The sequence below is a fragment of the Polypterus senegalus genome, chromosome 11 (genome assembly GCF_016835505.1).
Source record: "Polypterus senegalus isolate Bchr_013 chromosome 11, ASM1683550v1, whole genome shotgun sequence".
NCBI classification, from domain to species: domain Eukaryota; kingdom Metazoa; phylum Chordata; class Cladistia; order Polypteriformes; family Polypteridae; genus Polypterus; species Polypterus senegalus.
In genome coordinates, this window is record NC_053164.1 from 15,755,307 (window position 1) to 15,899,485 (window position 144,179).

General features: G+C 40.9%; 3 protein-coding genes and 1 pseudogene across 6 annotated transcripts in view; 3 read left to right on the forward strand and 1 right to left on the reverse strand.

Annotated features, from left to right (window-relative positions):
* The first annotated feature begins 16,432 nt into the window (after nt 1-16,432).
* On the forward strand, nt 16,433-85,080 carry si:ch1073-429i10.1 (delta(14)-sterol reductase TM7SF2). The gene is made up of 12 exons (XM_039768078.1): nt 16,433-16,481; nt 24,468-24,519; nt 24,633-24,735; nt 32,834-33,015; nt 37,287-37,341; nt 37,455-37,652; nt 43,990-44,093; nt 46,195-46,314; nt 58,188-58,356; nt 71,519-71,599; nt 73,518-73,640; nt 84,899-85,080. Exons 2-12 carry the CDS (start codon nt 24,493-24,495, stop codon nt 85,057-85,059), a joined length of 1,323 nt encoding a protein of 440 aa, XP_039624012.1. The 5' UTR covers nt 16,433-16,481; nt 24,468-24,492; the 3' UTR covers nt 85,060-85,080.
* LOC120538894 lies at nt 28,426-29,441 on the reverse strand (annotated as a pseudogene).
* A 15,918-nt stretch (nt 85,081-100,998) lies between the features above and the next one.
* On the forward strand, nt 100,999-131,311 carry tbcb (tubulin folding cofactor B). 2 transcript variants are annotated; one of them, XM_039768079.1, is made up of 7 exons: nt 100,999-101,108; nt 101,244-101,391; nt 109,658-109,801; nt 111,602-111,698; nt 116,688-116,867; nt 121,503-121,575; nt 129,544-131,311. In XM_039768079.1, exons 2-7 carry the CDS (start codon nt 101,275-101,277, stop codon nt 129,659-129,661), a joined length of 729 nt encoding a protein of 242 aa, XP_039624013.1. In that variant the 5' UTR covers nt 100,999-101,108; nt 101,244-101,274; the 3' UTR covers nt 129,662-131,311. The 2 variants fall into 2 exon arrangements, with proteins under 2 accessions (XP_039624013.1, XP_039624014.1); XM_039768080.1 differs by having other exon boundaries at nt 101,027-101,108; nt 101,248-101,391.
* A 6,810-nt stretch (nt 131,312-138,121) lies between these two features.
* sdhaf1 (succinate dehydrogenase complex assembly factor 1) overlaps nt 138,122-144,179 on the forward strand; it is a 24,042-nt gene continuing 17,984 nt past the window's right edge. For 2 of the 3 annotated variants that reach the window (XR_005635499.1, XM_039768082.1), the window contains exon 1: nt 138,124-138,262. The gene's annotated coding sequence lies outside the window, so the exon portion shown is untranslated. Of the gene's footprint in view, nt 138,263-144,179 lie in introns of all 3 variants that reach the window. The other variant, XM_039768083.1, reaches the window with a different exon arrangement.

Consider the following 144,179-nt stretch of genomic DNA (forward strand, 5'->3'; position numbering starts at 1 on the left):
CTAGAAAGATTACAATATGCGAGCTTTCGAGGCAACTCAGGCCCCTTCTTCAGTCAAGATCCATAATTAGTATTCTTATTGCTTCATTGGTAAATGCAGGTTTCATTTCAGGTCCTGTCCCTACTGCCCTCAAAACTGCTGCAGTCACCCCAATCCTTACAAAACCTGACCTGGATCCTTCCTTTCTCTCCAGTTACAGGCCTCTCTCTAATCTCCCTTTTTTTGGCTTAGGTGATGGAACGCGTGGTTGCTACACAACTCCATGCTTTTCTTCTTGACAATACACTCTATGAACCTTTGCAGTCTGGCTTTTGTTCACAGCACAGCACTGAGACAGCTCTTCTCAGTGTACTCAATGATCTTCTCCGGTCTGCAGATTGCGGTTCCCTTCATATTCTCCTCCTTCTCGACTTAAGTGCAGCATTTGACACTGTTAACCATGAAATCCTCCTGTCGCGTCTCTCTGCTGTAGGCATCTCTGGCTTAGCCCTTCGATGGCTCACATCATATCTTTCTAATAGGCGACAGTTTGTCACACCCGGCCGATATACAGAAAATCCTCCACCTCACCTGTGTCGCATGGTGTCCCTTAGGGTTCAGTCCTTGAGCCATTACTTTTTCTACTTTGTATCCTTCCTTTGGGTCAGATTATTCGCAGACATGGCCTAATGCTGGCCACTATTATGCAGATGATATACGGTGTGACAAAGGCGCTATATAGCGCCCGACCTGGCACAGACTGACGCAGAGGCACGTGTAAAACACACAGGCTTTTTATTTTAGTCTTCACCCGTGGGCGCACATCTTCCCCGTGACAGTCCCAAAAGCACTAAAACAACACCAACATCTCTTCCACCTTGCACCACCACTCCTCCCAGGCAACCTCGTCCTCTTCCTCCCGATTCCGGCCCTTGAGTGGTAGAGGCTGGCTCGTTTTATAGCCCACCCGGAAGTGTTCCAGGTGTTTGACCTCCTGGTCCCAATTGATGACTCATCCAGCCGGGTTCTTGAGACTCGGCAGCACCCCCTAGCGGCCATCCCAGCTCCCAACCAGGCTGTGGAAGACTCCATCTCCCATGGAGCCAGGTGGGAGGCTGCCACCAAGCGTCCCGGGGGAGGTATTGAGCTGTTCAAAGTTGCTCCCCCGGAACATGCATAGCAGGGGCTTCCCGGCCGGGCATGGAACCCCAGCCGTCCATCACAACGGTTATATTTTAGTACAGACTCCCCTACAGATTCACCTCCCAGCACACTCACGGAATGCATCACTGATCTTAAGCTATGGATGGAAAATCACTTTCTCAAACTTAATGCCAATGAAACTGAAGTCCAAAACCCCAACTTTCTAAGGCATTCAGTTTCTCTCTTTCTGTTGATGGTCCACTTGTCAAAACTGCGCCTGTTGTCGGAAATCTTGGTGTTTTGTTTGATTCATCACGTAACTTTGAGTTACCCAATAGGTCTCTTTCCACACTTTTCATTCTCCGTAACATTGCCCGCCTCTGTCCATTTCTGTCCTTTAATGATGCTCAAACTCTGGGTCATCATTTCCTAATGTCTCATACTGATTACTGTAATTCCTTCTTCATTGGACTCCCTGCAAAATCTATTCAGAAGTTACAGTATATTCAGAACTCCGCAGCCAGAGTCCTCACCCACACAAAACGTTCTGCTCACATCTCCCCTGTTCTCTCCCAGCTTCACTGGTCACCTGGGTATCCTTCAAAAGGGCGACCTCAATCGGGTGCAGCGAATAAAGGCAAATTGTTACAGAAAATGTATTAGATTATTAGATTAGTTATCTACGAACGCCTTTATTCGTCGCGCCCAATTGAGGTCGCCCTTTTGAAGCTCGCCTTTTTGTGCGCGTCCTTATTGAAAGCTTCCGGTTACCTGTTCCATCAAGGATTAAATTCAAGATTCTGCTTCTCACCTTCAAAGCCCTACATAACCTTGCCCCCCTCTACCTCACTCAGGTCCTAACTCCTTACACTCCTTGTCGCTCTCTCAGGACCTCATGCAGTCATCTCCTTACCACGCACCAGACTCTCAGGTCCTTCAGTGCTATAGCACCTCAAATCTGGATCTCTCTTCCTCAGTCTCTCCGAGATTGCTCCTGTCTCTGCACCTTTAAATCTCAACTGAAAACTTTCCTCTTCTAGAAACTTTTGTCATCTGTGAAAGGCGCTCAGTAAATGTAACTCATTATTTTATTATTATTAAAACGTAATACAGAGACTGGAGTTCCCTGTGTTTATAAAGACACCAGGACAGAGACGACTTTGGAAAACCTTTACGTGAGACATCTTAGATGTAAAAAATGAATAGACCTCTCCAGGCTAAGATTCATTTAGCAAGATAGGAGAACAATTTCTGGTCAACTGCGGTGGGCTGGCGCCCTGCCCGGGGTTTGTTTCCTGCCTTGTGCCCTGTGTTGGCTGGGTTTGGCTCCATCAGACCCCCGTGACCCTGTAGTTAGGATATAGCGGGTTGGATAATGGATGGATGGATGTCTAGTCAAGATCTTAACTGTTTTAAGAAAGTCTTTGGAAGTTTTTCCATGCAATGTGGATCTGTGTAATATCTCTGCCTGAAGACGTTGCCTGAGTTGCCTCGAAAGTTCGCATATTGTCATCTTTTTAGTTAGCCAATAAAAGTTGTCATTTTGCTAGACGTCTCGCTTAATCTTCAATTCCACCCGGGGGAGTAAATGCGAACATTAATTTTATTTGAATTCTTTTAATTTTTATTACTATTTAATTTAATATTGTTTCTTTGTATCAGTATATTGCTGCTGGATTGTGTGAATTTCCCCTTGGGATTAATAAAGTATCTATCTATCTATCTATCTATCTATCTATCATATAGTGCCTTTCATCTATCTATCTATCTATCTATCTATCTATCTATCTATCTATCTATCTATCTATCTATCATATAGTGCCTTTCATCTATCTATCTATCTATCTAATCCCATGAGGAAATTGAAAGACTGATGATCAGCAAAGATGTAAAGAAGTACCCCCAAAACTACAAACTCATAACAGATTCAAATTAGGATTCAAAATGTTAGAAAGGAAAAGAAATGCATTACAGCAAACCAGACACAACTTTAAAAATGATCCCTGTTCACAAGTGTCGATGACCTGCTCTTTCCTGCCAGCCTTTTCTCAAATGTTCCCGTGTGGCATGCCATTCCAAGTTGTCACACAAAGTCCTCATTTATTCCCATTGTCACACACATGCGAGGCATGGAGGCAGCTAGAGGGCCTAAATAATAGTAGTACCACGCCAGACCATGGGGTGGCGAGCTGCATTGGCTTTATCTCTCCGTCCTCTGCAGACTTTCTCCAGGAAATCCCACTAGGCGTTGGCGCTATTGACGATGTCACTTCCCGTACCGCCGCTATCGATGACGTCACTCCCAGTCTCGCAGACGTCACTTCCGGCCATGGTGCTATGGCTGAAATCACTTCCAGTTCCTGTCCTGACGACATCACGGCCTTTAAGGCCACCATCTTATCAAACCAAAATCAGTACTGCTTTGGACTTCAACTTGAACACAACTCATCAAAATGAGCCTTTTGCAGCCAGGGCACAACATATGGGTGGCTGCCCCAAACCTTTTGTTGATGTACTCGTGTCTTTTTTGTTACATCATGCTTTGTATTGTTGTCCTGTCTTGGCTGATATTCGCTTGCCTACGTTAGAAGACGAGTGACGAGAGAAGGCCATTCTTCCCAACAAGCCCATCCACCCTATTCACCGAGCTTATCTCAGTCATTTATTCCGTATGTCTGTGATTCTTCGTGCAAAATATGCGCATAAGTTTCCAACTATGTCCCTGTGCCCATGTTGAAGATTCGATTTTAAAGTAATGTCTGGGGGGTATCCTTCAATAAGGGCGCATAAATAAAGGCGAGCTTCAAAAGGGCGACCTCAATTGGGTGCAGCAAATAAACGCAACAAAATTATTACAGAAAATTTATTAGATAAAGGCAACGATCGAACGTATAAAAAGGCGAAACCAAGAATATTAAAACATCCAATTAATTAATGCATGAACTTCTAACGAACTATTTCTAATCCTATATTCAGTGCATTTCCAGATGTGTTTTCCGTTGATAGTTTTCTCCTTTCTGAATGTGTAGCCTTCGACTACGAGTAGATCTGCACCTTTGTTGCTCTTCACATATTCCAGAGCCATTTGAACTAAATTATCTACGAATGCCTTTATTCGCCGGGCTCAATTGAGGTCGCCCTTTTGAAGCACGCCTTTTTGTGCATGCCCTTGTCAAATAGAGACATGTCTGGGGTCCGCTGTACTAATTTCGTTCAGAATTTTAAACACCACGGTGAAGAAAAAAAAAAAAAACTATATGTTGAGAAAGAAGTCAACATTTCCACTTTATTCTCAACATTTCCACTTTAACTTCGACAGTCTTGGGATCCTGGTTGGCAAACATCAAACCCACGGCAGACACACGGTCCAGTCCCACCTTCTGGAAATGACCATCGATCTGCCGCAGTCAGGTGTCACGTGGGCGTCCCCTTGGCCTGCTCCAGCCGCATAACGACGAAGTGAAAGCAGATCTGCACAAAGTGGTCTGAATGATTTACAGATATGAAGCACAATAGCTGTTAACTTGGTTTCTCTAAGCAGAATAAGGGTTTTACTGTGAATGAAGCAGCACTGAGTGCACGGAGCTACTCCAAGGGTTACTGTGAGAAACAAGAAAAGATTGGGAGACAATAACACAAGGCGAGAATTCTAGTTTGGAGCAGGCCGGGTTGAAATTGGGAGATGAAATCTGAGCAAATGTCGCACCGGGGCAAAGCATAGACATCAAAGTCAAGAGGAAAACCTGAAGCGAAACCTAACCTAACCTAACCTAACGAAGAGGAGTTTAGTTAGGGGCCTTGCAAACACCACTTCTTGTACATTCTTCCTGTTTTGTACCAGTAATGGAGGTCACTCACTTTTTCAATGGCTCTATGATCTGGGATTGGGAGGTAAGTACTGATGTCCCAGAACCTGCTTTAATTAAAGAAACACGTTACTTCATTTTATTTTAAAATTTTTGCAGCATTCTTGCATGTAGATGTTAAAACTGAAACTGCATTTTTAACTCTTTGAGACCTGAATATTTTTTCCAAAAACTCGGTGTTCTGAAAAGCACACAAAGCAATGGTTTCACACATAGATCAACATAAAATATCTGTTACTACGTGCAGTGGTTGCTGTTGGCGCATGTTTGGCATCTCTGGTGGCAGTGGCTATGCAGGGGCACCACAAGGGTTAGCAGGAATGCACGGTGGGCTGGATGTCTTCATGCAGCAGGAGGGTGGCAGTGGCAGTGTGACGCAATATGTGGTAGTCCTCCATGGCGAACGCTCCTGTAGGTGTATCAGCTACGTAAAAGTGTTCAGCACCACGATCAGCTGGGGACCAATCAGATGAGGCTGGTACCTCACTTTCGTTTTTAAATATCCATCTCCGGATCACTTGCATCAAACTCAGAGTCCGATAAGTCAGAGTCCTATTCAACGGACTATTATGTAAAACGTCCATGGAGTATCTCGTTTGCAAATTTGCTTTGGTCTCTCGCCAGATGTCGGTGCCATTTTAGAGATTGTTTGCTCTTTGCTTCTCATGCACATGTAAGGAATTGAGGTCAAATCAACAAAGCTATGTAACTTTACTTCTAGCAAAGCGAGTCAAACTAAAATGTAAGGGCGAGTTTTGTTGCAGTTTACAGCTGATTACCGTCCTCTAGCCCTGAATTTTGACAAAAGTCGACATCAACCCTGAAAGAGTTAATTTATCTTATTTTTTGCAGAAGATACCTCCCATACACTTATTACATAAATAAAAAAAAATCAACCCTATCATTTTTAGACCCACTTCATTAATAATTAAGATGCTGGGGCCAGTCTTAGCAGCATCAGCCATAGGGCAGTAGAAGGCATGACTCCAAGTTCATGTTACTACTCACTAGAGCACCAATCACTTCAAATGCAATCCAAATGCTCCTGCTGATTATATATATATATACAGTGTATATATATATATATATATATATATATATATATATATATATATATATATATATATATATATATATACAGTCAACCCTCATTTATCACGGTTAATCTGTTCCAGACTCTGCCACGACAAATGAATAAATCAAATATTTTCGCAGTTAGAGAATAGAAAACCTGTTTACGACCTTCTAAATACGTTTCTTAACATTATTAGAGCCCTCTAGACATGAAAGAACACCCTTTAGTCAAAAGTTTAAACTGTGCTCCACGACAAGACAGAGATGGCAGTTGTTTCTCACAATTAAAAGAATGCAAACATATCTTGCTCTTCAAAGGAGTGTGCGTCAGGAGCAGAGAATGTCAGAGAGGGAGAGACAAGCAAACAATCAAAAATCAATACGGCTGTTGGGCTTTTAAGTATGCGAGGCACTGCCGGACAAAGCAGCTACAAGGAAGGCAGCAATGTGAAGGTAGTCTTTCAGCATTTTTTAGAGAAGCATCCGTATCTTCTAAGCAAACAGCCTCTGTGCAAACAGCCCCTCCGTCAGGAGCAGAGAATGTCAGAGAGAGTGAGAGAGAGAAAAGCAAACAATCAAAAATCAATATGGGCTGTTAGAGCTTTGAAGTGTGTGAAGCACCGTGTGGGAAGCATATCGTATATCGAGGAGTTTTATTTAATACGTAATACGTGCTCTGATTGGGTAGCTTCTCAGCTATCCGCCAATAGCGTCCCTTGTATAAAATCAACTGGGCAAACAAACTGAGGAAGCATGTATCATAAATTAAAAGACCCATTGTCCACAGAAATCCGCGAACCAGCAAAAAATCTGTGATATATATTTAGATATGCTTACATTTAAAATTCGCGATAGAGTGAAGCCGCGAAAGTCAAAGCGCAATATAGCCAGGGATCACTATATATATATATATATATATATATATATATATATAGTGAAGGATGGCCGGCCAATACCCCCAAGCCACCAGATGGAGCCCTCCTTGCAGCATGGAGGTCCCCAGAAGACCAGCAGGGCATTATGGACAATGTGGTTTTTATGCACAACCCTGCTGGATGCCATGGGGGCCACAAGAGGGAGCTGCAGGGAGGACCGAGGACTTCTTTGTGCCCTATGACCGGAAGTTCGTCATAGGAAGAGCGACGGCTTCGGGTTGAAGAGAAGAGCTTTTACCTGACCCGGAAGTGATTGAGGATCACATGGACTGGGGATTGAGAACACTTCTGGGTCAGGGATTATAAAAGGACTGTGGGAGCTCCCAGACGGCGAGCTGAGCTGGGTGGAAGGGTGGCAACACGTCTGGGAGCTGGAGGATTGGTTATTTGTGTATTTGTGATTAGTATTAGTGATTTATATGAGTATTGTGGAGGAGAGTGTGCTTTGTACACTGTGGCGAATTAATAAAGTCAACTTGAGGACTTTTACCTGGTGTTTCGAGTCGTGGACAGGGGTTCAAGGGAGCGAGAGCGCCCCCTATCTATCACTATATATATATATATATATATATATATATTCATGGCATTCGATTCGTAGTCTGAATCACAATCTGATTGTATGGGTGGTTACCTACCAGGTAACGCTTGTGGTTGGTTTGCAAGTCAGCAAGCATCCGCCACGGGCCTTCTTCAGTTGTGAGAAGCAGATCATAGAATGTTGCATAGTACGTGTCGTGTACTCTTTGCATTATTTGACAGTAAAACTATGCAACATTCTATGAATATATATATACAGTATATGCTAGGGGTCTTCGCCCCCTGCTTGCTTCGCTCGCCAACCCCCGTTTTTGTTTTTCCGGATACACACTTTTAAGATTTTTTTTTCTTTGAATTGTTGCTATTTCATTAGTTTCACTTTTATTTCAGAACTTCTGTAAAAACAATATTTGGAATCTTTCGAGTCCCAACGTGCTGAATCTTTTTAATGAGGTCAGTGAGACACGTGTTTAATGACTTTGTACCGTAATTCAGGATCGGTTTCTCTGTTTGGAATTTCAGCACAGACAAAACGATCTTCATCATCAGCAGTTAATCATTTTTTTTGCAAAGTGACCAATAAATGCATGTGAGGTAAACTCCGTTTTTAAAATTCTCTGACTTAAACTTCAAAGCCTTGGGATATTTCCATACTTCTGACATATCATCTGTGTCCATATATTCGATCTTTATTCACCTTTTCATTATTTCTCCGAGTAATAATTTCTCTTTCTTTGTGCTAATGCGACGTTTACTTTCCTTGTTTTTTTGACCCTGTCGTTTTTTTCTGCTTTCATATTCTGTATCTTGCTCTGCATGTGTTTTGCGCCTACGTTTTTTTTTTGAGTCTTTTGAATTCCAGTTTTCATGATCTCTAACCTGCTCTGCATATGTTTGTTTCACTTTGTTTTCTACTCTTTGTCTTTTATTTCTGACCTCACTTTGTCCTGCTTTTTTTTTTTAATAACACCTGGTCCGTAGTGATTATTTTCCCTTTTTCGAGTAATAATTTCTGTTTGTTTGCGCTCCTGCGATCTTTACTTTAATTTTTTATACTTTCTAATTTTCCTACTTTCATATTCTTTAACTTTCTCCACATGTGTATCGTGGCAACATTTTTTTTTTTGAGCCTTTTGAACTCCACTGCTTTCCTAATCTCTAACCTGCTCTGCATGTGTATAGCGCCAACGTTTGTGAACGTCTTTATAAAGTTCTACTTTGTCTTTTACTCTTTGTCTTTTAATTCTGATCTCGATTGGCCATACTTTTTTTTTAATTCCACTTGTTCCAGGCTGATAATTACTTTCCATATTTTCTGAATTTGCACCTCGATTATTCTTTTTCTTTTTTTTTCTCTCTAACGCTTTTGAGTCTCTTTTCTCCGCGCTGCTTTCTTCTTCACTTAGTTGTCTACGTTTCATTTATAATGTATTGTCCTTATACGCTTTATATGCACTGAGAGCCCTGGATTTGTGAGTGTTCAAATCCAAAACACGACTGAGTGTGTGGCTGCCCGTGATCTTATTTGATTGTAAGTAGGGCGTGTCTTGCAAGAATCCCATGTTCTACGTCACCGCGAGGCGGTCCTGAGTCAATCTCTTGGCACAAAGTCTCATGTTTAAGGTCCCCGCGAGACGCTCCGTGGCCAATCTCTTTAGTCTTGCGGGTCTTTCATGTGAAGATCACGTCTTGTCGACCTACTGTTTTTCTCCAGAATTTTTTTTAGAATATATATATATATATATATATATATATAGTATATTTAAACTTCTTCTGGGTTTTCATTTATTACAAAGGCTGCTTCTTCTTGTTAAAGCATCACTTAATAACCTGACTGTCTCATCTACCAATTTGGTACTAATTAAAAATATTTTAGTTCTGTGCAGTTATTCTGTGGTTGGTCCAGGAAAGTGCAGTCAATAAGTAGCGAGGACTCAAAATAAAATTCACGTACCTGCCTTATTTAGTACTATGGGCCTCATATGGGCTTTCCCTGAAATGTAACTTGCAAAATGTGTTCTTTCTGGAGCCCTGGAGACACTCTGTTATTCTTCATCTTTCTTTTCTTTTCGTAGATCATTTGCAGTGCAAAGTTTAACAGAAAGAGTGGCAAGTTTAACAGATTCTGAGGTTTACTCACAAAAAATATATATGTATTTTGCAATTTCTGATAAGAAGAAGAGAAATGTGCAGAGTCTCTCTTCACCAACAGACACCCCACAGCCTCTGGACCCGATGACCTTGCTCAATGCCCACTCCATATAAGCTGGAGAAGACAGACAGACAAACAGACCAACGATGTCCAGGACACAGACGTTTATTATTCTTTGGCACAGCACAAAGCACAAACCCCAATAAAGCTCAGTCCTTTCTTCTTTTCTCCGACCGCCTCTACTCCTCTCCCACAAGCTCGGTCTTCTTCCTCCCGACTCCAGCTCCCTTGCTGAAATGAGGCGGCCTCTTTTATACCGAACCCAGAAGTGCTCCAGGTGCTCCTCGATCAAGTTCCGGCACCACTTCTGGAGACCACGGCTCTGGAAATGTCCAGGCGCCCCCTGGTGGTGGTCATGGGCCCGTGCAGAGCTGAACTTCTAAGCTCCAGTCCCGTGGCCCCGATGTGAACCAGAGGGGGCTGCCCTCTCGTGTCCCGGGGGAGGTACTGCTGGTGATATGTCCACTCCCCCGGTCCTCTCCTCAAAAGGGTGTCTCGGCCGGGGAAAGTCCTCAGCCATCTATCACAAAGCACTGAGCAGAGTAGGAACAAAAACAGACCCCTGACAAACCCCAGAATCAACTGGGATAAAACACAGAGGGTCTGCCTCCACCCTGCACAACACTCACAGTGCCAGTGTACAGTCACAAGCCCAGACCCTCAGACTCCTCGCTCAGCCTCTCGGGTGCCCCAATCAGAGCCTCCATTGACTCCGTGAAGATCATAGCATTGTCAGCAAAGTCAAGATCAGTGAATCTTTCTTCACCAACAGATGCCCACCAGCTGCTGGACCCCATGACTCTGCCCAACACCCAGTCCATGCAAGCGCTAAACAGAGTCGGAGCAAAAGCAGACCCCTGACGAACCCCAGAATCAACTGGGATAAAACACAGAGGGTCTGCCTCCACTCGGCACAGCACTCACAGTACTTGTGGACAGGCCGGCCGAGATTGATCGAGCTGCCCTGTGGCAGATAAAGCTCAACATCTCAAAAAGTAATACTTAATTGGCATTTAACTACTCAGGATGCCAGTTTGCATAGAAAATGTGTAGTAGGTGCCACGCAATGCCTAAATATCAGTTAAACAAAATGTCTTTGGTGTCTCAGTTTAAGTGTCAGTATAATTAAGTAATGTCATCTTACACATATTATATTGGAAGCAGATGTAATGTAGGAATAAATCAGCCATGATTTTTTTTGCAGCCTTTGTTGATTTTCATAAAACATTCAACTTAGTTGATCGAGCTTCCCTGTGGTGAATAAAGGAGAAATTAGCAGGGCTATGTATGAAGTAAATCTCAGGTTGGGGCAGGTCAGGTCAGGTTGGGGGGCATGCACTGGTACAGCATGTTGCCGCACCCACCACACGACGAAACAACTCGAGATCCTGGTTGGCAACCCCCCAGGCAGACACGTGGTCCAGTCCCACCCTCTGGAAATGACCATGTACTGTATCTTCTGCAGCCAGGTGGTATATCAGCATCCCCTTGGCCTGGTCCAACTGCCTGTGTCCTCAATAATGATGACCCTCGGGGGAATCACGCCACATGGCCATAGTGCCGTAACTGACGCTCCCTCACAATGCAGGTAATGTGCTTCATTCGGGACTCCATGAGCAACACAAAGTCAAACCAGCGATACCCAAGGATTCTCCGAAGAGACACAGTACCAAAGGAGTTCAGTCTTCTTTTCAGGTCACTGGATAGTGTCCATGTCTCACAAACAGGAAGCACCAGAACTCTAAAAACTTGGACCTTTGTCCTTTAGCAGAGATATCGGGAGTGCCGCACACCCCTTTCCAGCGACCTCATGACCCCCCATGCTCCCCCAATCCGTCTACTGACTTCATAGGAAGAGTCACCAGAGAAATGAATGTCACTGCCGAGGTAAGTAAACCTCTCAACAAGGTCGACACTCTCTCCGCAGACAGACACACTGCTGATGGCTGTGCCCAAGAGATCATTAAAGGCCCAGATCTTTGGGTTTTATCAGGACCCTCAGACTCCTCACTCTGTCTCTCGAGATCCCCGAGTCTCTTCTCCTCCTTCTTCTTTCGGCTGCTCCCATTAGGGGTAGCCACAGCGGATCATCTTTTTCCGTATCTTCCTGTCCTCTACATCTTGTTCTGTTACACCCATCACCTGCATGTCCTGTCTCACCACATCCATAAACCTTCCTCTTTTCCTCTTCCCTGGCAGCTCTATCCTTAGCATCATTCTCCCAATATACCCAGCATCTCTCCTCTGCACATGTCTAAACCAACACAATCTCGCCTCTCTGACTGTCTACCAATCGTCCAACTTGAGTTGACCCTCTAATGTCCTCATTTTTAATCCTGTCCATCCTCATCACACCCAATGCAATCTTAACATCTTTAACTCTGCCACCTCCAGCTCTGTCTCCTGCCTTCTGGTCAGTGCCACCGTCTCCAGCTCATATAACATAGCTGGTCTCACTACCGTCCTGTATATCTTCCCTTTCACTCTTGCTGATATCCATCTGTCACAAATCACTCCTGTCACTCTTCTCCACCCTGCCTGCACTCTCTTCTTCACTTCTCTTCCACAATCCCCATTACTCTGTACTGTTGATCCCAAGTATTTAAACCCATCCACCTTCACCAACTCTACTCCCTCATCCTCACCATTCCGCTGACCTCCCTCTCATTCAAACACGTATTCTGTTTTGTTCCTACTGACCTTCATTCCTCTCATCTCTAGAGCAGATCTCCACCTCTCCAGGGTCTCCTCAACCTGCTCCCTACTCTCATTACAGATCACAATGTCATCAGCAATCATCACAGTCCACGGGGACTCCTGTCAAATCTCGTCAGCCTGTCCATCACCAAATAAGAAAGGGCTTATAGCCGATCCCTGATGTAATCCCATCTCTGTCACTCCTACCACAGACCTCACCACTGTCACACTTCCCTCGTACATATCCTGCACAACTCTTACGTACTTCTCTGCCACTCCCAACTTCCTCATACAATACCACAGCTCCTCTCCATGCACCCTGCCATGTGCTTTCTCCAGGTCCTCAAAGACACAATGCAACTCCTTCTGGCCTTCTCTAAACTTCTCCATCAACATCCTCAGTGCAAACATTGCATCTGTGGTGCTCTTTCTTGGCATGAAACCATACTGCTGGTCACTAATCATCACTTCAAGTCTTAACCGAGCTTCCACTACTCTTTCCCATAACTTCATGCTGTGGCTCATCAATTTTATCCCCCTGTAGTTATTACTTAGTTATTGCGGATCCCCCTTATTCTTAAAAATGTAAACAAATAAAAAAACTTTATGCAGCTCCTACAGAACTAAATACTTAAATACTTTAAATGTGATTCCCTTAGAACATCTACACTCTTAAAAATCAAAGTTCTAAAATGGCCTTTTATTGGCTTGTGTGGTCTCCTGTAGATCCATTCCTTGATAAAGTTTTCTTCATTCAGGGGTAAAGTTCTTTCATACGAAGTTGGTTCTGTGGACTTTGGAAAGTCCTAACAGGTGGACTTAACAGAAATCTCTCCTATCCTATCCTCTGAAGCCCCCCTCTCCCAACACCATTAATGGGGTCTCATTATTTAGTGACCTCAGCTGTCCCCCTGCTGTGGTGGACTACTGGCTGTACGTTCTTGCTCTGTTTTATCCCACTAGTCAACTCAACATTAAAGATTTCCATTGTGTCCTCATATTAGGAATCTTTCCAAAATTCAAAGAACCAACTTCATACGCAAAGAACTCTTCTGAGAGTGAAATGGTGCCTGGTCTGGCAGGGGTTGTCTAAGAAGCCACGCAACCCAGTAAAGTGCCATTTCAAACCCGCCATTTTTAAGAGAGAACATACAACGCTGACTGAGGGGCATCACTACGGGGCCAGGAAACAAATCTTACATAGCCATGTCAGAAGAGCTGGTGGCACCCCATGATCCTGTCTTGCCCCCGGATGACAATGTGACTGAATTTTGCTCCTGTCGTAAGTGGAATTAATTTAAACGGGTCCAACCAATGTGGCTGTAGGTTCTTATAGTCTCATCCTGATCTCAAATTGAGACTAGAAATAAAACACGCTGTTGGGTAACGGCGAGTCTGACTGATAACTTGCATGGATGAAGCTTATTCGAGTTGAGAAACTTCATGGGACCAGACAATGATAATGATGATGAAGATATATGCATGGCTTTGTAGTGCAGGTCTCAAGGAGGAAACCTAAAGCCACATCATATCTGCTGAAGATCAGGCATTGAACACCCAGCACAACCAGAACTATATCATTGGCACACCAGTTAACAACAACAACAACAACAACAACATTTATTTATATAGCACATTTTCATACAAAATATGTAGCTCAAAGTGCTTTACAAAATGAAGAATAGAAAAATATAAGAAACACAATACAAAATAAGTCAACATTAATTAACATAGAATAAGTAAGGTCCGATGGCCAGGGTGGACAGAAAAAACAAACAAAAAAAAACTCCAGACGGCTGGAGAAAAAAAATAAAATCTGCAGGGATTCCAGACCAAGAGACCGCCCAGTCCCCTCTGGGCAATCTACCAGTTAACAGCAAATACCATCTGTGTGATGAAGCGGAGAAGACCAACAGCCACATAGCGTCCAGATTCCATGTATCCCCGAAGAAGTATCTTAACTGTCACAATAAGGTCATTATATGTACCTGCGTGGGACACTGTGCCAACAGCTGGGTGTTCTGACTATGAGAAAGTGTTACCAGCATAAACCAGGCATGGTGGTTGACAGTGGTGATTGTGCCATCATGTGGGACAAGACCATTCCCACAGTCAATAGGTCTGACATCATGTTCCATGACAAGAAGACCACGTCGCCTGTCTTCATCGATGTGACAATCCCGGATGACAACAATAATCTCAGCAAGGAGGCAGAGAAGATCATCAAGTATAAAGACCAAGAGATTGATGTCAGACGCATGCGGAACACGAGGACAAGAGTGGGAACCATCAAGACTGGGTTTCAAGCGCAGCTGAACAAACCCCAGAAAATGGCTGACCTCAGCACTAAACGCATTCATAGACAAGTCCTCAGCTGAACATCAAGCTGAGTCCAAAGCCGGTGTGGTCAGCCTGACCTCTGAAAAACGCAGCATTGTATGTTAGTGCGCTGAGAGGAGGGTTATGATGATAATAATAGAATTATTATTATTATTATTATTATTATTATTATTATTATTGTTGTTGTTGTTGTTTTCCGTCGTGAATGTTAATCAGTCTTGACCACTCCCCTCCACACCGCTCGCCCAATCATTACTCTTACTGCACACATTCTCTCTCCGTCCCACCACGTGACACTTGCAGCGCTACAGTCGGGTATAATGGCAAAGCAGAAAAGCACATTATCTATTCAAGAACGTCAAATTTTAGATCGCGACAGAAAAACAACAGCAAGTGCTGATAATGAAAGTCGAAAGAAAATGAACAAAAAAGAGCAGCATTAAATAAAAATGAAGAATACAGAGAATCGTTCAATAAACGAGAGAGAAAAACATACCGAACAATATGCGAACAGAAATACAAGAAAGCAACGTTTATAGAATGTAACTTAAAAGATAAAATAATTCATAATATTGTTTTTGACGAGGCGTTAATGTCATTTAACTTTTTACATACTTTTTATTACGTTTTACTCTTTTACGTCTTTTATTTTTTTACTTTTTACAATGTTTTATTAGTCATGTGTATTTAAAATAGACTGTTGTTGTGAAATACTCATGTAACTGATTTTCTATCTTTGATAACTAAGGACCAAACCGTCTTCCTTCCGTGACCCGCATTCTGTTCTACATTCTATCGCTTGAAATACAATGGCTTTCTCAAACTGATGGGTGCCCTGACGCTCTTCGAGCAGCTTAGCCGCGACACCCGAGCGAAGCGAGCAGGGCGCGGAGCCAATAATAATAATAATAATAATAATAATGGTGGCGCAGTTGGTAGCGCTGCTGCCGCACAGTTAGGAGACCCAGGTTCGCCTCCCGGGTCCTCCCTGTGTTGAGTTTGCATGTTCTCCCGATGTGGATTTCCTCCCACAGTCGAAGATTGGCTTACATTTTTTGCGCAGAGACATGCAGGTTATGTGCTTTGGCGTTCCGAATTTGTCCCAGTGTGCGCGTGCGCGCGCTCTGCCCGGGGTTTGTTTCTTGCCTTGCACTGGGATTGGCTCCAGCAGACCCCTTGACCCTGTAGTTAGGAAATAGCGGGTTGGATAATGGATGGATTAATAATATAATAATGCATTACATTTATATAGCGCTTTTCTCACGCCTGCCGTTCTAATGGGATGTTGGTGCGACTGGTATGCTTGTTGATCCGCGTGTTTCTTTGGGTAAGGAAGTCTAAGGTGCGCCATGGTTGCCCTTCCACAAGCCGATATGCAAAAAAAAATGAATGAGAAGAAAAGAAACGAGGAAATAAACGAAACGTTTCCATCGTTCGCTCGCTTGCACTTAAGTAAACTACTCTTAGGGGCCGTTGCGGTTCAGTTTGCCAAACTGCCACACGAAATCCATCCATCATGTGGCAATACACCATCATACACAGAGAGAGAGAGAAAGAAAAAACAAAAAGTCATTTGCGTAACCTTCAGGAAACGGGGCGCTCTTTATAGCTGGCCGTTTTTCTGCACGGGTGGCCGTTTCAGACCGCGAACGAGAAACTGAACATCTGCAGGAAGAAGCCAGCGACGTGCCGGCACAGGTACCTGTTTAACTTGATACTCTACATTGCAGTATGTAATTCACATGTGGTCTATTTCGCGAAAATATTAAGTGTAATACTCAGAGATAAAATAACAAATTCAAGGCAGAACTGAAGGGCAATTAAAAGAGACGATTCTTAACATGGGCGGTATGGTGGCGCAGTAGTCAGCGGGACTTCCTCACACACACAATATTAGTTAAATAAATTTAATTCAGTCATGGACAGTGATTCCACACAATTCATTTGAGTAGTATTAAAATTAAATACTCTTTTTAGTAGATGCAGTGTTCAGAAAACACAACATATAAGATAAATAAACTAAATGTGTACAGTTAAAGTAACCGAATCCATTTCATTAAATTTAAATTACATATGTTTATTAAACACTTTTTTTAGTTGAGGGTTCATATTTTTGATAAGTCACTCCAATTGAACTCTGCTCTACTCTATATGAATGAAAATGTAGACAGCGGTTCAAACTAATAAAAGCATTGACCACAAAAGGTTGAGTGAGCGTGAAGTGGTTCATTTATTACCTCATGGAGTAAGCAAGTTCGATTTTGGATGATTGTATTTTTCAAGTTATCTTAGTATTAATTACGTCTTTGTCTTGCGGAAACAAAGAAAGTGATGCTTTTCTGATGTAGGGTGGACGACGTGAATCGAAAGAAGTCTCATAAATCGGCATCCACAGCCGCACAAAACCGCAAGGCATTTGGAGGAAAAAGTCTTTGACATTCTTTTCGAGAATACAAAGGTGTGGAGATCCATTGGATCAAAAGGGATGGTTCTTTATGCCAAATATCATCCATCCATTATCCAACCCGCTATATCCTACCTACAGGGTCACAGGGGTCTGCTGGAGCCAATCCCATCCAACACGGGGCGCAAGGCAGGAAACAAACCCCGGGCAGAGCGCCAGCCCACCGCAGGGCACACACACACCCAGACACCAAGCACACACTAGGGACAATTTAGAATCGCCAATGCACCTAACCTGCATGTCTTTGGACTCTGGGAGGAAACCCACGCAGACACGGGGAGAACATGCAAACTCCACGCAGGGAGGACTCGGGAAGCGAACCCGGGTTTCCTAACTCCTACCCCGCCCGCAAAATATCATACTTTATGCAAATATGAAACTTGATTATTCTAGGTTAAATCATTTAATTTGACTGTGTGTCCGTAGACCTAAAATATTGTCACCTTAAAAGTACTGTAAAATTATGGAGACCACAGCTGTCAGTAAGGTAAATGAAACTTTTTTTTTTTTTTACAGTGAGGAAAATGGGAATACCATGTTTTGAGGATTAGAAAAGTGTTACTTTTGAGTAAGAATAACATAAAATAAGTGAGTAATGACAACAGTCCCTGAGACGGATTGTACTTCTATTGAAAAAAAATCGGATTGCTTTGATTCAACGTAAATTAATTGTTTTAGTGTGACATCAAACAAATTTAAATCAATGTAACGAGAAAGAGTTAAGAAACATTTAACATGTTGGCCAGTCATTTTCTAACCCGTTTAGTCCTGGACAGGGTGGTAGGGGTCCGCTGGAGCCTATTCCAGCTAGTACGGGGGACAAGGCAGGAACAAACCCTGGACAGGACGCCTTTCCATCGCAGGGCAAACACACACACAGGGGCCGATTTAGTGTCGCCAATTCACCCAACCTGCATGTCTTTGGACTGTGGGAGGAAACCTTCACAGACACGGGGAGAACATGCAAACTCCACGCAGGGAGGACACGGGACGCGAACCCTGGTATAGCGCAACCGAGGTAGCAGCACGACGAATACGCCACCCTGTCTCGCCTTAACATATCAGTAGACAATTATTTTTACATTAAAGTATCTTACATAAACTGAACATTCCCAATAGTTCTTTTTTTAATGCACGGTGTAGCGTCCTATACTTGGAACCCCGCGGATGGTTGCTTTGTTTGTTGTTTGCACGGTTCCCCTAATTGTTTGTGTTTGTGAGATTCTGTTGTGCCGTGTTGGAATTTGCATTTCGAAGTGTAACAATAATACAATGTAACCGTCCATCCATCCAACCCAAAGTCAGGGTCACGGGGGTCTGCTGGAGCCTATCCCAGCCAACAAACCCTGGCCCACCGCAGGACACACACACACTGGGGACAATTTAGAACCATCAATGCACCTAACCTGCATGTCTTTGGACTGTGGGAGGAAACCGGAGTACCTGGAGGACCAGGGAAACGAACCCGGGTCTCCAAACTGCGAGCCAGCATGCAGCGCTACCCACTGCGCCACACAAATGTAACTGTAAACTCTAAAATGATTAACTGGAACTGATGACACGATTTTACCGATGTCACTTTTCCGGACTGTGAAACGATAAAAACCCGTAAAATGTCCTAATTGGGCATGCGCGGTTTTTAAAACGCGCACCGGTAGTTTACAGAAAACTGAAATTAATTTGAAATACCGAAAAAGAGAGAAAAACAAACAAATAAATACATTTTAAAAATGGCGAACTATTAAAGGTTACACAACTACGCAACTACACAACGAAAGACTAGCAGTTCTGGGAAAATAAATCCAGCAAAACATTCGTGTGTTTCATGACGCAGTCGGCTGATCCAACAAAGGTAAGAAAAGATGAAAGATTTCAGGGGGCAAAACTGTCTGACCACACGGCAATCTTAAATCAGCCTTTTCGAAAAGCTCCGTTATCCCCGTCCATACACACTCGGCGACGGGTGTTCTCAGATGTGCACACTTTGGAGAGAGTTTTTGAAAAGATTTCGAAAAATTCCAGAAAGAAAAGATTCGTTTTTAAATTGGTGTATGCTAGTCTGGGCGGCACGGGTTCACTTCCCGGGTCCTCCCTGCGTGGAGTTTGCATGTTCTCCCCTGCGTGGGTTTCCTCCGGGCGCTCCGGTTTCCTCCCACAATCCAAAGACATGCAGGTTAGGTGGATTGGCGATTCTAAATTGGCCCTAGGGTGTGCTGGGTGTGTGTGTCCTGCGGTGGGTTGGCGCCCTGCTCGGGATTGGTTCCTGCCTTGTGCCCTGTGTTGGCTGGGATTGGCTCCAGCAGACCCCCATGACCCTATTCGGATTCAGCGGGTTAGGGAATGGATGGATGTATGCTAGTCTGTATGCGGTCTCAATCTGTGAGGTCGGCTGTTACTCTTACATTCTGTGGATTACTCCACTCATCCCGCTCCACTCCAAACCCGCTTATCCAGAGGAGGGTCGCAGGGTAGGCGGCTGGAGTCTGCGGCGGGCATCGGCTCAAGGCAGGTTCATTTCTAAAGTTGTTTTTGTACCAATTTAGTGAATATCGGAACCAACAATCCACCGCCTGATTAACGCGACCACACGTTCGCAGTTACCTGGCAGCGGCTCAGTGCGCACAAATCCTTGCTGTGGTAACCATTTTATCTGTGGATTAAGAAGGGGAGCGTCGCAATACCCAATGGTCAGGATGTGACCCCATATGTTACCCCAAAAGATTAAAAAATGTATACAAGAACAGATCGAAATAATTACTTGCAGCTTGAAAGACCGCATTTTAATGGCACTTTTGTGTGCTTCCCCGTTGAACCCCTGCTTGGTAAAGAACCATTGTTTCTTGGGAAGTGTCTTTGGACATGAAATTGGCTCTTAGGGCTTTCAAAAGGTTCCTAATATGAGGACAAAACAGAAGTGTATATGGAAGGCAGGATATAAGAGACCAAGAGAACCCGAGCTTATAGCCCGTGTTTTGACAATATAAGTCGCGTTTAAAATCGGGAACCGTCCCAAGTCCGTTGCCATCAATTCAGAGATATTCATGGAGCCTAAACAAATAAAAGCGTCTTTTAGCAACTTTCATGTGGATGGGTCTTTTGGCAACTAAAATGCTTCCTTTATGGGATCGCTGTGAAGAATCACTTTAGCAGGTTTATTTCTAGGAGTGGAGGTACACACCGTTGCTTACAGTTTCAATCAAATTCCATCAATTCTGTCTGCATTCCGATTCCATATTTCGTAATGCCAACCGTTAAAAAGTACTGATATCAAATTACAGATTGTTCACTCAGCGTTTTGTCATTTGAAGTGGCTCCTGCTTGTAGCTCTACACGAAACGGCAATCGCGATGTTGAAACTGTGAGGTAATCCTTTGAAATTGAGAAATGCTGCAGTTGAAACCTCCTGGTAATTGCTAGGATTTAAATAACGGGAACCGCACTAAAAACGAGTAAATAGCACAACCACGACGGCAATGAACCTGTGTTAGGATATAGTGGGTTGGATAATGGATGGATGGATAGATGGATGGATAGTTTAACAATAACGTGTAAACATTGAATGTGCCATGTAAATATAAAAATGTAATGGTAACAATAAGCTGTTATGTCCCCATCGTATTCCTAGTAAAACATTTAATTTTATGATTTTTTTTTTAATTCCACCATTTTTATCATAATTAAATGTAGCTATAGCTTCGCTCGCCAGCCACTACACATCTCTGTTGCTCACGTTGTGAGGAGGGGGGCTGAACGCACCCTAATGAGACGCAGTTGCTCCTCCCAAACCCCCTCTTAAATGGCGATACAATGGGAAACAAATACAGTTTTTTTTTTACCTCCTCTTTGCTCGATCAGCTGCTGGCTTACTGCTGCTGCTGCCATGTGATCTGCATCTCGTACAGCACTTCAAACATTCAAAGTGCCATACAGCAGCTGTCCTATATACTCTTTATCTTTTATTTCCGGCCCCAGGCGTGGTTAAATCTCTTGGCACAAAGTCTCGTCTCACGGGACGTGAGTTTTTGATATTTTTTACTTTATAATTTAAAAACAGAATAAGAATCTGAAATTCTAACAACATCACCTTAAAGTTAAATAAATTCTGAAAAGAATAATACCAAACATATAGATGTAGGTTTTAAAATAAGGCCGATTTAAAATGTGACATAAAAACGTGACATAAAATCATTGCACTTTTAGGCTTAGGACCTTATATTTAAAGAGTAGATAACACTAACAGCTTTTCTGTATTTTTAGATGACTATAACTCTTTTTGCTTTTCATGTAATCTAGACAATGCTTATGTAATCATGAAAAAATTCCACCACCGTTTTTGACCTTCTTAAGTGCGAAAATATAATTTTAATATAAAGTTTGACTATAAATAGAGATAAATGATTGTGTATCGATATTATCAATTAGTTATGATGACAAACAAAGAGATATGATATTTGGGAAATATTGTGCAACTGGAAGTGGCTCTGATGACCTTTTCCTCCATCTCAGTATACGAGAAAGTCGAGGGGAGTGCACTGCAGAATTTTATTCTATTCATATTATATTTATGTTCTATCAGACGGTTGTGGCGAGCGCAATCTTCTATACGGTGGTGTGCTGGGGAGGCAGCATAAAGATACCTGGACAAACTGGTGAGGAAGGGAGGCTCTATTGTAGGCACAGAGCTGGACAGTTTGACATCTGTGGCAGAGCGACAGGCGCTGAGCAGACTGCTGTCAATCACGGAGAATCCACTGCATCCACTGAGCAGGATCATCTCCAGACAGAGGAGCAGCTTCAGAGACAGACAAACTGCTGTCACCGTCCTGCTCCACTGACAGACTGAGGAGACCCCACACTATTTGACTCTTCAGTTCCACCTGGTTGGGAGTCAAACATTAACATTATACAAAGTTATTCTCTGTTATACCTGTCTTGCACTCTCCACCTTGCATTATTTTATTTTTTTTAACTTACACTGCGTTTTTATTGCTCTTTAATTAATATTGTTTTAATCAGTATGTTGCTGCTGGAGAATCTATCTATCTATCTATCTATCTATCTATCTATCTATCTATCTATCTATCTATCTATCTATCTATCTATAATATAGTGCCTTTCACTATCTATCTATCTATCTATCTATCTATCTATCTATCTATCTATTATATAGTGCCTTTCACTATCTATCTATCTATCTATCTATCTATCTATCTATCTATCTATCTATCTATCTATCTATCTATCTATCTATAATATAGTGCCTTTCACTATCTATCTATATATCTATCTATCTATCTATCTATCTATCTATCTATCTATCTATCTATAATATAGTGCCTTTCACTATCTATCTATCTATCTATCTATCTATCTATCTATCTATCTATCTATCTATTATATAGTGCCTTTCACGTCTATCTATCTATCTATCTATCTATCTATCTATCTATCTATCTATAATATAGTGCCTTTCACTGTCTATCTATCTATCTATCTATCTATCTATCTATCTATTATATAGTGCCTTTCACGTCTATCTATCTATCTATCTATCTATCTATCTATCTATCTATCTATCTATCTATTATATAGTGCCTTTCCTATCTATCTATCTATCTATCTATCTATCTATCTATTATATAGTGCCTTTCACGTCTATCTATCTATCTATCTATAATATAGTGCCTTTATCTATCTATCTATTTTATAGTGCTATCTTTATATCTATCTATCTATCTATCTATCTATATAGTCATCTATCTATCTATCTATCTATCTATCTATCTATCTATCTATCTATCTATCTATCTATCTATCTATCTATCTAGTGCCTTTCACGTCTATCTATCTATCTATCTATCTATCTATCTATCTATCTATCTATATAGTGCCTTTCTATTATATATCCTATCTCTATCTATCTATCTATCTATCTATCTATTATATAGTGCCTTTCACGTCTATCTATCTATCTATGCCTTTATCTATCTATCTATATAGTGCCTTTCCTATTTATCTATCTATTATATACTATCTATCTATCTATCTATTATATAGTGCCTTTCACATCTATCTATCTATCTATCTATCTATCTATCTATCTATCTATCTATCTATCTATCTATCTATCTATCTATCTATCTATCTATTATATAGTGCCTTTCACGTCTATCTATCTATCTATCTATCTATCTATCTATCTATCTATCTATCTATCTATCTATCTATCTATCTATCTATCTATCTATCTATCTAAATGCTGAATACACAGGCCTCAAAACTATCGAGTCCACAGGTTTGAGAGCAGGAACTGAAACAAATTGAAATCGACATGAGGGGCGTGTAATGTAGGCGTCAGTACACCGGCGAAACAGGGGAGTGGCTCTTGGAAAGTGGGTGGAGTAAAAGAGACTCCGCTCACAGGGGTGTCACCTTATGAGCCTCAGAATGTCTCAGGTCGCTGAATCTGTCCGAGGCTTTAGATTGTCTCGCCTGCAGCAGGACTCTATTGTATTTTTCTAGTCTGAACTCCATTTTAATGTTGTCACTGAAGCCTTTTATCTTTTAAAGGACTAGTTTGCTCGTGGTCATCCTTGGCAAATGTTTTCTTCTTCTTCTTCTTCTTCTTCTTCTTCTTCTTCTTATTATTATTATTATTATTATTATTATTATTATTATTGCATACCCAGGTACACATGTGCCTTTCTAAATGATGTCCAATCAATTCAATTCCCCACTGGTGGACTCCAGTCAAGTTCTTGTCACGTCTCAATGACAATTAAAGCCACAAGGGAGGCACCTGACCACAATCTGGAGTGCCACAGCAAAGGGTCTGAATGCTTCTAGAAATGTGAGATTTCCATTTTTGAATTTTAATACATGTCCAAACCTTTCTGTAAAATTTTTTCACTTCGTCATTATGGGTTATTGAGTGAAGATCGGTAGGCAAAAATTTCAAATGAAATCTGCAACACAAAAAATTGTATAGAAAGTGAGGGGGTCCGATTACATTCCGAATCCACTTTATGTTGTGTACGTCCAGTGAGTTGGCACTGAGCTGAAGAGGGTTTCCTTATTGCCTACTTTATATAACATGTTGAGGAAACTCCTAAACATCACAAACTGCCCCTCAGCTCCTCAAGACATCTTGCTTTGCCATTCGTGGCACCAACTCCACTCATAAGGTGCCTATTTAACAAATTCTTCTTTATTTTCTGCAGTGGCTCACATTCTGCTTTAAGGATAATGGAAGAAGTGACGTCCCGAAAGAAGGTGCGTTATCTTTACATTATATCAGAGATGCACATCATATAATCGAGGTACCATTTTAAGTCAGAAAGGTGGCATATAAGGGTAACGTTAGCTGTCACTTTGTAACTCTACAGGTGGATGCAAAGGCTGATCATCTGAGAGCTGACAGCAAATCTTCAAAACTGGAGAATGGAAATGTGGAAGGCAAGAAGGTGCATCTGGCCTGGAATAACACATGTAAGAAATGTCCTTATTAATAGACATCCATCCATCCATCCTTTATCCAATCCACCATTGACTAACCACAGGATCAAGGGGGGGTCTGCTGGAGTCAATCCCAGCCAACACAATGTGCAAGGCAGGAAACAAACCCCGGGCAGGGCGCCAACCCACCGCAGTATTTATAGACATTGAAACATTAAGATACTCTTCAAAGTGTGGTGATGAAAATTAATTTACACTCATTGATCGAATTCTTAGGACCACTCTGCTAATGTGGGGTGGTAGGGCCTCATTTTCCTCTCAGACTTCTTCCTGGCGTGGATTCCACAAGATGTTGAGATTCTGACCCAAGTTGACATGACTGCCTCATGCAGTTTCTGCAGATTTGTCAGTTACACATGCATGCTGCCGATCTCCCATTCTGCCACATCCCAAAGGTGGTCTACTGGATTCAGATTTGGTGACTAAGAAAGCCATGGAAGAACAATGAACTCATTGTCATGTTCACAGACCAAGTCTGAGATGACTTTAGTTGTGTGGCATAGTGCATTATCACGCTGAAGGTAGCCATTAGTCAATGAGAAGGGATACACACGCTTAGCAACAATACTCTACTAGGCCGCGGCATTAAAGCGATCATTGATTTGTAGCAGCGGGCCCAAAGTGTACCAAGAAAACATTCATCACGCCACTACAGCTCCACCACCAGCCATGACCATTGATACAAGGCAGGTTGTGAGCCGGGGTGGACTCTTGTTGTTGCTGCCATATTCTGACCCTACCATATGTGGGCCTCCGAAGAAATCGAAATTCATCAGACCAGACTATGATCTTACCAGGCTTCAGATGTTCAGTTTTGTGAGCCTGTGCCCACTGTGATATTTCAGTTCTGATATTCATTTTAGTTTTTATTTTATTTCAGAAAATTAATTTTGATTTTTATTTCATTCTAGTTTTCAGTAGAGTCAACATTTTTTATTTTTATTTAGCTCAGTGTTTCAAATTTGACTTTTTATTTTATTTAGTTCTGGCCTTTTTATATAAGTACAATTTTTTTTTTTTTTTTCTGTTGCAAGACCACAAACGCTGGCCTATACATAATTCAATGCAAGTTATGTTTCAGTCACCAAAATACATTCACAGTTCATAATGCCGTTAAACACAGCTTGACTATCAATGACCAAACAGATTAAGTGGTCAAATGAGGGTAATCAGCAAATGTTTCAGCCCAAGAAGCCAGTCTGTGCAAGCACGTTGTTGTTAAGCTTTAAACAAAGACGCATTTCAAGAGATTTGTTCATGCTGCAACGATATCCATTGCGCAGATAGCCACACAGTGAAAATATTCGCTTGACGAGCGCCTGTAATGCAGATACACTGACAAGGTCCTCGGCACTGTGAGGGGCACCAGCAGGACTGTATGGTGACGATTTCTACTGCCAGTATTGAAGCAGTGATGTGCGGTGTGGTTCGTGAGGCACTGACTCCTTCAGAATCAGATGTACAAACCTCGGGTCACGAATGTCTCGGACCACGTACAAATTGGGTTACGACCAAAAAGTACACCAAACTTTCACATCTGTTCACGACCACACGCTCGGGTGACGAACAAGCCAGTTTCCCTCCTGGTTCGTACGTGCCGATGATTTCCACACGTGTTCAGTCTCTCCCTGTGCAGCGAGCGAGAGAGAGATAAAGCGCAAGAGAGCGAGCGAGAGCAAGAGGGAGAGAGAGAGCGAGAGAGTGAGCGAGCGAGCAAGAGGGAGAGAGAGAGCGAGAGAGTGAGCGAGCGAGAAAGAGAGAGAGAGAGAGAGCAAGAGAGTGCTAGAGTATGGCAGGCCGTTTTAACATTTAATCTGGTTTACAGTAATCCCTTGCTATATTGCGCTTTGACTTTCGCGGCTTCACTCTATTGAGGATTTTAAATGTAAACATATCTAAATATATATCATGGATTTTTCGCTGGTTCGCGGATTTCTGCAGACAATGGGTCTTTTAATTTATGCTACACGCTTCCTCAGTTTGTTTGCCCAGTTGATTTCATACAAGGGACGCTATTGGCGGATGGCTTAGAAGCTACCCAATCAGAGCACGTATTACATATTAACTAAAACTCCTCAATGATATACGATGTGCTTCCCGTGCGGTGCTTGATTGTTTGCTTCTCTCTGTCTCTCTCACTCTCTCTGCCTGACGGAGGGGCTGTTTGCACAGAGGCTGTTTGCCTAGGGGATACGGACGCTCCTCTACAAAATGCCGCTTTACTTAAAATACTTAAAAGCACAAAAGCACGTATTGATTTTTTTAATTGTTTGCTTTTATCTCGCTCTCTCTCTCTGACATTCTCTGCTCCTGACACGCATTCCTTTGAAGAGAAGATCTATTTACATTCTTTTAATTGTGAGAAAGAACTGTCATCTCTGTCTTGTCATGGAGGACAGTTTAAATTTCTGACTAAAGGGTGTTATTTCATGTCTAGAGGGCTCTAATAATGTTAACAGTGTGGGAGAGTTTATAAGGGCTTAAAATATATAAAAATAACTACACAAACATATGGTTTCTACTTCGCGGATTTTCATCTATCATGGGGGATTCTGGAACGCAACTCCCGCGATCGAGGAGGGATTACTGTACATGATATCAGCAGTTACAATGCTGATATCGTTGCTTTTAAATTTGATATCGCGCTTTTGAAATTTGATAACAAGTTGCTGAAATTTGACATCAAGTTTTTTAAATTTGATATCTTGCTTTTAAAATTGAATATCAAGCTTTTAAAATTTGATATCACACTTTTGAAACTTAATTTCAAAATAGAGAGCTAAATGCTTCCATAGCATGGCAGGTCACTTTAACATTTAATCTATTTGTCTTTTTATGAAATTTGATATCGAGCTTTTGAAATTTGATATCAAGCTTCTGAAATTTGATATCGAGCCTCTGAAATTTGATATCAAATTTCAAAAGCTGGATATTAAATTTCAAAAGCGTGATAACAATTTCAAAAGGTCGATATCAAATTTTAAAAGTGTGATATCAAATTTGAAAAGCACCATATTAAATAAAAATGAGAAAATATGGTGTGAGAGTTTAAAATGCATATATTTTTGAATGTCAGCTGTCATATCAAATTTCAAAAGTGCGATATCAAAATTTATACACATGATATTAATTTTCAAAAGCACAATATCAATTTTTAAAATGTTAACATCAAATTTCAAAAGCTTGATATCGAATTTAAAACTAATAATATCAAAGTTTTGAAAGCACATATCAAATTAAATGGGTTAAATTTTAAAACGGCTTGCCATACGAGAGAGCGAGCGAGAGAGAGAGAGAGAGAGAGAGAGAGAGAGAGAGAGAGAGAGAGAGAGAGGGAGCGAGAGAGGAGAGAGAGAGAGAGAGCGAGCGAGAGAGAGAGAGAGAGCGAGAGAGAGAGAGAGAGCAAGACAGAGAGAGAGAGCGAGAGAGAGAGTGCAAGAGAGAGCGAGCGAGAGAGAGAGAGAGAGCGCTCGAGAGAGAGAGAGAGAGCGCAAGAGAGAGAGAGAGCGAGAGAGAGAGACAGAGAGAGAGAGAGAGAGAGAGAGAGAGAGCGAGAAAGAGAGAGTGCAAGAGAGAGAGAGCACTCGAGAGAGAGAGAGAGAGAGAAGGCAGTTAAAGAAGGCACCGGGCTTGTTTTTAAAGAGACTGCAATGTTAGTTTTCTCTGTTCAAGGTTTTCTTGAAATGGTTTCTGCAGCAATGGGCCAAGACTAGGAATAGCACCAATGAGGGACACCATCTGCTCCACTATGTGCTTGCTAAATGTTATTATAACAAACAGCTTTTGGATGTGCATTTTAATGATTGCTTTACCAATCAAAGTAGCACCAAAAAAGGTCCAGAATGGAACAAGAAAGTGTCCACATGTAATTCCAGCCAAATCAAAGAGGGGGTTTGGAATTGAAGCACAAGCCAGAATCCCCAGAAATCCAACTTTTTGTACCCTATTTTGAACAGCAAGCTTGGCGCGGGTGGCAAAATCCTGAGCACTCTCCTGAGCATTTCTTCAAATTCCTCATAGTCCTCGTCATCTGGTTCTGCTCCTGACAACCTGGCTGCACGAGCCATGAAGTATGGGGGAAGCTCACCAATGGCAGTGCCGGCACCTCACATACAGGCCTTCAACCGCACTTTGCAGATGATGTCCCAAAGTGATTTAGTCCTCTGTAGCTCTTCTACTTCAGAGCAAACTATTTTATCTGGATATGGAGGCTCAGGAAAATTGACAGAGTTACATTCATAGGCAGCCAGTGTTACAGACGCTATATGTGGACCCAAATAAAGAAGGAAAGTATGAAGACCTGTCCCAAGACCAACAGAGGACAAAATGCCTAAGCATTCTCAGTATTATTCAATGTTTTTACATTTAATTTACTATTACACTGTGCATTCTATGGTTTAATTAACTATTTTTGTGCTTAAAAATATTTAAAAAATATATATTTACATACAGCTCATACGGTCCGGAACGGATTAATTGTATTTACATACAATCCTATGGGAAATTACTTTGGTTCCACTGTATATGAACCCATATCGTATTTGCTATTCGATTGGCGGCATGCACACTGACTACTGCTTATGTTTAATATCTCATCAGCGTTCTTTACACGCGTTTTTGGCTAAGAAAGAGCCGTTACATTTATAGTGGAGAAAGCACATTTGCTCCTCACCCTCCATGTGTTCTAAATTTGCCGTTGCAATTTCACAATTCATACTCATTTAATACAAATGAAAGTATAGAGAGGTGTACAAAAAACGGATTTCAATTTTGACCATAATTGAAATATTTAGTTGTTTTTAGAAGATTTTAATTGTTATGCTTTTATCAATTTTAATACGGACTGTTCAATACAAGGATAACAAGAAAAGCAAACGAATATTTTATTTAAGATCAAAATTTAGTCTTTAAATAGTGGATCTTTTTTCTTAGTCTGATGCCATTTTTTTTATAAAATTGAACAGTGTTTATGGTCTTATTATTTTTTGTAAATGAAGTCCACGCACCTATCCTTCTCCACGAACATCTCCGTCACTTTCTTGTAAAAGTCCTCCTTGTTTTCCTTTAGTTTTAAAAATCTTAATCTTCCGTTTTTAAGTTGGAAGAAAAAATAAAAATAAATGGACCGCTGCAGTGCACTTGACTTCCAAATCTTGCTAACGTACGGGCGCCTCTGCGCAGAACATGGGTGTCGGACTCCAGTCTTGGTGGGCCGCAGTGGCTGCAGGTTTTCTTTCTAACCACCTTCTTAATTCGTGACCAGTTTTTGATGCTAATTGACTTCTTCAGCCTTAGCTTTAATTAACTTGGCGCAGACCCCTTAGCTGTTTTTTCCTTAATTACCAGCCGCACAGTAATGAGACATAAAAACAAGCAGGACATGACCAGCTCACCTGTATCAATCAAACAAAATCTGAAAATAAAGATGAAGGTCTTAGTAAGGTTGATCCCTCAGGTTACCAAATCATTTTAGGATTTCTTAGAAAAAAAACAGAATATCAACAGTTCTGGAAATGTCTGCTGTGGCAAAAAGTGAGCAGCAACAAGCCATGGAATTGAATAACGGGTTTAATTAACAGCAAGAATCAGCTTCTCATTAAGGAACTGGTTGGAGTTTGAAGCCCCGATTTAGCTGGTCATCTGTTGGCTCGTTTCGTGTCTCATTTCTGTTTGGCTGTCATTTAATGAAGAAAAGAATCGATTCAGAGGACTGAATCCTTAAAAACAGGGCTATTAAAATAGATGGAAAAGAAGTTAATTAACAGTGGACACTGGACACTGATTAAGAAAAGAGGCTGCGGCCCTCCAGGACTGGAGTTTGACACCCGTGGCATAGAAGAACAGCAGCAACAAACACCTGTTTGGCTCACATGTGCCCCCTTCAGGGCGGCACAGTACTGTCTGCCTCACTCATCTTGTGCCTTCTTAATGCAGTTTTATGTCCCATCAGCAAGACTAAATATGCCACACACATTCATTAAAGATATCAGCCAGACTGTGGAAAGTCAGGGTGTATAATAAACGTGTCTGCAGACATTAGACTGGCGACATACAGAGAGACGGCAACAGGCACGCGCCAATTGCATGCGTCAACCCCACGTGTGAGGAGAGTGCAGTCCGGGGTGAGGCTCCTGCTCGTCTCTACCGTATCTCGCGTTTTTCCCCTGTATTTGATCAAACCCCGACACGAATACACACTTACAGTCCCGAGTTCAAAAAAAAGTTGGTTTATTCACCAAAATCCTTTTCAGAGTTGCAAAAGGAAAACATTGGTTCTCTTCCTCCACAATTTAATTCATCACTATAATTTCTCTCACCACCACACTGCCCTCCTACAGTCGAGTGTTGCCTCTCTTCCTCCCAGCTCTGACTCACCTGGTCAAGAGAGTGCGGCCCCTTTTATTAAGTACTTCTAGTGCCAGGGCCACTGCCTGATGGGAGCACTTCCAGGTCATACAGAAGTCTATCACAGCAAAGAGCTTGTCTTGGCACCCGGTGACCTCAGCAGGGCTGCTCTACTGAACTACATCTCCCTGCATGCCCTGGTGCCTTTCTACAGGGCTTCATTTTCTGGGGCTGCTGCCATCTAGCATGCTGGGAGAGTAAAAAGCCACCAGCTATATTTTTTTCTTTTCAATGGGCTGTCCGTCCATCTCTTCTGTTTCTTCCTTTCAGGTCTGCTCCCTTTCTCCTCCCCGGCCGGGATGCTTATCTGTGCATTTGGAGTCTCCCGTCTAGGCAGTGAACCATCCCCTCTCCTAGGCAGGATGCCTGTCCAGCCCATGTGACATCTATAGGGTGGTCCAGATCTAATTATGCAATTTTCATTATGTTATAACTTATTAAGTGTATTACATAGAAAATCACCCGAAAAATCCCGGACCATCGAGAAGTGTGCAAACTGACAACATGAAGAAACGTCTTGCCAAACTGGAATTGTCCCAACATAAATCAAAGTCATCCAGACGATCTGGATCTGCATAATTAGATAGATAGATAGATAGATAGATAGATAGATAGATAGATAGATAGATAGATAGATAGATAGATAGATAGATAGATAGATAGATAGATAGATAGATAGATAGATAATAAAGGAAGTTAATGACCTGCTTTGTAAGATATAATAGATAGATAGATAGATAGATAGATGATGCTGACAATCTTGCCTATTTCCCACTTAAAGTAGCTTCCCAGCACTATATAATAACTTAATAAAATGAGATAGATGCAAAGAATCTTGGTGTCATTTTTGATTCCTCCCTTTCTTACTCCACCACATAAATCACATTAAGAAACTTTCTTACTTTCACCTCCGTAACATATCCGTGTTCGCTCCTTCCTCTCCTTTTCTAATGCTGAGATAGATAGATAGATAGATAGATAGATAGATACCTACAAAGATAGCCAAACTACATAGTGACCTTCTCCATCATAGATAGATAGATAGATAGATAAAGGAACTATATACTGTATACCCTGCCGTTCTTTCTTATATTCTGTAAGTGCCTTGAGCATGGGAAAGGCGCTATATAAATAAAATGTATTATTTTATTATTATTATATAATAGATAGATAGATAGATAGATAGATAGATAGATAGATAGATAGATAGATAGATAATAAAGGATAGATAGATAGATAGATAGATAGATAGATAGATAGATAGATAGATAGATAGATAGATAGATAGATAGATAGATAGATAGATAGATAGATAGATAGATAGATAGTGAGGCTCTATACAGGATTATTACCCCAGTCACGTTTCTTCACACACTTCTGCTGAATGATTCATTGACTAAAAGTCCTCAATGCTGGCCTGTCACAGAGGGGATGTGTAGTGTTGTTCATAATGGGACTCAGTTTTGTCTTCAGTCTCTCCAGGGATTCCAGAGGGTGTCCTATAACTGAACTTGCCTGCTTAATTAACTACTGGTTGTGGGGGGAATCTCTCTTATGCTATAAAATAAAGAAAGTAGCCGTGTCAGACTTGTTCTTTATCGTTTCCTCTGTGCTGTTTAAACATTTTATGGGCTTTTTGGCTCAACCCTTTATTTTATTTTTGCAGATTTACTCCTTCTCTTTCTTCTCCTGCCTGTTATCATAAGACTTTGTCAGGATGGCTGCCTGCCTCCTGACTCACCCTGGAGTATATTGTCCTACGAGGCACTTTGGGACTGGGATGCCCTCTATCTTGTGTTGGCACACACGATTCTCCAAGCAGTTCTTTACTACCTGCCTGCTGGGAAGGTGAGTCACATGCCCGTTCATAATGCTGTATGGGTGCCCATTGATGGACTGCCATCTCATTCTAGTTGGTGTCTTGTGCTGAATGCTGCTGTAATAAGCTCATCCTGTCTGCACGCATGAATTGGAATGAGAGAGAAGAGATGTGCTTGCTTCGATGTTTGATGAATGGTTCGATCTGGTGACGCAAAATGCCAACATACAGATGCATTTGTGGTGCTTTTATATTCAAGAGTCGCATATTCCCGATCGTAGTGACACAATACATTTTAAAAGTCTCACATCTTTTTTGCCGTCTTTTTTTCCTGGGGCTTCCTCCTGACCTGACAGCAGCAATAGATCACCACACAGAACACATTAAATGTTTGATATTCCAACTCTCTGCACATTTAGAATCCTTAGATTTATATTTGATATCACTTTCATGATGAAATGCATTAAAGTATGTATGTTACATTTTACAGATAAATCGTTCATTTTGTTTAAATAATGAATACTGTTAATAATTACACACATGGGGGTGACACGGTGGCAGAGCGGTAGCACTGCTGTCTCGCAGGGAGTCACGTCGCTGGTGTTCTCTGCCTGGAGTTTACATGTTTTCCTGCTGGGTTTCCGCCGTGTGCTTTGGTTTTCTTCCAAAGATATGCAGATTTGGTGACACTAAAATGACGCCAGTGTATGTGAGTGCTTGTATTCACCTTCTGATGAGCTGATGCCCCGTCTAAGGATTGTTTCTGCCTCGTGCCCAATGCTTGCTGGAATGGACACATCCCTGGATTGATGGATTTACTCATTAAACATCCTTTTCAGAGGTGTTGTGGTAAGGTGTCATCAGAATTTAACGGATGTTCCAGGCAATTCACAACACAGCGAAGCCGGACCTGTTCTCACTATAATGATATCTCGCACTGCCACCCGCTGTATTATTCCAGAATTACGTAAAAAACGGTAAAACGCCTGCATAGAGCGTCCGCTGGAGCATGTGTCGCGTCGCGTGAGGTATAAACCTGGCCTAAATGAGCCCGAAATCTGGGAAGAAGTATGGCCTTGACGCTAAGGCGCTGGCCTTTAAAACTTTATTCCAACAGTGCTTTTTAATGGGCAGCATGATGACCCATAGAGTGGGTACCTCTGTCAGGAAGAATCCCCTCCAGGATGCGCTCTCTTGATGCTTTCCTAGCCACAGGCCCATTCCACAAAGACATGCTAAGAAGCTCCTCTGAGGGTCTTTTCTGCCCACTGCTATCAGGCAATTCAATGATTCCACCCATTGTACTTGTTAAACTGATTGATTGATTGATTGATTGATTGATTGATTGATTGATTGATTGATTGATTGATTGATTGATTGATTGATTGATTGTGTATGTATCTGAATTTCCCTATGGGTTTTGCCTCAGTGGACTTTGCATATTCTCCCTGTTCACATCCACAGAGTTGTGCATGTTAGGTTAACTGGTGGTCCTAAACTAGCTCTTTGTGAGTATGTGTGCATGCATGAGTGGCACTGTGATGGACTGGTGTCTTGTCCAGGCCTTGTACTCAGTGCTATCCAGATATCCTCTTAATGCCTTAAGTGGGTTTGAGAATATTATGTATGTTCATTTTATATTGTGCCCTCAACAATATGCTCCATCACAAGGCTTGTAACAGACCAAAAAAGATGACAACGCAGAGTGAAAAATGACAAACTGCCACGAAGAAGATCACATAAAACAAAACAACAGCATCAAAAGACACTTGAAAAATCTGACAGAATATAAAAGAGCTACACAAATTAAACAGGGCTAATACAAATTCAAAAAATAAAAAGTACACAGTGGATTCAGAAGGTGTTCAGACTCCTACACTTTTTACACACTTTATTGTGTTGTAGATTTCATTTTAAGTGGATAAGTCTGTCAATTTTGTCTATCAATCTGCACTCAATAACCTCTAATAACAAAGTGAAGGCAAGTTTTCAGAAATGTTTGTACATTTCTTAAAAGTCAAAAACTGAAATCTTTTATTCATGTACAGTGGTGTGAAAAACTATTTGCCCCCTTCCTGATTTCTTATTCTTTTGCATGTTTGTCACACAAAATGTTTCTGATCATCAAACACATTTAACCATTAGTCAAATATAACACAAGTAAACACAAAATGCAGTTTTTAAATGATGGTTTTATTATTTAGGAGAAAAAATCCAAACCTACATGGCCCTGTGTGAAAAAGTAATTGCCCCCTGAACCTAATAACTGGTTGGGCCACCCTTAGCAGCAATAACTGCAATCAAGCGTTTGCGATAACTTGCAATGAGTCTTTTACTGCGCTCTGGAGGAATTTTGGCCCACTCATCTTTGCAGAATTGTTGTAATTCAGCTTTATTTGAAGGTTTTCTAGCATGAACCGCCTTTTTAAGGTCATGCCATAGCATCTCAATTGGATTCAGGTCAGGACTTTGACTAGGCCACTCCAAAGTCTTCATTTTGTTTTTCTTCAGCCATTCAGAGGTGGATTTGCTGGTGTGTTTTGGGTCATTGTCCTGTTGCAGCACCCAAGATCGCTTCAGCTTGAGTTGACGAACAGATGGCCGGACATTCTCCTTCAGGATTTTTTGGTAGACAGTAGAATTCATGGTTCCATCTATCACAGCAAGCCTTCCAGGTCCTAAAGCAGCAAACAACCCCAGACCATCACACTACCACCACCATATTTTACTGTTGGTATGATGCTCTTTTCTGAAATGCTGTGTTCCTTTAACGCCAGATGTAACGGGACCTTTGCCTTCCAAAAAGTTCAACTTTTGTCTCATCAGTCCACAAGGTATTTTCCTAAAAGTCTTGGCAATCATTGAGATGTTTCTTAGCAAAATTGAGACAAGCCCTAATGTTCTTTTGCTTAACAGTGGTTTGCCTTGGAAATCTGCCATGCAGGCCGTTTTTGCCCAGTCTCTTTCTTATGGTGGAGTCGTGAACACTGACCTTAATTGAGGCAAGTGAGGCCTGCAGTTCTTTAAACGTTGTCCTGGGGTCTTTTGTGACCTCTCGGATGAGTCATCTCTGCGCTCTTGAGGTAATTTTGGTCGGCCGGCCACTCCTGGGAAGGTTCACCACTGTTCCATGTTTTTGCCATTTGTGGATAATGGCTCTCACTGTGGTTCACTGGAGTCCCAAAGCTTTAGAAATGGCTTTATAACCTTTACCAGACTGGCAGATCTCAATTACTTCTGTTCTCATTTGTTCCTGAATTTCTTTGGATCTTGGCATGATGTCTAGCTTTTGAGGTGCTTTTGGTCTACTTCTCTGTGTCAGGCAGCTCCTATTGAAGTGATTTCTGATTGAAACAGGTGTGGCAGTAATCAGGCCTGGGGGTGGCTACGGAAATTGAACTCAGGTGTGATACACCACAGTTAGGTGATTTTTTAACAAGGGGGCAATTACTTTTTCACACAGGGCCATGTAGGTTTGGATTTTTTTCTCCCTAAATAATAAAACCATCATTTAAAAACTGCATTTTGTGTTTACTTGTGTTATATTTGACTAATGGTTAAATGTGTTTTATGATCAGAAACATTTTGTGTGACAAACATGCAAAAGAATAAGAAATCAGGAAGGGGGCAAATAGTTTTTCACACCACTGTAAGTATTTAGACCCTCCCTTAAATAGACGAAAGAAAGAAAGAAAGAAAGAAAGAAAGAAAGAAAGAAGCTGCATATCCATTTTTAGCCCCAGTAAAATAAACACAAGATATACAAAAAAATAAAAGGTTTAGGGACCCACCCTCTGTGTATTATAACGTGCTCTTGAATAATAGTTATGGACAGACAGTCCACGCTGATGGTCAGAGGTGGGCTTGTCACTACTGGAAGAAGGTGACAGTGGGAGGGCAAATCTATTTAAAGAACGTGGCTCAGGGTGTTAGCTTTGCCCACATCCCCTTCGATCACCTGAGCCCCGGATTGTTTGAGTCTAGTAATGACGCCCAGTCCATTCCACACAACCTGCTGCATGTTATTCTGAGTGACGTTGTTTTCTGTTTTAGCTTTGTAAGCTCCCTTTCCTTCACTCAGCGTTATCTTCAGCACATGCTGAATATTCTTCAGAGCCTCTTTGTCACTGGCTTTTAATTTGAATATGAATACAGTTTGATTTTAGACAGGCATCGGCTCCCGGGAGAACTGACAAGATGAAAGTGTTTTTAGAAAATGGTGAATAATTGAGATAATCAAGAAATCATAAGAAAACTATATGTAGATAGCCTGTAATTAAAACAAAATTATTTTCTTTAGGTGGTGGAAGGTAAAATTGGGCACACAGGAAAAAGACTGAGATATAACATAAATGGTGAGCTGCCTCTAAGAGCTTATACCCATTTCTGTTTGCTAGGCTCTCTGCCTGAGCCACCATGGAATCTTTGCATTTAATCACCCAATCGTGGTCTGCTTTTATCTCTTTAGCTGTTCATGCATTCATAACCACCACTGCCATACTGGGATTATTATATCACAATGGTCTGGTCAGAGTGTCGTTCATCTTCCACAAGACTGGACCCATCATCTCAGCCACTATTGTCGTCTCACTCATCCTTAGCTACATCTGGTATCTGAAATCATTCTGGGCTTCAGAAAAAGAACTTGTAGACTACGGAGAAAAGGGTAAGACCTCCTCAAATCAATCATGGGGCAGTCAGTGTGAGACTCTGCTGTCTTCTTGGCTTTTAATCCTCATGTCAGTATGGAAAATGTAAAGAAACAGTTACAGTTAATCAAGGGGAATGAAAGGGGAGATGAATTCATCTATCCATCCACCATTCTGTCCATCTATCTACTGATCTATCTATCGATTATATAGTGCCTTTCAAATCTATCTATCTATCTATCTATCTATCTATCTATCTATCTATCTATCTATTATATAGTGCCTTTCAAATCTATCTATCTATCTATCTATCTATCTATCTATTATATAGTGCCTTTCAAATCTATCTATCTATGTATCTATCTATTATATAGTGCCTTTCAAATCTATCTATCTATCTATCTATCTATCTATCTATCTATTATATAGTGCCTTTCAAATCTATCTATCTATGTATCTATTATATAGTGCCTTTCAAATCTATCTATCTATCTATCTTAACACATTCCATCAAGTCTTCATTTGTAACCCGATCTTTCCAAGATATGTGAGGGAGTGTTCTGAGACACCTTCTATCAGCGTACAGGAGGTAAGGTGGTACAATTATGGAATACAGATGCAGTTGTGAGGGTATTGCCTGCACAAATTGGTTCCTGACTTTCATGTCTTTCTCAGCACCGCCATCATGTAGAATGATGCTACCCAGGTATATGGGCTAATAAAGTTTACTTTGGCTCCCACGGTTATGCCTTTCTGGTACATTAAAACTTTATTTGTATTTACTTCTAGAGTTTTGTATCTTTTTTAAGTTTTGATTTTTGTTTAGTTTCTTTTATGCCGTGGGCTGGCGCCCTGCCCTGGGTTTGTTTCCTGCCTTGCGCCCTGTGTTGGCTGGGATTCGCTCCAGCAGACCCCTGTGACCCTGTGGTTAGGACGTAGCGGGTTGGATAATGGATGGATGGATAGTTTCTTTTATCTAGACCAGTAAAGAAAACACACTCAGAAATAAAATTAAGTGCACAATATTGGGCTCCCAAAAGTAACATTTGAGTTATACATGTATGTATATATAGAACTGGGACCCGGACACAGGCAGACGGACAACATAGTTCCACCACACACCGTTTATTTTACAACTATTTACAACAAGATTAAAGTGCACACAAACCCCAGTGCCTCTTGCACTGATTCCCCAAAGTCCAGGCCACACTCTCAGTCACTGTGCCTCTCTTTCGACCGCGGCCTTAAATGGGAACCCAGATGGGCTCCAGCTGCTTCCCGGCAATCAGTCCTGACCACACCCCAGTGTGGCGGAAGTGCCGGCTGCGCACCCGGAAGCCGTCCCGGTGTCCCCTGTCATCTTCCCCCCAGCACTTCCTGGTGTGGCGGAAGTGCTGGGCTCCAGGGTTCCTCAGGCACCAGGGCGCCGCCTGGCGGTGGCCACGGGCCCCTACAGGGTTGGGCTTCCACGCCATATATAGTGGCGGGCAGCCGGCACCCTTACCCTGACACCCTGAGTGTGGAAGGAATGGGCGAGTGGGTATTTTCAGGGCAGTTTCTCCCTTGGACCGACAGAGGACAGCCCACTTGGTTTCCAGCGGGGCTCGGGAGCTCAACCTTGTTGGGGCCCGTGTCCACTGCCAGGGGGCACATAGACATTTTCAGGGCTCTATTTGGCCACACTTCTGCCACACCCAGAAGTGTGCCCAGAAAAAGCTCATTGGGCGCCTGGAGCTCATCTGGGTGCCCTATTAAAAGGAGCCAGTCCCCACCATTCTTTGGCCAGATTTGGGAGGAAGAGGATAAATCCTGAGGAGGAGTGGAGGTGGATGGACTGGCAGAAACAACAACATTTATTTATATAGCACATTTTCATACAAATTATGCAGCTCAAAGTGCTTTACATGATGAAGAAGGAGAAAAAAGACAAAATAAATAAAAATTTGAATAAGGGAACACTAATTAACATAGAAAAAAAGTAATGTCTGATGGCCAGGGAGGACCGAAAAAATAAAAAAAAAACTCCAGACGGCTGGAAAAAAATAAAATCTGCAGGAGTTCTGAGGCCACGAGACCACCAAGCCCCCTCCAGGCATTCTCCCTAACATCAATGACCCCAATCAGTCCTCATTGTATTCAGGGTTCTCATGGCTAAACTTGATAATGATGGACACGTGGACTTCTGGCCTTTAATCCATCAATGTACGGACATCACGGTGCTTTGATTAGGTGGTGTTGGTGCAGGTCACCACCTCAGAAAACCGGAAAAAGAACAGAAGAGAAAGTAGGGGTTAGTACGGATTTTGGAGCCACCTTGAATAGTAATGATAATTAATTGAATATACAGAGCATCAGGATTAAACTAAGATGAAGCTATGAGAAAGCCATGTTAAAGTAATGTGTTATCAGCAGTTTGTTTAAAGTGCTCCACTGTATCAGCCTGGTGAATTCCTACTGGCAGGCTATTCCAGATTTTAGGTGCATAGCAGCAGAAGGCCGCCTCACCACTTCTTTTAAGTTTTGTTCTTGGAATTTTAAGGAGACGTTCATTTGAAGATCTAAGGTTACAATTTGAAGTGTAAAGTGAGAGGCATTCTGAAATAAAAAGTGGAGCAGATTATTGAAGGCCTTTTAAACCATAAGCAGGATTTTAAAGCCAATCCTGAATGACACAGGTAACCAGTGTAGTGACATCAAAACTGGAGTAATGTGCTCAGATTTTCTTTTTCTAGTTAAGATTCTAGCAGCTCCATTCTGCACGAGTTGCAGTCGATTAATGTCTTGTTTGGGTGGTCCTGAGAGGAGAGCGTAACAGTAATCTAGTCAATTGAAAACAAAAGCGTGAATTAATTTCTCAACATCTTTCAATGATATAAGAGGTCTAACTTTTGCTATATTTCTTAAGTGGAAAAATGCTGTCCTAGTGATCTGATTAATATGCAATTTAAAATTCAGGTCAGAGTCAACAGTTACCCCTAAATTCTTTACCTCCATCTTGACTTTTAATCCTAATGCATCACGTTTATTTCTAATAACCTCATTATATCCATTATTGCCAATCACTAAAATTTCTTTTTTCTCTTTATTTAGTTTGAGAAAATGACTACTCATCCATTCAGAAACACAAGTAAGACATTGTGTCAGTGAATCAAGAGAGTCGGGGTCATCAGGCGCTATTGATAAGTACAGTTGTGTGTATATAGCTATGGTAGCTCACATTATGCCCCGAGATATTCTGACCTAATGGAAGCTTGTAAATCGGAAAGAGCAGCGGACCCAGGATAGAGCCTTATGGAACTGTGACGATGTGGGTTCAGGCTCCACACTCCCTTTGATATTGGAAGCACATGAACCCAACACCGTCGATAATGTAACCGAGTGAGCTAGTCAATGGAGGCAAATTGAGCATCTAAGCAAGGGGAAGGTAAAAAGTGCAAAAGTGCTTTTATTAAAAGAAACAATCGAAACAAAACAGTGTTCCAATAAATAGTGCAGATCTTCAATAAAATAAATAATCCATTAAAAGAACACGTGGGGGTTAAAACTCAATAGAAAAACAATCCTTAAAATCGAGAGGTTAAAATGATCAGGAAGCTGTCTTTAAAAACAACAACAAATAAGCTTGGTGCTTCTTTTCTGTTATGCGTCTCACCTGCTTATCCCGTACGGGCTTAGCAGCAGGCAAGACGCTCTCTGCAGCTGCCCTCCTACATCACACGCTCGAGACTGGAGACCTCCCGATCCCTGGCTTCGGTCTGGCACTCATCCCAGTCCCCGAGACTTGATTACCCTCAACGGCCAGGTCGCCCACGTTGGGGATTCCATCACCAAGTCTCCCGACTTCCGCTGCCTTTTCCATGGCCTCTCTGCGGCCCGTCGCTTTCACCTTGTCACTCCCGCTACCAGATCGCCAGCGAGCGACATCTACAAACACCTGGGTGTCGGCCCAACACCCAGCTTCCTCGCAGCTGCCCACGAGCGCCGATCGCGCTCACCACACGCCCGCGTGTCCGTCTCTCCTGCACCGCTTGCTTCCACGCTCCCTGTAACCTCCGTCCTCTCCTTTCCTTTCTCTCCGATCGATTCTCTCTCCCTCTCCCCAACCGACTTGCGCTTCTTTTAAAAACGTGAGGGGCCATCACAGCTGCAGCATTAGCCACGGGAGCAATCACGAATGTGGGCAGTTCCTCACCTGTGCACACGGTGAGAAACGCCCACATCGACGACTGCCCCGCTGCTGCAACAACGCCCCCTCAGCCGCCTCGGGTGCGGTGATTATTTATTTAAAATCAATGGCCTTTTCTCCACGAGCTGTCGACCCATAACACCACAGGAACACCATATAGAATATCACACGTCTTTGAAGTATAATTACCACAACTTGTTGGACCTTGAGCATTGTGTCTTGGTGTATGTGCTGCAGACGCCAGCCCCAACACAGACAGACAGACGCCGATGGTTTCAACACCACAACACGTTTATTATGCAATTTTACATGCGTGCACACAACCCGGTGCCCCTGCACCACACACCCTCAGTCCGGGCCTCTTCACTCTCTGGCCTTCGTTCACCGCCTCCACTCCTCTCCTCCGACCTTCGTCCTCTTCCACCCAACTCCAGCTGATTAATGTAGGTAGGCGACCCCTTTTAAGTCCACCAGGACGTGCTCCAGGTGCCTCCTGTGGCGAAAGTGCCACACTAGCACCCGGAAGCACTCCGGGTGCCCCTGGTTTTCTGGACGTCCAGGGCTTCTCAGGCATCTGGGCACCACCTGGCGGTGACCACGGACCCCTATAGGGTTGAGCTTCCATGCTCTGTTCCCATGGCCACCATACAAACCAGCTGCTCTCTCGTGGTCCGGAGTAAGCATAGTCCTTCTCCTGGTCCTTCCAGGCATCCCAGCTGGGTACCACCTCCAGCCGCCCGCCACAGTGCACTAAATTGTAAATGAACATGTGCTGGGTGCCTGTCTGTGTTTGGGTTGGCTTCACATTATGTATGTTTACTAGGCTGACCCGCCTTTTAAGGCGACCGACTTTTAAGTTGACCACTTCTTAAGGCAATTCAATATGTAGATCAATTTGATATTTTATACAAACTCATTCATTTGGTTATATTGCATTTGAGCGCTATTTCTTTAATACTCGTAGTTTCTGTTATTTTTGTGATGAAATTTAAACTTTTTTCTATATTGAGGTCGCCCTTTTGAACCCCCCTGATATTTACTACGCGGTGAGGCATTTGTACTCCCTCAACATTAATTATTTCCAGAGACATCATTTTCTCTATTTTTCCAGCGCATCGCGCACAAAAGCCAGAGAACGATGGGAGCACCAGAACTCTGCTCACATCATGTCGCTTCGTACCGCAAGCTGCAAGTAGTAAGTCTGTGATAAGCGGAATACCGCTTACGCTTTCCACTCACGGGACGGAAGGACAATCCCGACCGCTTTTATATAATAAGAAAGAAGAAGAAGATATCGCACAGTCTGGAGTAGAAAATCATCTTTTACCTGGAAAAACGAAACTACAAATCCCATCGTGCATTGCAAAATGGACGGGCGTAGGTGAAACTCAGCGCCTGCGTAGCACTCACGGGACGGAAGGACACTCGACTGCTTTTATATAGTAAGATGTATATATATATATATATATATATATATATATATATATAGTGGTAGATAGGGGGCGCTCTCGCTCCCTTAAACCCCTGTCCACGACTCCAGACACCAGGTAAAAGTCCAAATGCTGACTTTATTTTTATGCCACAGTGCACAAAGCACACTCTCCTCCACAATACTCATATATTAAACACAAATACACAATAAACCAATCCTCCAGCTCCCAGACGCGTTGCCACCCTTCCACCCAGTTCAGCTCCCTGTCTGGGAGCTCCCACAGTCCTTTTATACTCCCTGACCCAGAAGTGTTCCTAGCCAACAGTCCACAAGTCCTTATTCCTTCCGGGTCAGGTTAAATAGTACTTTTTTTTTTCAACCCGGAAGCCTGTCGCTCTTCCTATGCCGAACTTCCGGGTCATAGGGCACAAAGAACTCTTCGGTCTTCCCTGCAGCTCCCTCTCGTGGCCCCCATGGCATCCAGCAGGGCGGTGCATAAAAACTACATGGTCCATAATGCCCTGCTGGTCTTCTGGGGACCTCCATGCTGCAAGGAGGCTGGCCATCCTCCACATATATATATATATATATATATATATATATATATATATATATATATATATTTGTCAGGTGTCTTCTACAAAATCAAACTACAATATGCATTTTAGAATTGCTTCAATTTTAAAATTTTAACACTTTACACCTTTAGTAATAAGTTATGGATTTTTTTTCACAGGTAATTTTCTGCAGGACTTCTTTCTGGGTCGGGAAATCGATCCTCGAATAGGTAAAATAGACATCAAGCAGTTCTGCATGGTGCGAATTGGCTTTATTGGATGGGTGAGTTTACCAAATTTTTGTGATTGTTTTTGTTCTTACCAAACTGAAGAAGAAAGAGTATGGGATAAAGGATTCTATGTACGCCATGAATCCAGCGCTCTCATGCAGAATAAAACGTGCTTACACTCGGAAACGTGTATAAGCCATTTTGTATGTTAGAGTTGGTGATTTTTAAAGCCCAAACATGCCCTTACATTATGGTAAATTTCCACCATTCGTAGATTCACACCCAGTTTTTTGGTGTTTGCATTTTAGCTCCTCCTGGCAGCAAGACAATGAAATGAACAGAAAATCGCATTTTATTGCATATTTTAGTGCCGCGTCAGTCACATTCCAACTAATTATGTCACAGTTAATTGACATGTCCTTCAGCGTTGGTAATAAAACCTAATGAATACGCATCATGATGATTGCTTTAGTATCTATTTTGTTTATAAAAAGTCTTTCCTGTGTGTCGTAAGACATAACTGGCAATTGCGGTGTTACCAAGAAGCCAACCATCACACACAACATGATCCTGAAGTCTCCTTCTCACACTACTATTTGATAAATTGAAGGAACTGTGGGTTCAGCCAGGCCCCCTCACAACACCGTTAGTCAAACACACTTGAGCATCACATATTAGTGCTTTCTGTTTACAAAAGCAAATTCATTCTTCAATGTTGCCTTTATAGCAACATGTGTAAAGTCAACTGTCCCAAGTACATTAGGAAAATCAGCAAACACTGCTAATTGCCTTTTGATCCTTGAACCTTCCTTACGGAAGAGCATAAGGAAATTGGACGTATCTGGTGTAGATGCCACATGAGCTTGACGGGCATCCCTGCCAAAGGAGGGGATGGTTCCTTACCTGGATTGAAGACTCCTAACGGGCAGATAGGCATCAGACCAGAAGTGACGGATGAACAGCCCACTGCTATCCCAGCATGCTAGATGGCAGCCGCCCCAGATATCAGTGCCCAGTAGGAGGCCAGCAGGGCATGCCGGGAGATGTAGTCCAACAGTGCAGCCTCGCTGAGGACACTGGGTGCCACAAAAGGGCGCTGCAGGAAGACAAGCCTCCTGCTATAATGGACTTTCACATGACCAGGGCAGTGGCCCAGACACAAGGAGTACTCCAGGGTCCTTAATAAAAGGGACCGCACTCCCTTACCCAGGCGAGTCAGAACTGGGAGAACATAGAGCAACACTTAGCAGGAGGAGGGCAGTGTGGTGGTGAAAGGAACTGTGGAGAAGCATTGGATTGAGGAGAGAAAAAACCTGTGCTTTTTGTTAACTTTTGGTTAACTTGAGGTATTGTGTATTTTGGATGAATAAACCACCCATTATTTGAACCCAGGATTCTGTGTGTCCTTGTGTTGGGGGTCCGGGTCTTGCTGGTGCCCTGCTTTGTATCACAATGGGTTACATCTTAATTATACCATCCCATACAGATGGCATGATACGGCTCAGAGATGATTGTGAGTTTCCTGACCGGGCAGCCAGTTTGTGCTAAAAAGCACCTGTCACCAAATCCCCTATTGTGTTATGAAGATTGCTTGGAAAGTCACAGTTCCAAAAACACTTCCAAAATTGCCCACTACAGGGGGAAAACACCATCAAAATACAAGACAAAGCTTGGTTTGTTTTCACAAAAATGGCTGTTTAAGCACAAAGCACCAAACAGAGCACAAGAAATGCCTAGTGTTCTAATATTCTAGTTTGTTTGGCACACTTTCATATTGCAGTATTTCAAAACAAGGTTTGCCTGACCACACATTGCTGCCATCACCTAATGATGTCCATCTACCCTGCCTTCAAAGAATATGACATTTTGGGTCATTTAGGGATATTTCTGTCCATATCACACCCTCTGTGGACAGCGTCCTCATGGAGGAACAGTTGCCTAATGTGTCGTTGCGTATGCCACATTATTTAATACCTATTTGTATTCGGCTACATGTCGCTATGTATAGCTGCCTGATGAATTAATCCTGCTCTGCATGCTGATTTTCCTACAAGTTGGACCATAGCATCTGTGCAATAACCTAATGTGATCTGCAGTCTATAATATGATATGGCTGAGTCATTTACAGGCCTCTTTACTGTTTTCTTCACTTAGGGTTTGGTCAATGTCTCTTTCTTGATGACAGACATCGAAAGGAATGGCACACCGTCCCTGTCTCTGCTCCTCGTTGTGACCTTTCAGCTCCTGTATGTTCTTGATACCTGCATTGATGAGGTAAGCTAGACAAGAAGGGGAATGGGAAATTACCTACATCAGGGGTTCCTAAATGTTTAAATCTGAGGACCCAAATAAGAAAATCAGCACCATAATAAAGAGCCATACATGAACCACACATGCATACAAACATACTGGAGCACCACAAGGGACCGTCCCGTCTCCTTTTAAGTTCACCCTGTACTCCTCCTGCTATAAATATAACACCAGGCCATGTCACACACACATTCAGAGGTGACTGTGCAGAGGGTTCAGACCTTTAAATATCTGGCAGTGCAGCTGGATGACAAATTGGACTGGACTGCCAATACTGATGCTCTGTGTAAGAAAGGTCAGAGCAGTCTATACTTTCTGAGAAGGTTGGCATCCTTCAACATCTGCAGTAAGATGCTGCAGATGTCCTACCAGACGGTTGTGGCGAGTGCCCTCTTCTACGCGGTGGTGTGCTGGGGTGGCAGCATAAAGATGAAAGACGCCTCACGCCTGGACAAACTTGTTAAGAAGACAGGCTCCATTGTAGGATTAAAGTTGGACAGTTTAACATCTGTGGCAGAGCGACGGGCATTAAGCAAACTCCTGTCAATCATGAAGAATCCACTGCATCCACTGAACAGTGTCATCTCCAGGCAGAGGAGTAGCTTCAGTGACAGACTTTTGTCACCGTCCTGCTCCACTGACAGACTGAGGAGATCGTTCCTCCCCCACACTATGCGACTCCCGGGGGAGTAAATGCGAACATTAATTTTATTTTAATTCTTTTCATTTTTATTATTATTTAATTTAATATTGTTTCTTTGTATCAGTATACTGCTGCTGGATTATGTGAATTTCCCCTTGGGATTAATAAAGTATCTATCTATCTATCTATCTATCTATCTATCTATCTATCTATCTATCTATCTATCTATCTATATATGCCTTTCTATCTATCTATCTATCTATCTATCTATCTATCTATCTATCTATCTATCTATTATATATCTATCTATCTATCTATCTATCTATCTATCTATCTATCTATCTATCTATCTATCTATCTATCTATCTATCTATCACACACATTCTCTGATGATTCTGCACCTACGGGATGTAATAACAAGAGGGTTGAGACAAAATGAAGGAGTCAACTCAACTCAGCTTAGCTCAGCTCAAAACTTAAGCAGGTTAATTTTAACTTTATTACTTGAACGTTATAACCTTACTATCACACTAGCGACTGGGAGCCTGAGTCTACGTTTGTGAAATCCATACTTTCTCTGCAAAGAATTATTTGTTTTTTTAAGTCCTCGAAATGATTTTGTTATCATGGCACTGATTTGTGCTTAAAATACACCTTTTTGGCCGATGTAATGAAGAGCTTCCTGTTTAAACTGAGCTGCGAGACTTGAACTCAGCTCTTCAGCGCACCTCATTTGATTTTTTTCAAAACAAACCGTATTTTACGACTCTAATCTGAGTCGGAGTAATAATTATGTTGCCGTGGTCATTTTAGATCTGATTTAAACAATGACCCTTGTTAATACCCAGCCGTCATTACTCAGTTTGCCAATAGATGTCAGTAGGACGGATGCCAAAACCCAACTGCACAAAGATAGATTTCAACGTACCAAGCAAATGGCGATACGTTCTAAATTACTTACGGTTCTGGAGCTGTCGAAGGGTTTAAGTCAGTCGACGATGTTAGTCCTGGAAAGTACACCTCACCAAACCAACGTTCCAAAAACCAACCGAACTTATAATTATCTGCTCGAACCAACACCGACTTACTATACTCGGCCGTCCAGAGCATTTGAACATTCTTAGCCAATCATGCAATACTGCGTCTGCGTTTGCCACGTTGTGTTCTAACTACAGAGGCAGAGTCCCATTGCATGGTTCAAACTTGTATTGAGTCGAGGTATTGACACGAACACCATAAATGCAGGGTACTGACGTGAACACTATACATACAGATACACTCACCTAAAGGATTATTAGGAACACCTGTTCAATTTCTCATTACTGCAATTATCTAATCAGCCAATCACATGACAGTTGCTTCAATGCATTTAGGGGTGTGGTCCTGGTCAAGACAATCTCCTGAACTCCAAACTGAATGTCAGAATGGGAAAGAAAGGGGATTTAAGCAATTTTGAGCGTGGCATGGTTGTTGGTGCCAGACGGGCCGGTCTGAGTATTTCACAATCTGCTCAGTTACTGGGATTTTCAGGCACAACCATTTCTAGGGTTTACAAAGAATGGTGCAAAAGGTAAAAACATCCAGTATGCGGCAGTCCTGTGGGGCGAAAATGCCTTGTTGATGCTAGAGGTCAGAGGAGAATGAATGGGCCGACTGATTCAAGCTGATAGAAGAGCAACTTTGACTGAAATAACCACTCGTTACAACCGAGGTATGCAGCAAAGCATTTGTGAAGTCACAACACGCACAACCTTGAGGCAGATGGGCTACAAGAGCAAAAGACCCCACCGGGTACCACTCATCTCCACTACAAATAGGAAAAAGAGGCTACAATTTGCACAAGCTCACCAAAATTGGACAGTTGAAGACTGGAAAAATGTTGCCTGGTCTGATGAGTCTCGATTTCTGTTGAGACATTCAAATGGTAGAGTCAGAATTTGGCGTAAACAGAATGAGAACATGGATCCATCATGCCTTGTTACCACTGTGCAGGCTGGTGGTGGTGGTTTAATGGTGTGGGGGATGTTTTCTTGGCACACTTTGGGCCCCTTAGTGCCAATTGGGCATCGTTTAAATGCCACGGGCTACCTGAGCATTGTTTCTGACCATGTCCATCCCTTCATGACCACCATGTACCCATCCTCTGATGGCTACTTCCAGCAGGATAATGCACCATGTCACAAAGCTCGAATCATTTCAAATTGGTTTCTTGAACATGACAATGAGTTCACTGTACTAAAATGGCCCCCACAGTCACCAGGGGCCTCATGTATAAACGGTGCGTACGCACAGAAATGTTGCGTAAGAACTTTTCCACGTTCAAATTGCGATTTATAAAACCTACACTTGGCATAAAGCCACGCACTTTTCCACGGTACCTCATACCTTGTCGTACGCAAGTTCTCCGCTCGGTTTTGCAAACTGGCGGCACCCAGCGTCAAAGCAGTGCTACTGTTCCAGTGTGGTTACACCTTATTTTCATGACGCAGCTTTATAAATACACAGAAACTAACCGCATATTGTTTATTAGTGTAATGCATCTGATTGTAATTAACTCGTAACAATATAATGGTCCAGGGAACAGCCATAGTATTCCAAATACCATAACTGCTTTAGCATTACTTCTCACTTCTCCTTCTTCTTCTTTTTCTTCTTCTTTCAGCTCCTCCCGTTAGGAGTTGCCACAGCGGATCATCTTTTTCCATATTACTCTCACTGCACGACTCGGAGTATTTATATCACTGTATCTGAGTGTGAATCACAGCAGCAGCTGATCGGAAAGAGAATTATCAGTATACAGCTTCAAGGACACGCTGTCTCAGACACAGCAAAATGTTTTAAAGCCTTTCCTGTACGGACCTCGCGGTTCAGAAACAGTTTCATCCCAAGAACTTTAAATGCACTCAATCAATTGCTCCTTGTAGAACTGTTTGTACTTATAAGTACAATCACCCCACTGTAAACTTGCACTACAGTTATAATATCGCACAACCTGAGCCACTTTATAAAGCGCGTATTTACATATGATGACGATATCATTTTTAAGGTGAAATGAAGCAAAATATGTTTGTTAAATTATACACATAAAACTTTAACTTCATTTAAATAATCTATATTCTTCACTGGGAGTGTCGTGAAGGATAGAATAATTAAACATGTACTACGAAGATATTTCAATGTTCCTTAAACGTTTTGAAGAATCGGCGCTAAGCTTACAGATGGCTTAACGTCTATTACAGAGCTGATTGTGTGGCAATCGGTTACTTGGGGAAAGAAAAGAAAGGACTCTTGGGGCGGCCACGCCAATTTATTTTGAATATAAAACAGAAAGAGAAAATAACAACACAGCTAAAAATGCAGCGACAAATTTCGACAAAAGATAAATGCTTGTCATTAGCATGAGGCTCATGAAACACATGTTTAATAACGTGCTTTAGCTCCTATCATCATGAAAATGACATCACGTATACATCTCAGTATTTTAGTTATTCAGAGAGCTGTAATATCACGAATGTCATGGACTCTGTGTCCAGTTGGAGGAAGAGAGCCAGTTTAAGAAGCAAGTAGTGATTCACACACATAGATCACATACGAGTAGAAGATCAAATACAAAACAAAGCATTTAACGTGCTACTTTAATTACGATGTGATTTGAGAAACTGGTTAATTAAACGATTTTAAGATGAAGTTTATAATGTTCTACTAAATGACAAAATAAACTACGTGATTAAAGTGGAAATGTTGAGATTGAAGTTGACATTTTGTGCTTTTTCCCCACCGTGTGCCTTTTTTCTCTGTACCCTAATAAGCTTTCATATGACACTCAGACAGTGGGCTACAACTCTTCTTTTCACAGCAACTTTGATATGTGAGTTCTTTTTTATTTCCGGCACTGTGCGATTTTGTGAATGTGAGCTTTCAAGTTTCTCCAACACGCTATGTCACTCGATCAACTTCCTTTTGTTGATTATACCACGGTTTATTTGAACAAATAGTATGTTTTTCCTTTGCCTCCACTTGGTATTTGCTGAAATTCTTATATTTTCCCCGTGCTTTTCCCATTGTCTTTTCATAGAAGGCTGCGCTTAAGGGCGATTTATATTGATTTGCATATTCAAATAGGTGTAATTCTGGGAGGATTTGGGGCGTTACATAATGCGCGTGCACGAGCGTTAGTTTTCACGCTGGTCGGGATTTATGTAGTGGAAGAACGTGGAAGTTGGAGTACGCACAGATTCCTGCATCTGGATTTTTCTGTGGGTAAACACATTTCGGCTTTTGTGCTTACGCCATGTTATAGTGCGAGTTCTACGCACGGCGTTATACATGAGGTCCCAGATCTCAACCCAATAGAGCATCTTTGGGATGTGGTGGAACGGGAGCTTCGTGCCCTGGATGTGCATCCCACAAATCTCCATCAACTGCAAGATGCTATCCTATCAATATGGGCCAACATTTCTAAAGAATGCTTTCAGCACCTTGTTGAATCAATGCCACGTAGAATTAAGGCAGTTCTGAAGTCTAAAGGGGGTCAAACACCGTATTAGTATGGTGTTCCTAACAATCCTTTAGGTGAGTGTAGTTTCAAATTATATATAAGGATAAATTGAAATGAATTTGTTGTGTGCATCAACAATAAACTTGCTTTTAATATGTTGGGGACAACTTTTTCCTTGAGCTTAAAATTACAAATCAAACAATTCAGACATCCTGATTAAAGTGCACATTGCAGACTTTCATTTAAGGGGACTTGCATATATTTCGGTCACAACGGTTAGAAATGGCAACACTTTTTTCTAAATGGTCACCTCATTTTAGGGCACTATGTTTATGACAATGGGCGTCACAGGTGTCTGTGATTCCTCAGGTGGGTTTCATAGCATCATGAGATACCTTGGCTCATTTTTACCCTTTGGCGTCTGTAGTTGCCATTGTTCAACATGAAGACAAGAGCTGTGCCAATGAAAGTCAAAGACGCCATCATGAGGCTAAGAATAAAACCATTAGAGACATCAATAAAACCTGAGGATGACTGAAATCATCTGTCAGGAATATCATGAAGAAGAAAGAACACACTGCTGAGCTCAGTAATCACAAAGGGACTGGTGGGCCAAGGAAGACCTCCACTGCTGATGACAGAAGAATCCTCACTGTGGTCAAGAAAAAGCAACAAACACCTCTCTGGCAGATCATACACAGTCTTCTGGAGGGAGATGTGGACATGTCGGAGACGACTATCAGCAGAAGACTTCATGAACAGAAATACAGAGGACACACTGCAAGATGAGAACCACAGAAACAGGATGACCAGACTACAGTTTGAGAAAAAGGAGTTAAAAGAGCCTGTAGAATTCTGGGAAAAGGTCCTGTGGACGGACGAGACAAAGGTGAACCTGCATCAGTCTGATGGCAAAAGCAAAGTGTGGAGACCAAAAGGAAATCCCCAAGATCCAAAGCAGACTAGCTCATCTGTTAAACATGGCGGTGAGGGTGTTATGGCTTGGGCATGTATGACTGCCACAGGTCCTGGCACACTTCTCTTCATTGATGGTAGACCTACTGACGGCAGTGGCACAATGAATTCTGAGGTGTGTAGAAACATTTCAACCATTCGTAGATTCACACAGAGTTTTTTGGTGTTTGCATTTTAGCACCACCTGGCAGCAAGAACTGATCTGCTTAAGTTCCAGCCAATGCCTCCAAACTCAGTAGACGGCGCTTCATCCTACACAAGTTAATGATCCAAACATTCTGCTAAGGCAACACAGGAGCTTTTAAAAGCTTAAAAATGGAAAATTCCTGAATGGACAAGCCAGTCACCTGATTTAAATCTAATTGAGCAGGCCGTCCATATGCTGAAGAAAAAACTGAAGGGGCAAAGTCCCCAAAACAAGCAGGAGCTGAAGATGACTGCATTAGAGGCTTAGCAGAGGACCACCAGAGAAGACCCTCAGCACGTGCTGATGTCTATGAATTGCAGACTTCAAGTAGTCATTGCACCAGAGGGATATGCGACAAAGGACTAAATAATAGACCTGCCATTGCTGTGTTCTAACATTATGGTTCCCTGAAATTGGAGTATGGGGCATGTAGAAAAAGTGTTATGTGATAGAAATGTATGCAAATCCCCCTAAATGAAACTCTGCTATGTGAACTCTAATCATAATGTCTGAATTCTTTGATTTGTAATTTTAAACTGTGGAGTAGACGGGGAAATTGAGGACAAGTGTGTCTTTGTCCCCAAACTTTACAAGTCGCAGAAGGTGTGAAGGATGTCACTTCCCACATTAAAGGACTCCAGTGTCCTAAGGAACAACAGCCTGCTCTGCTCCTTGTTATACAGTTCCTCTGTGTTCTGAGACCAGTCCAACCTGTTATTAATGAGGGCCCCAAAGTACTTGTAGGTGTGGACCACCTCCATGTCCACTCTTTGAACAGGGACTGGACATGGAGGCTGTTTGGTGTTGTGAAAGGCAATAACCAGTTCCTTGATTTTTCTGATGTTAAGTTGCAGACATTTCTCCCCCTGACTCCTCTCCTCTCCTCTGCCTCATCTTCCCTTTATCAATACACACCATAAGTGCAGAATCATCTGAGAAGTTCTGCAAGCGACCTGCCCTGCTGTTATATTTCTAGTCTGAGGTGTGCAGAGTGAAGAGAGAAGGAGACAGGCCTGTTACTTGTGGTGCCAAAGTGTTGCTCACATCTGGCAGGATGGCAGGAACAGAATCCTTGGCCTAAAGTACAAGATAGAACCATTTACTATCCAAATGAGCTAGCAGCAAAACTAAATCACAACAGGAATCAGTTTTATGCAGATTTGTAATTATGTGTATAAAATACAATAAAACTCTAATGTGTTCTCTTCACTAAGTCGCTGCCACTCAGTGTGATTCTTTCTCTGTAGGTTATGTAAAAATAACAAAACAAAATGTAATCGGTGAAAAGCACGTGCTGTTTACAAAAAAGCAATCTTATGATACAGTGGGATGCAAAAGTTTGGGCAACCTTGTTAATAGTCATTATTTTCCTGTATAAATCGTTGGTTGTTACGATAACAAATGTCAGTTAAATATATCATATAGGAGACACACAGTGATATTTGAGAAGTGAAATGAAGTTTATTGGATTTACAGAAAGCGTGCACTAATTGTTCAAACAAAATCAGGCAGGTGCATAAATTTGGGCACCACAAAAAAGAAATGAAATCAATATTTAGTAGATCCGCCTTTTGCAGAAATTACAGCCTCTAAACGCTTCCTGTAGGTTCCAATGAGAGTCTGGATTGTGGTTGAAGGTATTTTGGACCATTCCTCTTTACAAAACATCTCTAGTTCATTCAGGTTTGATGGCTTCCGAGCATGGACAGCTCTCTTTAACTCACACCACAGATTTTCAATTCTATTCAGGTCTGGGGACTGAGATGGCCATTCCAGAACGTTGTACTTGTTCCTCTGCATGAATGCCTTAGTGGATTTTGAGCAGTGTTTCGGGTTGTTGTCTTGTTGAAAGATCCAGCCCCGGCGCAGCTTCAGCTTTGTCACTTATTCCTGGACATTGGTCTCCAGAATCTGCTGATACTGAGTGGAATCCATGCGTCCCTCAACTTTGACAAGATTCCCAGTCCCTGCACTGGCCACACAGCCCCACAGCATGATGGAACCACCACCATATTTTACTGGAGGTAGAAGGTGTTTTTCTTGGAATGCTGTGTTCTTTTTCCTCCATGCATAACATCCCTTGTTATGCTCAAATAACTCACTTTTAGTTTCATCAGTCCACAGCACCTTATTCCAAAATGAAGCTGGCTTGTCCAAATGTGTTTGAGCAGACCTCAAGCGGCTCTGTTTGTGCTTCCTCTGCATCACTCTCGCATACAGCATCTCCTTGTGTAAAGTGCGCTGAATGGTTGAACGATGCACAGTGACTCCATCTGCTGCAAGATGATGTTGTAGGTCTTTGGTGCTGGTCTGTGGGTTGACTCTGACTGTTCTCACCATTCGTCACTTCTGTCTATCCGAAATCTTTCTTGGTCTGCCACTTCGAGCCTTAACTTGAACTGAGCCTGTGGTCTTCCATTTCCTCAATATGTTCCTAACTGTGGAAACAGACAGCTTCAATCTCTGGGACAGCTTTCTGTATCCTTCCCCTAAACCATGATGGTGAACAATCTTTGTCTTCAGATCATTTGAGAGTTGTTTTGTGACCCCCATGTTGCTACTCTTCAGAGAAAATTAAAGGAGGAGGGAAACTTACAATGGACCCCCTTAAATACTCGGATTCACCTGTGTATGTAGGTCAGGGGTCACTGAGCTTACCAAGCCAATTTGAGTTCCAATAATTAGTTCTAAAAGTTTGGGAATCAATAAAATGACAACGGTGCCCAAATTTATGCACCTGCCTGATTTTGTTTGAACAATTATTACACACTTTCTGTAAATCCAATAAACTTCATTTCACTTCTCAAATATCACTGTGTGTGTCTCCTATATGATATATTTAACTGACATTTTTTATCGTAACAACCAACGATTTATACAGGAAAATAATGACTATTAACAAGGTTGCCCAAACTTTTGCATCCCACTGTATGAGCACACATTTGTCTGTTGTTACAAGCCAAGGCAGAGTGTATAGCTGTTGAAAAAACTGAATCAGAAAAGAAAAACTTAGCTGGGCGAGGTGGGAGCTTGTCATAACTTTGACCAAGACGCCCGCCGTGAGCAGAGAAACGAGCAAGAAACGTATCCCACCTCAAGAAAATAGTTCCAAGATTCTGTGACAAAGTTTATATTTCTAGTTTATTGGTGTTGTCACAAGCAGGCTACAGAAAGGCAGAAGGTACGTTTTCTTAAATCGAAACCCTTTGCTACAATAATCAGTAAGTTTTAAGGATTTCTTTTTCACACATTGGAACCCCGGTATGCATTAAATTGTAGTAGAAAAGACACAAGAGCAGACTAGTTTTATTTTTATTATTTATAAAACATACTCTGCTTTAGAATGCACTTTCATGTGGAAAATTAATATAAACCATAAAGAACGTGAAGAAATAACTTTGGTTTATCTGTTGTGGAAAGAAACCCGGACACAGACAGACACTGAGACAGCCAGATGTCCACAACACACACGTTTATTATGTTCTTTTATACAACACAACACTACGCCGCCACAATGAACTCACAAGGCTCAGTCCTTTTTACTTCTTTTTACTTTACTTTACTGCCTCCTCCATTCCTCTCTCGCAAGCTCCGTCCTCTTCCACCCGACTCCGACTCTCTGAATGGAGTGAGGCGGCCCCTTTTATAATGCACCCGGATGTGCTCCAGGTGTTCCCTGATGACCTTCTTGCAGCACTTCCTGGTGTGACGGAAATGCTGCATGGGCACCTGGAAGCACTCTGGGTGTACCTGTTTCCTGGTCTGGTTCCGCCCAGTGTGGTGGAAGTGCTGCAGTCCAAGGCTCCATAGTCCTTCGGTTGCTTCCTGGCAGTGGCCATGGATCTCCACAGGGTTGAGCTTTCCAGTTCTATGGCTCCCACACAATCCAGGACGGCTGCCCTCTTGCGTCTTGGGGAAGGAATTGCCCCTCTCCCGGTCCCCTGCTTTTCCAGGCCTCCCGGTGAGGCAAGGTTCCCAGCCATCCATCACACCGTTAATTTACACTAAAGTCCTGATAAACGGTACAATAATTGCATCAGTTCTACTTGGTGTGGACGCTAGGGGTCACTGTTGCCCCTTAAACCCAACAGATAGACACACAGGACACTAGCTGAAAGAGCTAAGAAGATGTTTTATTTCTTATTTTTCTTTTGCAGTGCCCTTCAAGCGCCACAGCCACCAATAAACAAGCGAAAAACAAGCACAATACTTTTTCTATCTCCTCCACACCTCCCAGCAAACTTCGTCCACCTCGACCCGACTCTGGCTCACCTGCTGGGTTTTCCGCAGTCCTTTATGTAGTCCTTGATCTGGAAATGCTCTGTTCTTCTGTTCATCTGACCTTCCAGCACTTCCGAGTCAGATGGAGAATTCAAGTTTTTAAACAGCTCAGAAGTACTTTGAGGTTTCCGTCCTCATGATCCGCTAGTACTTCCGGGTTTGGTGAGAACTTCATCTCCCACCATCTTCCCACAGCATCCCCTGTCGACACCCGCGGTACCCAGCAGGGCTTTGTTGCTGAACTCCATGTCCCATAGTGTCCTGTGGGAATCCGGGGCGCAGCTGCAGTCCAGGAAGGCTGCCATCTATCTTCTTGGGGGAGGCAGTGTCCTAAAGAAGCTGCCTTCCCACATCCTTCCATCTCAGTGGCGTCTCTTGCACTGGATTCAATCTTCATGTGGCAGACTCTGCTCAAGACTAAGGAGGTTCAATCCCATTAGACTGTTAGACCAGAACACGTCCCTTTTTGGGGAATCGTTTGGTTGCTCTGTACTACCCCACAAACCTTCAAATGCTGGGTGATCTGAACTGCCTGAGTGAGTCCAGATACAGCCCAACAAGTGTAGGGAAAGTACGGGTGAGAACATTAGAACAATTTGGATGAGAACAGGCCATTCAGCCCAAAAAAACTCAACACTCCTCTCCACTTAACACCTCAAGTTGAGTTTTGAAGGCCCCCAAAGTCCTAGAGTCTACCACACTACTTGGTCACTTACTCCATGAGTCTATTGTTCTTTGTCTAAGTATTTGAGTGAAATTTATCCTTAAGAAGTTTCCAACTGTGTCCCTTTGTTGTAATTTTAAAGTCACTATCTCGATCCACTTGATCGTTGTCCGTGTCCGGGGTCCTCATCATATTGATGATATTATTTTCCTGCTGAGCTGTACAGGATCTTAAGTGTTTATTTACCCCTGAGGACTGGAGTAGATCAAAGGTAATTAAGCATTTTATCTGAAAAGAGATAATTACATTTTAAACATCACCTCCATGACAAATAAATACTGGGACGTTTTTCCTGAAGGTGCCCATTTCCATATGTAAATGAATATAAGTGTCACCCTAATTAGTGCCCAATTGCAATGCGTGTAATTACTAAGAAAGGCCACTGTAATTACTGTGTCACCCAGAACAACACAAAGGAGGTGAATGCTGTCCGCGTGAAGTCTAAATCTTCCGCCAGTTACCAGGTTTTTATTTTGCTGTGGCAAAATGACTTAATTGTATGTGTCTCTCCTTCTCTGTTCCCCCGTAGGAGTCCATTCTGTTCACAAAGGAGTACACTGAAGATGGGATTGGCTTCACAATGACACTCGGGGAGTTCCTGTGGATTCCGTTCTTCTCCACACTGCAGGCTTACTACCTCCTTCACCGGCCTTTCCAGCTGTGCTACTGGGCAGTCCCTCCAATCCTGCTGCTGTACTGTGAGTGTCCTTGATATTCCCCACCAAGCTTAATAACCTTAAGACACTGTTTGAAGTGAGAAGCTATGAGGAAACCAACTATGTCATTTTACATACATATGTTCAATTTTCATTTTTGCTGTTAGGTGTAGGGTGTGATTCAGTGGGGTGTGTGGAGACACAGTGCCAGACCACAGACAGACTACAGTGCTGAATGTCTTCCTCTGTGGTTACCCTTTGGGACAATTGGGTTCAAAAGCTTCAGCAACTACCAGCTATCATCAAAAATGGCGGTTACTGGGGACTCTCTTTCCTGGAGATCTTGGTACAGGATCTTGGTTTTCCCCATTGTGAACACTGGATTGCACTCTTGGGTCAACCCGTCACTTAAAATGACCCAAAGACACCACACCATCAGGTTACAAAGATAAAGTTTAAGGTGGTGCATTTCAATGTCTCTATCTTTTATGAAGGACTAGCTGTCCCCTGGGCGTCACGGTGGCGCAGTGGTAGCGCTGCTGCCTCGCAGTTAGGAGACCTGGGTCCTCCCTGCGTGGAGTTTGCATGTTCTCCCAGTTTCTGCGTGGGTTTCCTCCCACAGTCCAAAGACATGCAGGTTAGGTGGATTGGCGATTCTAAATTGGCCCTAGTGTGTGCTTGGTGTGTTTGTGTGTGTCCTGCGGAGGGTTGGCACCCTGCCCGAGATTGGTTCCTGCCTTGTGCCCTGTGTTGGCTGGGATTGGCTCCAGCAGACCAACGTGACCCTGTGTTCGGATTCAGCGGGTTGGAAAATGGATGGATAGCTGATGCAGCTCTGCCCATGTAGTAGTGAAACAGGAAAAACTTTAAAAATCTGGCCAAGCAGAACGTAGGTCAAATTGTATTCAGCTCTGACAGGAGAGCAACCCCCATGTGGGGAGAAAAGAACGTGGCCATGAGCAGGTACCCTCTATAACACACGTACCTGTGATCTCTCTCTCAAAAAAGTCAAACGTTACTAGATGATAATGTCTGCTAAACAAGCAGGTATCGCTAGCTAAGCGGAGGCAAGATGCACTCCAATACATGGTGAGAGGTAGAGCAACTCGAACAGAGGCTGGTGCGTGAGTGAGGCTTGGCTCCCCACTCCTGAGGTCCCACTTCCTTCAGCCTGCAGCCTTTCTCTGGGATTCACGTGAATAAATCACTACCACAAGCAAACTCTGATACTTAGCGCGATGAGAGAAGTCACAAAATCAACCGGAATGTTTAAGCAAATTATACAATAAAACATGATTTAAATCCGTTAAGCAGTTCTCTCTTGAAAAGCAGACAGACATACAGACAGACGATGGATTTTATACATATGTATAGATCCATCCATCCATTATCCAACCCGCTATATCCTAACTACAGGGTCGTGGATGTCTGCTGGAGCCAATCCCAGACAACACAGGGTGTAAGGCAGGAAACAAACCCCGTGCAGGGCGCACATACACACACACACACACACACCAAGCACACACTAGGGATAATTTAAGATCGCCAATGCACCTAAACTGCATGTCTTTGGACTGTGGGAGGAAGCATATGTATAGATAATAATTCAAATAAAAACAAAAAAAAAAATGCAGTGCACTCCGCATCAGTGATGTGAATGGAACTGATCTGAAACGTGATGCTGTGGGGCTACCTGCATTACTCAGCTGCTACTGTATAAAAGTGAAGGTAAATTGAGTAGTGTGAACAAGATTGTATTCCTTATTTTCCTCCTCTGAAAAAAAATTTAAAAACCTAAACAAATTCATTTAAGTGAGTTTAGTGATTGAAAAAATCAGATGCAATGCCAATTTAGTGTTGGTTTCACTACACATTAGCCTCAGCCTGTAGTGTGGGACTGTTCTGTAGAAAGAGAGTAGAAATGGCACAGCCATCTGAGTACAGGAGTACAATTATCATTTTAGTCACTTTAGTCTGAAAAGAACAGCTGGCTAGTATTTAGCCCAGGCAATGTGAGAGCCAACTGTCCCACTTAGAACATTAGAAAAATTGAGACAATTACAGGCCATTCCGCCCAATAAAGCTCGCCGGTTCTAATTATTAATTCTCCTAAAATAACATCAAGTTGAGTTTTGAAGGCCCCTAAACTTCTACTGTCTACCACACTACCTCATTACATTGTCCATGTGTCTGTGGTTCTGTGAATGTAGAAAAACATCCTAACGTTTTACGTTAAATGTCCCCTTAAGAAGTTTCCAGCTGTGTCCCCGTGTTCTTGATAAACTCATTTTAAAGTCACCGTCTCGATCCACTTAATTCCCTTCATAATTCAGAACACTTCAATCATGTTTCCTCTTAATCTTCTTACAACTGGAAAGTTGCAAACCTGACTCCGTTTAAGAAGGGACACAAAATGATTACAGACCAATTAGTTTTACTTCTGTACTATGCAAAATTATGGAAACTATAAAAAGAAAGAAATTAGAAAATTATCTAAATGAAAATAACATCTATACTAATAAAAGGCAAAGCCCTCACTCACTCACTCACTCACTCACTCACTCACTCATCACTAATTCTCCAACTTCCCGTGTAGGTAGAAGGCTGAAATTTGGCAGGCTCATTCCTTACAGCTTACTTACAAAAGTTGGGCAGGTTTCATTTCGAAATTCTACGCCTAATGGTCATAACTGGAAGGTATTTTTCTCCATTAACTGTAATGGAGTTGAGCTGGAAGGGCGGAGTTTCGTGTGACATCATCACGCCTCCCACGTAATCACGTGAACTGATTGTCAACGCAGTGCGTAGAAAACCAGGAAGACCTGCAAAAAGCGCTTAAGAAAACATGCATTATATAATTGAGAACAGCGAAAAACAATAAGAAGCGAGCGAGTGACATATACTACCATATTCATGAGTGTTGCTGCCTCGGAAAGAAAGCAAGGTGTAAACCTAAACTTTAAACTAAGTTCATAGACAGGCTACCGCTGGCGTTTCACATGCCCACAGGTAATCGGGATACAAGTTTAATGAGAGGACGAGGATATAAACGAGTTTTGATCACTTTATAACTAAGTTAAAATTGTAGGTGAAGGGGTGTGCTTATGCAAATTCCGAGACTGTGTTTGTGGGGGATTGACAGTTAAGGCGGGTGGGGGAGTCACGTCATCATCTCCCCTCCCATTCATCTAATTTCGGTCTGAGCTGAGCTCTGCAGCTAACGCCGTCTTCCGAAGCAACACGTCAGACTGCCACCAAATACTCACAGAAAAATCCACAAGTTAATACACACGCTGTCTCTATAGAGTTTCTCCACACTGAATCCTCCAGACACTACTTACAAAAGGTCACATTGACAATCGTGTTACGTTATTTTTAAAATCTGTCCTTTTCTTAGCACAAGCACAGCTGAGAAGCTTCGATGCATGTGCTCCATAACGCGTTAAAAAATAATGCATTTAATCACACTTTGCATTACAAGCAAAGGGAGCTTTTGTCAATGCATGATTTCCTGGTACTGTACACCGATTACATTGATCAGCGCATCCCGATTCATTTTATCCTCGCACCACCTTAGTTTGAGAAGAAGTCTGAAAAAATATGAGGTTAACACAGAAAAACATCACCAATTCAAGCTTTATGAATAATCGATTCGCCATCAATAATTGTTTTGGTAAAGCCATCCTCCTTCCATTTTATAATTTTTCCGCCAATAGCCATGATTAAATGAACGGTAAATAAAGTAAGAGCAAAGCGAGGGTGACTTATTTAGGCAGGCATATATATGACAGCAACACTCATGACAATGTCAATCATGTTACGTTATTATTAAAATGTTTCCTTTTCTTTTTCATTACTTCTTTAACACACTACTTCTCCGCTGCGAGACGCGGGGATTTTGCTATATATATAATATATGAATGACCTCCAAAGAGCGCTGAGACTTTTGATATCATGAACGTGTCTGCAAAAGGGTCTCCTGCCCAGCAAAAGTCGAGCAGCCAGCGCGTGCATAGCTGTGCCGCCTTTGAGACGCTGACTGCGCTTCTGCTTTAAGTCAAAGTGAGCACTTTTAATTTTTTTCATCCTCCCCCTGCGCTATAGCCCAGACAAGTGCAAACACGGGACCCCTTTTCTACACCACGGCAAAATAATATTAAGGCGATTCACACTTTCTTTTGCACGTATACGATTATGAGGTCCTCACCTCGGATTATGAAACACGCACACGAGTGGAGGACTGACAGTGCCATCACAGCCGATTAATGGCGGGGACGTCTCACCAGTCTACACAAGGCGATCATAACGTCAGCGAACACATCTCTCTATACTATATAAAAGAAAAAGGCAACTTTCCTTTCTTTACACCTTTTTTCCTTTTATCCCAAACCAAAGCCTTTCTCTCTTAACACTGCAGAGGACACAAAACTAATTTTCTTTAAATGCCGGTAAGGCACATTACCACAGGCACAAATTTGAACGTTCACATAGAAAATGTAATTTCTATACCACAGCCGTCGTGTAGCGCCTTTCAAAGGGATCTACTACCGAGAGATGATCCATATACATTTTAGCTGCTGTTAGTTACTTACCTGTTGTGTTACACAGTCTTTAAAATGTAGTTTACCTGAAACCACTCCAGTAGTGCTCAATGTACCTGTACTTCTTAAAACGTTAATGTTTTACTGTTTAATAACTTATAGACTATATTTTATTATTTTTCCCTTGCACTCAGTGACCAAAGCTATACACCTAGATAGGTATGTATATATATATATATATATATATATATATATATGTATATATATATATATATATATATGTGTGTATGTGTAGATATGTATATAGATATGTAGATATGTATGTGTATATATATGTATGTATGTGTGTGTGTGTGTGTGTGTATATATATATGACAGCAGCAATCCAAGCTGTGAGAAAACACTAAAAAGGAGGCGTGTCAGACGTTGTGGTACATTTTCTGATGCAGCTAGACGAAAAAAACTTTGTGACGCTGCCAAATACACAAAACAATTACTTTGACAATCATGTTACATTATTTTTAAAATGTTTCCTTTTCTTTTCATAACTTCTTTAACACATGACATCGCTAAGCGCTGGTATTTTGCTATATATATATATATATCACAGCGACACTCATAACAGTGACAAAACAATTACATTGACAATCATGTTACGTTATTTTCAAAATGTTTCCTTTTCTTTCTCTTTCCTTCTTTAACACACTACTTCTCCGCTGCCAAGCGCGGGTATATATATATATATATATATATAGATAGATAGATAGATAGAGATATATATATAGATAGATATGAAAACAACATATATATATAGATAGATAGATAGATATATATATATAGATAGATATGAAAACAACATATATATATATATATATAGATAGATAGATAGATAGATAGATAGATAGATAGATATGAGAACAACACTCATATCAATGACAAAACAATTACATTAACAATCAAGTTACGTTGTTTTTCAAATTTTTCCTTTTCTTTTTCGTACCTTCTTTAACACACTACTTCTCCGCTGCGAACCGCGGGTATTCTGCTATACTAAATAACAGCCAGCATGGGTTTATGAGAGGAAGGGCCTGCCAAACCAGTCTTTTTGATTTTTGTTTCCAGATTCAACCAGAATAGTTGGCAAAAACAAAGCATGTGACATCGTTCACTTCGACTTTCAAAAAGCCATCGACTCATTCATCCCATACCAAAGATGGATTCTGAAACGAGACACTGTAGACATCACAAAACTGACAGAACACCAAGGGTACAGAGATCTGAAAGGGATTTAGGGGTTTATGCTGACACAATATTTTCATTGACTAAGCAATGCACAGAAAAAATTAAAAAGGCAAATAAAATGTTAGGTTATATCATAAAAACTGTTGAACAAAGGGGTCTCGTCCGTTACGGGAGAAGGGCGTCTGAAACGGAGCTCCGTTGCAGCGGTTTTATTTTTTCTCTTATTTCTTATTATCCCGTGGTATCCTGTATTTACCTAACCAAAGGAGTTCCTACTACAGTATATAAACATGAGTAACAAGAAAGGGGGTCAAAAAGAAACAGAAAAGAAACCTAAAAATACACTCAAGTCTAAACAGGCATCAGGCCCAAGTGCAAGGTACGGCCTTTCAGAGACTGACCTGGAACAGGCAGGTGAAAGCACAGACTTCCCAGGACCCTGTTTCACTACATCATCTCCAGTCGAGAGCGAAAATGGGAGCGAAGGTGCAAGTGATGCAGGTCACGATAACTCACTGTTCCAGAAGATCACTTGAAATTAGAGATAACCTTGCAGTCCGCACATTCATCTACTCCTCACGGCTGTAACGGGGATTGTCACTCCACCCGCGGAGCACGAAAGCCGAAATGATTTGTCCGAACTGAAGGAAATGATCGCCATAAGTGAGCTCAAGAAAGACATTCAGAGAAATATGAAGAAAGAAATAAATGACTTGTTCAAGAAAAATGAGAAGACAAATGAGAAGCTGCGGTTGGAGCTGCAAGAGATGCGGCAGGAATATAAAGACTTGGGAAAATGTATATATAATCGTTTTGATGCAGTCTTTAAAGATATGCTGAGAAAAATTGAGGAACACAATCAGGAAAATGAGTCTAAACTGAGAGAAGTTGCTGATCAGCTGGAAGACGTTAAGCAGACATTCACGGCTCGAATTAAAACAGCAGGACATTTGGCATTTAACGCCAATGGAAAAGCTACAGCTGCGAATTCCGAATGCAAAAAATCTCGGAGACAGACTTGCGGCTCTGGAAGATGGATGCAGAAGGAATAATATTAGAATCGAAGGTCTACCTGAGAATCGCGAAAGTCCAAACCCAGTGAAACTCGTAGCTGAACTATTCTCAAAAATAATTGGAGAGGACTTTAAATCAGATACAGAGATAGCGGCAGCTTATTGCATACGGGAATCAAACACCTCTAAACCTAGGACTTTAATTGTCCGCGTCGAGAGATTACAATTCAAGCTTGATGTGACGGCACTTCTCAGACACAAACAAGAGATTATATTTGAAAATAACCACATTCGTATTTTCCCTGATTTCTCACCCTCAACAGCTGCTAAACGTGCAGCTTTTTACAACATTAAACAGCGGTTATGGAAAGCCGATATCAGATATGGCCTCTTGTATCCTGCCAAACTGAAAGTGGAGATTGAAGAGAAATATCACATGTACTCCTCCACGGAGGAAGCAGAAAAGGAATTAAGAAAGCTGATCCCGACGCTTTTTTGAAATATGATAGTGAGTCGCATCCTGTCATGGTATGGCAGAAAGATATCACCTGCTGTCTGATCCACTTGCAATGATACTGGTACCATAATTATACATCCTTTTTTCTTCTCGGCCACTTTTTGTTTATGTTGTAATTACAATTACACACGTATGGGTGGAAGAAATTAAAGTAGTTCTTTCTTTTTTTTTATTTTGGGTTTTAACTATTCTAAAGGAGACTGTTTAACATCATACCCTTGGTTTATTGTTATTGCTATTATTGCATTAGGGTTTACTATGCTTATCTAGGGCCACTTTTTAACACCATTCCCTGGTTTTACTGTCTTAATATTTCAAGACTGTTGAAGATTATATTTTATGCTTATAGTATTTAGACTTTATCGGCAATAGATATCTCTACTTTTTAATCCTCAAATGCCTCTGCGTGGGGGCTTGTTTTGCTTTGGACGTGCTCTGTCTCTAGGTATGTCAGAGGACTGGGACTTTGTGAAGTGGGGTCCAGCCTCATGTGGGGAGGCAAAATGGGGGGGGGTAATAAGGGGGGGAGAAAGAGAGCAAGCTATATCTAATCTATCCTTTTAATCCTTATAATTAGAACTTAACAACGTAACAATAGACTGCATGGCAATAACTCGTGGGAAAATTGGAAATTAAGGTTAAAGCTGTCTCACTTCCAGTCAAGACTACAAAATGACATCAAAAATTCAGAATCAATGTCTCCATGATGGGACAGTTAACTTTGTGAGTTGGAATTTTAAAGGCCTGAATCACGAATTAAAGAGAACAAAAGTATTCTCTCACCTAACAGGTCTAAACACTAAAATAGTATTTTTACAGGAGGCCCACTAAGCAAGGATCAGTTCCAGCTGCAAAAAGACTGGACTGGCCAAATGTTCCATTCCAGCTTTACAAAGAAAACTAGAGGTGTGGGAATTCTTATCCATAGAACTGTCTCATTTGTGGTATCAGATGTAGTATCTGATCCTGAAGGGAGATATGTGATTGTTATAGGCAACTTATTTAATTGTAAAGTGATTTTGATAAATGTTCATGCACCTAATGTGTATCATGGGGAATTCATGCAAAATGTATTTGTATCTGTTCCCAATGTGAACACTCATAAAATTATAATGGCTGGGGACTTTAATTGTGTTTTAAATTCACTCTTAGATAGGTCTCCTGTCACAGGGGGGGTGACATCTAACACTGCAAAGACAATTGCACAGTTTGTAACTGACCACAACTTATCAGACCCCTGGAGGTTTCTAAACCCAAACTCAAGAACATATTCCTTCTACTCACCAGTGCATCATTGCTACTCAAAAACTGATTATTTCTTTATAGATGATAATTTCTTGCTTACGATTAAATCTTGCAAGTACGATGCTATTGTTATTTCTGACCATGCCACTCTGATCTTGGAACTAAAATCATTAGGCCCCACACACTCATCCCGCACATGGCGTCTTAGGCCACTTCTATTAGCAGATGAGAACTGTACAGAATTTATATAAAAACAAATCAGTTTTTTTTCTAGAGACAAATACATCCTCAGAGGTCTCTGCAGGAATACTCTGGAAAACTCTAAAGGCCTTCTTAAGAGGACAGATTATTTAATATCTTTCCCACAGAAATAAATTCGAAACCAAGAAGGTATCAGAGCTAACCAGCGAAATTACTAGGATAGATGAAGAACATGCCAGGTGTCCAAGTGAGGCTCTTCACAGGAAAAGGCAGGCTTTGCATCCAGAGCTCAACCTCTTAACAACCAAAGAAACTGAACAACTCATTTTTAAATCAAGACATTATTACTATGAACACGGGGAGAAAGCTAATAAGCTTTTAGCTCAACAAATCCACAAGCAAGAAGTTCTCAATGCAATTCCAGCAATCACCAACACGAACTGAGATAAAATCACTGACCATAAAAATATAATCCACACATTAGAATTAGAACAATCTAGACGAGAACAGGCCATTCAGCCCAACAAAGCTCGCCAGTCCTATCCACTCGCTTCCTCCAAGAAAACATCAAGTCGAGTTTTGAAAGTCCCTAACGTTTAGGGACTATTATAAATCCTTATATTCTACTGAATTCAAAGAAGACAACACATAATCTAATGCATTTCTAGATACATTACAGATACCACAAATAGATACTTTTATTGCAGAGGAATTGGATAAACCTCTGGCGCTATAAGAATTACTAGATGCTATAAAGTCACTTCAGAGCGGGAAAGCAGCAGGCCCTGATGGCTGCCCTGTCGAATTTTATAAGAAATTCTTCACTCAGCTAGCTCCCCTCTTATTAGCAACATTTACAGAAGTTAGAGACAATCAAATTCTACCTCAAACTTTTCACCAAGCATTAATCACCGTCTTTCCTAAACAAAATTAAAACTTATTACAATGTGATTCATATAGACCAATTTCACTTCTGAATAATGATGTTAAGATACTCTCCAAGGTCCTAGCTAGAAGGATGGCGAAAGTGCTGCCTTCGGTAATATCACAAGATCAAACTGGATTTATTAAAGACCGACATTTAGCTTCTAATATCCGACGCCTGTTTAATGTAATATATTCACCTGCAAAGTCAAACACCCCGGAGATATTATTATCGTTGGATGCAGAAAAAACATTTGAGATGATTGAATGGAACTACTTTTTCACTACATATTACAAATTCGGGTTTGGCCCAAATATTTGTGCATGGATCAAACTACTGTATACCAATCCAGAAGCTTCAGTTTGTATTAACAACATTTGCTCAGACTACTTTAAACTAGAATGTGGTACCAGACAAGGATGCCCCTTGTCACCACTGCTATTTGCAATCGCCATTGAACCACTGGCAGTTCACTGTCAAAATTCTTATCAGATAAAGGGGATTTTCAGAGAAGGACTGGAACAGAAAATGTCTCTATATGCAGATGATACAGTTTTTGTATATATCAGACCCACAAAATACCGTGCCTGCAGTCCTAACAGCACTTACAGAATTTTCAAAGATTTCTGGCCTCAGAATTAATTTGAATAAATGTGTGCTCTTCCCAGGGAATTCTCAAGCATACAATATTAAATTGGACACCTTCCCTTGTATCATTGCAGATCAGTTTAAATACCTAGGGGTAAACATCACAAGTAAACATAAAGCTCTTAATCAACAAAATGTCACCCTCTGTATGGGAAAAATTAAGCAAGACTTGCATGGTCAACCCTCAATCTCACTCTAGCTGATGAATATCCTTCCTAAGCTTCTCTTTTTGTTTCAAAACATTCCAATATACATCAATAAATCATTCTTTAAGCAATTAGATTCAATAATATCCTCATTTATTTGGAACATAAAACATCCACGTATCCAAAAAGCGACCCTACAAAGACCTAAAACAGAAGGCGGCATGACTCTTCCTAACTTTCAGTTTTATTACTGTGCAGCAAACATACAAGCTATAAAAACGTGGACACAAATCGATGAACATATGCAGGCTTGGTCCGCAATAGAAATGAAAAACTGCAGTACTTTTCTCTATATTCCCCACTTTGTGCCCCAATAAATGCAAGTTATCGCCAATACACTAATAACTCAACTGTGCTTCACTCACTCAGAATATGGAACCAATGTAGAAAGCATTTTAAGATGGAGAATCTTTTATCTGTGGCACCTCTGCACGAGAACCACCTTTTTCAACCCTCGAAAACATATGCAGTTTTTAATGTCTGGAAAACATTTGGGATTAAATTGCTTAGAGATCTTTATATAGAAAACATCTTTGCATCCTATGAACAATTACATTCCAAATTTAATTTCCCAGCAACACATTTCTTTCACTATCTTCAAATTAGGAACTTTGTTAAACAGAACCTGCCCGGTTTTCCCCATCTCCCACCTTCCTCTATGCTGGAAAGCATTTCTGAAATATATAAAAATATTTGACAGTCCCTCCCTTTTAAAGATCCAAGAGGACAGAGGGAAAAGGATCTCTCACTCAACATATCAGAAACGGAGTGGAAGGTAGCAATGCAGAGAATTCATTCGAGCTCCATATGCACAAACCATACAATTATTCAACTCAAAATTATATATCGAGCACATCTGTCTTGCTTGAAATTGTCCAAAATGTTTCCAGGGCAAGATCCAACTTGTGAACGCTGCAATCAAGCTCCAACCTCACTGGGTCACATGTTTTGGGCCTGCACCAAATAAACATCATTCTGGACAAAATTTTTTAAGTGTCTTTCAGACAGCCTTGGGGTCACAATCCCTCCTGATCCACTAACAGCTGTGTTTGGTGTTCTCCCAGATGGACATAAAGTGGAGAAGGACAAACAAACTGTAGTTGCCTTTACTTCACTATTGGAATCCTAACTCTCCTCTTTTAAGTCAGTGAGTAACCGATGTTTTATATTATTTGAAATTGGAAAAAAATCTAATTTTCATTTAGAGGATCTGTGCAGAACTTTTTCAAGACCTGGCAGGATCTAATCAATAATATTTTAGAATAAGCTCTTAAAGCACTGAGGAAGTAGATTCTCTCCCCATTTCTTTTTCTTCTCCATATGTCTGTATCCACCTATTAAACTCATCAGGTTTTAATCTATTGGCCATGCTCTCTTTCTCTGATTTGTTTTAAATCCTATTTTTTTTTTTTTTGTAAAACTTGATCTATTTGTATGGAATGATTACAATAAAATCAGTAAAATTGATTGAAAAAACTGTTGAATTTAAGTCAAGGGGCATTATGCTCAGACTATTTAATGCACTAATGAGACCACATCTGGAGTACTGTGTGCAGTTCTGGTCACCACAGTACAAGAAAGACAAAGCAGAGGAGAGTAACCAAGTGCATCATGGGACTTAAGGACATGTTCTGCTATGACAGACTCAGACAATTAAACCAGAGAAGTCTTAGCAGAGGAGACTGCGTGGAGGTCTTATCCAGGTCTTCAAAATCCTCAAAGGCATTTGTAAAGGAGATCCAGCAACTTTATTTCAGTTTCATAGTGCATCACCTACTCGAGGACATCAGTGGTAATTAAGAGGAAGTGCATTTATTACTGAAGCCATTAAGCCTTTCTTTATGCAATGAGTTGTGGGACTCTGGAACAAACTACTGAGACATGGAATTGAAGCAGAAACCTTAACAATCTTTAAGAAGAATCAGGATGAGATATTGAGACAGCTTAGCTATAAGCTCAACAAACAGGCTTGATGGACTGAAAGGTCTCCTCTCATTTGTTACATTTCTTATGTTCAAATATCCAAAAAACAGATTCCAACAACCATCAGGTCAGAAAATGGGAAATAAACGTAAGTACAAAAACAACAGATACTAGTAAAAAATTAACCCAAAAGGTCAAAAACTCCATATTGTAGGAAAAAAATATTTAACCACTAACCAAGGTGAGCTCTAGGCAGTTGTTATCACAAAGGCATGAAATTAAGTAGCTAATCCTAGACTCCATTTTGTCATTTTTCATCCCTACTATCACGTGACTTCTGCATAAGAAGGGATTCAATGCCAAAGAACAAAATGGGAGGGAAAAAGGCAGTGGAAAGCAAGGAATGGGGTGAAGCCCACTTCTGACACTCTGAGGGTTAGAGTATGAATGGATGTAATGTGGCTTTAGAGAGAAGCTTTTGTCTAAATAATTATAAGGCATTTTAGTCTTGCTTTCATAGCCTCATTAAATAACTACATTTTGTAAAAAGTAGCCTTTTAGAATGTTAAAAAGATGTGATGAGAACTAGCTATTCGATCCAACACTTGTCCATCCTAAAAATAACAACAAGTTGAGATTAGAAGGTCCCTGAATTCCATCTCTCTACCACACTATCATGTGTTTGAAAACCTTGTAAAATTTGTGCTTAATCTCTGTATTGTAAATTCTCTTGATGTTCACAGTGGCTGGCTTTGCGATTTACTATCTGTCTGGAGAACAAAAAGATGGCTACAGGTTAAACCCCAAAGATCCAGCCTATTCACGTAAGTACTTGGATTTTTTATCCCCTCTTTGGATAAGGCGAGGGAGGAATAACCTCTCAATATCTGTTCATTTTCTAAACTGATTCATTCAATTTATTGACACCCGGGAAGCCAAATGAACAGGATTTAGGATTTGATGGCTCATGCACATCAGGGCATGTTACTGTACCGTGGAGAAGAATGGAGGTCCAGACAACATGAAAGGCCAAACACTCAACACACCCTTGGAAGAGCTAATTCTGAGCTCAAACAGTACAAACCTACAGTGCTGTGTCTTGGGGCCACTGTTTAGTGTTAATCACCTTATCCATCCAACCAACTCTCCATTTCTCTGACCCCATCCTCAATGGGATATCAGTCCATCACATGTTATTCATTAAACCAGATTGTGTTTGTTCATTATTATAACTTAGATGAAGATCAGACCATATTTTATGACAAATGTATACATTAATGCGGTTATTTCCAAAGGGGTCCCATTAGAATATCAGAACAACTAGGGTGCTTTGCCCCCTGCTCGCTTTGCTCGCCCACACCCTTTGGGACACGTTAAGGCACCAGCCACTTCGCGTCTCTGCAGCTCGTGTTGTGAAGAGGGGAGCTGAACGCGTGTTAAGGGGATGCAGACGGATCAGATGCTGGCTTGCTGCTCCTGCTGCCGAGCCATATGTTCTGCTTGTCGCTCTGTGCATCAATCATTTAAAAGCCCGTACAGAAGCTGTCCTTGCTTCGCTCACCCACCCCCTAAGGGAAGGGCTACACACCAGCCACTTCGCGTCTCTACCGCTCGCGTTGTGAAGAGGGGAGCTGAACGTCCGCTAAGGAGCTGCAGACGGATCAGATGCTGGCTTGCTGCTCCTGCTGCCGAGCCGTATGTTCTGCTTGTCGCACTGTGCGTCGATCATTTAAAAGCCTGTACAACAGCTGTCCTTCTGTATCACTGCCTTGTCTCGTAGGACGTCAAAGTTTCTTCCGAGAAGATTACGTCTTGACCCAAGATTTCTTTATTATAATAGAGAGATATACATGACAACAGGCCATTGCACCCAACAAAGTTCACCAATTCTATCCACTTCAGTTCTTCCAAAATAACATCAAGTGGAATTTTGAAGGTGCCTAAAGTCCTACTCTCTACCACCACACCACTTGGTCACTTATTCCAGTTCTCTGTGTAAACAAGACTTCCTAATGTTTGTGTGAAATTTACCCTTCACAAGTTTCCAACTGTGTCTCTGTGTTCTTGTTGAACTCATTTTAATGTCACAGTCTTGATCCACTGGACAAATTCCCTTCATAATTTTAAGCACTTCACTCATGTCTCATGTTGCTTAAACTGTAAAGGCTCAGCTCTTTTAATCTTTCCTTATAACTCATCCCCTGTAGCCCTGGAATCAGCCTAGTTGCTCTTCTCTGGACTTTTTCTAGTGCTGCTATGTCCATTTTTGTAGCTTGATGAAAACTGCATCCAGTACTCCAAATGAGGCCTCACCAGTATGTTATAAAGCTTCAGTATAACTTCTTTAGATATAATAAAATGCATTACTACAAATTTTTATGATGTGCCATCTGTTGGAATGTGCAATGCATATACCTCTATTACTGTATATGCCATTTGGTATGGGATTTGTAAAAGCAGTGTTATGTTTGTGAGGAGTCATCTGTTGGCATGATGAATGCAATGCATTTTATTACAACAAATGTTTTTGATGCACCTTCTGTTGGAATGATAGAGACGTATCAGCCAGATGGTCACACAGACATTTATCCTTTTAATATTGATTGATGATGTTGAGGTTGTATGTATTAGCTTCGTCAAATTAAATTCCATTGAGCTGGCATTGTTATTGTAATAAAGTAAAATAAAGCACGAATGATTGGATCTGAAACATAAAAATCACTTTCTTTCTTTCTTTTGCAGACCTTGAAACTATCGAGACAGGTACTGGGAAAAACCTGCTTGTGTCTGGGTGGTTTGGATGGCTGAGACACCCAAACTATCTTGGGGATATTATGATGCACTTGGCCTGGAGTTTGCCCTGCGGTAAGAGCTACCCTCCTGATTCAGGTGTCAGTCTTGCAGAAATAGTTTAAAAACATGAGAGGCAATCGATATAAAGTGTCCACCTTGAATACTGAGGTGGTCAATTTTAAAGTGCTAGATCAAATGAGGAATAAAACCTTTAAGAAATATCAAGAAGTTTTAGTCTAAAATATGAAAGTACTCTGAGGCCGGGTGCAGGAATGGCAGGTCGTGGACCAAATGAGACGTTGGGGCACCAACTGGGTCATCCCATTTAATTAAAATATTCCAACAAAAACACGCCTCTTGGCGTCACTGTAAGTGGCATCTCTGGCAAAACAACACAAGTATTCGGCTTTTGTGATGGTGTGGGTTGGCTCCACACTACTGGGCTGCTTCCAGGAGCTTCTTGAACCCCCGACCACCAATAATGTACATGAAGGATAAGCCAGCGGATGTGGACACTAACACAAAGCAAGGGGTAGGCTCATAAAGGTGCCAAAAGTGTTTTTATTAAAAACCATCAAAAAACAAATAGTGTCCAAAAATGTAGTGCAAATCTTCAATAAATAAACAAATAATCTCTAAAAAAATTATGAATTATGTGGAACACGGTTATCGAACTCCGGTCCTGGAGGGCCTCAGTGGCTGCAGGTTTTCATTCTAACCATCTTCTTCATTAGTGACCAGTTTTGCTGCTAATTAACTTCTTTTGCCTTCATTTTAATTAACTTGACTCAGGCCCATTTGTTGTCTCTTCCTTCCTTAATTAGCAACTAAACAATAATGAGACACAAAAACGAGTCACCACATGAGCAGCTCACCTGTGCCCATCACACAATATCTGAAAATAAAGAAAGGTGAAGGTCTCAGTAAGGATGATCTGCTCAGGTCACCAAAATATGTTCATGGTGTTTTTACAAAAAACAGAAAAATCAACAGTTTTGTAAATGTCTGCTGTGGCAGAATGAGAGCAGCAACAAGCCATGGAACTAAATAACGGGTTTAATTAACAGCAAGAATCAGCTTCTCCTTAAGAAACTGGTTGTAGTGAAATTGGTTGGAGTTTGAAATCCCAGTTTAGCTGGTCATCTGTTGGCTCATTTCATGTCTCTTTTCTGTTTGGCTGACATTTAATGAAGAAAACAAATCAATTCAGAGGTCTGAATCCTTAAAAACAAGGCTATTAAAATGAACAGAAAAGGAGTTAATTAGCAGTAAAAACAGGCCACCGATGAGGAAAAGGGTTAGAATGAAAACCTGCAGCCACTGTGGCCCACCAGGCCCGGAGTTTGACACCTCTGATGTGGAAGTTAAAAATCCATAAATAAATCTGAATAAAAGAGGTTAAAATCTCAGAGACACTTCAGTCCATAAAATCAACTCATGAGCCCCAGTGCTGTCTCCTAAAAGCCAACATCTCCTCAGCTTATTCTGTATGGGACAACTGGCAACTGAGGAGATGCCCAACTGACAGATACAGTCAATCATTCTATCCAGGCTCAGGTCCCATTGCTGTATCTTCGACAACCATGGAGCACCATGCCAATCTGCATACATCTCCCACCACCTGTCCCATGGCATGTTTGGCCACTCCTACAACCTGGTGATCGATCAATAGGAGCACCCTCTCTTTGGCTCCTCACCCTGAAGCTCCAGTCCTGACCACCATCTCGTATGGACTCTCACTTTCTCTCTCCTGTCTCTCTTCCAATTTTCTTCCTCTTCTGTAAACCTCTGTTCTTCTTTTCTCCTCAGGCTGGCCAGTCTATGTTCTTCCTTTTTCCCCCATGCCAGCTCTTCCTTATATGCCTCCATGGGCATAGCATCTCAATCATGAATCATAGGAAGCCGATGAAGCAACTGACACAGACTGCACCCTCACGTGCAGGTGCGTCTGGCTCTAAAGATCCTCACCAACCTCCCACATCAGCGTGAGCACACACACCCACAGAGATTGAGTCGGCCACTCAACTATCTATTTATGTAAAAATTGGCCACCATTTTCTGAGCTGTGGAACCACTATATCAAAGCTCTTTGCTGCAGAAAATGGGTTGATCACTTTGCTGCTTCAGTGTTTTTAGATCTTTTTGTCAGATGTTTCCATGGTATACTGAAGTAGAATTACAATCATTTCATAAGTTTCAAAGGCTTTTATTGACAATTACATTAGGTTTATGCACAGAGTCAATATTTGCAGTGTTGGTCCTTGTTTTTCGAGACCACTGCAATTCGCCCTGGAATACTGTCAATCAACTTCTGGGCCCAATCCTGACTGACAGCAGCCCATTCTTACATAATCAATGCTTGGAGTTTGTCAGAATTGGTGGGTTTTTGTTTGTCCACCCGCCTCTTGAGGATTGACCACAAGTTCTCAATGGGATTCAGGTCTGGGGAGTTTCCTGGCCATGGACCTAAAATTTCAATGTTTTCTTCCCCGAGCCACTTAGTTCTCACTTTTGCCTTATGCCCTGGTGCTCCCTCCTGCTGGAAAAGGCATTGCTGTTCACCAAACTGTTCTTGGATGGCTGGGAGACTTTGCAGTCCTGGAGCTTTCTGGACTTTCTTGGGCACCCTGAAGCCTTCTTCATAACAGCAGTGGAAATGGTTTTTATGTGATTAACTTCCTTTTAATGGCAAAGAGGGACTTTGAAATTAATTGCAATTCATCTGATCTCTCTTCATAAAATTCTGGAGTAGATGCAAATTGCCGTTATAAAAACTGAGGCAGCAAACTTTTGGCCACAGCTGTACATTCTTCTTTTTCTTCTTCTTTTGGCTGCTCCCGTTAGGGATTGTCACAGCGGAGTATCTTCTTCCATATCTTCCTGTCCTCCCCATCTTGCTCAGTTACACCCGTCACCTGCATGTCCTCTCTTAGCACATCCATAAACCCTCTCTTAGGCCTTCCTCTTTTCCTTTTTCCTGGCAGCTCTATCCTTAACATCCTTCTCCCAATATACCCAGTATCTCTCCTCTGCACTTGTCCAAACCAACGCAATCTCGCCTCTCTGACTTTGTCTCCCAACCGTCCAACCTGAGCTGACTCTCTAATGTCCTCATTTCTAATCCTATCCATCCTCGTTACACCCAATGCAAATCTTAGCATCTTTAATTCTGCCACCTCCAGCTCTGTCTCCTGTGTCACCGTCTCCAGCCCATATAACTTAGCTGGTCTCACTACCGTACTGCAGACCTTCACTTTCACTCTTGCTGAAACCCGTCTGTCACAAATCACTCCTGACACTCTTCTCCACCCATTCCACCCTTCCTGCACTCTCTTTTTCACCTCTCATCCACACTTCCCATTACTCTATACTGTTGATCCCAAGTATTTAAACTCATCCACCTTCGCCAACTCTACTCCCTCATCCTCATCATTCCACTGACTTCCCTCTCATTCACACACACGTATTCTGTCTTGTTCCTACTGACCTACCACGACTGTACATTAATCATACCAAAACTAATGCTGAATTCCATTGGAAGTGGGAAGTCAGAATTTCCATAATTCCTAGCCAGAATTTTGAACTGGAAGTCTCCCTTAAGTCAGGGTAGGTCTGTCAAATCCAAGTTTGTCTGACTTTACATCATGACTTCAATCTAAAATGGTGACTAACACTAGGAACTTGAAAAGCTGTTCTATTATATTGTTTATCAGCACTTCTGTTTGTGTCTCATCAGATCATACATACTGCACTGTCCAACTTCTAGCCATAGACATGTTGCTCCAGTGCTTGGATGTGCAAAATAGCGTGTTGTTTCCAACTCCTATGTATTCTGATAGAGCAAGCATGTTTTAATTGGGAAAATGGTTCAAGGGATTAAAGAGTAAGTAGGCAAGAATCAGAGAGAGAAGGTCCGATATTTTAGTAAAATTTACTTATTCAATTATAGCAACATTCAAATACTTATTCAATTATAGCAACATGCAAATACATATAATGCAGTGACAATAGACATACAGAAACAAGATTATGCTTACAGTAATATCAAAAGACCCAGAGCCATCATCCTAGACCAGTAGACTGAGGGAGCCCACTTGTCAGTCTCGTCAGAGGATCAACTCGTGAGCCTGGTCCAATACCGGGCTGTGTGCACGTTCCCCACGGTTGAACTTCCAAAGAAACTGAGGGCGGAACCTTCCCTTATATGCTAATTGAGTGTCCTTGCCCAAAAGCGGCTTACGTGCAAGCAGTGTATACAGAAGTGATCAGTTTCAGCACACACCCTTCCACGGGATGCAGTGTTGTTTTTCCTCTACTTGGCCTTGACCGAGACGGTGCCTAGTACCAGAAGACACACAATAATAAGCGTTGCATGCAATGAAGCCCCTCGAAGTGAAAAACAACTCCTTACATAGCCTTGGCTGTATCTTTAGAACATTCCTGGCAGCTTTCGAAAAACAAATCCTTGCAGCTGGTTTTGCACTGAAGCGACCAACACCCATCTGCACTCTTTATTCCCTCCTCCCGTCATAGAGAAAATTACCTTCCATTACAAAGCATAACAAAGGTTTTCCTGGATCCGTCCATATTGGTTTACCTAATGTTTTACTGGAATGTGATTAGCTTGGGTGTGACGTCACTCCCAGCTCTGCCTTCTGTGACAGATAGGGGCACTGTTGTCCCCTTCAACCCTCAGACAATGCGTCAGACACCAGGTAAAAGTCCAAATAATTAATTTATTTGTATAATAAAGTGCACAAAGCCCCTTCACCTCCACTATACTTTCAATAATCACAATAATAACAATAATCAATCCTCCACACCTCTCAGCAGCTCAGTCACCCTTCCTCCCAACTCGGCTCACTGCTGGGATCTCCCACAGTCCTTTTAAAGCCCTTGACCCGGAAGTGTTTCTGTTCCTAAAGTCCATGTGACTTTATAACTCTTCTGGGTCGGGTGAAAACTCCTTTTCTTCAGTATGTCATTCTTTCCATCCCGTCAACTGGGAAGTACTTCTGGGCTTTAAGGAAAATAGAAGTCCCTGGGCCTCCCTGCAGCGTTGCCCTGGCGGTTCCCATGTTATCCAGCAGGGTTGTGAAGAAAGACTCCAATGTCCATGATGCCCTGCTGGAATTCGGGCCACCTCCATGTTGCAGGGAGGGCTCCATCTGGCAGCTTGGAGGTATTGGCCGGGATAAGCTACTGGCCATATACCACACTTCTGACTTCCAAGGTAAATGGAATGCAGCATAAAAGTAATCAGATGACCGATCGGCGTGAAAAAGTTGGGGCAGCAGATATCAAGAGTTGGGGTAAGAAGCGTTCTCTGTCTAAACATTTCATCAGTGTGGACTGTGGAGTGATAAACTGAAACTGTGAAAAGTATGTTTTAAGTTCACCCTGAAACAGTTTGCTCTTATATTAAGTTGTCTAAAGTTGTTTTCTTTTTTCACATGTTGAAATAGCCTCTTCAGTTACATTTTCGAGGTGTGGGTTGTTAGTGGTTTTAACTAAATACTGAACAGAGTGAAACATTTGCTAGCGTTACCGAGCTTGGTTTCTTTGTCGCTTTTTATTCATACCCTCTGGGAAAACCAGATAATATCCTTCGTTTGAGAAGGAAGGGAAAGAAATCATCCTTTACATTGGCACCCATTCAATAAAGTGGTGGATCCCCTACCTTATCAACACCCCCATTCAGCTTTTTTAGTGCTGGTTGTTGAAATGTCAGAGATGTTTATTTGTAAATTTTGAGGTGTTTGTTTATTATTCTCACTATAACAGATGAAAATAAACAAGTGAGATGGGAACATTTTCATTTTTCCTTTAGTTGCATAATAAATCTGCACACTAATATTTGCCTAATAATTGTGCGCACATATGTATTCCCCTGATGATGTTCACACTCACATTTCCGTTGTGAAACATTCAGGTTTCAGGTTTATTAACATTTTGGAGTGACTGATAACACTGTGTTTGTTCCATATTAAAATTAATCCTCAAAAATACAACTTGCCTAATAATTGTGCACACAGTGTAATTAAATGACCAATTAGCATCAAAAGGAGGGTCAAGGGGTGTCAACAGTTGGGCTAAAGGGTGTTTCAATCACCAGTGTGTTCAAAAAAAATCAATCAATCAATCAATGACCAACATAGCCACCCTTCTTTCCAATAACAGTCATAAGCCTTTCCATTCATGGAGTCTGTCAGTTTCTTGATCTGTTGACGATCAGCTTTTTGTGGAGCAGTGACTACAGCCTCCCAGACACTCTTCAGAGAGGTGTATTGTTTTTCTCCCCCGTAAATCTAGCGTTTAAGAAGTGCCCACAAGTTCTCGATAGGGTTTAGGTCAGATGAGGAAGGGGGGCCATGTCATTATTCCTTCATCTTTAAGGCCTTTACTGGCTGGCCGCGCAGTGGAGAACTTCGATGCAAGTGATGGAGCATTGGCCTGCATAAAAATCGTGGTCTTTTTCCTGTATCACTGTTTGAAGAAAGTGTCTTCGAAAAACTGGCAGTAGGTTTGGGAGTTGATTTTGAGTTCATCTTCAATGCAAAAAGGTCCAACTAGCTCATCTTTAAAAATACCAGCTCATACCAGTACCCCACCTCCACGTTGGAGTGGAGCTCTGTGCCCATTACTGATCCACAGGTCCCTCCATCTGGTCCATCAAGAGTCACTCTCATCTCATCGGTCCATAAAACCTTTGAAAAAAATCTGTCTTCAGATATTTCTTGGCCCAGTTTTGACATTTCAACTTATGTTTCTTGTTCAGTGGTGGTTGGGTTTCAGCCCTCCTTACCTTGGCCATGTCTTTGAGCACTGAACACCTTGTACTTCTGGGCACTCCAGGTAGGTTGCAGCTCTGGAATATGAAAGTACTGGAGGATAATGGGTTCCTGGTAGCTTCACGTTTGATTCTTCTCAAATCTTTGGCAGCTAATTTGCGTCTTTTGTTCTCAGCACGTTTCTTGCGACCCTGTTGACTATTTGCAACAAAATGTTTGATGGTTCTGTGATCACACACCAATATCTTAGCAATTCCAAAAGTGCTGCATCCCTCTGAAAGACTTTTACAATTTTTGACTTTTCAGAGTCAGTTAAATCTCTTTTTTGGCCCATTTTGCCAGAGGAAAGCTAGCTGCCTAATAATTCTGCACACCTTGATATCGGGTGTTGATCTCCTTAGGCCACACCCTCCCTCATTACACAAATACACATCACCTGACGTGCTTAAATCCAATAAGCATTCAAGTTAATACAGCTTGGAGTTGGAATATACGCATAAAAATGATGATATGGTCAAAATACTCACTTGCCTAATAATTGTGCACACAGTGTACAGTTAGTTTTGGCACAAAAAAGTGTGCCATCGAATCAAAATGCAGTGCACTCGAAGCAGCCATTACGCAGAATGCAATAATAAGACACGCGATCAATGGACATGAATTTAAATGCAATATTTAAAAATGACACAAAAATTGCATGTCACAGTAAACAACAATGTTTTTAATTATGACACGAAAAAAACTGTGCCAAAATGAAATGCACCACATGCACATGCATAACATTTCAAGTTAGTTTAAACATTGGATTGCATTTAATTTTAGCACATAGAATCTTCCATAATTGAAGAGCTGGTATCCCATACAGAGTTAATTCCTCCTTTGTTTCTGACCCTGCCAAAATAAGCTTTAGCCCCATTAACTTATATTGATTCCACGACTGCATGGGAAGGTGTTTTGCGGAAAGGTTAAAGGAGTTGAACGTTTTCAGTTTAAGCAATAAGAGATTTAGAGGTGACATGAGTGAAGTGTTCAAAATTATGAAGGGAATTAGTCCAGTGGATCGAGACGGTGACTTTAAAATGAGTTCTTCAAGAACATGGGGGCACAGTTGGAAACTACTTAAGGGCAAATTTCACACAAACATTAGGACGTTTTTCCTTACACAGATAATCACAGACACATGCAGTAAGTGACTGAGTAGTGTAGCAGATAGTAGGACTTTAGGGACCTTTAAAACTCAACTTGATGTTTTTTTAGAAGAATAAAGTGAATAGGATTGATAAGCTTTGCTGGTCTGAATGACCTGGTCTTGTCTAAATCTTTCTAATGTTCTAATGTTGTTATTTTGGAAATATATTACTTCAAAACAATAATGTTTTTAAACCCTTAATTCTCAAAAACTGAATGTAATAGAGCAAGACGAGAACAGGCCATCTTCACTTCAATCATGTCAACTGTTAATCTTCTTTTGCTTAAACTGTAAAGGTTCTGCTCTTTTAATCGTTCCTCATCACTCATCCCCTGTAGCCCTGAATCAGCCTTTTCTGGAACTTTTCTAGTGCTGTTATGTCCTTTTTGTAGCCTGGAGACCCGAACAGCAGACAGGACTCCAAATGAGGCCTTGCCAGTGTTTTATAAAGTAAAGCAGAACCTCCTGTGACTTGTACTCCACACATCAGGACGCTATATAACCTGACATTCTGTTAGCCTTCTTAATGGCTTCTGAACACTGTCTGGCAGATGATCGTGTTGAGTCCACTACAACTCCTAAATCCTTCTCGTAAGGTTGACTTTTGATTTTCAGTCTGCCCACTGTGTTTTCAAACCTAAGCTCATAACACAGTCATTTGTGGTTAGGTCAGGAGCACAGGGAGGGTGCAGCACCGGTTTAAATTAGGAGTTTTGTGAAGCAGCCTGTGCAACCTGTGCAGTGTGAGTGTAGGAATTATCATGAAGCAAAAGGAAGATGGCCGATGGCTTTCTTTATCACTTTTTCCTGATTTCACTGAACCACCAAAGCAAATTATTGTAAATATTGGCTGAATTTTGTGAGGCATATAATCAGAATGGAAGACATGCTTGACATTAAAAATTGTATACAATATCTTTTTGGCAATAGCTTGGAAATTTTGTACTTATTTGGTGTTGAGGAATCACCCAGCAGCATTTGTTTTGATTACTGCTTGGATTCTGGATCATAGAAGCCAAAGCCAATCTCAATACCCAGAAAATCAATTCTGTCTGTTGTCAAGCCTAAACAAAATCCTAAATTCACAGTCATAACCAGGAAAATATTAAGCTAAACACTCCCACAAGCTCTCAGAGGATCTACTTGCAATCTCAAATAACCTTTACATCATCACGACATCACAAACCAAGCACTTCCCATATGTTTTCCTGGAAATATTGTGGCAACCACCTCAAAAACATGGCAGTGCCCATAAAATCAAAATGGCGCCAGAGGAAGTCACAGATATTTTTAGCCATTGGGAAACAAAACCAAAGAAAGAAAATAACATCAAATTGAATCCAGCATCCCAGAAAACCATAATAAATGAAAAGAACTTCCAGGGAATCCTCTCCAGAAATGAATACAAAATTAAAAAAACAACTCATTCACAACAGGTTTTATCAAAGTTTTTCCTAATAACAATGTAATACCTTCTAATTCTCCTTGGAATATTAGATGCAGTGATCATTAATTTCAGGAGTCTACATTCTGGGCACTCAGCGTAAACTACCTGACTCATTTTTAATTAATTGTGAAGAAAAGGATTCAACTCACACACAACTAATCCCTATGGTGTCTGCTGTCTCATGCACTATTACACTTCAGTTCTCCATTACAGCATTTTTAAACCATTTTCTTCTGTCATTTATAAAGAAGATAAGCCAAAGACTGGTCAGCCTTTAAGAAATGTGCTGCCATGACTGTTAAAATGAATTTTGTTTTCTTGTTATTTTCTCTTTTGTTATTTTTGTAATTAACCCCAATTCCCAGATCAAGAGTTTAATTTACGCTTTGTCTTGTTTTATTTCTTCGTCTCTTCTCCTTTAACCCAAGAATCAGCAATAACCTGAGAGCCATGAACGTAAGAGTACCTTAGTGCAAAGTCATCAAAAACTGCAGCAAAAAGTATGTACAATCAATCAATCAATCAATCAACATTTATTTATAAATATATATATATATATATATAAATATATAGGGTCTGGCAACCTTCAGCTTGTGTAACATGGGGGAAACAATGAATCCATCCATCCATTTTCCAAACCGCCGAATCCAAACACAGGGTCACGGGGGTCTGCTGGAGCCAATCCCAGGGCACAAGGCAGGAATCCAATCCCGGGCAGGGTGCCAACCCACCGCAGGACACACACAAACACACCCGGGCCAATTTAGAATCACCAATCCACCTAATCTGCATGTCTTTGGACTGTGGGAGGAAACCGGAGCGCCCAGAGGAAACCCACACAGACACGGGGAGAACATGCAAACTCCACGCAGGGAGGACCCAGGAAGCGAACCCAGGTCTCCTAACTGTGAGGCAGCAGCGCTACCCCTGCGCCACCGTGACACCCAACAAAGAATCTTTATAAATAAAAATATTTACTACAAAAATAATCTGAAAACAAGAAAGCTTGAATGAGCATAAAAGGCACAGAAGGAGTTTATGAATTAGGCAAACAAGTCTCAATACAATATCCAAAAGAATGGTCAAAGGAGGAGAGAAAAAAAAGGTCACAAAATCCACAACCTGCAAAGGCACAGTAATAAGTACCAGAACTCACCAGCACCTCTAAGCGCATTCAATGAACCGCAAGGGACTGCTGCTTGCTTCAGCTGATGGAGCCAACCCACAAAATACAAGGAACATAGTAGCACATTTCTGGACACAGAAATTGAATATGCACAAAATGAATAAAATACACAGAATAATGCAAATAATTAATATAAGTAACAATATAAACATAAACAAAAAAAATTAAAAAGACAAAAAAAGGGAATTTAAACACCATACCCAGCTGAAATATAACAGTGCCATAGCTAACTTGCTGTGACGTTAGCCTGATTGTGCAGTTTTTGTTCCTTTTGTGTTTCCATTTGTTGTAGGTTTGTAGTTTTTGATACTTTTTGGTTTGGATAATTTGGAAATCTAAAATTTTTTGATAAGAAATTTGGATATGTGGCTTTTTTCTCACTTCAGTTACTTGTATTTTTTGTCCTATTTTTGTGATTTTTTTCTATGTCTTTTAATTCAGCATATTGTATTTTAATTTTTGAATATTTTGGATATTTTTCATTTGGATTTTGTCTCTTATTTATATTCATTTAGAAGTTCATAACTTAATATTGGACAAGGTGGTTTTGGTAGTTTTGGAAAAACTGTAAATAAATTTTACTTTATAACTCAATACTCTTCCCCTTCTGCGTGAACATTTCTTAAAATACTTTAAGGTAAATACTAACTTCTGATTTATACAACATTTAAATACATACCTCATGATTGTTTTGGTTTTTTGTTTTTTTTTTTGCAGGATTTTCTAGTTGGATTCCTTATTTTTCTTTTATAAGTTGCCTAAACATCCTGAGACAACGGGCTGAGGAGACTGAGAAAGAGTGCGCGGAAAAGTATGGATTGGCTTGGAAGGAATATTGCCGCCGTGTCAAATACAAGTTATTCCCTTATGTATACTAAAACCTGTGCTTGTTTGGAATTAAAAACAATGTTTCTTATTTTGATGATTATTTCTTCAATACTAAATTGTATTCATTTTCTCTGCACTTTATCTCACTGTGACTCCTCACTGTAGTTAAAGCAATCTTGTTTACACCTACTATTGATTATGGGGCATATTTGTGTACACACACAAGGAAGAGGGTCAATGACCACCCTGGATCACGTGGGGGCTGCCTTCCTGGTTGCTTTGGGGGCCACGGGTAGAGGGCTTGGAAGCCCAACCCTGTAGGGACCCGTGGTCACCGCCAGGGGGCGCCCCAATGCCTTTGGGACCCTGGACCTCAGCACTTCCGCCACACCAGGAAGTGCTGGGGGGAAGAAGAAGAGGGACACCCGGAGAGCTTCCGGGAGAACAGCCGGCATTTCCGCCACACTGGGGCGTGCCCAGGGAGGAATGCCGGGACACACCTGGAGCTCGTCCGGGATGATATAAAAGGGGCCGTCTCCCTTCATTCGAGGCTGGAGTCGGGTGGAGGCAGGACAAGGCAGGAGAGAGAGTGGAGGCAGCCCGAAGAAAGGCATTGTGTGGCCAGGACTGTGTTTGAGGTTTGTGTGTGCACTTTGACTTGTAAATATTTGTGTAAATAAATGTGTGGTGGTGATTTACAACATGTCCACCTGTCTGTGTCCGGGATGCTTCCACAATATATATATATATAAAATTTGTGTGTATACACTAATCTACATTAGGAATTTTTAGAACTGCACTCATTCCCAAGTATTATACAGTATAAAATGAATAGACCTTGACACCAAAAGGAGGTTTGGGGCAGACACCCATATACTTTAATGAAGATTAGGTAACAAAGAAGTGTACAGGTTGAGTCCAACAACAGAACTGAGTATAACTGTAGGATGACTAGCTTTCAAAACAGGTTGGCGGAAGTGACATCACATAGAAGGTGGGACCAGAAGTGATGCTCTTGGCCCCGGAACTGGAAGTGACGTCATCAGGGCGGAACTGGAACTGACATTGTTGGAATCAGGCAGAATTTCCCGTGTCTGGTCTGCAGAGATAAATGAGAAAGGTTTACTGCACCCTGCCACCCCCTGGCCTGGCGTGGAATATCCTTCTACAAGGGTTTTAAATAAAACTGGGTTATTGGACCCCACTGAAATAAACTTTCATAAGACCCAAAGAATCACTTTGCACACATTGAATTTATTGCAATTTATTAAAAGCCTTAAAACAAGAATTAAAAAAAAAAGACAACACTAACAACATACACAAAAATATTGCATATATGGAAGTATTTTCCAACAGAAAATATATATATAGTAAATGACTTTTAATTTAATAAACTCCTCAGTTGTATTTCATTCCATTTAACCCTGAATGAGAAGTAAGTTCAAAATTGGATATCTTTGGATATGAATTTTAATGTCATAAAATAAATTATATAACTAAAACACCACCTGAAACTACACTGTGCATATTAATAGAGGTCTGCATCTGTGGGTTCCATGAAATCGAAAGCAAAAATCAGTATGTCTGTATTGGTTTTCACCATCTCTTGAGTGCTTGCACTTTCCCTCTTGTTGAGAGTCAGAGTTTATCTGAGCATGGAGGCCTTAAGTGAGGGAAGAGATGAGAGATTCTAGTGATGTTAATTTACACATGCTGGACAGCTGGATTATGGAGAGGCATCTTTAACCTAAAAACTTACAAAAAATTTTTGCATGTGATAAGCAAGAGCATTTTATAAGGAAATAACCTGTTATCTGTAATTTGTGGTGTAACAGAGTCAAACACATGACATGAGGAGTGTGAGGCCTTTCAGCTACTCTCAGCATGCCCAGATAAGGCTACACCTTAGGCAGTAGCCCTCAAATACTACCTACAGGCACTGCCTATACACCCCCAAATATTGGAAGCTGGCTATAAAAATTCATAAATGCAATTCAAGTCCAAAAATGTCTTACAAGGGAGGGAAACCTCATAAAACTCTGGCTTGTAGTGAGTGTAGAGAACAGAAAATTAGATATATTCATATATTAGGCAGAAACAATCACTGCAAAAGACAAAATATTTCATTCAAAACTAACTGAAAACCTAAAGTCGAAGATGAAGAAACATAGCTTAAAATCTTGAAACAGAAATGTAAACTATAACACCCACAATGATTTTTTAGGGTTGGTATCCGCAATCTTGGATAGTAATGGGACATGAGAGAAACCTTTTATCCCATTGTTTTGATAATATCACCTACATGCATCTCCGGATTCACAAAACTGGCCAGGTGCTTCAATTGCCAGCCCAGAAGAGGCTCATCCAGTCCAGTTTACTCAGAACTATGACCAGTAGGCTTCCGGCCTACCAGACTGCATATAGGGAGGGGTGGCAGAAGAACTAGAAATGTGCCAAACTAAAGTAAAAACCCCACAAGAAAGAGGATTACTGTAAATACCTGGTTTGTGCACAAAAGGACAAACAAGAAAATTTATAAATAGAGAGATAAATTACCAAAAAGAGAAACAATGCTCAATGGAGCAAAATAAAAGGGAAAATGATTTTGCTAAAAAGGCAATTCAGAGGAACCAAGTCCCAATACTCAATCTAAAGGTGGAATCCAAGATGATATAAAATTTTAAACAATCAATTAATTCAAAGAAATAACAATACTTACAACTCCAACACAATCTCAATGCTCTGCTGCTGAGCTTCTCTGTCCTGACTAAATATAAAGCCGTAAGGAGGGAACAGGAGTAGAATTGAAGACAGGGTGGCTCTGTCTCCCAGGGCTTCACCCACAAAGTACACAGAATGTCTGCACATTTAAAGTTATGAATACAATTGCTAAATCATAGACAAACATAACAGATATTACATAAATATTACTCTTACATATTACTCTTTCTCCACCTCCACCTCCCAACTCTGGCTCTCAGAATGGAGTGAGGCGGCTCCATTTAAGCCGACCCTGGGAGTGTTCCTGGAGGCTCATTAGTTAGGCCTAGAATCACCCCCAGGTGTGGTGAAAGCTCCCTGTAAGGCTCTGCAGCTCCCCCCAAAGAACCCAACAGGACTGTGCCACACTCTTAACTCACAGCATGCCCTGCGGGAATCCATGGTGCCATAGCCACCCAGGAGGGCTGACCTTTAGCATCCCGGTGAAGGTAATACCCTACCAATACTCTCTCCCCAAGTCCTCCAATCCAGCTGGCATCCACACCAGGTAATGGCTATGGCCGCCTGTCACACTACCTTGGTAATATCTCTTTATTATAAAAAATCTTGGGAACAGAGATGAGACATGACTTTCTCAGAGAGACACTTTTACATCTTGCGAGACGAGACTTTGTTCCAAGAGATTTAACCATGTTCAAAACCAGAAATAAAAGACAAAGAGTAGATGACAAAGTAGAACATAGTAAAGAATTCAAAAATGTAGGTGTGATACACATGCAGAGCAAGTTAGAGATAATGGAAGTAAGAAAATTTGAAATTCTCAAAAAAATAAAAGTAAAAATCACATTAGCACAAACAAACGGAAATTATTACTCGGTGAAATAATGGAACAGTGAAAAGAGATCAAATATATTGGTTTGGATTTGAACTTTAAGTCGGAGACTTGAAGATCATCTAATTCGTGTTGCCATCAGGGAAACATAGTGTTTCTTCCCAATGAAGAGGCGTAATCATGAGAATTAAAATAAATGTTGCTAGGTGAAAGTGAAATCCTGCGAGAGAAAATATCAAGCTCTGCGAGACAAGGCTTTATGCAAGGAGATTTGGAAAGGTCCCGCCCAGATCTAAAACACTTACAACCACGCACACAGTTCAAACAATTCTCATTTGTGTGAATGCTATTGTCAGACACAGTTCGTGTAGAGAGAAAGAAACAATATTCACTCACGGGCAGTTATGCGTTGTGTTGTCACAATGTAATTCCAAATTCAATGTGATATTGACGAAAAGATAAAAGTGAAAAGAGACATAGGTGATGTGAGAGAAGTATGTAGATATTGTTTGGCTTTAAACTTTAAGTCGGAGACTTGTAGATTGTCTAATTTGTGTTGCCATCAGGGAAAAGCAGTGTTTCTTCCCAATGAAGAGGCCTATCTGCCAGAATTAAAAGTTTTGTTATTTGGTAAAAGTGAATTCCACATACATGAGTGACAGAGATGCGAAGTTGCTGGTGCGTAGCGCAGGCAAGGGGAGTTGGCGAGTGAAGCGAGCAGGGGGAAGCCCCCTAGTTTAATAAATAAATTGATGAAAAAGAACCAAATCATAACAGAAACAAAAACCAAAAGATGAATGAGGGTAATACAGCAGTACAACCTTTGATAATGGGGGATAAACAAGTAAAAAAGAGTGCTAAAGTCAAGAAGTAGAAGTTCTTAACAAGTGGAACATTTGTTCATGAGAGTCTTTCCCTTATTGTTTAATACAGAAGAAGTACAGAAAAGTAAAACAATACAATCCCATGACCTAAATTCATGTGGAGTTCATCACATAACCACTTGAAGCATTGTAACAAACCCCAAATGATTTTAAATGAGGGGAATGCACAAAATCCAAACATCTAATACAGACAATGTTTTAATTCTGGGTTCCCCCTCATATCATCATAATAAACAATCCTGAACCTCATTTATTTTAACATGGCAACAAAATGCCCAGGAGTATAGTCAGAATAAATAATTCAAACATATTTTAAACAATCGTCAGGATATTAATTAATACAATATAAATAAAAATCAATATAAATCCCATGCACAGTCTATAATGCATTTACCAGCCACAATCTTATTTGTGTCGTCCCCAGCAGATATGGAAAGAATAGCTTGTGGTCATCTATCCAATAATATATTATTGCTGGGATTCTTACCACTAGATACTATATATAACCAGCCAGCACAGTGATGAACTCCCAGATAAATTAGCTTAGTTCCATCATGTATTACAATCTGCCCATCATCATTATTGACTTTTGCTGCACCAAAGAGCCTCTATGTCTCATCACTACTCAGGGATTGGATGTAGAGGTGGTGCACTCCTACAAGTACTTGGGGGTCCATATCAATGTTTTAATAAAAGACAGCAACTAAAGAAGAAAGAAGTCCTTAGAAGACTGTGTTCCTTTAATATGGAAAGTGAAATCCTTCACATACTTGAGCCTGCATATAAACTCCTTTAATAATCAGGGCGGAAATAATCAGAAGAGAGAAATATGGTACAAAAAGATATATCTATCCAGCTTGACGCTCACCCTGTCACTCCTCTTATTCACACTGACAAGACTATCTTTTAGTTCTTTGGATACTACTATGCCTGCACCATTTCTCCTTTGCTCATTCAGTCCACTGTACAACAACCTTCAGCTTCCTCCCAATTCTCTTGCCATATTCCCCTTCCATCTTGTTTACTGCACATACAGCAAGCCCCAAATCTGCCAAATGCTATATAAATTAAATAATAATAATAATAATAATAATAATAATAATAATAATAATAATAATAATAATAATAATAATATTATTATTATTATTATTATTATTATCCAACCAACTATATCCTAATTACAGGGTCACGGGCGTCTGCTGGAGCCAATCCCAGCCAACACAGGGCAAGGCAGGAAACAAACCCCAGACAGGGCCAGCCCATCGCATTATTATTATTATTATTATTATTATTATTATTATTATTAACTTTCTTCCATTCCTAGGCATTGTCCCAACATGCAGTGCCCCCACTCTTATTTTCAGCTTACCCTTTTCTTTCCTCTTCCCTGTCTTCTTCTCATTCTGCTTCTTCTGCACTAACTTCTTTAGCTATACAAATAACACCTATTATTATTATTATTATTATATACTGTACTTGATGCAACTTTATTTGAAGAAGATTAGTCACTTTTTTTCAGGAGTTATTGTTATACTTTGGTATCAGGATGTAGTCATGCAGGAGCTGTACACAGTGCAACAACATTTCAAGACATGAAAATCTGTTTTGAGTTTCCACAGACACCCACACACAAGCATCACGCTGTGCCAAAATACATTTTCTCGACATCTTGAACATTCTAGAATCCGAATCTGAACTTGACAGTGACTTTTTAAACCTATCACCAGACTTCCATTAACATGGAAGTAAAAAACAACAGCCATTATAGCATGTAATTACATGTACCAGTAGACTACATCAAGTCTGTGCTTTTTAACAGTACTTGATAATGTTATGTAGTTAACTACGTAGACCAAATAGGCTTGTGGGGCTCAACAGTTTTCATAGACAGCAGAGTTCAATTCAACTGATGTATAAAGCTCATCGGTTGTTTTTCGTTGTCAGTTGTAGAGGGTGTTTGACTAATTGTAGTTCACGTTTCGTAGAGTACATTTTTAAAGAAGTATTGGATCAACAGGCAAAAGCTGTTGCAATCACAAGGTAAAACTGTTTGCTGCCTTTCAGTCAATGATGAAGAGTTGGTCTGGAGGTTTGACAATAAATTGCAGTATCAGAGAACTCCTGAATCATTATATAGTAATTAGCTGTGTAAGTCCGTGCCGTAAAAAGCCCAGGCTCCTAGAAACCATGAATTCCAGCACTTCAATTAATCAATCGGATCGGTTTTATATTAGCGGCTCCTCAGCAGTTTCGTTTTGCCAATGTGCTCACCTCCATTGTCTATCAGCGGTTACGTAAGTTTTTCTCTCCTCTGGGGTTTCGTTTTGCAGATGTGCTCGCCTCACTTGTGTTGTGTATCAGCGGCGGAGGTTTCACTTTGGCGACACTTTGGCTTTATGCTGTAGCCTCACACTTCTGGGCCGGACAGACAGACACACACTCTTCCACGCGTAGATGTTTATATATAAGATGTGCAGTTATATAGCCGCGATGTTGTTTATAGCGTAACTGTTTTGTCACGTTCGAATCAAAGGGTAATTCTATTTTACTTTTAGACTTTTTGCTACTGTCACACATGTGAGATTAGGGGGCATTTTCAGCACTCATTTAATCATCAAATAAGTCAAAAGATGACACTGTCCGACTTATGCCTTTCCCTTCTCTAACCTTAGGTCAGAAGACCACCAGAAAGCTCTGACATCACTTCTGCTTCCACCAAGATTCAAAACATGCTTTATTTAGTCCTGTTTACACAAGAAAACATGAAATTTGCCTTCTCAGTTGCATCTTAAACAAGACAGAAAGAAATTAAAGAAAACCAACAGAGACAAGACAGGTTAAGGTAAGGCAGTCTGATAAATGCATATTTACACAAAAATTGTTACAGGATACATATCAAACCTTAATCATTTTCTCCGATATTCCTTATTAAAAATTCATATGGCAAAAGGAAGAAAGGAGTTTCTGGAACGATTTGTGTGAGTTTTCAAAGTGACTCTCCTTCCTGATTTATTGAAGTTAAGTTCTACATGTAATGCATATATGTTGTCAGTTGAGATGACGTCTAGTTTTTTTAGCATTGTCCTCTGACACACTCTTGCCAGATCATCAACATCAGTCCCAATAATTTTAACTGCATGCTTAGTAATCTGCCGGAGCTTTTTTAAAGTTTGGTTTGGTAGACCACTAAGCCAGGCAATGAAACTGAAAATGGTAACAAACAGGAACATACTGTGATAAAAGGACAACATGAAATCCTAGCCTACCTTAAACATTTTGAGTTTATGGAGGAGAAATGAACGCTGTAATTGCATTCCGGTTAAAATTGTTATCTAAGTTAGATCCTAAGTAACTCTGCCTCCCAAGGACTTCATAAATTTAGGCAACACCTAACCTGGTTAGTTGATGGACTCGTGTCGTCTGTAAAGATGTTAATTATGGCAATCAGTGATGAAAGCCTATTGTTTGTATTTTTCTCATTTTTTGCCATTTTTTAAACTGTACAAAATATGGGGATCACCATCAGGAACCCCAAACTTGACCAATGTTTTTGTATTTTTTCACACTAAATATACCTTGACAGAATGCCCCAATCCTATCTGTGGCTAACTATATTTATTCTTACTAACCTTGGCCACTGTCAGGATTTCCCGCTATTGTAGATTAATATCTGCCCTTCCTTTCACATCTGTAACCATGGCAATTAGACATAGTACCTGAACAGGAAGGAGAAAGAGTTATACATTTACTCATGTATTACAGAAAATATATAATACAGTATATGCAGAGCACAAATGTGGGGGGAAAATGCTGGCTGAAACATGACAGCCAGTGCAACAACTGCATGTAAAAATTAGGTATTGTTAGATATTAATAAAGGAAAAACCTTTATCAACATATATGCAATATATACTGCTCAAAAGAATTAAAGGAACACTTTTTAATCAGAGTATAGCATAAAGTCAATGAAACTTATGGGATATTAATCTGGTCAGTTAAGTAGCAGAGGGGTTGTTAATCAGTTTCAGCTGCTGTGGTGTTAATGAAATTAACAACAGATGCACTAGAGGGGCAACAATGAGAAGACCCCCAAAACAGGAATGGTTTAACAGGTGGAGGCCACTGACATTTTTCCCTCCTCATCTTTTCTGACTGTTTCTTCACTAGTTTTGCATTTGGCTACAGTCAGTGTCACTACTGGTAGCATGAGGCGATACCTGGACCCTACAGAGGTTGCACAGGTAGTCCAACTTCTCCAGGATGGCACATCAATACGTGTCATTGCCAGAAGGTTTGCTGTGTCTCCCTGCACAGTCTCAAGGGCATGGAGGAGATTCTAGGAGACAAGCAGTTACTCTAGGAGAGCTGGAGAGGGCCATAGAAGGTCCATAACCCATCAGCAGGACCAGTATCTGCTCCTTTGGGCAAGGAGGAACAGGATGAGCACTGCCAGAGCCCTACAAAATGACCTCCAGCAGGCCACTGGTGTGAATGTCTCTGACCAAACAACCAGAAAGACATCATGAGGGTGACCCAAGGGCCCCATGTCCTCTAATGGGCCCTGAGCTCACTGCCCAGCAGCATGCAGCTCGATTGGCATTCACCATAGAATACCAGAATTGGCAGATGCACCACTGGTGCCCTGTGCTTTTTACAGATGAGAGCAGGTTCACCCTGAGCACGTGACATAAGTGAAAGGGTCTGGAGAAGCCATGGAGAACATTATGCTGCCTGTAACATCATTCAGCATGAGCAGTTTGGTGGTGGGTTTATGTTTGTCTGGGGAGGCATATCCATGGAGGGTCACACAGACCGCTACAGGCTTGACAAAGGCACCTTGGCTGCCATTAGGTATCAGGATGAAATCTTTGGACCCATTGTCAGACCCTATGCTGGTACAGTGGCTCCTGGTGCAAGACAATTCCTGGCCTCATGTGGTGAGAGTATGCAGGCAGTTCCTGGAGGATGAAGGAATTGATACCATTGACTGGCCACCACACTTTCCTGACCTAAATCCAATAGAACACCTCTGGGACATTATGTTTTGGTCCATCCAATGCCACCAGGTTGCACTTCAGACTGTCCAGGAGCTCAGTGATGCCCTGGTCCAGATCTGAGAGGAGATCCCCCACAACACCATCTGTCATCTCATTAGAAGCATGCACCGATGTTGTCAGGCATGTATACAAGAACACAGGGGCCATACAAAGTGCTGCGTACAATTCTGAGTTGCTGCAATTAAATTTTGGCAAAATGGACTAGCCTGCCACATCATTTTTTCACTCTGATTTTTGGGGCGTCTTCCTTTCGTTCCTAACACATTACCCAGTCTATATCAGTATAGATATCCAGGAGGATTTCTTTTTCCCATTGAGATCTGATGTGTTTTCAAAGTGTTCCTTTAATTTTTTTGAGCAGTTTATTACTCTTCATTACCCTATCCATCCATCATCCAACCCGCTATAGCCTAACTACAGGGTTACGGGGGTCTGCTAAAGCCAATGCACGGTAGGGCGCAAGGCAGGGAATAAATCCGAGGCAGGGCGCCAGCCCACTGCAGTGCAAACACATACACACACACCCACACCAAGCACAAACTAGGATCGCCAATGCACCTAACCTGAATGTCTGTGGACTGTGCGAGGAAACCGGAGCACCCGGAGGAAACCCATGCAGACATGGGGAGAACATGCAAACTCCAGGCAGGGAGGACCCGGAAAGTGAACCCGGGTCTCCTAACTGCGAGTTAGCAGTGCTATCCACTGCGCCACTGTGCCACCGTGCCACCCCTTCATTACCCTAGCATATTGTGAATACTGAGTACATATTTGTTCATAGATGAGTTGAACACTTACAGTATGAAATTCCTTTCCTCTTATATTTATTTCTATAAAAGTTACTTTTTTTTGTTTAGTTTTGTGGTTAACACACCTCAAGACGCCAGACAGTGTGAGCAAGTCGACCAGAAGTGTGTGCGTCTCCCCTGGTGTTTGACGATCATAACCAGTGACTGAAGTCACACAGAAAGCTTCTCTCAGATTTTAAAATTCACCAGTGCTTTTCAATGGGAGATTTTCACAATTTAAAAATGAGTAAAGCTCAATGTATTTGAGATATCCCAACAAAAATTCAAATTTACTGAAGAAATTGGGAGCTGAGTTGTTTATGCTGATGGATGGACAGCCAGACCGACATGGCGATTGCATTTTGCATTATATGTTCTCCCATTTTTGGATGTTTTTTCAGTTGATTAATTGTTATTGTAATTTTTTATTGTTTTTGACAGAACACTTTGTGTTTTGTTTCTGGATGGTTGCTGCTATTTTGCGACCATTGTTTTCGGTGGAAGCTACAGTGGGATGCAAAAGTTTGGGCAACCTTGTTAATAGTCATTATTTTCCTGTATAAATCGTTGGTTGTTACGATAAAAAATGTCAGTTAAATATATCATATAGGAGACACACACAGTGATATTTGAGAAGTGAAATGAAGTTTATTGGATTTACAGAAAGTGTGCAATAATTGTTCAGGCAGGTGCATAAATTTGGGCACCACAAAAAAGAAATGAAATCAATATTTAGTAGATCCGCCTTTTGCAGAAATTACAGCCTCTAAATGCTTCCTGTAGGTTCCAATGAGAGTCTGGATTGTGGTTGAAGGTATTTTGGACCATTCCTCTTTACAAAACATCTCTAGTTCATTCAGGTTTGATGGCTTCCGAGCATGGACAGCTCTCTTTAACTCACACCACAGATTTTCAATTCTATTCAGGTCTGTGGACTGAGATGGCCATTCCAGAACGTTGTACTTGTTCCTCTGCATGAATGCCTTAGTGGATTTTGAGCAGTGTTTCGGGCCGTTGTCTTGTTGAAAGATCCAGTCCCGGCGCAGCTTCAGCTTTGTCACTGATTCCTGGACATTGGTCTCCATAATCTGCTGATACTGAGTGGAATCCATGCGTTCCTCAACTGTGACAAGATTCCCAGTCCCTGCACTGGCCACACAGCCCCACAGCATGATGGGACCACCACCATATTTTACTGTAGGTAGCAGGTGTTTTTCTTGGAATGCTGTGTTCTTTTTCCTCCATGCATAGCGCCCCTTGTTATGCCCAAATAACTCAATTTTAGTTTCATCAGTCCACAGCACCTTATTCCAAAATGAAGCTGGCTTGTCCAAATGTGCTTGAGCAGACCTCAAGCGGCTCTGTTTGTGCTTCCTCTGCATCACTCTCACATACAGCATCTCCTTGTGTAAAGTGCGCCGAATGGTTGAACGATGCACAGTGACTCCATCTGCTGAAAGATGATGTTGTAGGTCTTTGGTGCTGGTCTGTGGGTTGACTCGGACTGTTCTCACCATTCGTCACTTCTGTCTATCCGAAATCTTTCTTGGTCTGCCACTTCGAGCCTTAACTTGAACTGGTCTTCCATTTCCTCAATATGTTCCTAACTGTGGAAACAGACAGCTTCAATCTCTGGGACAGCTTTCTGTATCCTTCCCCTAAACCATGATGGTGAACAATCTTTGTCTTCAGGTCATTTGAGAGTTGTTTTGTGACCCCCATGTTGCTACTCTTCAGAGAAAATTAAAGGAGGAGGGAAACTTACAATTGACCCCCTTAAATACTCTTTCTCATTATAGGATTCACCTGTGTATGTAGGTCAGAGGTCACTGAGCTTACCAAGCCAATTTGAGTTCCAGTAATTAGTTCTAAAAGTTTTGGAATCAATAAAATGACAACGGTGCCCAAATTTATGCACCTGCCTGAACAATTATTGCACACTTTCTGTAAATCCAATAAACTTCATTTCACTTCTCAAATATCACTGTGTGTGTCTCCTATATGATATATTTAACTGACATTTTTTATCATAACAACCAACAATTTATACAGGAAAATAATGACTATTAACAAGGTTGCCCAAACTTTTGCATCCCAGTGTATTTTACTTGTGGTTGCTGTGTATATTGCTGGTCACTTAATGTTGTAGTCTTCAAACTCAGGACTCAGGTGAAAAACATTAATTACTTTCCTGTAAAGAACTTCAAAAGTTATCTTAAATAATCTAGTCGCCATTTTTTAAATCTCTCATTCAATTGGATTTAAATCTAACTCTCCATCCTGCTACAATTTCATTTAAAAATTTAGACATTAGTTTTGTATTCAGTCCACACTACCCTATCATTTTAAGCCCCGAAAACAGGGACATGTTCTCCAGATCTATATACTACTGAAAATGCCGGCTCATGTAGATGCTTTGACTACTAGAGGGCATTACAGCACCCCAAACCCCAGAAACAACCTCACCAACTCAAGTCCCGGTTTAAATTAAAGGTTTATTTGCACAAATACCTTACAAAAAGGCTTAAAAAGTGACATAAACACAAACACAATTTTCTTCTTTTCTTTCTTCTTCCAGTCAACTCCAACTCACCTGAATAAGGTCAAGTGGCTTCTTTCGCCTTGGACCTGGGGGTACTTCCTGTGCTAGGGTACTGGACTCTAATCTAATCTAACTGTGATTTGTTCAAGCATCATACATAGCCCTCCCCTGATTGGATCCTGCTCATTAAAAGTCTTATGCCCTGATTGGTGAAAACCATACTCCCACACAGCTGACACAGAAAAGTTGCTTTCACGGTGCTTGTTGTGTTATTTACTTGTATGCATCTAAATTGCTTTTTTTACAATTTGAATGCTGTATGCATGTGCAAAAGGAAAATAATTTACCAGTCGCTACACTTTTGCAATAAATCCCTAGCCAGTAGCATTACCACCCCTTTAATGACTTATTTAATGAATAATTTTCTGCCAATGTGTGCATGCCCCATGTAGGCGAACGACTATCTCCTGTGCGTTTTTTGGTTATTTTAGTGTGGACGGTGATACTTTCATATATGATATGTAAACACTAGTATGGATTGAGATTGTTTTTGTATAAAAACTCCTTTTTTTAAATGAAAATGTAGTAGTGTGTATGTAGCCAAATACAGTTTCAAAGTAAGTAATATGGCTTCAAGTAATTATCGCATTGTCAATCCACCATCTTTCACTCACTGAGCAAGGCACATAATATATCTGTATTATAATGGTAAAAATGAATATAAGAAATTGGAATGCAGGTTGAATACAGACATGATTTTAGGGGTGCTTTAAACATAGAAATCTAAAAATAACAAGGTCAGGGGTATTGTTTTATGTTTTCCCATTTTTGGAAGTTTCCCATTGATTTATTGTTATCTTTTATCGTATTAGATTCGATTCGATTAGATTAGCTAAACTTCACTAATCCCATGGGGAAATTCAAACACATGCAGCAGCAGAAACATACAAAAACAAAAATATGGATTCACATGTCAGATAACACATGCAATCACATCCAAATAAATAAATAAATTTAACAAGTACATTGGGTAGAAGCACTGAATTGCCTGATAGCAGTGGGCAGAAATGACCCCCAGATGCGCTTCTTAACACAGCATGGTGGAATGAGAATGTGGCTAAAACTGCCCCAAGAGAGTGATTCCACCACAACACCATTTTGTGTTGTGTTTTTGGTAGGAGTCACATTGTTTTTTAGTTGCTACGTATGTGTATCTTTTCATGTGAATTTCCCCTTGGGATTAATATAGTATCTATCTATCTATCTATCTATCTGATGCTGTGGTAACGTGACAACGTTTAACATCTTGTTTCCAACTCGTATCCTATACTGTACGTCTCAGACTTTAGATACAATACTGAATCATGTCATCTGCGGAAACAGGCCCATACTTGGGAGTATTAGTGGTGGGCTGCTGAATTGTTGTTCAATGTTCCAAAATGAACCACCTGTACCTCAACATCAGTAAGACAAAGGAGATTATCATAGACTTCAAGAGGGTCAAGCCTACTCTACCCCCAGTCCTCACTGATGGTGAAGATGTGGAGGTGAAAATCCAACATCCGTCCAACCTGAGCTGACCTTCTAATGTCCTCATTTCTAATCCTGTCCATCCTCGGCACACCAAATGTAAATCTAAGCAACTTTAACTCTGCCACCTCCAGCTCTGTCACCTGTTCTCTGGTCAGTGCCACCGTCTCCAACCCACATAATATAACTGGTATCACTACCATCCTGTAGACCTTCCCTTTTACTCTTGCTGGTACCTGTCTCTCACAAATTACTTCTGACACTCTTCTCCACCCATTCCATCCTCTTTTCACCTCTCTTCCACAATCCCTGTTACTCTGTAGTGTTGATCCCAAGTATTTAAACTCCTCCACCTTCACCAACTCTACTCCCTGAATCCTCACCATTCCACTAACCTTCCTCTCATTCACACACGTGTATTCGGTCTTGTTCCTACTGACCTTCATAAACTGATCAAAAAGGCTAAGTCTATCTTCGGAGAAAGGCTGAACTTACTGGAGGAAGTGTTAGAACAGATGGTCACCCAGGAAAGTGCTTATTATCAAGGACAATGACTTTCATCCTCTGCATGAGATTTTGGCTAAACAAAGGAGCACATTTAGGGATAGACTGAGTCAACCATGTTGCAGGGACTGCCATGTGAGATTGTTTCCACCTTCAGCCATCAGGCTGAGATGGTCTTGTTCCTAGTTTGCTGAATAATACTATGCAGGTCTTCCAGACATCTTAACAAACAGTGATGCTATGTGCCAACTTGCTGTGCCAATAACTGTCAACCAGTAACTAATAAGTAGGGGGACTGGGCGGTCTCTTGGTCTGGAACCCCTACAGATTTTATTTTTTTCTCCAGCCTTTGGAGTTTTTTTTGTTTTTCTGTCCACCCTGGCCATCGGACCTTACTCTTATTCTATGTTAATTAATGTTGACTTATGTTTATTTTTTTATTGTGTCTTCTATTTTTCTATTCATTTTGTAAAGCACTTTGAGCTACATTTTTTTGTATGAATATGTGCTATATAAATAAATGTTGATTGATTGATTGAAGTACTCTATGTGCAATTCTAATCACTTTACACTTACTAAATACCTACCCACTGTTAAGCTACTTATAGATCATTCATGTAATATGTGTATTTCCACGTTGTCAACATATATGTTTATCATCATTCTTTATATATGCATATTTGCGCCTTTGTATCTGCTGCTGTAACTCTTCAATTTCCTTCGGGATTCTTTCTTTCAAACCGCAGTTTTACTGGCAATTACCCTACGCATTAACTATAATAATTACTATATTGTCTTACTTTGGGAATTTTCTTTCTTAATATCCAAGCGATCACGTCAAACGCAGCGAATCACTTTGTAGCAATCGGGAGTGGCCTCGTCGTTAAGCACAGTCATATCGGACTTCCTCCCACCTTTGGGCAAAAGTTCTGGCTTCACTTTTAAGATAAGGAAATGTCCTCCTTCTAGATACGCCTCTAGTGAGCGCACCTTCAGTAAGTATCTCATTGATTGGTTAATCTTTCTATCGTGTCGCGGGTGCGTTTTATGACGTATTATGCATAGAGTCGATTGGCTGTTTTAGGCGTTCTGTTGCGGCCTGGAAAAATGCTGATTGGTTCATAGGATAGGTTTGTGGGCGGGTAGAAGCTTCCAGAAGCGGGTGGTCCAAGAAGATGCGTGTGTAGTGTAGTTGGTAACGGGGAGAAGTATCTAGGATATTCAAACCAAATATTACTGAGGTATGTGGAACGTAGAATAACTGTCTTGTATCCTGCATTGAAATATAGTAAAAAGTAGTTACTTGGTATGTCATGCTTTTAATTCGATTCGGAAAGAAATTATTTACATTAAATGTGGCTTTTCTTACTTGCCAGTCAGCTTTCATAATAGAAGTTACTGCTGAAAATGGAAGGTGTGCTGATAAACACGAACCCAACGGTATCGGTCCGATTGACCAGTACGTTAAGCTCCTTTGAAGCCGAGCGCCGTTTCAATCGAGGCCTGACGTTAGCTGAACTGAAGGTGAGTAAGCTTTTTTGGCGCTCGCCCCTTACATGGGTGATGGCCACCCTACCTGACGCCCGGTTGGTTCTTGTTGGTTACGCATATTATATTAGTGGGTGTGGGAAAATGTTACATGAACGAGTTTCTGTTTTTATTTAACATGGTAATTACTATAGTCTGGATGATAGGTTTTAGAGATCACGTTTTACTTGTACTCTATTTGCTTCATTAAAGCAAATTTTATTTAACTCATTATTATGGTAAAAAAGTAAACGTTAAATTACTGCAACATTAAAAGGAAAAGAATGTGCTTTCTAGTACGGATACTAATTTAAATTTTAATGTAAGTATGCATTTGTCTGTGAATAATTATTACAGCATGGGGTTTTCAGCTATTAACTACTGGTCAGTGACATAATAAATGTAAATTTCACATTAAATTATTTTATTTGCCATTTTTGACAATCACTTTGGAGTTATTGTTTACTTTTGTTCTCCCAGAAGCAAAGATAATGCAATATTAATGGGTTGTGAGGCAACATCACATATTTAAAAGCATAGCTATTTATAAAAACTGTTGTAAATCTCTAACTGTTTGAAGAGCCAGTTCTAAAAAAAAATGACTATAGTAATCAGAAAAACCTCAGGAGTGTGGTGGGCTGTGTTGAGATGCCACCGTACCAACAGCTGGATCAGAAAAGATAATGGCTGGTGAAACTCAAATTTTGCTGCCACATTCCCAAAAGGTGTGCAGTTTAGGTTAGTTGGCAGTTCTAAACTGGAACTGTGTGGGTGTGAGCAAACTGAATTCTGCAATATCCTAAGTTGACCATGGCTGGTTCTTGCCTTTGCCCATTGCTTCCTGGGGGTTTGGCGGGGAATTCGTGAATGTAAATATTATTAAGTGTGTTTGAGAATGCCATGTTAAACCGACCAGCATTAGCTACTTTTTAAAGCCTGTTAAGTCTACCCTGGACAAGCAGGATAGAAAAATGGATGATTGGATGAAGCAGAATACTGAATGTTTATCAGGATTTGTAATGTAGGTCATTTTTGTTTTTTTGACTGATGTAAAGTCTTGTGTTTTTAATAAGCAGTACTGCAATAAAGTGCATTAATTGTAGCCTACATACAGTGGTGTGAAAAACTATTTGCCCCCTTCCTGATTTCTTATTCTTTTGCATGTTTGTCACACAAAATATTTCTGATCATCAAACACATTTAACCATTAGTCAAATATAACACAAGTAAACACAAAATTTAGTTTTTAAATGATGGTTTTTATTATTTAGGGAGAAAAAAATCCAAACCTACATGGCCCTGTGTGAAAAAGTAATTGCCCCCTGAACCTAATAACTGGTTGGGCCACCCTTAGCAGCAATAACTGCAATCAAGCATTTGCGATAACTTGCAATGAGTCTTTTACAGCGCTCTGGAGGAATTTTGGCCCACTCATCTTTGCAAAATTGTTGTAATTCAGCTTTATTTGAGGGTTTTCTAGCATGAACCGCCTTTTTAAGGTCATGCCACAGCATCTCAATTGGATTCAGGTCAGGACTTTGACTAGGCCAATCCAAAGTCTTCATTTTGTTTTTCTTCAGCCATTTAGAGGTGGATTTGCTGGTGTGTTTTGGGTCATTGTCCTGTTGCAGCACCCAAGATCGCTTCAGCTTGAGTTGACGAACAGATGGCCAGACATTCTCCTTCAGGATTTTTTGGCAGACAGTAGAATTCATGGTTCCATCTATCACAGCAAACCTTCCAGGTCCTGAAGCAGCAAAACAACCCCAGACCATCACACTACCAACACCATATTTTACTGTTGGTATGATGTTCTTTTTCTGAAATGCTGTGTTTCTTTTACGCCAGATGTAACGGGACATTTGCCTTCCAAAAAGTTCAACATTTGTATCATCAGTCCACAAGGTATTTTCCCAAAAGTCTTGGCAATCATTGAGATGTTTCTTAGCAAAATTGAGACGAGCCCTAATGTTCTTTTGCTTAACAGTGGTTTTGCGTCTTGAAATCTGCCATGCAGGCTGTTTTTGCCCAGTCTCTTTCTTATGGTGGAGTCGTGAACACTGACCTTAATTGAGGCAAAGGAGGCCTGCAGATCTTTAGACGTTGTCCTGGGGTCTTTTGTGACCTCTCGGATGAGTCGCTCTGCGCTCTTGGGGTAATTTTGGTGGCCGCCACTCCTGGGAAGGTTCACCACTGTTCCATGTTTTTGCCATTTGTGGATAATGGCTCTCACTGTGGTTCTCTGGAGTCCCAAAGCTTTAGAAATGGTTTTATAACCTTTACCAGACTGATAGATCTCAATTACTTCTGTTCTCATTTGTTCCTGAATTTCTTTGGATCTTGGCATGATGTCTAGCTTTTGAGGTGCTTTTGGTCTACTTCTCTGTGTCAGGCAGCTCCTATTTAAGTGATTTCTTGATTGAAACAGGTGTGGCAGTAATCAGGCCTGGGGGTGGCTACAGAAATTGAACTCAGGTGTGATACACCACAGTTAGGTTATTTTTGAACAAGGGGGCAATTACTTTTTCACACAGGGCCATGTAGGTTTGGATTTTTTCTCCCTAAATAATAAAAACCATCATTTAAAAACTGCATTTTGTGTTTACTTGTGTTATATTTGACTAATGGTTAAATGTGTTTGATGATCAGAAACATTTTGTGTGACAAACATGCAAAAGAATAAGAAATCAGGAAGGGGGCAAATAGTTTTTCACACCACTGTAAGTGATATTCGTATAAATACTAAATGGGAAGAAGAGAAAATCTTGGGTCACTTTGATTTGGCATGTGGGTTATTATTAAAACAAAGTGGATAATTTGTTAATTGTGCGGTGTACAAAATAAAATTATATAAGTCGCAAGTCTGACTCATACATTTTAATTTTACATTCATTTATGACTTTAACAACAGAGTCTGAAAATGTATACTTTGGATAATCTTGCACCCTAAATAGAGCAGTTACAATTGTCTCTTAGTTCTTTGCAGACCGAGTATTCTGCTAGTTTATCGGCCATATTTAAATTACATTATTACATTATACTTTTTATAGGCTATTTTTGAGAATAGAATTAAAATGAATAACAAAAGGGGCAGCACGGTGGCGCAGTGGTAGCGCTGCTGCCTCTCAGTAAGGAGACCTGGGTTCCTTTCCCGGGTCCTCCCTGCGTGGAGTTTGCATGTTCTTCCCGTGTCTGTGTGGGTTTCCTCCGGGAACTCTGGTTTTCTCCCACGGTCCAAAGACATGCAGGTTGGGTGCATTGGCGATTCTAAATTGTCCGTCGTGTGTGCTTGGTGTGTGCCCTGCGGTGGGCTGGCACCCTCCCCGGAGTTTATTCCTGCCTTGCGCCCTGTGTTGGCTGGGATTGGCTCCAGCAGACCCCGATGACCCTGAGTTAGGATATAGCGGGTTAGACAATGACTGACTGAATGACGTAAAAGCAGCTTTAGGAACAATAAGAGTAAGTCTTATTTATAAAGGAATACTCTGTCCATATTTTTGTATATGTTACATGCCCCATGTAGTTTGTAGCGATAGAAGGCCCGGCACCAGGGGAGGACAAACGGAACTCTGGTCCGGGGCCATAACGGAAAGGGGCCCCTTCACGCTTGATTTTTTTTTTTGATGTGCGCGTAGATATACAGTATATTTGGACAATTATTCAAGTTACATGTAATAGAAAAGTTAAATCATTTAGCTTACAACAATACAAGTGAGTGTTTTAATAGCCACACGCTCCACGCTAGTAGATATTGTGCTCGTGTGTAGCACGCTTGTCAAAAGGGCCCGGCAGAGGCACGCTTCTCAAAGACAAAGGAGAGCTGACGCCGACGTCCTTGAGCTTGACATTGAGTAGTATGTTTGTTGTACAGGGTACGTGGATAATGGATTGACTTCGCCGCTCTAATTGAATACTTCCGTTTCACACACACAGGCGCTGTTCTGTCTCAGACAACAGCGATATTGTTGTGTACTATCATGGATGTTGACGTGTATGGTGTAGCAGAAGTCCATCTCCGTAGTTTGATAATTCATTCGTTTGGGTGTTTATTGTTGCTTTTAAAGCAGTGACGAGTGTGCATTGGTTTTGTGTGTATCACTAAAGATTCTGGATCACCCGGATTTTTTGAAAACTTTGAAGTTTGATACAGCAAGTTACCATACTGATTGTACACCATATAGATAACCCTAACCGTTAGTATACAGTATCTATATATATATATATATATATATATATATATATATATATATATATAATTCACTAAGGCAAGACAACCATGGAAAGCATGGCAGAAGGGGCGTGGATTCACTAAGCCGCCGACAAGTGAGACACCTATGGCGCACGCAGGTAGGAGCCACGCCCACCAACTCCAAGACTTTTGGATACTACGACAACTCACAGAGCCACGCCCACCAACTCGGACGCGACGACACAGAAAAACCTGCGTCATTTATATTGGTCTGTCGTAGAGGTCACTTGCAGCTCCGACCCACGTTGACTGTTAATAGAGGCATGTTTCTCACGGAGGTGAATCGCCATATGCGGCTTGTAAAACTGTTTGCGAGGGGTATCCCATGGGATCCTTAAAAACGTTACTTTACAACTGAGGTTAAAACACAATGAAGTGAGCAGTCTTTAAAAAACGAGTTTTCGGTTACGACGCCTTGCGACGCGTGCACTATAGCAAACTGTTTTACACGCTACATACAGCAATTCGCATCCGCGACAAACATGCGTCTTCTTAGATACTCCTGCACTTTGTACACACCCCCCTCCCACAGTGGTCGGGTTGTCTTGGTGGATTATACTGTATATAGAAAGGCAGCCAAAACCGCACAGAGCAATGAAAAGTCTACGTGAGTCACAGGTGCATCTGGACTGTACAAAGACGACAATGCACTGTACAAAGACGACAACGACTCGAGTGACGAGATAAAGGTGGGCACATGAGCAGGCAGTGTATACCGAATGAGAAATCGGCACACTAGCATGACGGAGGGAGCAGAGTGGATGTCCTTCTCCTCTCCTCCCGTTCCACCCTGAGCGCCGCACGGACAATTGTGTGTTGGTTCGTTCCGTGCATTGATTAAAACCCAATGAAGGAAGCAGTCTTTAAAAAACAATAAGCCCTGTGCCTCTGTTTCATTACCGTCTCACCTGCTTCACCAATGCAGGCCCCACAACAGGCGATCCGGCGGCGTCATTCCCATTACCTGCCGGACAGCCAACTGGGTAACCAAAGTCTTTGGGTTCCGGGGGAGTATGGTTACAAAGCTGAAACTTAAAGGAATTGACGGAAGGGCACCACCAGGTGTGGGGCCTTTCGCTTCATTTGACTCAACACAGGAAACCAAACCCGGCCCGGACATGGACAGGATTGACAGATTGATAGCTCTTTCTCGATTCTGTGGGTGGTGGTGCATGGCAGTGTGACGATGTGGGTTCTGGCTCCACACTCCCATTGCTGCTCGGGAGCCCTTCAACCCAACACCGTCGTTAATGTTACCGATTGAGCTAGTCAGTGGAGGCAATAAACATCTGAGCAAGGGGATGGTTGAAAGTGAAACAGTACTTTTATTAAAAGAATCAAAACAAGGTGTTCAAATAAAGTAAAGTGCAGTTCCAAAGTTCTTCAATAAATAATCCATAAAATGAAAACGTGGAGGTTAAAACAATAAGAAAAACAATCCTTTTAAAATGAGAGGTAAAATGATCAGGATGCAGTCTTAAAAACAAACAATTGACAAACTCGGTGCCTTCGTTTATAACTAGCGTCCCTCTTGCTTCACCCATCAGGGCCCGGCAACAAGGGAGACGCTCACTCTGCAGCTGACCTTCTTCCTACTACTGCTACTGCTGCTGTCAGTTGCCTCACCGGTCCTTGGCTCCGGTCGGCTCCTCCGGACAGTGACTTGGGAAGCCTTTAACGGCCAAGGCTCTCACGTTAGGGACACCGCGTCCCAAGTCCCGACTCCCGCTAACTCCCGTGGAGAGTCCTGCACCTTCCCAGTCACTCCTGCCCTACAAAACAATCTTCTGTGTTGGCCAAACACCCAGGCGGCCTTCAGCTGCCTGCGAGGGTTCGCTCGACTGCTTCCTCCTGCACCGACTTGCTCGCCTGCTTCCTCCGTTCTCTTCCTTCTCCTTCGTTCTTTTTCCTCCCCCTTTTTCTTTCCTTTCTCTCCCGACCAACTCGCGCTTCTTTTAAAATGAAGAGGGACCATGACAGCTGTAACCTATTAGCCACGGGAGCAATCACGAATGTGGACACTTCCTCACCTGTGCACTCGGTGAGAAACGCCCACACCCCGAGCGTCCTGCAGCTCGCCATGGCCCAACGCCCTCTCGCTATGCTGCCGCAAGAGCGGGGATTATTTATTTAAAAGTGAATGGTCTTTGCTCAGTGAGCTGTGGACCCGCTATACCACAGGCAGTTCTTAGTTGGTGGAGTGATTTGGCTGGTTATTTCTGAAAACGAACGAGACTCCCGCCTGCTAAATAGTTACACGACCCAACAGCGGTCAGCGTCCAAATTCTTAGAGGGACAAGTGGCTTTCAGCCACGTGAGATTGAGCATTCACAGGTCTGTGATGCACTTGTATATCCGGTACTGCACGCGCGCTACACTGAATGGATCAACGTGTGTCTACCCGTCGCGGGGAGGCATGGGTAAGCCGTTGAACCCTATTCGTGATGGAGACCGTGGCTTCCAATTGTTCCCCACGAACGAGAAATTCCCAGCGCGCGGGTCATACGCTCGCACTGATTACGTCCCTGCCCTTTGTAAAGCCCCCCATGGTCGGGTGACTTGGTGGATTATATATATATAAAAAAAAAGCAGCCAGAACCGCAAAGAACAATGAAAAATCAACGTGTAAACCGACTGAGGCGGTGTTTGGAAAATTAACAGTCAACGTGACTCACAGGTGCGTGTGGACTGTATACAGATGAAAGCGACTCAGGTAGGGAGTTGGGGGCGGGCACATAAGCGGGCAGTGCGTACTGAACGAGCGCCGTTCAACCCCGTCCTTCGCTTTGGAAGGAGAAAGCGCCACGGCGCTCGCCCGGTTTTCAGTCACGGACAATTTTATGTTGGTTCATAGCGTGCATTGTTGCAATGTTACTTTTCTTGGTGGTTTATTAAATTACGTATTTTTCAAATGTTTATTTTTTCCTCTGTGCTTAAAAATCATTTAAAAATCGGCCTGATTATGTGGCGTAGCATACGTCGCGGGTTGGCTAGTATTAAAATGTTTAGATGTTACTCCTATTCATTGCATTGGTATAATTGTACCGTTACACGTTAGATAATACATAGGCCTATCTCATTAATGTATTGTTTCAATTCCGCTACGAGCTTCCGTTAGCACTGGCTTTCCTTCTCGCAGTCAAACTTTGATGTGCAAGAAGGCTTAAGTCATCAAGTATGATATTCATAAATGCAGCATTGTCGCTGTCGGATAAACTACATTTCAATCATTTTATATACGTATTTGAAGGTTTTGGCATGTGGGGACCCGAGGGAAGGCAGAGGGGCTCACACGTACTCAGTTGTCTGGGGCCCAAATATTTCTAGTGGAGGGCCTGGCGATAGCCATGGAAAAAGTGTAATCTCATGAGCGGAAATAACAAAATGTTTGATAGAATTGGTGTCTATGACGATCAACATAGAAAACAGCAAATAATATCAAAATGTAATTCCATACATTTTTACTAAAATATTATTATATAAATTAAATATTATTATATAAATTGTCCAGTGCTCTCAAACTGAAATGGAACGCTTACAGACATCACTGAACATCTAAATTAAAGAACCACCTCTAAACCTTTCATTCATTGTTCAAACATTCGGCCCAGTAACAGTTTATTCATTGGCTAACATTGCTTTTTATGTGATTACAAAATTAGGTGAAAACATTATAAGGAACAGAATATACTTTGGAGTTGTGCGTATCTGAGATGCTTCATCAAGTAGAAGGTAAATTCACCTGTACATTTTCACAGACACTAAATGATCGCAGGGTGCACCAGTTGTGAATATGAATGTAAATTTAACAACGAGAGGCAGATCTACAATTCAAAAGTGGGTATTCCAGTTGTGGTTTATTTAACAATGACTGCCTAAAGTTATAAAACAAAAAAAAAAGAAATCTTGAAAGTAGTTTCATGTTACAGTTTGTTCATTTTCTTTGGCTGTAATCGCTGCCCATCTCTTATGATCATCACACTGCATGTTTTCTTGCCCTTTTCCCCAAAATAGTGTAAGTTGGAACTGGTTGTTGGCACTCCAGCTTCCAGCATGGAGCTACAGCTATTCAGCACCACCAATAAATTTCTGATGAACATGGATAATGACGAGGCCTTGCTAGGATCATACCCAGTTGATGATGACTGCAGAATTCATGTAAGTAAATATGGCACACCTGTACCTGCACCAGTTTGTCTGCTTTTTTTTGTGAAAAAGTACTTCATGGGTGATGAGATTCCATATTTTAGTTTTGTTTTGTTAGCAGTGGTACTGGTGTTGGCGGCTGCTACCAAGTGATGCCACTGGACAATGGAGATTTTGCTTCTTAAATACTTCTGGGTGTATCTTACAGATTTTAGGCTGCGGATCACAAAAAAAATCACCTTTAAATTTTCATATCACTTACTGTTTTATTGCAATTACCTATGTTATAAGTATGTGTATGTTTGTATATTTTGGCCTGCAGAGGGCACTCCTGCCACCCAAACCTGACACAGACAGACACAGGACACAAGTTCAGCACACACACTTGTATTTATTTTTTCTTTTTCCATGTGGGAAACTCCTTCCACCATTTCCCAGCTGTACAGCACAATCCAAGCACAGCACAAACCACACTTCTTCCCGACTTTTCTCTCTCTCTCTTCGCCTCCACTCCTCCTCCTCCTCCTCCTATAGCAAGCTTTGTCCACCTCCTCCTAACTCTGGCTCCTTTTATAAGGCACCAGGAAGTGCTCCAGGTACTTGATGACCTTCTTCCAGCAGCACATCTGGGTGTGGCGGCAGTGCTGTAATAAAGGGCTCAGCAGTAGTTGCAGCAACCCCTGGTGGCACCCAGGGAACCCAACAGGGCTGCACCAGACTTCAACTCCCATGGAGCCCTGTGGGAGTCATAGGCACCGCTGCAACACAGGGGGGCTGCTCCAGGGGAGGTAATGCTCTGGGTACGTTCTCTCCCCTGGTCCTTTAGTGTAGAGGCATCTCTGCTGGGCAAGGACCCTGGCCGTATGCCACATTATATACTTACATATGTATATGTAGTACAGCAGTTACAACAGGAATATCTCTGTTGATCTTAAATTAATGGCACTGCTGCTAGAAATGCAGCTCAGATATACCAACTCCTTTACAAATGGGACAGCCATCCTAAAGAGCTTCATCCTTTGTATGAAAATGTGGTAAGAAAAAAAAAACGTTATTATGTTAGAAAGAGCTACCTTATCCATAAACATTTGGTTTCAGGGAAAAAGAGTGTGGCACATAAACCCCTTGTCAACCCAAAAAATTCTATTCTTCTTTTCATATAAAACTTGAACAAATGAGGAATTTCACAAAAGCTGTGAATAAGGAAGGTGAAGGATCTCAATGTTTGAAACAGATGTTTCCACCAAAAAACTAATGCCAAGATTAAGGAATGCACCAATGCTGGCAGACTCTTCTAGACAGATGCCTAGGACAAAGGAAAATCGGCAGCAAAACATTTTTCACTCAAATGACCTATTGCAATGCACCAGTGTTAATAAGTAATTAAATACACTAATTTCAATAACATGTAATTTCATGTTTCTCCCAATTCATATGTTATGTAGTCAGTATGAATTTATATTTGTGTTTAGCTTGAAACTGTCTATCAAATTCACCATTTTTTTTAATTAACTTATTTATTGTCCAGTCCAGTGACAAAATATTTTCCTTTACTATGAACTTCACATTAAAATGGAATATTTGTGAATTATTCTTGTCAAAGTTCCAGTTTCAGTATGACTAAATTTCAGTATTTTTTTCAACATGGATTTAAAATGCATATTATTTACCCTTTTAAATAATATAATTTAAATATATATATGATATTTTATAACCTACATAGTTCTTGTAAATATCTGTTATAGTGCTTTTAATTTGTTAAAATTTAAACTAATTTACAAATAGCGGTGTACACTTATCTCTGTTTTAAAGGTAATTGATAAGAGTGGTGCAAAAATAGGAGAGTTTGAAGACCTTTCACGGGTGGAAAAATATGAATTGCCAGATGATGTCTACGATAAAAGAACAGGTAATATATTTTTCCTACCTTTTACAGTATATTTTAAAAACATTTTTGGATTACAAAGTATAAGATGAGACATTTTTGGACATAAGATTGTTATTCACTAATAGACGATTCACTGCAGACAATACCAATTAAACATTTAACGAATCACTAGATGAAGAAAATAAAATTCCGACATAACATTCTCGGAACCCACTAAAACCAAATCAGGGCTGTGGGGAACACAGCCTATCTTGGCAGCATTGGGTATGAACCAACCATGTTCACAATGCCAGTATGTGGTAGCTAAAGACAAAGTGACTAGATAATGTAAGTGCTTAATGCATAAATGTCAGTTATTTTTTCCAAAGCCAAAAAATGTAACAATTTGATTTTAGTTCCTAAAGTAAGAAAAATCAATTTCAGCATTTCATGTAAATCTACAATACGTGTATATTTTAACCAATCTCTATACTAAGTATGTCTCAGACTAACAGGCTGTATTTCACTCTTGAGTTTAATTTGAAAGGACCCATTTCTACATTAGTACTGTGGCTCACAGGCTGCTGTGATAGGAGCATGTTGACCTTCTGAACAAAGAAATGGTGCATTTATTCCAAGATTATCCACACAGGGATAATTACACAAAGTAGTAGCTGTATTGTCATGTACGGAATGAATGGTCTAGCTTTTCAAAGTCCTCAAACTAAACGTTTTGAAATATGTTTGCTTTTATTGTTACTAGTTGAAAGCGGTTGTCCTCACAGACCGTAACAGTGTATTGATTATTGATTCACTCTGGTTTATATGTACTGTTTTGAGTAAAGTGTGTTGGCATGGTGGTGTCCTATGGCCAGCATTTTGGACTTGAGTCTCGAGCCTGGAGATTGATGTGTGGATTTTAATCCCACACCCAAGATCACTTGTTTTAGGTTACTTGGTGAATCCAAACTGGCACCAGTGTGCGTGTGTGTGTGTGAGACTGACTGGCCTTGTCCACAGTTGATTCCTAACTCGTGCCCAGCACACCTAGGATAAGCTTTAGCCTCCCACGTCCTTGAATTAGAATTGTACTTGAGTTAGTAGTTTTGAGAATTTTTGTGTTATGTTATCTCAAGTAAAGCATCTTCTGAACTAAGACAGATTAATAATAATAATAATGTATGCTTTGTTAGCAATTGTTAAAACTGAGTAATTAATTAGCTGTCTCTTTATCTTTATACTGGGGGTTCGCCCCCTGCTTGCTTTGCTCGCCAACCCCTCCGGCCTACGCTACGTGCCAGCCACTTGGCGTCTCTGCCACTCACATTGTGAAGAGGGGGGCTGAACGCACCACAAGGAAACGCGGTCGCTTCTCCGAAACCCTTCTTAAGCAGCGATACAATGGGAAACAAATTTTTTTTTTAAACCTCCTCTTTGCTCAATCAGCTACTGGCTTGCTGCTGCCGCTGTGCCACGTGATCTGCATCTCACACAGCGCTTTGAACATTTAAAAGCCTGCACAGCAGCTGTCCTACTCTTTATGTTTTATTTCCAGCCCCGGGCCTGGTTAAATCTCTTGGCACAAAGTCTCGTCTACGGGGCGCTTGAGTTCTTGATATTTTTAAGATTATAATTTAAAAACAGAATAATATTCTGAAATTCTAACAATATCACATTAAAGTTCGGTAAATTCTGAAAAGAATGATGCCAAACATATATATGTAGGTTTTAAAATAAGCCCGACTTAAAGCGTGACAAAAAACATGACATAAAAAACCACACAAAATCATTGCACTATATATATATATATATATATATATATATATATATATATATATATATATATATATATATATATATATATACATATATACATATATACATACTGCCTGGCCAAAAAAAAAAAGTCGCCACCAAAAAAAAAGGTCACACACTCTAATAATTCGTTGGACCGCCTTTAGCTTTCATTACGGCACGCATTCGCAGTGGCATTGTTTCGATAAGCTTCTGCAATGTCCCAAGATTTAGTTCCATCCAGTGTTGCATTAATTTTTCATCAAGATCTTGCATTGATGATGGTAGAGTCTTCTCCAGCCTTCTCCAGTACATCCCAAAGATTCTCAATGGGGTTAAGGTCTAGACTTGTGGTGGCCAATCCATGTGTGAAAATGATGTCTCATGCTCCTTGAACCACTCTTTTACAATTTGAGCCTGATGAATCCTGGCATTGTCATCTTGGAATATGCCCGTGCCATCAGGGAAGAAAAAATCCATTGATGGAATAACCTGGTCATTCAGTATATTAAGGTAGTCAGCTGACCTCATTCTTGGAGAACATACTGTTGCTGAACCTAGACCTGACCAACTGCAGCAACCCCAGATCATAGCACTGCCCCCACAGGCTTGTACAGTAGGCACTAGGCATGATGGGTGCATCACTTCATCTGCCTCTGTTCTTACCCTGATGTGCCCATCACTCTGGAACAGGGTAAATCTGAATTCATCAGACCACATGACCTTCTTCCATTGCTCCAGAGTCCAATCTTTATGGTCCCTAGCAAATTGAAGCCTTTTTTCCGGTTTGCCTCAATGATTAGGGGTTTTCTTACGGATACACAGCTGTTCAGTCCCAATCCCTTGAGTTTCCTTCACATTGTGCGTGTGGAAATGCTCTTACTTTCACTATTACACATAGACCTGAGTGCTACTGTTGTTTTTCTTCAATTTGATCTCACCAAACGTTTAAGTGATCGCTGATCACGATCATTCAGGATTTTTTTCCGGCCACATTTCTTCCTCGAAGATGATATGTCCCCACTATCCTTCCAGTTTTTAATAACATGTTGGACAGTTCTTAACCGAATTTTAGTAGTTTCTGCAATCTCCTTAGATGTTTTCTCTGCTTGATGCATGCCAATGATTTAGCCCTTCTCAAACACTAACATCTTTTCCACGACCACGAGATGTGTCTTTCGACATGGTTGTTTAAGAAATGAGAAGCAACTCATTGCACCAGTTGGGGTTAATTAAGTTGTTGCCAGCTGAAAGATAATTGCCCATGCAGTAATTATCCAATAGGAGGCTCGTACCTATTTGCTTAGTTAAATCCAGGGGGTGACTTTTTTTTGGGCCAGGCAGTGTATGTATATATATATATATATATATATATATATATATATATATATATATATATATATATATATATATATATATATATATATATATATTCACAGTGCATCACTTTTTCCACATTTTTTATGTTGCAGCCTTATTCCAAAATGGATTAAATTCATTTTTTTCCTCAGAATTCTACACACAACGCCCCATAATGACAACGTGAAAAAAGTTTACTTGAGATTTTTGAAAATTTATTAAAATAAAAAAAAAACCTGAGAAATCACATGTACATAAGTATTCACAGCCTTTGACATGAAGCCTAAAATTGAGCTCAGGTGCATCCTGTTTCCCCTGATCATCCTTGAGATGTTTCTGCAGCTTAATTGGAGTCCACCTGTGGTAAATTCAGTTGATGTGACATGATTTGGAAAGGCACACACCTGTCTATAGAAGGTCCCTAAGGAATTGTCTGTAGACCTCCGAGACAGGATTGTCTCGAGGCACAAATCTTGGGAAAGTTACAGAAAATCTTTGGAAAGAGGGAGGAAACCCATATAAATGCTGCGAGTACATGCAAGTCCTACACCCAAACCCTTGTCTCCTTACTTTGAGATAACAGCACTACTCCTGCACCATCGTGCTGCCCCTTGGTCCAGATTATGTTTAATAAAGCCTAAATATGCATATTTCACCTTTTCACCTTATGTTCGTATTTCCCTTTGATCTGGATAAAATGGCATTTAAAAAATCTAAATGTTAACAAAATATAACTGGTTACCAGCTTTCTCACTTTTTTTATTATCGGTGACACAGTGTTATGCTTTCAAAGTGTAGCTTTTTATTTGAAACTGCTTCATTTCTAACTTTAGCACTACAGTTGAACAGTGGCTGCACTTTTACAATTTCAGGCACCTGGTTTCAAGTCCAGGACTGCTCCCTCTGTGTTTGTCTGTGCGTGAGCGTGGTGCTGTCCCTGTATCTCTGTGAATTTACTCTAGGAACCATTTTTTCACACATTTAATTGATGCCTCATTATTGCCAGTACGAGTGCCCTGCAAGGGACGCATACCTCGTTGTGCCAGGATAGGTTCTGAATCACAGTGACTTTATAATAGACTAAGCAGGTTCAGCAAACACATGAAGTCTGTTATTGTTGTTGTAATCATGAATGTTATTTTGTAGTTCTACTTTACTGAACACTTAACAGCTTACATAAAAAATTAAAGATTTTACTCACTAATTCTTACAGGTTGTGAAAGATCAGCCTTTGGCACAGACAGACATGGACTCCAAATGTACAAAACACACACGGTTTGTTTACAGACCACACAATACCAACACAGTACACAAGAATACAACACTCTACTCAGTCCTTTCTCTTTCTTCAGGCCACCTCCACCCCTCTCTTGTAAGCTCCGTTCTCTTCCACCCAACTTCAGCTCCTCGAGTGGTGGCTGCAGACTTCTCTTATAGCCCAGGGTGTGGCTGCATCACAGCCCAGACGGGCTCATTAAGTCGTTCCGCTTCCCATGTCGGTGGTCACAGACCCCAAAAGGCATGAGTTCCGGTGTTCCATGATTGTGGTCCCAATACCGCCCAGGGGGGGCTGCTCTCTTGCGCCCAGGGAAAGAGAGTGCCCCTCTCCCAGTCCGTCCTTCTTCCAGGTGTCCCTTTGGGGCAAGATCCCTGGTCGTCTGCCACAAGGTTTAATATAGCTGTTTATGTTTTAGTGTAAAATGAGTTGATTTGCCTTTAATGTCAGGTAATTAAAGCTCTATATATGTAAAAAGCATTATATGTAATCTGAGTTGCAGTGAAGTAGGTAAAGGTTATAGTTTGAAAAATAAATTCGCTGGTTTAAGCTGAGTGTTAATGACTTCCCACCGTGACTACTATATTCAATTCATCGTCTAGATTCAATCCGGTCTTTCCTAAAGAAAAAGAAGGCAGGACGTTTCAAAGAGGAAGATATGGAAAAGGAGGCAGAGAAAGAAGCTGAAGAGAAGGCTGCAACAGAGAACGTTACTGTGGGATCCCGATGTGAGGTGACAGTTCCAGGACAGCCAAGAAAGCTTGGCACTGTAATGTTTGTAGGTGAGTATGTAGATGTATTTTTGTTATGATTTTTAAAGAACTGTATAATTTTACCTAATCACAAAAAATATATACAAGTAAAAATTGGTATGGAATGGTCCATATCATGCATACAGTACACTTTAGTGATACTGCAGGAAATCACTTATTGGAAGATTTTACATTATAACTGACAGTACTGTGCAATAATATAGTATGAAGTATATGTAAGAGAATCACAAGATGATACCCTGATCACTCCATATAATTAATAAAGTCAAAATAAGGAAACTACACAATAATTGCGGTGATGTCCTTAAGACATAAACTCCAAGCGAACTGGCAAATATGCTGGAGCTACTGGCTTTGTGTCCTTCTGGAAGGTGGGTCAATTATTTGGTCTGCAGAGGAAGGAAGAGTAAAGCCAATTAGGGCACAGCGCCAACCCTTGGAGCAGTGGTAGAATTCACTAGCCACTAGGGATCTTCAGCTGTTCCCTGTATGCACGAGCATGACATTTATATTTGTTATGTATTTTAAATATACATAGAGTAAAATGAACTGGAATGAAGTGAACAACTTAAATAATAATTAATTTGAAACGAAACACTGTAATGCACTCTGCAGTTAGCAGAGGCACTGTCTGACCACGCCGCATTCATGTGCAGAGGTGAGCAGATTAATCGAGAGCCTCCATGCTGCCGCGGATGGAGCACCTCCTCGCACCTGCACCTAGTTAGCCAGACGAGCCGGCCAGTTAAAGAGGAGAGGCAGTACGATCTTGGGCCTCGCAAAGGAGTGTCTGAGTGGTGTTTCAGGGACTGGTTCACCCAACCGAATAAATGTGTGGATTGGGGTGATAATGGTGGAGTCCTCCCCAGGGATCCAAGGTATGACATCACATGTGTGAAGGATGATGGGAGGATGACCGTCCTGGGCCTCTCTGTCTAGAGCTGTATTTGTGTGGTTATTACGGAGGTTGGTGATGAAGTTTGCATCTGTTAACATTTAACCCAGCTAAGAAAGCAATTGGTAAGCTGTGGAAAAGAATGTGGAGTTGTGCTAGACTCATCTGGCTGTGCAGTAAGGACCCGATGACTGTGTGTTTTAACCTCTGCTTTTAATTGACTTATTTCTTACAATTTTTTAACCTCCCCTAGCACCTTCATTTTATGGGATTATTTATTATACTGTAGATTATACACTGCACTATTGACACTGTTTATTTTGGACTTGGTTTTTAATAAAAGCACATTTGCACTTTTTTCATCATCCCCTTGTAATGTTTGTGTTTGTCCTCGTCTGCCGGTTCATCTTGGTTATGGTACTGACGGTGTCGGGTTCAAGAGGCTCCCAGAATGGAAAGGGAGCTGGAACTGACTCAGCAGTCACATGAAGTAAACAAGCTGCATAGATAAACCGAGGGGTACAGGGGAGTCTTCGTGCTTCCTTCCACGTCTACCTTTGCAGATCTAGTTGGGTCTGTGTGTGTTCATTTTTTTCTGTTCATCATCAAGTATGTGCTGTGGTAGAACAAACAAGCTGTCAGCTATCTTCACTTAGAATCTTCTTTAAACATGTGAGCGTACGTGCCTCTGTGCATGTGTACTGTATATGTATATTTAAGTAAATTATATATCTGAGAAAAAAAACTCATGCAAAAAATTTTGCAAATCAATAGGCCTGGTCCTGTGAATAAAAAGAACAGACTGCAAACATCACAGTTAAATTAAACAAATTTCTAGGAAGGATGTGGTGTAAAGGACTGGATCAAACTGGACTTGAAACAGTAGGCCTGTGACAAAGGCATACGATGCAAATTGTTTATAAAGAGAGAGGTCAATTTTTTCAGTAGCTGCTGTTGTATATAAAGCTTGGAATGTGGGGCAGATATCTTGGAAGCTGCTTGTTCTAAAATGTTCTATCTTTGCTTGGATATTGTCATCTAAGAGCTGTACACTATGCAAAAAATAGTTAATTTTCAATAAAATTTTAATTTTAAGACATGAAAATCAATTTCAATTTTGCACACACATGCCTATAGATATTCTTCTTTCGGCAGTTCCTGTTAGGGTTTGCCACAGCAAGTCATCTTCTTCCATATCTTCCTGTTCTCCCCATCTTGCTCTGTTACACCCATCACCTACATGTCTTCTCTCACCACACCCATAAACCTTCTCTTAGGCCTTCCTCTTTTTCTCTTCCCTGGCAGGTCTATCCTTAGCACCCTTCTCCCAATATACCCAGCATCTCTGCTCTGCACATGTCTAAACCAACACAGTCTCGCCTCTCTAACTTTGTCTCCAAACCGTCCGACCTGAGCCGACCCTCTAATGTCCTCATTTCTAATCCTGTCCATCCTCGTCACACCCAGTGCAAATCTTAGCATCTTTAACTCTGCCACCTCCAGCTCTGTTTCCTGCTTTCTGGTCAGTGCCACCGTCTCCAGCCCATATAACATGCCTACATATGTTGATGTTGTGAACATCATAGAATTAAAATCTTATCTCAGTAGTGAGCTTCTGAAAATTATTTAGAAGAATATAATACTAGATTCAGTTATGAACATTAAAATGTCTGCTGTTTTGTCATATAAAACTCTCAGATCCCAATCTGTGTTATAGCAGGAGCATTATATCATTAAACCAGCCTTATTTAGTGACACTTTGAAAGGACACTGCCATCTCTTACTGTTTTAGTTTTATGTGTGGTATTTGCATTGCATTCTGCTTGAACTCTCAGTAATGTGTTGTACCGAGTACAAATACAAATATGAGAAGTTGGGACGCCACACATAACTTTCTATTTAGCCCTCTTGACACTCTTGATGTATTAGTTTCTCTGTGCTCTGAACTGAATTTTCCTGCTGTCGGGAACAACACCATAATAACCACTACAGAGGGCTTTTTGTGACTTTCTATTGGACAGTAAGAACTTCAACTTCTGGCCTGCTTCTTCCTAATGCAATTCTGTTCTTCTCTTTCTGTTCACACCATCTTAAAGTCATAATCTTATTCCCATCCAACCAATGTCTGTCACCATGTAGGACTCTCTTTTTTAAATCTATTATAGAATCTTCAAGGCTGATGGGTTTCTGTGAATCAATGACAGAAATTGGAGTCTTTAAAAATCAATCTTAGTGTTTTACACATAATACTAAAATGTTGTAGTAAAAGCAATGAGATGGTTATAATGTGGAATTTGTGTATGTTGATTAGGACATGCAAGTAAGAATTTCATAATGCTCTGTACACTTGACTGTCCCTTTAAACCAATGCTAAGAAATAACTTTAGGCCATACAGTAAGTGGTTTACTGGGTCTTTAACACAGAAAAGTGTTCCTCAGACACAATGTGCAGTGAAGTTTGTTTGTTCTCTCTTGTCTAACTTAGCAAAGTGTACTATTTTTTTTTTTAATTCACAACATTTTAGAACATTTCATTGTACGCTAATTACATGTACTGTGTGTATCTTTGTTTTTAATAATAGCATTGAAAAATTCTGTTTTATAGAGTTGGCAGTTTTTTGGTTTTTTTTTTTTGTTTGTTTGTTTCGCCTTATGCAATTCTTGTATTAGGAATTTGGTAGTTTTCGCATACCCCTTGGGGTCAGAGCGCAAGGTCAGCCATTGTACAGCGCCCCTGGAGCAACTGCAGGTTAAGGGCCCTTGCTCAAGTAGGATCTCTTTTGGCAGTGATGGGGATTCGAACCAGCAACCTTTGGGATACCCCCGCAGATCCTTAGCCTCAGAGCCACCACTCCGCCCATAATAGTTATGGGAAAATGAAACAGTTTTGACAAGAACAGTTTACCCAGCCCAGCCTAATACAATTCCTCTAAGAGTTATGCTGGAAAGGAAAATAAAACATGCACTTTTTATTTTATAGTGTGAAAGAATGAGTCTCCACACACTGAAAAGGTTTGAGACAGCCACCCGTATATTGTCCCTGGCTGCAAAAGGGTTTTTTAAGTAAGCATTGATGTGTGTAGGTTGATCTCCAGACTGAACTGAACTGGTAGTGGAGAAGATGTCGGTTTTAAAGAGTGAGACTGGAAGTTATGCCATCTGAAGCCAGAAGTGACATTTTTCTTGGTGCTGGAACCAGAGGTGACGTTGTTGTTAAATCAGGCAGGTTTTCCCATATTTGACCTGCAGAGATAACAGAACAAGGTTTAGCGTACCCTGACACCCCCGGCCTATCGGATAATTACCTATACTTGGTCCATTCAGCACTCTTCTAGTCGCACATGTGTGACAATATCCATTGTTATTTGTCTGTTTAGGACTCCACTGTCATTATGCTAATAATCCTTTTCTTGGGTGCCAGAAAGATAACGCTTTTCTTATTTGGGTTCTCTGCTTAAAAGGTTTACATTAATAAAATGGACATTTTCATGAAGTAATTCATGTCAGTGTAATCAATGTAGGATTTTCACTTACTATTTCAGTGACATACTAATTTATACATCCTGGACATATAGTGTGACTCCAAAGAGGACAATACAGTTTTTCTTTTTATGTTGATTGGTGCAATATTGTAAGGTGTACTGAAGTAATAACCAGATATTAATAATTTTTCAAGTTTTATAGTATTAAGTCAAAAAAGATGTTTACTTTCTTAATGTGTTTTATGTTTTGTTCTTTTTATTCTCAAGGCAAAACCGAGTTTAAACCTGGCTATTGGGTTGGCATTAAATATGACGAACCTTTAGGAAAAAATGATGGAAGGTAATAAAGTAATTTGTTTTATTTTTTTTTCTGTTGATGATATCTATAACTAAAGGAAGAAACACTGCAATGCACTGCATTATTCTAATATTTACTTAAATTATTTTGTTAAATGAAGTAACTCCAGGTTCAGCTTTCATACATAATAATTGTTTTCAATGTCAGTGTTTTAGCCGCTATTGATTTTAAAAAGTAAGACAGTTGGAGAATTCTTCAAATTATTTAGTATTTAACAGTCTTAAATCTGGTGCGGGTTAAGGCTCATACAGAGCACCATTAAGGTTTGACTTTGCTGGATTAGGATTATTCTGTGTTCTGCCTTACATTTTACTTGGAAGCATAGAGGGATGATTTTTCCTTATCATCTTCACATTTTTGTTAGTTTTTTTTTTTTAATATTCTAGACAGACTGGTATAGTTACAGTACCCTTAAAGTATTCAGATCCTATTTTGATGAAGCCTTGTGCTGAAATCATTTAAATTCATTTTTCCCTCTTCAAGATGCACTCAATACCTGAGGATGACAAAATGAAAACAGGATTTTAGACTTTTTTTTCTAAATATGTTAAAAATGAAAAACCAAACTAACATTAACACAAATAATTCCACTTGCCTCAGTACTTAGTTGAAGCTCCAGTTGCAGCCATTCCAGCCTGGAGATTTCTTGGGTCTGATGTAGCATGCTTCACACACTTGGATTTGGGGATTCTTCTCTGCAGAACCACTCAAACTCTATCGGGTTGAATGGAGACTGTCAGTGGATAGCTATTTTCAGATCTCGAATGTGTTCAAGTCTAAGCTGTGAGTGGACCACTCAGGAACATTCACAGAGCTATCCCTAAGCTACTTTGTGCTTAGGGCATTGTTCTGTTCAGAGGTGAACCTCCAGGCCAGACTGAGGCCTAGGGTCCTCTGGAGTAGGTTTTCATTAAAGAAGTCTCTGTAATTCAGGTTTTCCTCAACAGTAACTAGTCCCAGAGTTCCTAATCGTACAGCATGATGCTGCCAAAATTGTCCACTATTAGAATGGTATTGTGCAGGTGATAACAACAACAACATTTATTTATATAGCACATTTTCATACAAAAAAAATGTAGCTCAAAGTGCTTTACAAAATGAAGAATAGAAAATAGAAGACACAATAAAAAATAAAAATAAGTCAACATTAATTAACATAGAATAAGTAAGGTCCGATGGCCAGGGTGGACAGAAAAACAAAAAAAACTCCAGACAGCTGGAGAAAAAATAAAATCTATAGGGATTCCAGACCAAGAGACCGCCCGGTCCCCTCTGGGCAATCTACCTAACATAAATCAAACAGTCCTCTTTGTATTTAGGGTTCTCATGAAAGGACTTGATGATGATGGTCACGTAGACTTCTGGCTTTTATTCCATCAATGTTGGTGCATCATGATGCTTTGAGTAGGTGGTGGTGCGCAGGCCACCACCACAAAGAAACCGGAAAAAGAAACAGAAGAGAGAGTAGGGTCAGTATGGATTTTAGAGCCACCATGAATAGTTATTATGAAGAATTGAACATACAGAGTATCAGTATTAAGTTAAAGTGAAGTTATAAAAAGGCCATGTTAAAGTAATGTGTTTTCAGCAGTGTTTTAAAGTGCTCTACTGTATTTGCCTGGCGAATTCCTATTGGCAGGCTATTCCAGATTTTAGGTGCATAACAGCAGAAGGCCGCCTCACCACTTCTTTTAAGTTTAGCTTTTGGAATTCTAAGGAGACACTCATTTGAAGATCTAAGGTTACGATTTGGAATATAAGGTGTCAGACATTCCGATATATAAGATGGGGCGAGATTATTTAAGGCTTTATAAACCATAAGCAGAATTTTAAAGTCAATCCTGAATGACACAGGCAACCAGTGTAGTGACATCAAAACTGGAGAAATGTGTTTGGATTTTCTTTTCCTAGTTAGGATTCTAGCAGCTGCATTCTGCACTCTGCACACCTGAGAGGAGTGCGTTACAGTACTCTAGTCTACTGAAAACAAAAGCGTGAATTAATTTCTCAGCATCTTTCAATGATATAAGAGGTCTAACTTTTGCTATGTTTCTCAAGTGAAAAAATGCTGTCCTAGTGGTCTGATGAATATGCGATTTAAAATTCAGATTACAGTCAAAAGTTACCCCTAAGTTTTTACTTCCGTCTTAACTTTTAATCCTAATGCATCAAGTTTATTTCTGATAACCTCATTGTATCCATTATTGCCAATTACTAAAATTTCAGTTTCTCTTTATTTAGTTTGAGAAAATTACTATTCATCCATTCAGAAATACCAGTAAGACATTGTGTTAGTGAATCGAGAGAGTCGGAGTCATCAGGTGCTATTGATAAGTACAGCTGTGTGTCATCAGCATAGCTGTGGTAGCTCACGTTGTAACCTGAGATAATCTGACCTAACGGAAGCATATAGATTGAGAAAGCAGCGGACCCAGGATAGAGCCTTGTGGAACACCATATCGGATATCATGTGTCTTTGAGATGTGATTACCACAACTCACAAAGAATTTTCTCCTGCCAGGTAGGATTCAAACCAATTTAAGACACTGCCAGAGAGGCCCACCCATTGACTAAGGCGATTTCTAAGAATATTATGATCAATGGTGTCAAATGCGGCACTCGGATCTAAGAGGATGAGAACCGATAAATGGCCTCTGTCTGCATTTACCGCAAGTCATTTACTACTTTAACGAGTGCAGTTTCTGTGCTGTGATTTGTTCTGAAACCTGACTGAAATTTATCAAGAATAGCATGTTTATTGAGGTGGTCATTTAACTGCATAATGACTGCCTTCTCTAGAATTTTACTTAAGAAGGGCAGGTTAGAGATGGGTCTAAAATTTTCAAAGCAGAGGGGTCAAGATTATTTTCTTGAGCAGGGGTTTAACTACAGCAGTCTTAAGACAGTCTGGGAAGACCCCGTATCTAATGAATTTACTATGTCAGAATATTGTCAATTAGCACGCCTGATACTTCTTTGAAAAACCTTGTTGGTATTGGGTCAAGGACGCAGGTGGAGGGTTTCAGTTGAGAGATTATTCTATGTAATTCAGGTAAATCTATCCTGGTGAAAGCATTTAATTTGTTTATAATGGAGTACCGGGGCTTTGGAGGTTCTGCAGTGTTGGGGAGATATACTATGTTATCTCTAATATCATTAATTTTTTGATTGAAAAATACAGCAATGTTCTCACAGGTTTCACTGGAAGTATTCTGGGGCATTCCTTTGTGTTACCTGGGTTTAACAGACATCAATTGTAGAAAATAAGACTCTGGGATTACTAGCATTGTTATTTATAATATTAGAGAAATAGCAGCGCCTCTCAAGACGGACTTTGTTATTGTATTCTGTTATTTTAGCCTTCAATATCTCATAATGGATAGTTAGTTTAGTTTTCCTCCATTTACGCTCAGCTCTACGACATGTTCTTTTAAATCAGACACTCTTTGGGTCTTCCATGGTATAACAATGCTAGAAGATTTTTTAACTGTCTTTTCAGGTGCAACTATGTCAACAGCAGCTCTTACTTTAGAATTAAAGTTTTCCACTTTACTATTTACATTATCCTCGCTATTATAGTTGGCACTATAAACGGACTGATTGCTTAGAATGTTTGTAAGTTTTAAAGCTGCTGATGAGTCAAAGAAGCGTTTTTTAACAATATGCTTCTCATGAGTGTTTTCTATCTTTATTTCTATATTAAAAAGTAGAAGAAAATGGTCTGATAGACCGATATCAATGACCTGCTTTATATCAACTTTAAGTCTTTAGTAATCACTAAGTCTAACGTATGACCTGCTTTATGTGTAGGCTGATTAACGAGCTGTCTCAAATCAAAAGAGTCCAGGAGGTTCATGAATTCTTTTACTTTTTGGTCACACTGATTGTCGATATGAAAGTTAAAGTCGCCGACTATTAAGAGTGTGTCATAGTTCGTAATTAAAATTGACATTAAGTCAGAGAATTCCTCAAAGAAAGACGCGTTATATTTAGGAGGTCTATACTAGAACGTGAGAATCTCCATGAATAACAACGGCGAGATACTCAAAGGACTTAAATTTACCAAAACTAACATCTTTACATTTTAACCGGCTCGAGTAAATGTTTGCCAAGCCGCCCCCCTTTTTTCCCTGCCGGTCTGCACGAGTAAAACTGTAATCGGAGGCGCAGATTCGATTAAAACAGCCGCGCCGTCTGAGTTAAGCCACATTTCACTTAGTGCAATAAAATCAATGTTTCTATCACTAATAAGACTGTTTATAAAAAAATGTCTTGTTAGTTAAAGCTCTAACATTAAATAGTGCCATATTTAATGTTTCAGAGGGGCAGCGCTGAATTCTATGCGCGTTATTGGTATTCGGAACAAAAACTACGTTATTTTTGTTAACGCTGCTCTGTGTGTATTTTTTATGTAATCTACAATCTGTTTTTATAGTTTTAATGCATTGTTGACCTAAAGTAGTAATTGCAATTAAATTATTGGTGTTTATGCCTCACTGCCTAGATTTTTTACGTGCATTAAGATTGGTTATTAGATTATTAATGTTGTGCACTTTAACGGAAGACTGTGTTAAGCCATTATGTCCTATCAAAGCAGTAGCATTACGGAAGGGGTTTAAAGTAGAAGTAGACAGTCAAGATAGACGAATAAGCAGTGCTTGATTTCTTTCGGAGTTTGGAAATGATGCAGAGCCAGATAATCTTGTTTCTCACAGTCATAGTGTCCTTTTAGTGCCTTTCTGCAAAGTCCAAGCAGGCTTTTAATGTCTTTTACTGAAAAGGGGCTTCTGTGTGGCCACTGTGCCATAAAGCCCACATAAGTTGAATGATGCAGCGATGCTTGTAATCTTGGAAATTTTTCCCGTCTCCACACATCTAGTAGAATTTAGCCAGAGTGACCATCGGGTTTTAGGTCACCTCTTTTACTAATTTCCTTCTCCCACAATTGCTCAGTTAGACTGGTCAGTCAGCTCTTGGAAAAGTCATGGTTGTTTGAGGATTTTTCTGTTTTAAGAATTGAGGTGGCCAGTGTGCCCTTGGAACCTTCATTCTGCAGCAATTTTTTTTATAGCCTTCTCCAGATATGTGCTTTGTCACAATCTGGTCTCTAGGCTCTGCAGGCAATTCCTTTGACCTCATGGCTAAATTTTTGCACAACTTTTATACCTTCTAAAAACAGGTATGTGCCATTCCTAATCATGTTTTGCCAATTAATTGACCACAGTTGGACTCTAAACAAAATGCAGAATCTCCTTAATAATAATTAATAGAATGGGATGAAGAATTTCAAGTGTCATAGCAAAGTGTCTGAATACTATTGAGTGTTGATTGATGAGGGGGAAAATGAATTTAAATGATTTTTGCACAAGGCTGCAACAACAAAATGTTAAGAAAGTGAAGGGGTCTTAATAGTTTCTGAAGGCACTGTACCTCTGGTAGAGAGTTTTTGAACTAGTAACTTAAGAACATATAAGAATTTTGACAAACAAGAGGAGTCCATCAATCCCATTTGTTTAGCTAGCATCTAAGCTGTTTTAGTATCTCATCCAGATACTACTTAGTTTGTCAAGGTTCTACTCTATGGTTTGGGTACATTGCTCCAGAGTCTCACAACTCTTTGCATAAAAATGTGCATCCTTGGCTCAGTTCTAAATGCACTTCCCCTTATCCACTGATGTCCTCGAGTATGTGATTCATCCTTAAGCTGAAAGAATATTGCTAGACCTGCTTAATCGATGCCTTTCAGGGTTTTAAATGCCTGTATTAGGTCCCCACACAGTCTCCTCTGATACAACATGTTTAATTCTCAGAGTCTGTCACAATAGGACATTAAGTCCCATGATGCACTTGGTTGGTCTCCTCTGCACAGTTTCAAGTACTGTAAGTTTTTCTTGTTCCGTGGTGACCAGAACTTCACACATTTCTCCAGATGTGGTCTCACTAGTGCATTATATAGTTTGAACATCACCTCCCTTGACTTATATTCAACAGTTTTTATGATATAACCCAACATTTTATTTGCTTTTTTAATTGGTTCTGTGCATTGCTTAGTTGATGAAAATGTTGTGTCAACATCAACCCCTAAATCCTTTGCAGAGATTGTTTTCTGTAAGTCAATTTCTCCTATCTTGTATTTATAATTGATATTCATTTGCCAATATGCACTGCATTGTCAAGGTGTTCACCCAGTTCTGAAGGTTGTCCAGGTCTTTCCGAATTCTTTTTGCTACCTCATCGGTGTCTGGCATCCCTCCAATTTTAGTCTCATTTGCAAATTTCACAAGTTTACTAATGATATCCGAATCAATGTCAATAATTTAAATCCAATAAAGTAACAGTCCAAGGACAGGACCAGTGAGGGCCTCCCTCTGATGACCTTGTGCCATGTGGAGCACTCCCCTCTTATCTGTACTCTTTATTTCTTGCCGGTTAACCAATTTAGACAGCCAGTTTTGTAGGTTACCTCTGAAGTCTACAACTTTTAGTTTCAGAATTAGTCTTTGTTGTAGGATGACCTAGTCAAAGGCTTTACTAAAGTCTAGTTAAATTATGTCTTGTGCTTTTTTTGTCAATTATTCCAGTTGCTTCTTCAAAAAAATCTAAAAGATTGGTTTGGCAGGACCTTCTTCTCATAAACCCATGCTGGCTGCTGTTTAGAATGTAATTTTTATTTAATTTATTTTCTAATATATTTCTTATTATAATTTACATAATTTTGCCAGTAATAGGCCAGTCAGGTCAGGTTGGGGAGCATGCACTGGTACAGCATGTTGCCACACCCACCACACGACGAAACAGTTCATGATCCTGGTTGGCAGACACGTGGTCCAATCCCACCCTCCGGAAATGACCCTGTATCTGCCACAGCCAGGTGTTACATGGGCATCCCCTTGGCCTGGTCCAGCCACTTGGGTCCTTAACAATGAGGATCCTGCGTTACTGATCACCCTCTGGGAATTGCGCCATGTGGCTGTAGTGCCTTAACAGACGCTTCCTCACAATGCAGGTAATGTGACTCACTCAGGACTCCATCAGCAACCGCTCATTCGACACAAAGTCAAACCAGTGGTACACAAGGATTCTGTGAAGAGACACAGTACCAAATGAGTCCAGTCTTCGTCTCGGGTCACTAGATAGTGTCCATGTCTCACAACCTTATAGCAAGACAGGAAGCACCAGGACTCTAAAGACTAGGACCTTCACCCTTTTGTATTGATATCAGTAGCGCCTCACACCCCTTTCCAGTGACTTCATGACCCCCCTATGCTGTCCCAAACCATCTACTGACTTCACAGGAAGAGTCACCAGAGACATGAAAGTCACTGCCGAGGTAAGTAAACCTCTTGATGAGGTCGACACTCTCTCCGCAGACAGACACACTGCTGATGGCCGTGCCCAAGAGGTCATTAAAGGTCTGGTTCTTGGTTTTTAATCAGGACACTCCTCACTCAGTGGCACTGTCGTTTAACAGATACTTTTCTTTGTCACTAACTAGTATTGTTTGAAATATAAATTCTATGTTGTCCAGTAGCACACAGTTTCATATACAGTATCTATATAATCATGAAAAACCCTTCTTTCTCTGGCAGTTTACATTTAAAAATGCTAATAAAATGTAAACGTTGATAGGCACTCTGTTTTGAATGCTTCTTTGTTCTTCTGCTGAGTTGTTGTTTCACAGATATGCTCAACTCTGAGACAATAATTACATGCCTTGCAGTATTTAAAATGAATATGTCCTTTTGTTGTAGTTTCTCACAAAAGTCAAAGAAAAATATTGCGAAAGTATAGTTGTCATTTAGGTGTTATTATGCTTCTATTTTTTTTTTGCCGAATATGGAATGGAGAAAGAAGGAGGAAAATGTCTGTGAACATGCTCTATAACATTTAATGATACAAGTCTAATCAGCTAGCGATGAATCTCATGTCATTTTTGTTTTTTTATTACAGTGTTAATGGAAAAAGATATTTTGAGTGCCAAGATAAATATGGAGCATTTGTCAAGCCACAAAATATCACTGTTGGAGACTTTCCAGAAGAAGATTATGGACTGAATGATGAAATGTAAAATGAAATCTTACAAGTGAACCCTTTTGAAGGAATTTGACTCTTTTTGGGAGGTTGAGAAGGTGCAACGAGACATTTGTTGGACTTGTTCTGCTTTGTTGTATAATTTCAGCATGTTTTCTATTTGTATTAGGCGAGCAGACGTGAAAGGGGCGTACAAATGTGTCACTTTGTGGAGGCATTACTAATGTCTCTCCTTAACGTCTACATTTCACCTAAAACGCAATCTGACAATGTGTTTTTGTTAAGTGCACACTAAATACCAGAATTGAAAAGTAGATTCATTTTACTCATATTTGTAATATTCAAGTTCATTTGGATATAGAAATGTGAGTGAATTATTATTTTGTAATGATTAGTAGATTTGGACTGAACTGAAGTTTCGGAGCTCCCAAATACCATTTTTTTTTTTTTCTTGTTCTCCATTCTGACTTTATTAGCCAGACTTCATTTTGAAGGAGGTCTTTATATCTGCCTTAATTACTTCATACCCGTAACTACTTTTCATACAATACAAAATATTTTGCTTCATTTTACCAGTATATGAGAGCTTTGGAATTAATATTGAGGTGCAGCCAAACAGAGAGAAGACAGGAAATGATGTAATATAGTGTCTTAATGGCTTATTATGTGGGACTAATTGCCTAGGTGGGCTCTGCTATGACTGTATAGTCCCAGTCATAGAAACATATTGCCTTTGTGTCTATAGATCTGCTAACACTGATTTGTCACAATTCTGGTTTTCTTCCAAACTTGTTTAACAAGGTCATGACTTCTGACATCACCTTTCAATTGATCTTGAAATAAGCAAGTTTTTCAGTGTAGAAGTACGTATGCATACCATAGTGAATATGAATGTGTAAAAGTAGCATCACTGCAGTTTTTAAACTGGATAAATATGAAACAAATCAGAGGGAAAGTGAAAATTATTGGCAAGTTCCTCAACTACGAGTGAGGACCACGTATCCTAATGAGTGGATTAAGTAATTCTGGAGTCGCTACACAATTAAACAAATCCCTGTGTTTGCAATATAATTAAAGGCTATGGTAGGGTAGACTGTGATATTGTGCTGAGGAAGAGACGTCCTTAATCATCTTTTGGCAGCATATTGGCGTGTCCTCGTTTCTTTCTTTTCTGTGAACGTCATACATTTTAAAACTTGTTTTCAAAAAACTGAAAATAGTAATATTCCGAAAAAAAAATTTTGTTTATTATTCTCGGTATTTAAATCATTTTATTGCATATAGAGGACTCTCTTGATGAGTAAGTGTGCATTATCTGCAGGGGATGACGAAGTGACTAAATTCACTTTTACGATTTGATTTTCTTTTGACTGTTTCTGCAGTCTGTCACGTTGAAATGTGTTCTCTGATATAGCAAAGTTTTGCACATTTTTGATTGCCCACTGTATTTCAATATAATATTTCAAAGAACTGCTACGTCATGCTATGTAGTTACAGTTTTTGGTACTGTGGTGATAAGTATGAAGAGCTGTGTCACTGGGGCTTGTTTTGCTCCCTTTTTTTAATTAACAAGACATTGCATACATTTTATCCATTTCTAAATTATTTTGTTAATGCTGAGTATGAAATCTTTCAATTGTCAACAAACTCACCTTTGAAAATAAAGAAAAAACTCATCATGACTTTATGGCAGTTCCAAAGTGAAAAAAAAAATTTGTCTGATGTAAACTTAACTCCGGCAGTGCTCTCTGCGGTGGTAGTGCACTTGGGTTAGTCTGTTGCAGAAGGTTCAGACCCGTCGCTCAAACCAGACCATAAGGTAGGCATTTGAATTTCCTTGGTGAGACACTTGTCAATATGAACTTCCACTAACAAGTGGAATTAATTCCAGTAAGTCTTGGTTACAAGACCTACTTTAATAAAGTGACAGTGTCAAAAGATGTTAAATTTAAACAAACAGCAATGAAGCTGACCCTGTGGTCAATTAAGCACTCGATTGTAGAGATGGTTCATAAAGACAAACGGGTGACGCTATGAGCTGATATCCTATATGTCAGCAAACAAACATCAGCAGAACAGAAGCTGTTCTCTCATGCTGGAAAAAAATAAAGAACTGGCAGGACAAAAACCGCAGTAAGAAAACTGGGAGATGAAAAAGAGGAATTTAGTGATAAGACCAAACCATGGGGCAAAACTCATTATCAGGGAAAATTAGAAACTGGTCAGAAAATTCTTAAGTTAAAAAAACAAATTGTAAATGAACTTCATATTTCTTTGAGGAGTCCACAAAATTTGGTGGAGCAAGTGACCCCAGAGTTTGACCTTTATACACCATTACCCCTTTAAATTCACTTGATTTGTGACCTCTGACGTTGCTGTTAATAACTGCCATCACACAAGGCAATCAAATTAATAGCATCTTGTGAAGAAAAAAATGGAGTCACAGGAAAACACAATAAATATATGAAATGAGTATAGAAAAGAACCCTCCCCCCTTCAAAATATTTTTTTTATTTTATTTTTTGCTTTACAGCCTTAAATGAAAACACACAAGCTAATATTTTTTCCAGCTTTACTTACTCAATGCAGTCTGTAACATCCAAGTGAAAGATATCACAGCTACAGTTCAGAAGAATTTTAAAAAATAAATCCTGAGATGAATAAAGGATCCTAAACTCAATCAGGTGTCAGTGCCCACCAATCCCATTGCGGTTACTGGCTTCCCTCCATTTGTGATCAGTTGTAATCCGTGTGATTAGTGAAGCTGTTCCTGAAGCTTGGTAGTGCAACTGACAGCAAACAACTGGCTATGGGTGACAAGCCACTTTGAAAAGATCTTAGGGATAGAGCTGCGGACAGACATAAGGCAGGAGATGGAGACAAAAATATCTCAAAGGCTTTATCAATCCCAAGGAGCTCAGTAAAGTCCATCATAAAGAAGTGTTTGATACTACTAGGACCCTCCCTGGATCTGGCCGTCCCTCCAAACCTGATGGAAGAGCAAGGAGGAAACTGGTAAGAGAGGCTACCAAGATGCCAATGGCCACTTTAAAGGAGTTGCAGGATTTTATGGTAAAGAGTGGTCATTGTGTGCATATGACAATAATTTCACAAGAGCTCCACAATTGTGGCTTGTCCAGGAGGGTCGCAAGGAAAAAGCCACTTCTCAAGAAAGACCACATTAAGACTCGTTTGAGATTTTCCAGAATGCACCTTGAAGATTCTGATGCCAAGTGGAAAAAAGTCTTATGGTCAGATGAGACCAAAATCAAATGGTACACCTGGCGGAAATCCAATGCAGCTCACCATCCACTACACACCATACCATACAGTAAAGCATGAAGGGGTCAGCATCCTGTTGTCAGGGTGTTTCTCTGCTGCAGGGCCTGGGGCTCTCGTTAGGGTAGAAGGAAAAATGGATGGGGCAAAATACCGTCAAAACCTGCTACACTCTGCCAGAAAGTTGAAGATGAGCAGAATGTTCACCTTTCAACACGACAACGACCTGAAGCACACAGCAAAACTGACCACACAGTGGCTGAAGGAGAAAGAAGAGAATGTTCTGGTGTGGCCAGTGAAAGCCCAGACCTAAATCTGTGGAAAGATTTGAAGATAGCCGTCCACCAACGCTCACCATTGACATTAGTGGTGATCCTTTATTAATCTCAGTAGGTCTTGGTTTTCATTTTTTATATTTTTTCTGAACTGTAGTTATATCTTTCACTTGGATGTTTTAGGTTGCGTTGAGTAAACAAAGCTGGAGAAATATTGCTTTGTGTGTTTTCATTTAAGGCTGTAAAGCAAAGAAAATAGGAATATTTTGAAGGGGGGGTTCTTTTCTATACCCACTGTATCTTGATTATAATCACAAGGGATAACATAAAAAAAAAAAACAATAATCATGAAAATTGCACTTCTTGAAGTATGTCTGGTAAAAGCACCTAAAATCATGACAAGCACAAAAATGCAACCAAAAAATTTCTCCACATCTATTTGTATGGATTTGGGACAGCTTAGCGATTAGGTAAATAAATAACCATGATGGATGGAATGGTCTCCTCTCGTTTGTCGAATTTCTTACGGATCAGCCTTCCTCAGACCATTCTGTCAGACTGAGAGCGCACCTGCCGATCGGCTAATCTTACTTTACAACCTTTAGTTGGCTGCAGCAGCTTTCGTTAGTTAAACGGTGCATGACTTTAATACACTCAGCATAAGAATTGCATTCAGAAGCTATGCCCACACATTACAGTATTGCATAGTTGGTTTTCAACTTTAATTACAACATGCAAGCCCACCACAGCTTTATTTACTATGCAATACTTTTTAACATATTGTGGGAAAACAAGGTATTAGTGGACAAAGGACAGTAACAGTGAGGCAAACCAAAGCAAACACCATCAAAAAAACAAGATAAAATACAAAAATCCAAATCACAATAAGCCAGAATCTCACAGTAGCTCGCATCTCCTGAGCATAATCAAAATGAACCACCTGGAGCTGCGGGAGACCCTCCAGATTTATATTGCAGATCTACCCGCAAAACACATGGAAGATAGTACAGACCTAAACACCAAAACACATCATTAAATACTTACAAAAAATGCCTACTAGAGGGGATAATGGTTGTGAAAACCCGGGCTAGACACATTAAAGGGCTGTTATAGAATCTTAGTAAAAAGCTTTATTCTTAATGAAAGTGGTCTGACATGACGACGCTCCGCTGCTGCACAAAGACATAAAGCAGTTGCTTAAACAGTAAGGCAATCCAAAGTGAAGTCTCAAATTCTTCTTCTTCTTTAGGCTGCTCCCGTTAGGTGTTGCCACAGCGGATCATCTTCTTCCATATCTTCCTGTCCCCGTCATCTTGCTCTGTCACCCCCATCACCTGCATGTCCTCTCACTCAGAATATGGTACCAATGTAGGCAGCATTTTAAGATGGAGAATCTTTTATCTGTGGCACCTGGAAGGCTTGCTGTGATAGATGGAACCATGAATTCTACTGTCTACTAAAAAATCCTGAAGGCGAATGTCCGGCCATCTGTTCGTCAACTCAAACTGAAGCGATCTTGGGTGCTGCAACAGGACAATGACCCAAAACACACCAGCAAATCCACCTCTGAATGGCTGAAGAAAAACAAAATGAAGACTTTGGAGTGGCCTAGTCAAAGTCCTGACCTGAATCCAATTGAGATGCTATGGCATGACCTTAAAAAGGCGGCTCATGCTAGAAAACCCTCAAATAAAGCTGAATTACCACAATTCTGCAAAGATGAGTGGGCCAAAATTCCTCCAGAGCGCTGTAAAAGACTCATTGCAAGTTATAAACGCTTGATTGCAGTTATTGCTGCTAAGGGTGGCCCAACCAGTTATTAGGTTCAGGGGGCAATTACTTTTTCACACAGGGCCATGTAGGTTTGGATTTTTTTTTTCTCCCTAAATAATAAAAACAATCATTTAAAAACTGCATTTTGTGTTTACTTGTGTTATATTTGACTAATGGTTAAATGTGTTTGATGATCAGAAACATTTTGTGTGACAAACATGCAAAAGAATAAGAAATCAGGAAGGGGGCAAATAGTTTTTTACACCACTGTAGAGGATCTGTGCGGAACTTTTACAAAACCTGGCAGGATCTGATCAATAACATTTTAGAAAAAGCTTTTAACTCTTTGAGGGCTGAATATTTTTTCCAAAAAGTACAGTTTTCTTAAAAGCCCACAAAGCAATGGTTTCACACATAAATCAACATAAAACATCTGTAGCTACATGCCATGGGTGCTGTTGGTGCATGTTCGGCATCTGTCTGTGCGAGGGCTCCACGATGGTCAGCAGGAATGCACGGTGGCCCGGCTGCCTGGCTTTCTTTGCACAGCAGGTTGGTGGCGGTGCCGGTGACACAATATGGTTTGTACCACTTGCCATCATAAGTAGTGGTCCTACCAAGCGAACGCTGCTGTAGGAGCATCAGCTACACAAAAGTGTTCAGCACCACGATCAGCTGGGGACCGATCAGACGATGCTGGTACCTTACTTTCATTTTTGAAAGTGATCCAGATCACTTGCATCAAACTTGGAGTCCGACAAGTCAGAGTCCTATTCAACGAAATTATGTAAAACGTCCGCGGAGTATTTTGTTATGCACATTCACTTTGGTCTCTCAACAGATGTTGGTGCCATTGTAGAGGTTGTTTGCTCTTCCCTACTCATGCATGCGTAGGGAATCGAGGTCAAATTAACAAAGCTATGTAACTTTCCTTCTAGCAAAGAGAGTCAAACTAAAGCGTAACGGCCAGTTTTGTTGCAGTTTGCAGCTGATTACCGTCCTCTACTCCTGAATTTTGACAAAAGTCGACATCAACCCTGAAAGAGTTAAAGCACAGAGGAAGCAGATACTCTCCCCATTTCCTTTTCTTCTCCATTCATCTATTTACTTATTTTTACTATCTTTAAGTTTTACTCTGTTGGCCATGCTCTCTTTCTCTGGGTTTTGATTTTTTTTCGATCCTATTTTTGTAAAAATTGATCTATTTGTATGGAATGTTGTGTGATTACAATAAAAATCAATAAAATTAAAAAAAAAAAGTTTGTTTGGTAAAAGTGAACTCCACATACGCAAGCAGCAGAGATGCAAAGTGGTTGGCGCGTAGCACAGGCTGGGGGGTTGGCGAGCAAAGCAAGCAGAGGGCAAAGCTCCCTAGTGCCATTAAAAACACATGGAGATCATATATTATATTCATATTTGGACTGAAGTATAGCATGATACTGAATCAAGTATATTTAACTCAATGGTACAGAAACAGAAAAGCGATGCAAAGAAATTTTTTATTAGGGTAAATCAGCTCCTTTTCTAGACTTGAAGAAAACAATTGATAGGAGACACCCCTTGAAAGTTACCACATACTGTTATGTTTCGATGATGCTTCCTTTAGCTCAGATGAACAGTACAGAATTGACTTAAGAACTATACTAGCTAAATTTTATATACATAAGATGAGACTTATGAGCCGTAAGGCAAAGCTCTCAATTTACCAGTCGATCTACGCTCCTACCCTCACCTATGGTCATGAGCTATGGGTAGTGACCGAAAGAACGAGATCGCGAATACAAGCGGCTGAAATGAGTTTCCTCCGCAGGGTGTCTGGGCTTTCCCTGAAAGATAGGGTGAGAAGCTCAGAGCAGAGCCGCTGCTCCTCTGCATCGAGAGGAGTCAGATGAGGTGGCTCGGGCATCTGATCAGGATGCCTCCTGGACGCCTCCCTGGTGAGGTGTTCCGGACACGTCCAACCGGGAGGAGGCCCCGGGGAAGACCCAGGTTACGCTGGAGGGACTATGTCTCCCGGCTGGCCTGGGAACGCCTTGGGATTCTCCCGGAAGAGCTGGAAGAAGTGGCCGGGGAGAGGGAAGTCTGGGCCTCTCTGCTTAAGCTGCTACCCCCGTGACCCGACCTCGGATAAGCGGAAGAGGATGGATGGATGGATGGATGGATAAGATGAGACTTTTCCTTCAGATCTTCTTTTACTTTATCCATCCACCTCTGCTTTGTCCTCCATCACTTTCTCTTTCTCTGGACTTCCATTCCCATCACTCTTTTGCCGACATCTTTATTGTCTGCCCTCATCACATGCCCATACCACTTCAGCCTTCTTTCCTGCACTTTCTTATCTCTCCCACTTTGTTGATTGTCTCATTTCTTATTCCGTCTTTTTACTTTCTCGTATAAAGAAAGTATAGGAATCGTGAAAAAATTCAACCTTCAGATTTTGATGAATGTTGACGTTTTAGACCTTCCTGAGTCTGAAAACACCATTTTTACTTTCTCGTATAAGAAGTATAGGGAAAATATTGGAATAAATTTCGAGATTTCGATGAATCGCAATGTTTTAGACCTCCCTGAGCCAGAAAATACAATTTTGGGAATTATGTCTGTGTGTATCTGTGTATGTAAACGCGATAACTTGAGTTTGCTTTTACTCAGGTCAACCAAATTTTGCAATAAATGTATGAGGTACACTGCGGTGGGTTGGCACCCTGCCCAGGATTGGTTCCTGCCTTGTGCCCTGTGTTGGCTGGGATTGGCTCCAGCAGACCCCCGTGACCCTGTGTTCGGATTCAGCGGGTTGGAAAATGGATGGATGGATGAGTATGAGGTACAAAACGTAGATTTCTATCAACCTTTGAGCTATTTCCTCTAACCAGAAGTGGTACTTTACCTGAAATGTTTCCCATAAAAATATTAAAAATGTGATAATTTCACATCATATTATATTAGGTAGAATGCCCAGGGGGCACTGGGAGGTCTTTTGGCCTTGGCGCTGACAGTGTGTTCTCTGTGTTTCTGTTCTTGAACTCTTCTGCAGATAGTCGTCTCTGACACGTCCACATCAGCCCCCTGAAGGCTGTTTCTGATCTGTCAGACAGGTCCTCCGCCCTGTTGGTGGCGCTAATTTCTCCTGCTTGCCACAGTTGTGTAGACGGGAGTTCCTCTTTTTCCAGTCACCTTCTACAACTCGTTGCGGTTTAAAGGTCAAATATGGCGAATCTAACCCTTTTTTGGACTTAATGGTTTAAGTTTAGATTATGAAGTTATTTGCTACTCATTTATTATGACAGTGCCGGAGACGGGGTCCGAGCGGCGTAAGTAAATTTGCCATATCTTTTCAGATTGAAGATTTACAAACCAACGCCATTGACATAAATATACAGCGCGCTGTGCGCTTGTATGAGATGATTGGCTGCGCGGCTTAAAGTTTGAATGAACTTCAGTGTGCAGCCCACCATCTATGGTGTGCCTATGCAGATTATCGTATCTGCAGGTCGTTGACGTTTTTCAGTCATATTCTGTTCGCGGAGACTGCTGTCGGTATCATTTGGCAGGACGGAACGTCCATACATAACAGGATCCACTCATACTACGAGGCCAATATTATATATATATATATATATATATATATATATATATATATATATATATATATATATATATATATATTATTACTATTAGGATTCCAACGTTGCAGTCGTGCCTTCGGAGGTCTGACCTCCTACATTTTGAAACTCGAGCAGGTCACGTTGTTTGACGACTTTAATGTGACCACATGCAGTGTGCTCGTGTGCGAGTGGATCCAGGGGGCGACTGCCGGCGCTTTTTAAAAATGTGACTGATTATCAAGAAATCGACACCATAATGATTCACGCAGCAACTTACACAGTTACATGATGCTGCAAAAGTGTCTGTGGCCTCGTAACCATCACACGTACATACGAGTTTATTGGATATCCCATTCCAGAAAGTTACACTCGCTCCCCCAGTCTCCACTCATCTTCTCTCGAGATTTCAGATTTTGTGGCTGTGGGAATTTGTGAGTCTCGGTGAGGTCAGATGATGGACGAGAGACCCGGGCTCACAATTTGGCATTCCAAAGGTGCTCCATTGGGTTGAAGTCAACAACATTTATTTCTATAGCACATTTTTATACAAACAGTAGCTCAAAGTGCTTTACATAATAAAGAATAGAAAAATAAAAGACACAGTAAAAAATAAAAACAAGTCAACATTAATTAACATAGAATAAGTAAGGTCCAATGGCCAGGGGGGACAGAAAAAACAAAAAAAAAAAAACTCCAGACGGCTGGAGAAAAAAATAAAATCTGTAGGGATTCCAGACCATGAGACTGCACGGTCCCCTCTGGGCATTCTACCTAACATAAATGAAACAGTCCTCTTTGGATTTAGGGTTCTCATGGAAGGACTTGATGATGATGGTCACGTAGACTTCTGGCTTTCAGTCCATCAGTGTTGGAGCATCATGAAGCTTTGAGTAGGTGGTGGTGGCGCGGAAAAATAAACAGAAGAGAGAGTAGGAGTCAGTATGTAAGTAAGTCAGGGCAGTATGCAGGCCATTTGAGTTTCTCCCATGTCTTTATGGATCTTTTGTGCACAGCAGCACAGTGATGCCGGAACAGAAAAGGGCTTTTGCAGTCTGAAGCACACAACTGTTTAAAATGTCTCTGTCGGCTGTAGCATTACAGTACCTTACACAACTAAGGAGCTGTGCCCAAACCCTGGCATGAGCCCTCATCCATATAACTTTACAGTTGGCATTATGCAGTCTGGAAGGCAGTGTTCTCCTGGCACCCACCAAACCCGGATTGGTCCATCAGACTGCCAGATAGTGAAGTGTGATTCACCACTCCAGAGCATCATTGCTCCAAATGAAGTCATCTTTACTCCTCTGGTAGAAATCAACATTGTAATTAAAGAAAGAAACGTATCCTCAACAGGACAAATCAGTAATGAGACAGGAATAGAAAGCTGTTTATTGTATCTTTTAATTACTGCTGACCAAAGAGCTTTAGAGGGAGCATTCCTGGAAAACAGTCTGATATAGTATGGTCAGAATGATCAGAGAAACAAACAGTACAGGTTCATTTTATAGACTACCGGCCATCCCCTGCGGCTTCGCCCGCGTATTACTGAAACAGGACAGCGGGGAGGGCCCGGCCCCCAGCCCAACTGTCTACTCCTGGCGTCCGTCTTCCCCTTCCCTCTGCCCGCAGCCTCTGTCTAGGATTGGCATGAATATATCGCTCCTGCAATCGAACTATGATTCTTAGCGCAATGAGAGAAGTCACAAAATCAACCAGAATGTTCAAGGAAATTATTAAAAAAACAAAAGAAATGAAAGATCTAAATCCATTAAGTAGTTCTCTCGTTAGCTAACTAAGCAGAGTTAAGGCTACGCCCCAAGGCAGACGCGTGAGTGAGGAGAGCCCTGCAGTCCGATGAGTCTAATGTGCGCTAATACATTGGTACCGCAAGCGAACTATGATACTTAGCATGATGAGAACGTCTCAAAATGTTCAAGCAAATTCTGCAAAAAACTTGATCTAAATCCGTGAAGTAGTTCTCTCGTGAAAAGCGGACAGACATACAAATGGGTCTAAAAAACTATAAGGAATTTCGCGCTTGGACCACAGAATTTTTAAAACCGTTTCTTAGCGAGCACCTATGGGCCGAGGGTAACGTCCATTCCAAATTTCAAATCCCAGGTCCTCATGGTTCGAGAGATTTTGTGATGAGTGAGTCAGTTGTATTTGGCTTTTATATATATATATATATACACACACACATAAATATATATCTATAGATATATACAGTGCATCCAGAAAGTATTCACAGCGCATCACTTTTTCCACATTTTGTTATGTTACAGCCTTATTCTAAAATAGATTAAATTTATTTTTTTCCTCAGAATTCTACCCACAACAGCCCATAATGACAACATAAAAAAGTTTACTTGAGGTTTTTGCAAATTTATTAAAAATAAAAAAACTGACAAATCCCATGTCCATAAGTATTCACAGCCTTTGCTCAATACTTTGTCGATGCACCTTTGGCAGCAATTACAGCCTCGAAGTCTTTTTGAATATAATACCACAAGCTTGGCACACCTATCCTTGGCCAGTTTCGCCCATTCCTCTTTGCAGCACCTCTCAAGCTCCATCAGGTTGGATGGGAAGCGTCGGTGCACAGCCATTTTAAGATCTCTCCAGAGATGTTCAATCGGATTCAAGTCTGGACTCTGGCTGGGCCACTCAAGGACATTCACAGAGTTGTCCTCAAGCCACTCCTTTGATATCTTGGCTGTGTGCTTAGGGTCGTTGTCCTGCTGAAAGATAAACCGTCGCCCCAGTCTGAGGTCAAGAGCGCTCTGGAGCAGGTTTTCATCCAAGATGTCTCTGTACATTGCTGCAGTCATCTCTCCCTTTATCCTGACTAGTCTCCCAGTTCCTGCTGCTGAAAAACATCCCCACAGCATGATGCTGCCACCACTATGCTTCACTGTAGGGATGGTATTGGCCTGGTGATGAGCGGTGGCTGGTTTCCTCCAAAGCGTGATGCCTGGCATTCACACCAAAGAGTTCAATCTTTGTCTTATCAGACCAGAGAATTTTGTTTCTCATGGTCTGAGGGTCCTTCAGGTGCCTTTTGGCAAACTCCAGGCGGGCTGCCATGTGCCTTTTACTAAGGAGTGCCTTCTGTCTGGCCACTCTACCATACAGGCCTGATTGGTGGATTGCTGCAGAGATGGATGGTTGTCCTTCTGGAAGGTTCTCCTCTCTCCACAGAGGACCTTTACCCCGATCGCTCAGTTTAGATGGCCGGTCAGCTCTAGGAAGAGTCCTGGTGGTTTCAAAGTTCTTCCACTTACGGATGATGGAGACCACTGTGCTCATTGGGACCTTCAACGCAGCAGAATTTTTTCTGTAACCTTCCCCAGATTTGTGCCTCGAGACAATCCTGTCTCGGAGGTCTACAGAACAATTCCTTTGACTTCATGCTTGGTTTGTGCTCTGACATGAACTGTCAACTGTGGGACCTTCTATAGACAGGTGTGTGCCTTTCCAAATCATGTCCAATCAACTGAATTTACCTCAGGTGGACTCCAGTTGAGCTGCAGAAACATCTCAAGGATGATCAGGGGAAACAGGAGGCACCTGAGCTCAATTTGGAGCTTCATGGTGAAGGCTGTGAATACTTATGTACATGTGCTTTCTCAGTTTTTTTATTTTTAATAAATTTGCAAAAACCTCAAGTAAACTTTTTTCATGTTGTCATTATGGGTTGTTGTGTGTAGAATTCTGAGGAAAAAAATGAATTTAATCCATTTTGGAATAAGGCTGTAACATAACAAAATGTGGAAAAAGTGATGCGCTGTGAATATATATAGATAGGTATAGATACAGATATATATATACAGTGGTGTGAAAAAGTATTTGCCCCCTTCCTGATTTCTTATTCTTTTGCATGTTTGTCACACAAAATGTTTCTGATCATCAAACACATTTAACCATTAGTCAAATATAACACAAGTAAACACAAAATGCAGTTTTTAAAATGATGATTTTATTATTTAGGGAGAAAAAATCCAAACCTACATGGCCCTGTGTGAAAAAGTAATTGCCCCTGAACCTAATAACTGGTTGGGCCACCCTTAGCAGCAATAACTGCAATCAAGCGTTTGCGATAACTTGCAATGAGTCTTTTACTGCGCTCTGGAGGAATTTTGGCCCACTCATCTCTGCAGAATTGTTGTAATTCAGCTTTATTTGAGGGTTTTCTAGCATGAGCCGCCTTTTTAAGGTCATGCCATAGCATCTCAATTGGATTCAGGTCAGGACTTTGACTAGGCCACTCCAAAGTCTTCATTTTGTTTTTCTTCAGCCATTCAGAGGTGGATTTGCTGGTGTGTTTTGGGTCATTGTCCTGTTGCAGCACCCAAGATCGCTTCAGCTTGAGTTGACGAACAGATGGCGGACATTCTCCTTCAGGATTTTTGGTAGACAGTAGAATTCATGGTTCCATCTATCACAGCAAGCCTTCCAGGTCCTGAAGCAGCAAAACAACCCCAGACCATCACACTACCACCACCATATTTTACTGTTGGTATGATGTTCTTTTTCTGAAATGCTGTGTTCCTTTTACGCCAGATGTAACGGGACATTTGCCTTCCAAAAGTTCAACTTTTGTCTCATCAGTCCACAAGGTATTTTCATAAAAGTCTTGGCAATCATTGAGATGTTTCTTAGCAAAATTGAGACGAGCCCTAATGTTCTTTTGCTTAACAGTGGTTTGCGTCTTGGAAATCTGCCATGCAGGCCGTTTTTGCCCAGTCTCTTTCTTATGGTGGAGTTGTGAACACTGACCTTAATTGAGGCAAGTGAGGCCTGCAGTTCTTTAGACGTCCTGGGGTCTTTTGTGACCTCTCGGATGAGTCGTCTCTGCACTCTTGGGGTAGTTTTGGTCGGCCGGCCACTCCTGGGAAGGTTCACCACTGTTCCATGTTTTTGCCATTTGTGGATAATGGCTCTCACTGTGGTTTGCTGGAGTCCCAAAGCTTTAGAAATGGCTTTATAACCTTTACCAGACTGATAGATCTCAATTACTTCTGTTCTCATTTGTTCCTGAATTTCTTTGGATCTTGGCATGATGTCTAGCTTTTGAGGTGCTTGTGGTCTACTTCTCTGTGTCAGGCAGCTCCTATTTAAGTGATTTCTTGATTGAAACAGGTGTGGCAGTAATCAGGCCTGGGGGTGGCTACGGAAATTGAACTCAGGTGTGATACACCACAGTTAGGTGATTTTTGAACAAGGGGGCAATTACTTTTTCACACAGGGCCATGTAGGTTTGGATTTTTTTCTCCCTAAATAATAAAACCATCATTTAAAACTGCATTTTGTGTTTACTTGTGTTATATTTGACTAATGGTTAAATGTGTTTGATGATCAGAAACATTTTGTGTGACAAACATGCAAAAGAATAAGAAATCAGGAAGGGGGCAAATAGTTTTTCACACCACTGTATGTGTGTATATATATATATATATATATATATATATATATATATATATATATATAGATATATATATATAGATATATATATATATATATATATATAGATATATGATATAGACATATATATATATATATATATATATATATACAACAACAACAACAACATTTATTTATATAGCACATTTTCATACAAACA

What these genes read in the sequence shown, in the direction of transcription:
- si:ch1073-429i10.1 (XM_039768078.1), top strand. Translation starts at nt 24,493, where the DNA reads ATGGAAGAAGTGACGTCCCGAAAGAAG. An exon ending in TCTGGCCTGGAATAACACAT is followed by an intron (nt 24,736 to 32,833) that starts GTAAGAAATGTC and finishes TTATTTTTGCAG; the next exon opens with ATTTACTCCTTCTCTTTCTT. An exon ending in ACTACCTGCCTGCTGGGAAG is followed by an intron (nt 33,016 to 37,286) that starts GTGAGTCACATG and finishes TATTTTCTTTAG; the next exon opens with GTGGTGGAAGGTAAAATTGG.
- tbcb (XM_039768079.1), top strand. Translation starts at nt 101,275, where the DNA reads ATGGAAGGTGTGCTGATAAACACGAACCCAACGGTATCGGTCCGATTG. An exon ending in TGACGTTAGCTGAACTGAAG is followed by an intron (nt 101,392 to 109,657) that starts GTGAGTAAGCTT and finishes TCCCCAAAATAG; the next exon opens with TGTAAGTTGGAACTGGTTGT. An exon ending in TGGCACTGTAATGTTTGTAG is followed by an intron (nt 116,868 to 121,502) that starts GTGAGTATGTAG and finishes TTTATTCTCAAG; the next exon opens with GCAAAACCGAGTTTAAACCT.